The sequence below is a fragment of the Pseudophryne corroboree genome, chromosome 4, assembly GCF_028390025.1.
Source record: "Pseudophryne corroboree isolate aPseCor3 chromosome 4, aPseCor3.hap2, whole genome shotgun sequence".
In the NCBI taxonomy this organism is placed as follows: Eukaryota; Metazoa; Chordata; class Amphibia; order Anura; family Myobatrachidae; genus Pseudophryne; species Pseudophryne corroboree.
This window is the reverse complement of record NC_086447.1, coordinates 813,264,355-813,400,996: the sequence shown is the minus strand read 5'-3', so window position 1 is coordinate 813,400,996 and position 136,642 is coordinate 813,264,355. Positions and strand designations below refer to the sequence as shown.

Below are 136,642 nucleotides of genomic sequence, written 5' to 3'. Positions count from 1 at the left end.
GCGGGCAGCGAGCGGGAGCAGGAGAGGCCACATCAGCAGTGACTCCGGCCGGCAGCAGCGCAGATCATCGGACAGCGGGGATCGTCTGCCACTGTGACAAACAGGTAAACCCCATGTCCAGCCAGCCCCTGGATCACTGCTTAAGCTGCCATATAGGTTTAGGGGTGGGCAGGGAGGGGAGTTAAAAACTGCAATATGGGTTTAGGGGAGGGGGGGGGAAGGGGGTAGGGACTGTCTGCCGTAATGTGTAAAAACGGGGGCGCTGTCTGCCGTAATGTGTAAAAAGGGGACGCTGTCTGCCGTAATGTGTAAAAACGGGGACGCTGTCTGCCGTAATGTGTAAAAACGGGGACGCTGTCTGCCGTAATGTGTAAAAACGGGGACGCTGTCTGCCGTAATGTGTAAAAACGGGGGCGCTGTCTGTCGTAGTGTGTAAAAATAAGATTTTACTTACCGGTAAATCTATTTCTCGTAGTCCGTAGAGGATGCTGGGGACTCCGTAAGGACCATGGGGAAGAGACGGGCTCCGCCGGAGACATGGGCACTTTAAAGAAAGAATTTAGTTCCTGGTGTGCACTGGCTCCTCCCTCTCTGCCCCTCCTCCAGACCTCAGTTAGAGAACTGTGCCCAGAGGAGATGGACAGTACGAGGAAAGGATTTTTGTTAATCCAAGGGCAAGATTCATACCAGCCACACCAATCACACCGTATAAACTTGTGATAACAATCCAGTAAACAGTATGACAATAACATAGCATCAGTTCACGCCCGATGCAACAATAACGTAACCCTTATTGAAGCAATAACTATATACAAGTATTGCAGAAGAAGTCCGCACTTGGGACGGGCGCCCAGCATCCTCTACGGACTACGAGAAACAGATTTACCGGTAAGTAAAATCTTATTTTCTCTAACGTCCTAGAGGATGCTGGGGACTCCGTAAGGACCATGGGGATTATACCAAAGCTCCCAAACGGGCGGGAGAGTGCAGATAACTCTGCAGCACCGATTGAGCAAACATGAGGTCCTCCTCAGCCAGGGTATCAAACTTATAGAATTTTGCAAAGGTGTTTGTACCCGACCAAGTAGCAGCTCGACACAGCTGTAGTGCCGAGACCCCTCGGGCAGCCGCCCAAGAAGAGCCCACTTTCCTAGTGGAATGGGCCTTGATCGATTAAGGTAACGGCAATCCTGCCGTAGAATGTGCCTGCTGAATCGTGATACAGATCCAGCGAGCAAGAGTCTGCTTTGAAGCAGGGCCGCCAAGCTTGTTGGCTGCATACAGAACAAACAGTGCTTCTGTTTTTTGGACTCTAGCCGTCCTGGCTACATACATTTTCAAAGCCCTGACCACATCTGGGACTCGGAATCCTCTAAGTCCCTTGTAGCCACAGGCACCACAATAGGTTGGTTCATATGAAAGGATGAAACCACTTTTGGCAGGAACTGAGGACGTGTCCGCAATTCCGCTCGATCCATATGGAAAACCAGATAGGGGCTTTTATGTGATAAAGCCGCTAATTCCGACACTCGCCTAGCCGAAGCCAGGGCTAATAACATGACCACCTTCCAAGTGAGATATTTCAACTCCACCGTTTTCAGTGGTTCAAACCAGTGTGACTTTAGGAAGTCCAAGACCACATTAAGGTCCCAAGGCGCCACCGGAAGCACAAACGGAGGCTGAATATGCAGTACTCCCTTAACAAAAGTCTGAACTTCTGGGAGAGAAGCCAATTCTTTTTGAAAGAAAATGGATAGGGCCGAAATCTGGACCTTAATGGAGCCTAATTTAAGGCCCAAATCCACTCCAGTTTGTAGGAAGTGAAGGAAACGGCCCAGATGGAATTCTTCCGTAGGAGCATTCCTGGCATCACACCAAGAAACATATCTTCGCCATATACGGTGATAATGTTTTGCTGTTACTTCCTTCCTAGCCTTTATCAGCGTAAGGATAACCTCAACCGGAATACCTTTTTCCGCTAGGATCCGGCGTTCAACCGCCATGCCGTCAAACGCAGCCCTGGTAAGTCTTGGAACAGACAGGGTCCCTGTTGCAACAGGTCCTGCCTTAGAGGAAGAGGCCACGGATCTTCCGTGAGCATTTCCTGCAGATCTGGATACCAGGTCCGTCGTGGCCAATCTGGAACGAGGATTGTTCTCACTCCTTTTCTTCTTACTATTCTCAACACCTTGGGTATGAGAGGAAGAGGAGGAAATACATAGACGGACCGGAACACCCACGGTGTCACGAGGGCGTATACCGCTATCGCCTGAGGGTCTCTGGACCTGGCGCAATACCTCTGTAGCTTTTTGTTGAGGCGGGACACCATCATGTCTATCTGTGGCAGTTCCCACCGACTCACAATCTGTGCGAAGACTTCTGGATGAAGTCCCCACTCTCCCGGGTGTAGGTCGTGTCTGCTGAGGAAGTCTGCTTCCCAGTTGTTCACTCCCGGAATGAACACTGCTGACAGTGCGCTTACATGATTCTCCGCCCAGCGAAGAATCCTGGTAGCTTCCGCCATTGCCGCTCTGCTCCTTGTGCCGCCTTGGCGGTTTACATGAGCCACTGCGGTGATGTTGTCTGACTGGATCAGAACTGGTTGGTCGCGAAGTAAGGCCTCCGCTTGACATAGGGCGTTGTATATAGCCCTTAGTTCCAGGATGTTGATGTGCAGACAAGTCTCTTGACTTGACCAAAGACCATGGAAATTTCTTCCCTGTGTGACTGCTCCCCAACCTCGGAGGCTTGCGTCCGTGGTCACCAGGATCCAATCCTGAATGCCGAATCTGCGGCCCTCGAGAAGGTGAGCACTCTGCAGCCACCACAGGAGCGACACCCTGGCCCTGGGGGACAGGGTGATCAACCGATGCATCTGTAGATGTGATCCGGACCACTTGTCCAACAGATCCCATTGGAAAGTCCTCGCATGGAACCTGCCAAAGAGAATGGCCTCGTATGAGGCCACCATCTTTCCCAGGACTCGAGTGCAATGATGCACGGACACCTGTCTTGATTTCAAAAGGTTCCTGACCAGAGTCATAAGTTCCTGGGCTTTTTCTATCGGAAGATAAACCCTTTTCTGGGTCGTGTCCAGAATCATGCCCAAGAAAGGCAGACGAGTCGTTGGAACCAACTGCGACTTTGGGATATTGAGAATCCAGCCGTGTTGTTGTAACACTTTCAGTGAAAGAGATACGCTGTTCAGCAACTGCTCTCTTGATCTCGCTTTTATGAGGCGATCGTCCAAGTACGGGATAATTGTGACACCCTGCTTGCGCAGGAGCACCATCATTTCCGCCATTACCTTGGTGAAAATCCTCGGAGCCGTTGAGACCAAACGGCAACGTCTGAAATTGGTAATGACAGTCCTGTACCGCAATCTTAGGTACGCCTGATGAAGTGGATAAATGGGGACATGAAGGTACGCATCCTTTATGTCCAGTGACACCATAAAATCCCCCCCTTCCAGGCTGGCGAGGACCGCTCTTAGCGATTCCATCTTGAACTTGAATCTCTTCAAGTATAGGTTCAGAGATTTTAAATTCAATATGGGTCTGACCGAACCGTCCGGTTTCGGAACCACAAACATGGTCGAATAATAACCCCTTCCCTGTTGAAGGAGGGGAACCTCGACCACCACCTGCTGAAGATACAATTTTTGTATTGCAGTTAACACTATCTCCCTCTCTAGGGGAGAAGACGGTAGGGCCGATTTGAAAAACCGGCGAGGAGGCACCTCTTCGAATTCCAGCTTGTAACCCTGAGACACAATTTCTATTGCCCAGGGATCCACCTGGGAGTGAACCCACATGTGTCTGAAATTCCGAAGACGCGCCCCCACTGGCCCCGACTCCGCCAGTAGAGCCCCAGCGTCATGCAGTGGATTTTGCAGAGGCCGGGGAGAAATTCTGTTCCTGGGAACTAGCTGTATTGTGTAGCTTCTTTCCTCTGCCCCTCCCACTGGGAAGAAAGGACGCACCTCGGACTTTCTTGTTTCTTGGTGAACGAAAGGACTGCATTTGATAATGCGGTGCTCTCTTAGGCTGTGAGGAAACATAAGGCAAAAATTTTTACTTTCCAGCCGTAGCTGTGGAGACCAGGTCCGAGAGACCTTCACCGAACAATTCCTCACCCTTGTAAGGTAAAACCTCCATATGCCGTTTTGAGTCGGCATCACCTGTCTATTGCCGAGTCCACAGGACCCTTCTGGCAGAAATCGACATAGCGTTTATTCTAGAACCCAGCAGACTAATGTCTCTTTGAGCATCTCTCATATAAAGGACAGCATCTTTAATATGCCCCAGGGTCAATAAACCAGTATCCCTATCTAGGGTATCAAACTCCTCTGATAAGGTATCAGTCCATGCCGCTACTGCACTACAGACCCAGGCCGACGCGATTGCCGGTCTGAGCAAGGTACCTGAATGTGTATAAATGGACTTCAGGGTACCCTCCTGTTTGCGATCAGCAGCATCCTTGAGGGTAGCCGTATCCTGGGACGGCAGGGCTACCTTTTTGGATAAGCGTGTTAAAGCTTTGTCCACCCTAGGGGAGGATTCCCATCGTAACCTGTTCGTTGGCGGGAAAGGATACGCCATAAGAATCCGTTTGGAAATCTGCAGTTTTTTATCTGGAGATTCCCAAGCTTTTTCACATAACTCATTCAGTTCGTGTGAGGGGGGGAAAGTTACCTCAGGTTTCTTTCCCTTATACATATAAACCCTTGTGTCAGGGACAGGGGTTTCCTCTGATGTGCAAAACCTCCTTAATTGCTATAATCATATATCGGAGTGATTTAGCCAACTTTGGCTGTAACTTTGCATCATCGTAATCGACACTGGAGTCAGAATCCATGTCGGTATCTGTGTCAACAATTTGGGATAGTGGGCGCTTATGAGACCCCGACGGTCCCTGCGACATAGGATCAGGCACGGGTTGAGACCCTGACTGTCCCAATGCATCAGCCTTGTCTAATCTTTGATGCAAGGAATTTACATTATCATTTAAAACCTTCCACATCTCCATCCAATCAGGTGTCGGCGCCGTCGGCGGAGACACCACATTCATTTGCTCCCGCTCCTCTCCCACATAGCCTTCCACATCAGACATGTCGACACAAGCGTACCGACACACCACACACGCAGGGAATGTCCTTTCTGAAGACAGTTCCCCCACGAGGCCCTTTGGAGAGACAGAGAGAGAGTATGCCAGCACACACCCCAGCGCTATATAACCCAGGAATAACACAGTAACTTAATGTTAACCCAGTAGCTGCTGTTTATATACTTTTTTGCGCCTAATTATGTGCCCCCCCTCTCTTTTCAACCCTCTTCTACCGTGTATCAGCAGGGGAGAGCCTGTGGAGCTTCCTCTCAGCGTGCTGTGGAGAAAAAAAATGGCGCTGGTGAGTGCTGAGGGAGAAGAAATTTTATTTCTTTGGCAGGGGCTCCTACATATGTACAGTGCCCAGCTGTATATATGTGTTTATTTGCCAGAATGAGGTCCCAAATGCTGCCCCCCCCCCTGCACCCTAACAGTGACCGGAGTATGTGTAGGTGTGTGGCGCAATGGCGCACAGCTGCAGTGCGTTACCTCCAGTGAAGATCACGAAGTCTTCTGCCGCCTGTGAAGTCTTCTTGCTTCTCATACTCACCCAGCTTCAGTCTTCCGGCTCTGCGAGGGGGACGGCGGCGCGGCTCTGGGACGGACGGCGAGGGTGAGATCCTGCGTACCGATCCCTCTGGAGCTAATGGTGTCCAGTAGCCTAAGAAGCAGGACCTAGTTTCAGAGAGTAGGGCTGCTTCTCTCCCCTCAGTCCCACGATGCAGGGAGTCTGTTGCCAGCAGAGCTCCCTGAAAATAAAAAAAACCTAACAAAATACTTTCTATCAGTAAACTGAGGAGAGCTCACTGAAAAGCACCCAGCTCGTCTGGGCACAGTATCAAACTGAGGTCTGGAGGAGGGGCATAGAGGGAGGAGCCAGTGCACACCAGGAACTAAATTCTTTCTTAAAGTGCCTATGTCTCCTGCGGAGCCCGTCTCTTCCCCATGGTACTTACGGAGTCCCCAGCATCCTCTAGGACGTTAGAGAAAAGGGGCCGCTGTCTGCCGTAATGTGTAAAAAGGGGACGCTGTCTGCCGTAATTTGTAAAAACGGAACGCTGTCTGTCGTAATGTGTAAAAAAGGGATCTCTTTTTGAGTATTTTGTGTGTGGCCCTCGAATATTCGCTGGAAGTGTTAAGCGGCCCCCCAGCTGAAATAATTGCCCACCCCTGATCTAGGCGTACCCAGCGATCAGCACCCTCAGAAGCTAATGGTGTCCTGTAGCCAGAAGCAGAGCCATTGAACTCACTGGAAGTAGGTCATACTTCTCTCCCCTAAGTCCCACGAAGCACGGACTGTTGCCAGCAGCCTCCCTGAACATAAAAAAACCTAACAGGAGTCTTTTTCAGAGAAACTCAGTAGAGCTCCCCTGTAGTGTGTCCAGTCTCACTGGGCACAATTCTAAAACTGGAGTCTGGAGGAAGGGCATAGAGGGAGGAGCCACTGCACACCCCTTTTGAAAGTCTTAAAGTGCCATGTCTCCTGCGGATCCCGTCTATACCCCATGGTTCTAATGGTGTCTCCAGCATCCTCTAGGACGTATGAGAAAACCATGGTTGAGAGTGGCACCGCTTTCAGGCGCACATTACACACATGCTGCTAGGGGCAGGTTGTTGGTGCGAGGAACCTCAATTTTTCCAGACCCAGGCCACAGTGTCCGCTAAGAAGGTGGGCTTTGACTACACCACCAGGTGGTTATAGGCAGTCTCTCTCTTCTGTTTGCTCAGTCACCCACCCACAGGCACTCTTCCTCACGGCAGAGTCTGAAATCATGTGCAACTACCACCATATCTCATACTGCACCAGATGCTACTTATAAAGATACTGTTTGAAAAAGTTCTACAATGTTGGCTGCATATATATATATATATATATATATATATATATATATATATATATCGCATTTGTTTTGCGTTTCACAAATGTAATGCTGCCCTTGCTATATATAGCAACAGATGTGGTGCATTCCGATACTGTGGCGTTGAGTGGCACCCCTGCCAGGGGCACAATGCACACATGCAACTTGATGCAGGCTGATGGTACCGGGGACCCATCTTCCTACCCCAAGTTGCATGTGTGCATTGTGCCCCTGGCTGCGGTGCCACTCCATGGCGTAGTATCAGAATGCACCACATTCGTCGCTATATATAAAACTTTTTTTTTCATTTCATAAATGTAGTGATGTAGATGTGCTGCATCATGAAAACGTATACGGTTTGCTAAAGTTCAGCCATGTTGGCCACATACTTATTAAAGTTATGTCTTGAAATAAAAAGCATATCTTTTTTCTACCAAAATTAAGTTTGCAAAATAAAACATTTTGTTACACGACAAGCAATGTATGGTGTCATTTTCTTACCTTACAGTACTTGTACTGAAGCACTTTGATAATAGCCTGGCAGGTTTCAGGTATGATGTGTCCCAAAGCCTGAGCAGAGATGCAGGTCCCAAACTTCAGCTCCTCAAACGAGTGTCCAGTAGCAAGGAACCGCAGGGTAGCCACGAGCCTCTCCTCAGTAGGGATAGGCTCCCGCCATTTGGTAGAGCAAAGAAAAAGTAAATTTTACCATGAATGGTAAAAACAACAGGCGCTGTAACTGGGCTGGTTTTCTAAGCCGCTGTTGGAAAAGGGGTGATAGTCGTTCACCCCAATAGCATAAATATGAACAAAACAAGAAATACCAACTGCGCTAACATATAAATTGAATTTTTATATTAATTAAAATCAATATCACAAATACACATACACATAAACAAACTAGAATAATATAATACGACACTGATAATAACAAGAAATAATATTAAAACTGAGCCTTAGTAAGCCACTCTCTGACAGTGATTGTTCACTTGGGGCAGTCTTTATGCAAAATAGCCGGTATGTACAACTGATTGTTGGAGGATGGTAAAAGTCCTGCAACGCATGCGTTGATGTAAATAAAGGCGTCCAGGTGATGGAGAATATTTACCAGGTCCCTGGTGATGATTCAGCCGGGTATCCCACCTAGCGGGGTTCTGGAGCAATCTCTCTATCCCACGCAATGAAGGTGATGGTTCTCCCTTTATTAATGTCCACACCGAAGGGACTGGAATCTCCTGGTGGAAACAAAGTCCTGTGTATCGCCTGCAGGAATCCTCAGAAATGCCCTGGTCAGAGGTGTGGCCCCCCCCCTAACGCGTTTCACTGTCACTTGGCAGCTTTATCAAAGGTGATTAATGGATAGTGGAAGGGTCTGTCTTCTTGCTGCTGCTCAAAGAGAATTAGACTGTTTTTTATGATAAAGACCTTTGATAAAGCTGCCAAGTGACAGTGAAACGCGTTAGGGGGGCCACACCTCTGACCAGGGCATTTCTGAGGATTCCTGCAGGCGATACACAGGACTTTGTTTCCACCAGGAGATTCCAGTCCCTTCGGTGTGGACATTAATAAAGGGAGAACCATCATCTTCATTGCGTGGGATAGGGAGATTGCTCCAGAACTAGAGATGAGCGGATTCGGTTTTACTCGGTTTTACTCGGTTCTCAAAACGGCATCTTATTGGCTATCCAAAACACGTGACATCCGTGAGCCAATAAGATGCCATTTTGAGAACCGAGTAAAACCGAATCCGCTCATCTCTATCCAGAACCCCGCTAGGTGGGATACCCGGCTGAATCATCACCAGGGGCCTGGTAAATATTCTCCATCACCTGGACGCCTTTATTTACATCAACGCATGCGTTGCAGGACTTTTACCATCCTCCAACAATCAGTTGTACATACCGGATATTTTGCATAAAGACTGCCCCAAGTGAATAATCACTGTCAGAGAGTGGCTTACTAAGGCTCAGTTTTAATATTATTTCTTGTTATTATCAGTGTCGTATTATATTATTCTAGTTTGTTTATGTGTATGTGTATTTGTGATATTGATTTTAATTAATATAAAAATTCAATTTATGTTAGCGCAGTTGGTATTTCTTGTTTTGTTCATATTCCCGCCATTTGGTATCCCGCTTCTGTATGAGGGGGGTCACCAGACGCAGCAACTCCTGGAAGGTGGCATCATCCATGCGCAGGAAGTTGCGGTAGTCATCTGGGTTGTTGTCCCTGATCTCATCCAGGAGGGGCATGTAGGAACGAGTAGGCCGCTTAAGCAGCCACTCCTTCGTCCAGCAAGATCTCTCTCTCCACCTTTGCTGGGCCCTCTCCCTGTCTTCCCTCATCTTCAGCACGGTGTAACACACACACACACAGCAGTATAGAAACACTTTGTAATGCAAGCAGAACAAAGCAGTGCACGGTAGCTAGCAATGTGGAACGAGCAGCAGGTATAAACCAAACTTCTCTAGTCACAAAGCAAACAGAAGTGCACAGAGTTAAAATGGCTGCCTGTGTATATATCCCCCAGATAGGCCAGCCCTCTCTTTACATTTTTAAAGATCTTGCAGATAAATCTGGTGTGCTTTGGTCAGCATGCGATGCGCTTGCATTCGATCATCCGATGCCTCACGATTTATGGTCGTAAGGGGCTTGCGATAAATCACAGGATTACATACGCATCAAATGCACAAAAAAGCACTTTCGATGCGATTTATCTCAAGGTGAGCTTCAAGGTAAATCGTGCCGGATATCGCGTTAATTTGTAAGTCTGTAAATAGGGTCCACTTACCTGTTTGTTACTGCCCAGTTTTGTTTTGTTTTTAACAACATCTTTGTTGCAATTGGTAGAGACCTGAGGAATATGATAATGCTATAAGTAAATGTTAATAATCAGTCTTCACATGATCTAAGAAAAGTTAATGAAATGAAAAGTTGTACTGTTTATTAACACACTGACTCAATATTCATCACTGTGTTTGAAAAGGGCAGCCAGGACCTTCTATAGCAGTTGTCACTTAAACAAATAGTTTCTTGTATCTGTTGAGCAATCCTGCATTTCGGTTTGAAGGTATTTTAGCCCAATACCTCTTCACAAAATTACTTCAGTGATTTGATATTTTTGAGTCGTCTGAAATAAACTCCACTCTTCAGGTTATGCAACAGCATTTCAATTGGGTTAATGTCAAGTATTGCTGTTCCAAACATGTGACATTCCTTCCACCTTAGTCATTCTACTGGGAAAGGTGAAAGTGTATTTAGGAGCGTTATTCCATGATATTCCGTTACACTTTGCTCAAATAAGGGGACTTTGATATTCTCCTGAATAACTCATTCACTCAATGGCTGAGACACACCTATCCTGATGCATGACACTAAAAACTATACTACTTAGATAACTTAGTTTGTGAGGACACTGTCCCATGTGAACAATAAGAATAAACTCAATTCTATTTGGTAAATTAGAGAAGTAACTTTTCTCACACATTTTTTAAAAGTTAGGACTACATGACATGAATGATTAAAAAACCTCAGTATTAAACTTTTTTTTTTTTTTTTAAATATAAATTTGTTAAAATTAGGTAAATGGTAACTTTTTCCTTTACAGTAGCAATAGTCCTACATAAGATTATGAACCCTATTCAGCTTCAGTGGCAGATTTTGCTAAAAAGCAGAATCTGCTACTGCTGAAGATCGCATGCTGGAAGCCACCCAGCGCAGGATGGGAAATTAGGGATGACTCCCTTCATATGCAGCATGGCTGTGAATGCAGGTGCATCCCCAACATTTTTCGTGTTGCAGAGGCCGCATGTGATGTCACGCAGCCGCCCTGAAAACGGTCTGGACACGCCTCCATTGTCCAGTCCACACCTACTATATAATTGTCTAGACGTACTGGGTGATGACTCACTCCTTATAAGCCCCTCCACTAATGGTCACTGACGCTGCAGCATGGATCCCAGTACACAGTCTGCCGCAGAGCAGTGTCATCATGGGAGCCAATTAGCAGGAAACGCAGGCAGCTCAACCCACAGCGCCAATACTTTATACATACAGCAAGGGGTACATCTGTTAAATGCAACAAGTGCATGTTTCATGTATGAGGTCCACTTGCTCTGTCTTTGCAAATAAAATAAACCTGAAAGCACAAAAAAAATTCCAAAAGGGGTCCCTACCCCTTGCCATCAAATGATCAGCATCCTACCAATGATTCCCCCTTTTGTGTATTTTAAAGTTTCAGAATTTCATTTTTTTTTAAATGAAGTACAATTTTCTAGAGCCTGTTGTATTTTTACACTTGATTTGCTTTACCCCTAGTAGCTTTCTAAAAGAGGACAAAGTATTCGATAATAACATTTATTTAGCGTATGATACGGACTTAAATACACATGTAACGTTAGTTGCCATTTATAAGATAAGCTATTTTATTTAATGGACATTGAGGTGTTGGTTAGATGTCCAGAATAACCTTATAGTATCTAAAAATTACACATCTTACAAAGCTGAAGGAAACTTATTCATGTTTTGTAACTAACGTTACAAGTTATAGTAATGTTCACCTTAAATATTCAGCTTCAAACAGTGATTGCTCTTGCATGTGAACACATGTGGTCAGCCACCATATACTAATAGTAACACCACCTAGTGATAAATTGTGGAACTCCCATTTGTAATGTGGGAAAATCAAACATTACAGTACATCCCTTATCAACATTTTCTTCTTTAGAATAATGTTAACTCTACTTAATAATGCAGATACCAACATTATATTTATGCTTAATATTGCTATGCCCTAATTTGTAGGACATAGAAAATGAATACTGAAATTACATCTTTTTACCAAAGTTGTCCTTTTTTTGTGAAATGGCCTAATAGTAATGGTCTCAGACGTCCAGATCTGAGACCGTTACAACGGGGTTCCCTGGCATCACATTATTAGCAGATTGTAATAATAAGAATTTACTTACCGATAATTCTATTTCTCGTAGTCCGTAGTGGATGCTGGGAACTCCGTAAGGACCATGGGGAATAGCGGCTCCGCAGGAGACTGGGCACATCTAAAGAAAGCTTTAGGACTATCTGGTGTGCACTGGCTCCTCCCCCTATGACCCTCCTCCAAGCCTCAGTTAGGATACTGTGCCCGGACGAGCGTACACAATAAGGAAGGATTTTGAATCCCGGGTAAGACTCATACCAGCCACACCAATCACACCGTACAACTTGTGATATGAAACCCAGTTAACAGCATGATAACAGAGGAGCCTCTGAATAGATGGCTCACAACAAGAACCCGATTAGTTAACAATAACTATGTACAAGTATTGCAGACAATCCGCACTTGGGATGGGCGCCCAGCATCCACTACGGACTACGAGAAATAGAATTATCGGTAAGTAAATTCTTATTTTCTCTGACGTCCTAGTGGATGCTGGGAACTCCGTAAGGACCATGGGGATTATACCAAAGCTCCCAAACGGGCGGGAGAGTGCGGATGACTCTGCAGCACCAAATGAGAGAACTCCAGGTCCTCCTCAGCCAGGGTATCAATTCGTAGAATTTTGCAAACGTGTTTGCCCCTGACCAAGTAGCTGCTCGGCAAAGTTGTAAAGCCGAGACCCCTCGGGCAGCCGCCCAAGATGAGCCCACCGTCCTTGTGGAATGGGCTTTTATTGATTTAGGCTGCGGTAATCCTACCGCAGAATGCGCCAGCTGAATAGTGCTACAAAACCAGCGCGCAATAGACTGCCTAGAAGCAGGAGCACCCAGCTTGTTGGGTGCCATCAGGATAAACAGCGAGTCAGTTTTCCTGACTCCAGCCGTCCTGGAAAAATAAAATTTACAGGGCTCTGACTACGTCCAGCAACTTGGAATCCTCCAAGTCCCCAGTAGCCGCAGGCACCACAATAGGTTGGTTCAAGTGAAAACCTGAGACCACCTTCGGGAGAAACTGAGGACGAGTCCTCAACTCTGCCCTATCCATACAGAAAATCAGATAAGGCCTTTTACATGACAAAGCCGCCAATTCTGACACACGCCTGGCCAAGGCCAACAGCATGACCACTTTCCACGCGAGATACTTTAGCTCCATGGTTTTAAGTGGCTCAACCAATGCGACATTAGGAAATCCAACACCACGTTGAGATCCAAAAAGTGCCACAGGAGACACAAAAGGAGGCTGAATATGTAGTACTCCTTTAACCAAAGTCTGAACTTCAGGCAGTGAAGCCAGTTTTTTCTGGAAGAAAATCGACAGAGCCGAAATCTGGACCTTGATGGACCCCAATTTGAGGCCCAAACGTCACCCCTGCTTGCAGGAAGTGCAGGAATCGGCATAGTTGAAATTCCTCCGTCGGGGCCTTCATGGCCTCCCACCAAGCAACAAATTTTCGCCAAACGCGGCGATAATGTCTTGCGGTGACATCCTTCCTGGCTATGATCAGGGTAGGGATGACTTCCTTCGGAATACCCTTTTCCTTTAGGATCCGGTGTTCTACCGCCATGCCGTCAAACGCAGCCGCGGTAAGTCTTGGAACAGACAGGGTCCCTGCTGCAGCAGGTCTTGTCTGAGCGGCAGAGGCCAAGGGTCCTCTGCCAGCATCTCTTGAAGTTCCGGGTACCAAGCTCTTCATGGCCAATCCGGAAACCCCGAGTATGGTTTTCACTCCTCGCCTTCTTATTATTCTCAGTACCTTGGGTATGAGAGGTAGAGGAGGAGACACATAAACCGACTGGTACACCCACGGTGTCACTAGAGCGTCCCCAGCGATCGCCTGAGGGTCCCTTGACCTGGCGCAATATCTTTTCAACTTCTTGTTGAGGCGGGACGCCATCATGTCCACCCGTGGTCATTCCCAACGGCTTACCCGCATTTGGAAAACTTCTGGATGAAGTCCCCATTCTCCTGGGTGTAGGTCGCCCATCGGAGAATCCTTGTGGCTTCTGCCATCGCCATCCTGCTTCTTGTGCCGCCCTGTCTGTGTACATGGGCGACCGCCGTGATGTCGTCTGATTGGATCAGTACCGGCTGGTTCTGAAGCAGGGGCCTTGCTTGTCTTAGGGCATTGTAAATGGCCCTTAGCTGCAGAATATTTATGTGAAGCGAAATCTCCTTGGAAATTTCTTCCCTGTGTGACTGCACCCCAGCCCCGAAGGCTGGCATCCGTGGTCACCAGGACCCAGTCCTGTATTCCGAATCTGCGGCCCACTAGTAGATGAGCCCTCTGCAGCCAACACAGCAGCGACACCCTGTTTCTTGCTGACAGGGTTATCCGCTGTTGTATCTGTACATGGGACCCGGACCATTAGTCCCACAGGTCCCACTGGAACGTCCTTGCGTGGAGTCTTCCGAATGGAATTATGCTTCGTACGAAGCTACCATTTTTCCCAGGACTCGTGTGCATTGATGTACCGACACCTGTCCTGGTTTTAGGATGTCTCTGACTAGAGATGACAACTCCTCGGCTTTTTCCACTGGAAGAAACACTCTTTTCTGGTCTGCGTTCAGAAACATTCCCAGGAACAGAAGACGTGTCGTCGGGACCAGCTGTGACTTTGGAATATTGAGAATCCAGTCGTGCTGTTGTAGCACTTCCCGAGAGAGTGCTACCCCCACTACCAACTGTTCTTTGGACCTCGCCTTTATCAGGAGATCGTCCAAGTACGGGATAATAAAAACTTCCTTCTTGTGAAGGAGTATCATCACTTCGGCCATTACCTAGGTAAAGACCTTCGGTGCCGTGGACAACTCCAACGGCCGCGTCTGGAACTGATAGTGACAGTCCTGTACCACATATCTGAGGTACTCCTGGTGAGGGGGGGGGGGGATAGGGACATGCAGGTACGCATCCTTGATGTCCAGGGAGACCCTGTAATCCCCCTCGTCCAGGCTCGTAATAAGCGCCCTGAGCGATTCCATCTTGAACTTGAATCTTCTGATATAAAAGTTCAAGTATTTTAATTTCAAGATGGGTCTCACCGAACCGTTGTGGTACCACAACCACTGTGGAATAGTAACCCCTTCCTTGCTGAAGGAGGGGCACCTTGACAATCACTGATTATAGTGTTGAATATCCACCAACACCGTCTCCCTGGCAGAGGGAGGTGCCGGTAAGGCAGATTTTAGGAAACGGCGGGGGGAAGAACGTCTCGAACTCCAGCCTGTACCCCTGAGATACTACTTGAAGGACCCAGGGATCTATGTGAGAGAGCCCACTGTCCGCTGAAATATCTGAGACGGGCCCCCACCGTACCCGGGTCCGCCTGAGCAGCCCCAGCACTATGCTGTGGACCTACCGGACGCAGGGAGGACTTCTGCTCTTGGGAACTAGCTGTGTGTTGCAGCTTTTTTCCTCTACCTTTGCCTCTCGGCAGAAAGGATGAGCCTCTAGCCCACTTGTTTTTCTGGGGCCGAAAGGACTGTACTTGATGATACGGTGCTTTCTTTTGTTGTGGGGTAGCCTGTGGCAAAAAAATTAATTTCCCAGCAGTAGCTGTGGAAACGAGGTCTGAAAAACTATCCCCAAACAGTTTTACCCCCTTATAGGGCAACTTCCATGTGCCGATTCGAGTCGGCATCGCCTGACCATTGCCAAGTCCATAACCCCCGTCTGGCGGCAATGGACCTAGCGCTTATTTTTGATGCCAGCCGGCAAATATCCCTCTGTGCATCACGCATGTATAAGACCACGTCTTTTATATGCTCTATTGTCAGCAAAATATTGTCCCTATCCATAGTTATTTTCCGACAGGGAATCTGACCACGCAGCGGGAGCACTGCCCATCCATGCCGAAGCAACGGCTGGTCGCAATATAATGCCCTAGTGTGTGACCATATCTTATAGGGTAACCTCCTGCTTTCTATCAGCAGGTTCCTTCAGGGCGGCCGTACCCGAAGACGGTAGTGCCACCTTTTCTGATAAGCGTGTAAGCGCTGTATCTACCCTATGGGGTGTTTCCCCGCGTGACCTATCCTCTGGCGGGAAAGGGTACGCTGCCAATAACCGTTGTAGAAATTATCAATTTCTTACCGGGGGAAGACCACTCTTTCTCACACACCTCATTTAATTTCTCAGATGCAGGAAAAACTACTAATAGTTTTCTCTCACCAAACACAATACCCTTTTATGGGGTACCTGGGGTATAATCATAAATGTGTAATACATTTTTCATTGTCTCAATCCTGTAACGGGTGGACCTATTTGGAGGGTACACCAGTTTCATCGATGTCGACACTGGAGTCAGTATCCGTGTCGACATCTGTGTCTGTTATCTGAGGTAGCGGGCGATTTTAGAGCCCCCCATGACATTTGAGACGCTGGAACAGGCACAAGCTGAGTAGCCGGCTGTTCCGTGTCGTCGGCCTTTTATGTAAGGAGTTGACATTTTCACGTAATTCTTCCATAAGTTCAACCACACCGGTGTCGACCCCGCAGGGGGTGACAACATATTTACAGGCATTCGCTCCGCCTCCACCTTATCCTCCACATACCTGTCGACACAGCCGTACCGACACACAGCACACACACAGGGAATGCTCTGATAGAGGACAGGACCCCACAAAGCCCTTTGGGGAGACAGAGGGAGAGTATGCCAGCACACACCAGGGCGCTATATATCACAGGGATAGCACCTATAAAAAAGTGTTTTCCCTTGTAGCTGCCTATATGTTGTATACTGCGCCTAAATTGTGCCCCCCCCCCTCTCTTTTTAACCCTTTCTGTAGTGTATTAACTGCAGGGGAGAGCCAGGGAGCTTCCCTCCAACGGAGCTGTGAGGGAAAAATGGCGCCAGTGTGCTGAGGAGATAGGCTCCGCCCCTTTTTCGCTGACTTTTCTCCCGCATTTTTATGGAATCTGGCAGGGGTTAATATACATCCATATAGCCCTGGGGGTTATATGTGATGTATTTTTGCCAGCCAAGGTGTTTATATTGCTGCTCAGGGCGCCCCCCCCCTAGCGCCCTGCACCCTCAGTGACCGGAGTGTGTGGTGTGCATGAGGAGCAATGGCGCACAGCTGCAGTGCTGTGCGCTACCTTGGTGAAGACTGATGTCTTCTGCCGCCGATTTTCCGGACCTCTTCTTGCTTCTGGCTCTGTAAGGGGGCCGGCGGCGCGGCTCTGGGACCGGACTCCGAGGCTGGGCCTGTGTTCGGTCCCTCTGGAGCTAATGGTGTCCAGTAGCCTAAGAAGCCCAAGCTGGCTGCAAGCAGGCAGGTTCGCTTCTTCTCCCCTTAGTCCCTCGATGCAGTGAGCCTGTTGCCAGCAGGTCTCACTGAAAATAAAAAACCTAAAACTAACTTTTTCTAAGAAGCTCAGGAGAGCTCCTAGATTGCACCCTGCTCGGTCGGGCACAAAAATCTAACTGAGGCTTGGAGGAGGGTCATAGGGGGAGGAGCCAGTGCACACCAGATAGTCCTAAAGCTTTCTTTAGATGTGCCCAGTCTCCTGCGGAGCCGCTATTCCCCATGGTCCTTACGGAGTTCCCAGCATCCACTAGGACGTCAGAGAAATAGGACTACATCTACGGGGCAATGAGTGTTGTGCTAATGTGTTCAATAAAATAAATATATTATTTTAGCTTTACTAAGCTTGCTTGACGCATAAGTGCAGCTGGCGTACCACTTAAAGGGATCCTTTATGTTACATTGCAGTGCTCACTCCTTACTAGGGAACTGCCACTAATAGGCAGCATGCCTAAACATATAACAAACATAGACACTTAAAATGAGAATGTCAAGTTTCACAGAATTCATTTAATATGCAAATATACTTAAGATTTATTGGTAACTGCCCCATTTAGATATTTTAGATGTAAATTTCATACATAGTATGCTTGTCTGCACAAAAGGGCACCAATTATGGCTTAGCTCTAAAACAGATCTTTTAGAAGGAATGCTTTATAAATGTGTGAATTAAAAATGCTCCACCTAATACAGAAGATATTCCTGATATATCTTTAAATGGAGATACACATTCACCATTGTACAGGCTGCAGGTGTAAGCCCGGAAACAAGTAGGCATAGTAATGCTGACCAGAAGTTGCATATTTTAACATACATATCCAAATAAGTCGCCACAGCCGCCACAGCAAGCAAGAGAAAAATGAATTCATTGACAAATACAATCACAATCTTTTATGCAGTAAGTAAATGCATAGTAGACAATTTTGAACTTTTTTTTTTTTCCTTTTTCATATAGAATTTTTGTAAAATAATGAATGGTTCCCACTAATCCACTGAGCCCCCAATATCCCCATTAAACATGAATAGACGCTTTTAACCTCTGCTAGTAACTTCTCCCAAACACAACGGTAAGCCAGGACTCCTTCTCAAAGAGAATAAATTATGATTAAAATCAAATAAAATTTTACAGTATGGACTCTTACATATATATATATTTAACAAATCATTTGCAGGTTTTATTTACATGTCTGAACACAAAGCAGCTCACGGGTGCATTAAGTAAGCTTAAAATGTACCAATCACACACACACACACATACAGTGGCCATTTTGTGGACAGAACCAATGCATACAAATGCTCCCCTCCTGACTCATTATGTAGGCAGTCTATAGAAACTGGAACTAGTGACACATGTAGGACCCAGTGACACCTCTAGGACACAAACTTCACTGATGTAAGGGGTTCCTAGCAAATTGATAGATTACATTCTCATGAATAGCTTACAAAATGGCCATCTATAATGCGTGTAGGAGATGGGTAGACTTTATACCTTCCATCACTACATTTCAGGTTCTGGTTCCACACAAACACCTGAATAGACAAATTTTTAAAGAATCAAAACTAAATAATTATGTTAGCTACCCATGTACTTCGTTTTCCTGAGTGTTTGTGAAAATAAATGAAAAAAAAAATAAAATAAAAAAAAAAACCAAGAAAAATAACAGGTGGCATAGAAAAAATTATAATAATAAAATAAATTACAGTTTGCTTGCGTCTATTATTTTGTTCCAAGATCACAAAAACACTTTACTGATGGTTTTTCACCTCTCCTGGCAAGGACAAGGTGTATTAAAGCAAATGCTATGCTACGATCATAAAACATGGAGAGAAAAAGTATTAAAAAAAAAAAAAGAAGGAAAACATAAAATAAATAACAACCTGCTGCTGGAACACGTTAATGAAAAACATTTAATCAAAGTATTTAAGAGCCAGCAAAAATATTCCATGTCCCCAAGAAAATCTGATTTTAAAAACATTCTGGCCTGATCTCTCTCTATATTACACACATATATATATATATATATATATATATATATATATATATGTATATATATGTATGTAGTCACAAATACTTCAGGAGTAAAAAATATGAAATAAAATGGTGATAAATACAACCCTGAAATGTTGCAAGTGTATGCAAAATTATTAACATTTAAGACTAAAAACAAGGAGGACATGATTGAACTACATATTTACAGAACTCTCTGGTGAGCACTTATCGTGTTACAATGTTACATGATTCAATAGTAAAATGTCCCATAACTCAATAACGAAAGCAAACCGAAAGAAAGAAACATGGTCCAGGTTTTTATAATTTGTGCCCAAGCTACTTTCAGCTTCCAAAGTAAATGGGTCAATATGCAGAACAAATATATCAAGTCACTGGGCATTTTCCATACTAAAGTTAAATAGAAAAAGTGTTGTATGCTATATTTTACAATGTGTTTTTAACTGTAAACTAATGTAGTTTGCGCTGACTGTATTCTCCCCAGTTTCCCAAAATAATTTAACACTGAGGTGGGTCATTCAGAAATAATAATGAAGGCATTTAAATCATATCTGCATAATCCCATTTGAAATGTCTGCTTGCAAAAACAGTCTGCCTCTTGTGTGTGGTGACTCTCCATTGCCGAACTCTTCTTTCCAATGCAAACTTGCCAGAGGGGTCCTGATGACTTGGAGAAGACGGCTCGGAAGCCAACCGAACCGATCTTAGTTTGGTGTGGTCAGTGCAAGCCCTGAAAGCGCCACTAGTCTAGAGGTCCTTGGAAAATGAGTCTGATGTAACCTTGTTCTCCTGCCAGCTGGTGTGCACAAAACGGGCACGCTGCATGAAAAGTGTGAGTACCATGAGGAAGTGGAATCTGTGACCAGTAGGAAGTTGTTTTTTCTGAGCACACGTGTCCACAGGGGCTGAAGGCATGAGTTGGGGGCCCTGCGTCAACGTAAAATCCAGCTTCACATCCTAGCCAAAGTGGGACGTAGGGTCCCACAGAGCGACACATTGGACACTCTCGGTCCTTCCCATCTCGCTCCTCTTTGTTTCCCCAGTTGTGGTAGCCATGCACGTGGCCGCAGTTCAGATAGACCCAAGGCTGTTTCTCATCAACAACGTCCTTCCTTTTCATGCTCGGGAAAGCCAGTGTGTTAAAGCCAACAGGACACTGAGGTCTTGCTGCATTGATTTCCTGTCTGAGTGCTTCCAAATGTTTCACGGTTGGAGTTCTGGAAAGCCCTTCGGCAGTACGCCATAACAAAGTTGCACCGCAGAGATCAATAAGGGAACCGTCCTGAAGTTCATTGCTTTCATTTTCTACCTGTAAAGTGAAAGGATTCTGATCATTCGCGTCCGATACACAGCATAAGAGCGTTAACATCTAATCGGGATGACAGCACTGGATAACATTCCCTAGTACTTATGGACAGATATTCACAATAAAGCTCATTCGTCATATAATGTAAATTTTTAACCTCATGCACTTTTTTGTAAAATGTACAATAAAAAGATAAAAACTGTATTAGAATGCATTGTGTAGATTCTTAAAAAATAATAATTACAAAAAATAAAATTACAGTGTGCCATTTACAGTATTTTACTTATTTTTTTTAAACAGGTACAGTCACGTTTCAATAGTTAACACCAAACTCTACCTTAAATTGTGTGCACACTACACGATATATTGGGGCAGATGTATTAAGCCTGGAGAAGGGATAAAGTAGTGATAAGTGCAAGGTGATAACGCACCAGCCAATCAGCTCCTAACTGTAAATTTACATATTGGAGCCGATTGGTTGGTGCGTTATCACCTTGCACTTATCACTGCTTTATCCCTTCTCCAGGTTAATACCTCTGCCCCATTGTGTGATATTGGTACTTTCTAGCAATCTGCTCAACCATTGTATAGTTTGTATGCTCAATCAGTCGTTCCCAGCCGTCGTATATTGAATCGTTTCACTGGTTGTGCTGCATATCCAAAGGGTGCAGCATGTAACGATACATGACACCCGCGTATAAAGTATTGTGTAGTGAGTATGGCGATACGATGCATCTTTCTATTAGTGATGCTGTGCTGCACAATCGTTCAGGTGTGTACCCAGCTTAAGCCACAAAGGAACTGCTAGAGGATGTGATAACATGTAGCGTGTGCTGAAATGTGAACACAAATGAGAAAGCTACTACCAAGACCATCTTTAGAATAGAAGTGTAACGGTGACAGCCCCTATTTATATGGCACCAATGTCATGCGTCACCAAGGATGTCACAAACGGCAGCAAAGTGGTTAAATGGAGCCGACTTTAAATGCCAGGTCTTTGCAACTCAATCTGTCAAAGAACAGCCCAGTTATATCAAGGAAAACATGTTAAGATGAATCATCACCCAGCATTAACATTTTTTCATAGAGGAACAGCATGTTCTGAATTTAACAAGATGAAATTCACTTGAAAATTGCTATAAATACATTTAAAGCATGAGAATTCAGGTTATTTAAAAAAAAATTAAAAAAAAGTATCTAATGAAATAAACCTTTTATTTCACAGACACCAAGTATGATGAGGCTAACGAAGGATTATTGGAGAACCGACAGAAGGTTAGCAGGGAAGCGGCTTCAGGGCAGAACTCACCATTTTTCCTCTCTGTTGAGCGGAGCGGGTTTCTCGCAGGCTAAACACATTCCCGCACACAGATATCTCTCGCCACACCCCAGGCTTCGAGTCCTCTGTGAATCCGTTGCGTGGATGCATGACCAGGACTCCGTTTGTGGTTAGCCCATCCATCTGACCATCTAAGGTCTTCCATTTAGCAGCTTTCTCCTATTAAGGGAGGGGGAAGGCCATGAGCAATCAAGCATGCTTTACAGAAGATCACAAAAGTAAGTAAATACTATTCTTTACCCCAAGAAATATATTCTTTGATGAGTCAAAGCCTGCGGCATATATTCTTGCAGTGAAGGGAGGGTTTCTTTCACATATGATTCTGCAGGCAAATCTGGATATGGTGCTCTGCACGGACTGCGTATCGGAGTTGCTCTGGCTTCCTGGAACTGTGTCAGTTACTACAAAATCAATAGGGCTTTCTGTCGACCTTCCAATCTAGAAATGCATTAGCAGAGAGATGGTATCGTTGTACAGAGAAAGAGCAGTGTGCGGCGAATGGCTCGTCAAGACAACAAGGGTATTATCAAGGCTAAGCATTACACACTAGAAATCTCTGCAGGATAAACAAGGAAATCTACTGTCTCTCAACAAACTTTCATACACTTACTGATGGGCATTAATCTGCCTCAGACTAGGGTTTCTTTTCCTTTCAGCCACAACACTGTTGCGTGCATATTCTTCATTTACAAAAACTTAAATGGACTCAACAGCAAGTCACACAAATACTGGGGCAGATGTATTAAGCCTGGAGAAGGCATAAAGAAGTGATAAAGCTGTGATAAGTGCAAGGTGAAAACGCACCAGCCAATCAGCGCATAACTGTTACATATTGGAGCCGATTGGCTGATGCGTTATCACCTTGCACTTATCACCGCAGTATCACGTCTTTATGCCTTCTCCAGGGTTAGTACATCTGCCCCACTGTACCAAATCACTGAAGCTTATGGGCTGTCAGTCTACTACGGCACGGGGTACCTATCACAAGGCCCCTTCTGTCCCTAAGAAACAGACTTTGAAGTGCTGATGGCCTGAAACACTCTCAGGGGTAAATGTAATAGGCTGTGAACTGCAAGAATCGTCAAGTTCCCGGCAAGTCTACCCAATGTTTTAAAACAGCAATAGAACGGATGCCCGTTATTTTATTTTGCATGACAGAAGAGGAAGGAAAACAGTCCGAAAAATCCCATTAAACAACTGGTACCCTATGCTTCAGATCCTTATAGTCTTAAATGGGCAATATAAAACATACCAACTGGTAGACCGTGATCAGCACTAGATACAAAAAGTGTAATACGGTGGGCAAATTACATTAATACTATGCTCGCCGTAGAATAGTATTTTAGAACATGACCAGCATTCCTTTTGTCTTTGAATCTGTCAGCCATGCATTAGCCAACCACTCATAAATGGAGCAAGCGGCAGTCTTATTGGGCTGGGGGTGCGGGTTCCCAGTCGAACTTTGACATTTTTTTAAAGCAGCAATCATTTATAAGGCATATGTCCAGCAAACTCGGACATCATTACATACGGTTCATTATCTTAATTAAAAAGCACATACATCACATACACTTCAAGCTATGATTTGCTATATTTATAGGGCTCCACATACTGATATGCTGTACATATTAAGCTGACCCACTCGCACCACAATCTTCCCAATCTGGCTGGACCCACAATTAACATATACGCAAGTTCACTTCAATATGGTCATTTATGCGTTTAAGTTGGCCTGCAAGCTGAATGTCTTGATGAAAATATGAAAAATGTCCTTATGCATTCACTTTGCCAGATACACAGTGGGGATAAGCGCTTGCAACCATTGTGGTTCTGTTTTGTATTTACAGCTTGACGTACTGTAGCTATTGCAGCATTTAGGTCTTTGAGGAAAGCAGAGGATCAACGTTCTGTGGTCACATTACCATGCATTAAACATAAATCCATTATTTAAGTTTGGGCAGCAAAAGCTTACCTGAAACATGTCCGTGTTGCTGTCATGCGTGTACTCTACCACCACAGTCTGCGCCCGTGACAAAGTGTAAGATATGCTGTGCTGGTCCTTGTTACTTATTGCCTAAAACAAAGACATATTCCTACCATCAGACACCCATACGGTAGAGGTGGTGCCATCACGCAGCCTCCCAGTTTTATAGAGCGCAATCCTATATTTCAGAGGCAGACTACTTGTGGTTTTGGCTGAAAGGACATGTTGGTAGTTCTAGTTCAACAATAGCTGGAAAGCCACAATCTGTATTATCTATCATTTGCTACACCACAGGTTCTCAAACTCGGTCCTCAGGACCCCACACGGTCCACGTTTTGCAGGTCACCTGTAGATTTTTAAAATGTGATAGTTGGTGCACCTGCTGGGTGACATGGAAAACATGAACCGTGCGGGGTCCTGAGGACAGAGTTTGAGTACCACTGTGCTACACCACTGGAGTAAACTAAAGCCCGAATTGTCAGGATCTAGTCAATTCTAGTAATGACATGCTGTAATATCCCACAGAAATCATACACGTTAACAGCACCATATAAGGATATGTTGGACAGCTGATCAGACACAGAAGGAAACTTTAACACTGACATTTTCCTCCAATCCATATAGAGTATGCCCTGCAGGTTATACTACAAATCTGTAACACGAACGTGCTGGCCATGGCAGGTAACCTGAACCACACCCCACAGCATCTCACCCGTCTATTGCAGGAGAGTGTGGGATAACAATGAATGAGAAAGGAAGATGTGGGATGGACCATAAGTAAAAGGAGTAAGCATACTTGAACAAAGGTTGTTCCGGCAATACCTACTCTTATGCATCTACGATCGGTCACTTCTGAAAATGTTAATTCATAAGTAATGATAAATGTTTTTCCTGTTGAAATAGACTTGGCGTATTGGGTAACTGTGTGAGCCTGATTCAGGGTAGCTCGCAAACCCGATGGTTTATGCACTACTCCGATGGACTGAACGTGCACAGGAGCCATTATGCGCATGTGGAGAACAGGTCCTGCATTGTCCGACCTGCAGCAGCAAAACACAGAGGATTGCAGGAGGCGTCTAGGAACACAAAACACCTCCTGCAGAATTAGCATCTTTACAGACAGCAGCTGCATCCAAAGACGTAGCTGCTGTGTGTACTGCGTCCAACTCCGAATCAGGCCCTGTATACACATACAATGTTGAGTCCCAGATTTAGCAAGCCTTGGCGAGTGGTAAAGTGCACGGTGATGAAGTACCAACCAATCAGCTCGTCATTTTTCAAACACAGCCTCTAACATGGCAGTGAGAAGCTGATTGGCTGGTACTTTATCACTTTGCAATTTATCGCTCTCCTCTTGATAAATCTGGGCCTGAGATTGAAAAATGAAACAAGCCATTTCTCATTAGAACACAAGAGCGTGTCACAGAGCGGAACGGCATGTTTACATTCTGCAGCCTATTAAAACTAGTTTCATGCTACCAGTCAAGGTTACAATAGCAGCAATGGTTAGATGGAGGACACATAGGCACAAATCTAAGAGGATAGACCCACTAGTGAACAGTGCAACATATAGTTTGAGGCTACTAAACTTGTTAGAGACACAAAAAAGGTAAAATCAGTCCTTAGAGAGACTCCGAACAATCAGCGGATTTACCTTTGCTGCCTGCGGGGTACAGGCAATGTGAACAGTACTTGGCTTCACCCCATTTGCTTTGAGTCTTTTCAATAAAGCGAACCTGCTTTTTCTTCTGCCTCTGTCACCGTTTGGCAGGGAGCCATTGTATCTAAAGGATTCCAAGAACAATTCCGAAATGATTTACATATTATAACACGGACTTTGCTTGATCAATGACAAACAAGAACACACAGCACAATATTTAAAAACACACTCTGCCAAAGCAAAAGTAATATAAAAATTTGTATATTCTCCCCGTACTTGCATGGGTTTCCTACGGGTACTCCGGTTTCCTCCCACAATCCAAAAATATACTGGTAGGTCAATTGGATCCCAACACAAATTAACCCTAGCGTGAATGTGTGTGCGTGTACATGTGGTAGGGAATATAGATTGTAAGCTCCACTGGGGCAGGGACTGATGTGAATGGCCAAATATTTTCTGTAAAGCGCTGCAGAATGTGTGCGCGCTATATAAATAACTGATAATAATAATAATAATAATAATAAAAATCTGTTAAAAATGATTCATCCCTTCATGCATTTTACCGGCAAGGCAGCCATTTTGTTAGCTTAACCAATATTCTTGAAAAACACTGGGTCCTAGTGATTGGACAAGCAGAGAACCACATACCCTAATAATAGGCTTAATACTCCTGTTCTACCCACAATATGACTGCCTCCAATCGGTAGATTACACAGCCTGGTGTATTACTGGAAAACAGCATTAAAAATCTAAAACAGTATAATAACCTCAAACCGTAATGTTCTAGAAGAATGGTTTTACAATCTAAATACCATGAATGTGAAATAATTCAACATGTATTCAAATAACCATTGTTAGCACCAATGTCACAATCATAAAAAAGTTACATATAAAATATTTTGGCCTCAGCTGCTATAACCAAACCAAAGTTACATTTCTATTGCCATAAACAATTCAGTCAAAGCTAATAATAATATACAGTTATGTTTATACCTGTAGAATATTAAATATTATTAGCTGTGACACAATTTGTGTATGTTTATTTAGTAACGCTGACATGGCTAGCTATGAGTAAAGTAAAACACCCCAACAGACTGAGATGGATAATAAGTGATGCGCCAGGGAATTCTGCCGAATGTTATAGATTCCTGACCCACCAATCCCGATATTTTTTTTTTTTTAACCTGGAATTAATGAAATCAAGGATTCGTAACATGCTGGATATATCCAACCCCCCACCCCAGACATTGGTGGGACAGGGAATTACCCTGATAAGTTACACATACACATTAATATCTAAAAGCTGTATACCTTTTGCTTTTCAATATTAATCCTGATGAAGATGGTTTAGAGAGAAATACTGACTTGTGCTCCTCACAAGACCCCATTACCGGGCTAAAGATATGGACTTATGTTTACAAGTGGTCACTCTGTTTGTATTAGGTGGGGCTTACGGTCATTTGGTCAACAAGACTTAGGTCGACAGTCATTAGGTCGACCACTATTTGTCGACATGCATTAGGTCGACATGGTCATTAGGTCGACAAGAGTTTTTCACCTTTTTTTCTTCATTTTAGAAAATTTTCATAATTTTCAATCCACGTGGACTACAATTGGGAACGGTAACCTTGCCTAAAGCATGGCGAGCGAAGCAAGCCATGCGAGAGGACACTGAACTAATTGGGGTTCCCCGTCACTTTACGAAGAAAACGACATCCAAAAAAGTAAAATAAATTAATAAAAATGTCGACCTAATGACCCTGTTGACCTAATTCATGTCGACCAATAGTGGTCGACCCAATGACTGTTGACTTAAGTCTTGTCGACCAAGTGACCCATACCTTTAGGTCAGGCATTCCCAACCTCGGTCCTCAAGGCACACCAACAGTGCAGGTTTTAGTGATATCCAGGCTGCAGCACAGATGGTTAAATCAAAATAGCTCAGCTACTAATTAAGTCACCTGTGCTGAAGCCTGGATATCACTAAAACATGCACTGTAATGGGCCCTACAGACATGGCGATACGCCGCCGAGTTGCCAGACCGCCGATACGGCAGACGGGCGACCCGACGGGGGGCAGTGACGGGGGGAGTGAAGTTTCTTCACTCCCCCCATCACACGGCTCCATACAAGTGCAGGCAAATATGGACGAGATGGTGCAGGCAAATATGGACCATATTGGCCTGCATGCACAGCCGACGGGGCACCAGCGATGAACGAGCGTGGGGCCGCGCCTCGTTCATCGCTGGTGCCTCCACACAAAGATATGAATGGTATCTCGTTCATTAATGAACGAGATCGTTCATATCTTTCAGTTACATTGACAAGTGTGTAGGGCCTATTAGTGTGCCTTGAGAACCATGATTGGGAATGCCTGCCTTAGGTGGATATAAATCGGTAATTTACTGGGTAGCACAACACTGTTGGGAAATCCAAAATATATTAGACCCCTCCCAAATGTCATTACATTTCTGATAGTGTGGACAGGCCTATGAACAACACCTAGTAATCCTGCCCAAAGGCACATGACTTGGTATAATTTTTACGCTTTACGATGACACATAATCCAACAGCAAAAAAATACTTTAAACCTTTATTATCGGCGCAGTGCAATGGATTCAGGGGAAGCTGGCTACGCCACACTACATTCCAACGCACCTAAAACGGATTAGGTTGGAGATGGCCTACAGAAATCGTGGCAATGGCGATTCATGACGGGCAGAGAACACATCATGGAGATCTTTCCTAAAATTAGACCTTTTAGGGAGTCTATTTAGTAATATATATGCTGTGTCGCATTCTCGTTTTATTCCACTCAGCAAAAAGCTCTACTGGCAGATTTTCCTCGCTTAGAATTATAAAGTTGAGATAATAGGAATAAATGGATAACTAATAATAATAATAATAATAAAAATAATAATAATAATAATAAAAGACAGCACTCACCCCAGTACAATGAGCTCCCCATACTTCACAGGCGCTTTAGCGGGATGGTTTTCTTGATCAGGAGAAAACATTAGCGTGGCCGTTGGTTTTACTGCAGTTAGTCTTATCATGAGCTCTGTTGGGCTTTTTTCATTATTTTGTCTGGAAGGAAAAAAAACACACACAAAAAAATTAAATATGAAAAGAAAGCACGCTTTTAAAAGGACCGGTGAAGGTGAAATAAAAGTGGCCCCATTCTAAGAGAGGCAATGAAATACATTAACAGACAGATAGGGATCTAAACTCTGCAGTACCTAATCAGAGCGGACAATAAACAGAGTAACGGAAGAATACTGTTTAACATGGGCAACTCTACCAAGTTACCCATACATTTACAGATTACAGTAAAATCTGTCAAACTGCACAGATATCACTCAGCCCAAGAAGATTAGCAACTCTGAATTATGTCCGACTGGAAAAAAGCTAATATTTATTGGATGTGCCACAGTAGAATTTGGGCCTAATTCAGATCTGACTGCAGCAGCAAATTTGTTAGCTAAAAGGGCAAAACCATGTGCACTGCAGGGGGGCGAGGGGGGGGGGGGGGGGGTCAGATATAACATGTGCAGAGAGAGTTAGATTTGGGTGGGTTATATTGTTTATGTGCAGGGTAAATACTGGCTGCTTTATTTTTACACTGCAATTTAGATTTCAGTTTGAACACACCTCACCCAAATCTAACGCTCTCTGCACGTGTTATATCTGTCCTACCTGCAGTGCACATGGTTTTGCCCATTAGCTAACAAATTTGCTGCTGCGATCAGATCTGAATTAGGCCCTTTACCAACAACCTAATTGGGTATCTTCCTTTGCATCTATTTGTCCAGGAAATTGAAGCTGCTCACGATCTGGGACTGAGTGTCGACACTGGAAATAGGTCGATATGGCCATTAGGTCGACATGAACAAGGTCGACATAGAAAAAGGTAGACATGAGTTTGTTTTTTTGGTGTTGTTTTCTTCGTAAAGTGACCAGGAACCCCAATTAGTGCACCAGGTCCCCTCGCATGGCTTCGAGCAAGGTGCCTCGCTGCACTCGGCACAGATTACCGTTCCCAATTGCAGTCCACATGGATCGTAAAGTATGAAAAAGTTTTAAAAAACGGGGGAAAAAAATGTGAGAAACGCAGGTAAACCTTTTTCCATGTCGACCTACTCACTGTCGACCAATAGGTGTCGACCTAGACACTGTTGATAGAGTCCGGATACCAAAATCTACACTGTCTTAATATAAGAAGACATCATTAACAATCTACTCCACACTGAATAATAAAATGTGAGAAGTCTAATCTCAAGTGAAAAATAAACAAGCAGATTTTAGTTTGTCAATATTTATTCAAGAACATATAAAGCAATATAAATAACAGTGTGAAAAAGTAAATAAACCCAATAAGCTAGTACAGGCCGGGCCAACCTGTGGCTCGCCAGCTGTTGTGAAACTACAAGTCCCAGCATGCCCTGCCACAGTTTTGCTGTTAGGGGATGCTAAACCTGTGGCAGGGCATGCTGGGATATGTAGTTTCACAACATCTGGAGAGCCACAAGTTGGTCAGGCCTGGTCTAGTAGCAGTAGAAACCCCATTAGCAGCAAACAAGTAAGCATTCATTTTCTGTATGAGTTGGGGTCTTAAACTGGATACACACTATAAGATTCTGTCCAATCTTTCTGGTTGGAACGAAAATCTGGTAATGTATGGGAGCAAATGGCAATTGTCCATTTGCTCCCAAACACTGGAAAACAGACAAATGTGGTCAGACAATGTGGTTAAATCCATCTGATTTATCCACACAACCATTTGTGCCCATTTTCCGACTTTTGGAAGGAAATGGTTGATTGTCATTTGCTCCCATACATTACCAGATTATCACTCCAACTTGAAAGATTGGACAGATCATCTTGCTGTGTGTATCCAGCCCTGCGTCTTATTTGACCATCTTTTTGTCCAATCCCTCTTACAATACAACTTCAGTTCAGAAGTTTAAGTACATTACTTTGTGCATAGCAATCCAGACTGGGCAAACATGCTGATACTCATTGGATCTCTAGTGTAGAGTCTATACTTTAGGTTTGTTAAGACTTACACCCCCTTATTGTATTTATTGCTGTATTTATATGCATGTACGTACATCTTTTCTACTGTTTTTCTACTATTTTTTAGGACATGTTTTTTGTATGTGTTTCTTTCGCACATGGTACTTTGAGCAGTCTTTTGCCTTCATTATTGTCAGGTTTTATTTCTGTTATTGATTTATGTACACTGCCAAGCATTTTGTATTTGTTGCTGGACTTTGTGATACCCTGTAACAATGACTTATTTTTGTTTGTTGTCATCCGCTAAACTCACGCCCATCGACACAAACAATTTAATATCTCCCGTTACTTAGACAGGTGCTGCGCGTGCCCAAAAACAATTGAAACTCCACCCCCATGTGACCTTTGGTTGAATTTGCTTGGTGCCCATTCCTGGGAAGATGGCTACGGTCTTCTATGCTCTGCATTTAGAAATAAAATAAATGATGGTTTTCACATTGTTTGCAAACAGATTTAACAGTCCTTATCAAACAGCTATGATGGCTTCCCTGGGGTGATTGCAAACCTTATGCTCTGCTTTTACCCGATGATCAGCATCTCACAAGACTTCATGTTGTCCAATTTTTTTTGTTTAATGAATGACAATTTAAGTATGTTGCGTCTCCCCTTCCATTGGTTACCTGTAAATGTTTTCTGACCATGGTTTTTCTTTTCTGTTCCACCCCATTGTGTGCTATTTCTGTAATGTGTACCTCCACTTATTGCGCACCCTGCCAGTGTGACCTATGCAGTGCACATGAGTTGGTTCCTCTGTGGTCAGGATGTTCTTCATGTTGCTACTATTACTACTCCACAAGTGTCCGTTTTCCCATATATGCACTGGGCTCTTGTATGGCTCACCTCCCACAGTGTAACCTTCATAGTGCCCACAACATGGCTGCCTCATCAGGTACGTTTGGGAATGGGATGAAAAATACATGGACCTGGTGGTTTAGTTGGGACCCTACAGTTTAGTGTTAGGACGCTACAATATCCCCATTTTCTAGATTTTTCTAGGGGTAGACTATTCAACCCAGGGTAATCCTACGCAGTGCACCCAAGATGGCTGCCTCATCTGGTACCTTGTGAGGGTAGATTACACAACACTTGGAAGTTATTACACAAAAAGCCTACACCAATCCTGCATTATGCTTTGTGTGCTCAAGGATTTCATTTTATGTCTGTGTGGCTCATCTATTGCTGTTTTACTTAAATCTTCTGTATTATGTGCATTGTTTTTGATGTCTGTAAAGCGTCTTAAGTCCTGTTAGAGAAAGAGCGCTATATAAATAAAATTATTACTACTACTACTACTACTACTACTACTAAGGGGTATATTCAATTAGTGTTGATGGAGAGGATCCGACACATCACTATTTAAATTTGCGGGCATTTCCGACAAGTTTTTGCCCGTTTTCGACAATGCCGATCCTGTTAGAAACGTCCTCAAAATCAACAAAATACGTGGATACGCGGCTAATACGGCGATCCACGTGTTTTCCGACAAGTCAGGAAAACTGCACTGGACTTGAATAGGTCGAATCCAGATTTGACCTAAAAAAGTCGAAAAGTGCCGTTTTTCCGACTTGTCGGAAATTCCGACAATAATTGAATAGACCCGTAAGATGTAAAACACCGGTCCTGTGTATTAATCTGAATTTAATTAGATGCTCTTTAGCAACAAAATAAATAAATAAAAATCTGCCTTTTCGATGTAGCGATACTCTAAAGAAATAGATGTGATATGAATTGTCATAATTTAATATCTTATTTCAATTAAGCCATTTCATGCATGATTGGATAAACCGGGATTTCAAATCAAGACCTACACAGATGTTCAGTCTAGGTGAATTGATTCACTTTGTAATGAAATAGAAATTATACATGTAAGCATGAAAATTACATTTTGAAATGTGTCAGCTCCTAAATGAGCGAGATTCTTAGAATAGACCATACATTGTACACGATGTGCTGTGCTATGGGTTATATGCCTGCTATCAATCTTCCTGTAGACACGTACTGAAAATGTACACCCTTTCAGCCCCCTCAATAATCTGGGTCTAATAATGCTCCAAAATTAGAGCGATATAGGTAGTGGGAGATGTACTAAGCATTGGATAGATACACAGTGGAGAGAGATAAAGTACCAGTCAGCTCCTAACTGCCATGTTACAAAAAGGACTTTAAAGCGGATTAGTTGGTACTTTATCTCTCTCAAAGACGTAATACATCTGTCCCGTATTCCGTAATGTCTCCTTTCACAATCAATATAAAGCAGATGACTAAAACACATACCTCCCAACATGTTAACATATAGAAGATGGACTCTCAGAAAAAGGGGTGTGGTCTATTTGAAAGGGGGCATGCCCTAGCGGCAGTGCCGCGATCGCGAGTCATGCCCCCGTTTGCAGGCACAGAAGGCGGCATGCCCATCGCTCTGTGAGCCACTGGCATGCCCCGTCTCCCTGTGTCTTCACTGAATAGATGCTGTGCGCATGCAGTAACAGGAGGCTCCCAACTGCCCCCCCACCCCCACCCCACCGCGGGACACTGCGGCCCGTGGGTGGGACAGTTCCTCAAAAAAACGGACTGTCCTGCGAAAATCGGGACAGTTGGGGGTTATGCAAACACACACAAGTGACCAATTGTTTCAGAGCAAAACCATCAAAGCACAACCAGGTTCAGAGGTTACGTTTAAAGAATTGGGGGTCTATTTACTAAGGGGTTTATTCATGTACAAAAAAAAAAAAAGTGAATTGATGCTTATCACTATAGATTGCATCAGTACAAAGCAACATATAGGTTTGATAAGTAGCTATTCATGTATATACATTACTTTCTGGAGATGTGGTACGGTATCCACGGCTCCAGTTATCCAGTCTTCAGCGTCAGTCACCTCTGTGATGCGTGGAGTCAGCCAACAGGTCACTTCTGCACATGCACCGCCGGGAAACTGCAGGGGCTGCAGCTAGTGCCAGGTGCTGGGCAGCATTGAGCTTCCCTGCCCGTTTTGCACTGCAGTGCAGATTGCGCCAACCTGAGAAGGCAAATCTGAACACACTGAAAAAGCGGAAAGCATTAAGCATTCCTTAATGAACAGCATTCACCATACCAAAGTATGGAGATGGTGGGGGTGGCGCTGGAGAAGTCAGGAACTTCTCCATGGTAACCCGCTCTATGAACAACCCAAAGCTGAGAAAACCCCCGTTTTCCGCAAAATAGGCCTTTCCTCTGCTGTAGGAATAGACCCCTAGGCCTTGGATGGAGATAAAGTACCAACCAACCAGCTCCTGTCATTTTTAAAAACACAGCCTGTATCATGACAGTTAGGAGCTGATTGGCTAGTACTTTATCTCTGTCCACTTTATCTCCATCCAAGGCTTAGTAAATAAACCCCTAAGTACCGTATATACTCGAGTATAAGTCGACCCGAATATAAGCCGAGGCACCTAATTTTACCACAAAAACCTGGGAAAACGTATTGACTCGAGTATAAGCCTAGGGTGGGAAATGCAGCTCTACCCGTACACAGACCTCATAGTGCCAGATATGCCCCACAGTGCCAGATGTGCCAGATATGCCCCACAGTGCCAGATATGCCCCACAGTGCCAGATGGCCAGATGTGCCCCACAGTGCCAGATGTGCCCCACAGTGCCAGATGTGCCCCACAGTGCCAGGTGTGCCCCACAGTGCCAGGTGTGCCCCACAGTGCCAGGTGTGCCCCACAGTGCCAGGTGTGCCCCACAGTGCCAGATATGCCCCACAGTGCCAGGTGTGCCCCACAGTGCCAGATATGCCCCACAGTGCCAGATGTGCCAGATATGCCCCACAGTGCCAGATGTGCCCTACAGTGCCAGGTGTGCCCCACAGTGCCAGGTGTGCCAGATATGCCCCACAGTGCCATGTGTGCCAGATATGCCCCACAGTGCCATGTGTGCCAGATATGCCCCACAGTGCCATGTGTGCCAGATATGCCCCACAGTGCTAGATACTTACCCTCCGTCGCTCCCGCGCTGTCGTCTGAAGGAGGGACACGGAGAGCGCAGCACGCGGCTCTCCTGTGTCCCTCTTGCGTCTCCGGCGGCAGTGGCGTGTGTTAAAGGAAGTGCCGGTTCGTGCACTTCCTTTACCACACAGACGCCGCTGCCGCCGGAGATGCAGGAGGGCGCCCCGAATTCGGGGCGCCGTACAGTGCAGCCACTGCCGCAATGATATCGTGGGTAATAGATCGACTCCCTACTCTCAAACTGCATTTCATCCACCGGTAAAAGGATGAAAGGACCAGTACATAGTAAATGCTTTACCTAAAACACATGCTAACAACATATGCAAATATTTAAAGGTTTTTACTAGCTTATGAAGACTGAAGGTATTTATAGGGTCTTAGGGAAGCTTCTGATCTATACATCAGACATTCATTCACTAAATACTTGCAATTTTTGCTGCCTAAAATCACGGATGTCCATTATGAGGCCCGGGGTGTTTCTGATCATTCACCTTTGTTGTTGTCACTTAATGTGGAGTACCAGAGGGGACAGTCCTACTGGAAGCTACATCCTTCCTGGCTGGCCCAGTTGGGCGACGGTCACGATCTAGAGACACAGTAGGAGGGTTATTTCCCTGATCATACAGGTTCTGCTCCGGTAACCGCGGTCTGGGATTCATTTAAGGCTTTCCTGCGTGGTACATTTATTGGACATATAGCAGCCCATAAAATGTCTTGCAGGGAAAAGAAGGTCCTTGAAACTGATTTTAGGAATCTGGAGGCTCAATATTTTGCAGATGGTACCCCTGCACTTAAGACGCACTGGTTGATAGATAAAAACTCACGCTCTCTTGTTTCGTGCTACTAATTATATATATATATATATATATATATATATATACACACTAGGTGATTCATCGCGCCCTACAGGCGCTCTTCACACCGTCGTAAGGGGCTACGCCCCCTTAACCCTTGCATACCCTTGTGGCGTGCAATATTTGTATTATATGGAGTATTACCTACAATTATAATTGTGTGAGTGGTTAAATGTTGCACGGACAAAGGGCGTGCAATGGTTAAGGGGTCGAAGCCCCTTGCAATGGTGTGAACAGCGCACGAAGGGCCTGACGAATCACCAAGTAGGTACTTTGGTTGGAGGAGTGGCGGGTGCGGACAAGACGCGGATGGGATCCGGGGGTGCCGCAGGAGGGGAAGGGGCAGTTGCGGTGGTGCTGCAGGTGGGGGAGGGGCTGGTGCAGTGGTGCTGCAGGTGGGGGTCTGGAGCCACCGTGGGTGGGGGAGGAGCAGTTGCGGGGGTGCCCCGGGTGGGGGAGGGGCGAATGCGGTGGTGCAGGGGGAGGGGCGGGTGCGGGAAGGGGTCCGGAGCTACCGCTGGAGGGGGTGTGTGGGGGTGCAGCAGATGGGGCACGGAGGTACTGTGAGTGGGGGAGGGGCGGGTAATGCTTATCCTGCTTCTCCTGTCAGCTGCTAAACTGCTGTCCTCCCTTTGGCAGTGGCTCTCCCATAGATTCACACAGCAGCCAGTCACTACTGTTAGCGCCGGTGTCCCAACGCGCCGCATTACAGGGAAGAAGAAGCACTCAATAAACTACAGCTCCCAGCAGCCCTTAGCGCTGAAGCATTCCGGCATGTTTATAGGTCTCGGCTGGTATGCTCCGATGCGGACCTTTGCCTTTACCTGAGGAATACTGCTCCACCTACACTCTCCTCTGAGGCTCGTGATTTTTTTTTTTTTAGAGGCACCTATGTGGTGACTGCGGCCATTGGCTTATCTCCTAACGGTAAGGCACCGGGTTGTGACAGAATCCCCAATGAAGTTTACAAAACCCATATTGATTTTTATGGCCCCAGGTTACTCACCCTATTTTCGGATATCTTTGCTAACAATCAATTTTCCCCTTCTATGTCTGAGTGTCTGAGGCTGTTATCATAGTGATACCGAAACCTGGTAAGGACCTTAGGTTTCTGGATTCCTATAGTTCAATTTCCCCGATTCCCACAAATGCAAAGATCCTGCCAAAAATTTTGGCACTCCGGCTTAACACAGTTATTACCTCCATCATTCACCCAGACCAAACCGGCTTTATGCCTGGGATGTCCACTTCCATTAACTTGCGTAGATTGCATACCATTCTACAGGCCCCACATGCCTTTCCTTCTGATTCGGTCGTGGTCTCTCTGGACGCGGCCAAGGCGTTTGACAGTGTTGAATGGTCTTACCTATGGGAGGTCATGCAATGTATGGGCTTCGGGCCTAATTATATACAGTGGACCAACATCCGAGTGCCAGGATCTCAGTAAACGGTTATGTTTCTTCCTTCTTTACACTATCTCGTGGCACCAGGCAGGGCTGCCCCCTTTCCCCCATGTTGTTTGCTCTAGCCATCGAGCCCTTGGCCTGTCTAATTAGATCACACCCGGGTATTATAGGAATCTCTACCGGCCCTCACACTGATAAGATTGCCCTTTATGCAGATGACCTGTTAATTTTGCAGGATTATGCCACGTCTATGCCTATTCTGTTGCTGGTGATTGAGGAATTTGGCTGTTATTTTGGTCTCCATATTAACTGGACTAAATAGTTTATAATGCTAGTTATTGGCCCCCCTCCTACTGTTCCTAAAATTTCTTTGCCGCTTTGCTGGACGGCACAATTTAAGTACCTCAATGTCCAAATTACAAATGACCCTTTTGACTTCATACCTTTGAATCTTGACTCGGTCATGCAACAAATCTCGAGTAAATCCAAAACTTGGTGTAAGCTTCCGTTGACGGTGACTGGCAGGGTCAGCCTCATCAAAATGTTACTACTGCCCAAAATTTTGTATATTGTTCTGCAATCTCCTGTTTATATTTTTCCTACATTTTTTAGGAAATTGAACAGTATTTTATGGTCTTTAATATGGGCTAATAAAAGACCCAGAATACAGTTGTATATACTCTCACCAGGCAGCGATGTGATGGCGGACTGGCACTACCTAATTTTCAAATGTATTATTATTCCGCTCAGTTGGCGCATCTTAGTGCTTGGGTGCAAGACGTTAATGTTGATTCTCTACACTGGGTGTTTATCCAATGTTACGTTCCTGGCCTCTCCCCAATGCAGGTTTTATTAAGTGGGAACATCTCTCAGTTTTTTCCTCCTGTTGTTTTTCAGGCTACAAAAATCTGGCAGGCCCTGAGGGTTCTCCTCAAATTTGATAGCTTAGATCCGGACACTCCCCTCTGGTACTCTACTTGGCTCCCTGAATTAAATACTCATGAGGGGTGGGAGGTTTGGGCTCCTAGATCCAATGTTCCCATATCCCACCTATACGAAACGGACACATTAAAATCTTTCCAGCAACTGAAAGACGAGTTCAATTTACCCAACTCATATTTCTGTAGATATTTACAACTTCGGCACGCTCTACAGACTCAGTTCCAGGTATCATACCCGTACTATCCTCCCATTTCCCATTAAGACCTTTGTAACCAAATTGGGTCGAGTTAAGGCGATTTCCCTTGCCTATGCATATCTCCTTGCTAAGCTTCATATGGACCCTCTATCTAGTCTACTCGAGAAATGGGAGGGAAATCTAGGCCCTATAGATGAAGACTGGGCTCTTGCTTTGGAGTACCCTGGTACAGTCACTAAGTCACTTAGATTCCAACAGATTCAGTTTTTTATTTACCATAGAACGTACACGACACCGGTTCGGCTGGCTAAGTTCGGGACTGGTCATTCCGACATCTGCCCTAAATGTGGTGTTGCTGTGGGGGTTCCTTCTGGCATCTCGTGTGGGATTGTCCATTGGTGTGTATGTTTTGGTCTGGGATCAGATAAATTCTGGAAGGAACAGGTATATCTGGGGACTTGCTCACCCCACAGTTTTGTCTTTTGGGGATGGGAGGCTCTGCTTGTGTGTCCAGATGGGAGAGCCTGTATGCTCGCAGTGTATGTGCCTTGGCTAAGGTATGCCTTGCGAGACTATGGCTCCTAATAGTCCTTCACTTTCTCGAATCTCCATACTCCTCCCCCGATCTTCAATTATAGTGGCTAACAGGATGTTGGGTCTTGCTGGGCCCTAGGTGGGTGTTGTGCTTTGAGTGATTCGTAATTGTGATTTTACTTCCCTTTCCTTTATCTTTTAAGGTTTTTTTTATAGGTTAGTTAGTTTTTTTCAAATGCAACTTATTGTATATAAGATTACTGATGGCTATTATAAGGTTTACAGATTTCGCAATTCTATTCGGTATGAATATTTGCCTGTTCACATGTACATTTTTAATACTGGGTTTCTTGACATGTAATTATGATTTCGGCACACTGTTCCAAATTTGATAAACTGTATTGTCCGTGGTGCTTTCTGCTCAATACGCTCTATGTTTTATTACGTTGTGGTGCGTATGTGTACTGCACGTGTTCCATGTGTGCTATGCGATCTCTGTATATGATATTCTATTTTGAATAAAAAATATTCTATAAAAAAAAAAAAATACTTGCAGTTTTTCTGTTTGTATAAGATGACCCCCTCCCCCTAACAGACCACAGAGCAAGAAACATTTATCACAGTTCTGTGCCACATATAGGGGTATAGTCAATAACTGTCTGAAGCTGCCGTCTTGTCGGAAAGACGGCAGTTTACGTCAGTTTTAGGTCGGAAGGGGTTCCGACCGACCTATTCATTACGGCCCCATTTATTCCAACAAGTCGGGAAACCCGACTTGTCGGAATGCACGCTGATCGGCGGCTTCAGCATTGTCGGAAGCGGGACCAACCCAAACAGGTTTTAGCCCCGTTTCTGACAATCTCAATTCGACTTTAAAAAAAGTTGGATTGAGATGAGTGAGCCGAGAGCAGGAGACGGGGGAGCAGTGGGGAGAGCAGGGACCCAGCGGCAGCGGCCACCCGGCTCCAGCAAGCGAGGTCCCGCTTGCTGGAGCCGGGTGGACGCTGCCGTGAGCCTCCGCTGCTGCAGCCGCTGCTCCCCCATCTCCTCCCCCGTCCGCTCCGTCTCCTCCGCTGCTCCCCCCCCTGCATGTCGGAATGGACCCGACTCATTGAATATACCCCTTAGTGTCCAGCATGGACAGGTATCATTAATTGCAATGCTTACTAACATTACTGTCCCTAGGTTGACAGTCATTAGGTCGACCACTATTGGTCGACAGTGCCTAGGTAGATACCTAAAATAGGTCTACACTGTCATTAGGTCGCCATGGAAAAGGTCGACATGAGATTTTCATATTTTTTGGGGTGTTGTTTTCTTTGTAAAGTGACCAGGAACCCCAATTAGTTCACAGTGTCCGCTCACACTGCCATGCTTCAGGCAAGGTGCTTCGCTCTGCTACCGATGCGCTCGGCACAGGTTACTATTCCCAATCATAGTACACGTAGATCGTAAAGTATGAAAAAGTTTTTAAAAAATTGGAAAAAAGTGAAAAAAAGCCTCATGTCGACCTTTGCCATGTCGACCTAAAGACCGGATACCTTTAACCCTACTTTGGACTTTGCGAAGGACCTTTGGAGCCTAAAATGGTTCCTAATCGCTGACAAACATTCTGCATGTACAGAAAACAACGGGGCAGATGTATTAACCTGGAGAATGCATAAGGAAGTGATAAACCAGTGATAAATAAATGCAAGGTGATAAACACACCAGCCAATCAGCTCCCATATGTAAATGAACAGTTAGGAGCTGATTGGCTGGTGCATTATCACCTTGCACTTGACACTGCTTTATCACTTCCTTATACCTTCTCCAGGTTAACACATCTACCCCAATATACTTTACCGCACTGATCTCTGTCCAGTGTGTGATACAGATAGGAGTTTGTACCCAGGCATCAGTGTTCCGTCAGGCAGGATATGCCACTGGCAGTGTCATCATGACTAACTAAACAGAAATACTCGATATATCAACACTGTGTTTCTACACTCGGCTTCTAAAAAATCCCGGCCACGCGTTAAGGATATGTACCCAGGTACACAAACAAATGGGTACAGGTGCTATCATGCACATGTCCACGCACGGGTATAAAAACACCTGCCGGAGCAGGGTGGAGAACTCACATCAAATGCACAGTGTGTCAAAGATTTTCAACATAAGGCAACAAGTGAGAGCCTATGCAACCTATAGATACGGTCTTACTCTTCAGCACTCTCAACAAAGGGTTAATTAGAAAGTAAGGACAGCAGCAAATTAATCTGGCGTGGAAACTCTGGGCTCATATTTCCTCAGTGCTGTGTCAAACCAACTTGCAGAACATAGCAACAGTAACTATGGGCAGCAGGACGCAGGAGACACAAGCTAAGTTGGTTGAAATAAATCAAAAGGAATCTGTGGTATAAAGAGCAATACAGTAGTGGGAGTCACTGCACTATCATTATATGCTCCTGTGAGCTATGATTCAGACCTGACTTCGCACCCTGCTGCTTCATTACAAATGACATGTTCGTAAAAATGAACGGAGGATGTGATTTGAGATTCAATTATATACCTGTGAATTCAGTAAGGGAACAAACACAATGCTGGAGAGAACATCATTAGCTGGAACAATACTGTACAATGAGGTTTCACAATGTCTTGTTGCTGAAAACAGCCAGCAATTAACAAAGTTACAATATCGCTAAATATATTGAGCGTCACTATATTGGTGAATTGCCGTTTTCTTTCACACAATGGGATTCAAATAACAATGACAATGGGAGATTTAGGTTTCATCATGTGGCAACTGATGCGTTCTCAAAGCGAAGTTATACACCAGACTGTGCTAGAAGCACCAAAGCAGAGAGCGACTCCCCAGGCAGGGAAGCAGAACAGCACGGGGTTTGAAAGGTGCAGGGTGCTAGAATGAACAGGATATGCATGATCTGCCGGCTGTAATGATCCCGACAGCAGGATCCCGTCCGCCAGAATGCCGTCTGCGGGGCGAGCGCTAGAAAGCCCCTTACGCAGGTTATACTCACCCTCTATGGGTGTCGTGGACACCCAGAGGAAGAATAGCCTGTGTCGCCGGTATTCTGGCGGCGGCATTTCACCCACTGTCGGGATTCCGATGTTGGTATTGTGACCACTGGGATCCCGACTGGCTGTATTTTAACCGCTTCCCGAATGAACACTAGATACTGTATGTATGACTAAGGCAGGCATTTTGGGGGTAGAGCCATATTTGGAACACAGAATGCTTACCAGCCACATCAGTGGGGGGGTCTATTTATCACCATGTGGCGATCGTAATAACCTCCCATCATTGCTTTTCCAGCGATCAAACATTTCTATGGCTATAATTTACCATAAGGACAACTAAACACGTCACTGGTCAGTCTTCTATGCATGCTGTGTGGAAATTAAATAATAATAAATAATAATAATAATAATAATAATAATAATAATAATAATAAATGCCCGTGCTGCACCCCTTCAGTGGAACGCACTCCCCCGCTCCATTAGACTCTCCCCGACCATGCAAAGCTTCAAACGGGCACTAAAAACCCACCTATTCATCAAAGCATACCCTCCCGATGCATAACCCAGTGCTGAAGCCGCGCCTCCATCCCCCTGCCTCATGCCGTGAACATCTCAGCTTTGCTTGCATACTGCCATCAGGCTACCTCCCACTTGGCTGCACCTCTTGTCATCTGTCTGTCGCCCCTCCCCACTAGATTGTTAGCTCTTCAGAGCAGGGCCCTCTTTCCTCTTGTTATCTAAGCCCTCGTCTCGACACATTTCACTCGCAGCTCTCCCCTACTCAACGACCATCTTTATCCTGCTAGTAAAGGCTTATCTCCATCTATGGCCACCAGCCTCTAGTAGTACGATGATCACTCCATCAATACTTACATCTTAGCTGTATTATGTCTTGAGAATGTGTGGTGCTCTTTTACCTGTATTCTATTTCTGTTATTTAATTTACTATAATGCAATGTTTTGTCTCCGTGTACTGTCCTTTGTACGGCGCTGCGAAACACATGTGGCGCCTTATAAATAAAATGTAATAGTAATAATAATAATAATAATAATAATAATAATAATAATAATAATGTTTTAAGTATTTTATCGTTTTAGATTTGAAAAAAAAAAATGCTTAATTTTAATAGAGCATTCAATACCAAGGTGTGGATAGCTAGAAGGACTGTGGTGGTAGTACCTACTTAATAGCCTTTTACACACAATTGCAGGCATTTGGGTTATTATCCCTATAAATCAGACTTTTCAGTCCAATATTTAGGGGACTCTAGTTTTTAGCAAACTGAATGAATCCAGACAACCAAGATCTGCTTCTCGTTAAGCAACAGAAGACAGTCAGTCACTGCACGACATACTGTGAGCAAATGTTAAAGATCTGGAAGAGGTTTTTTTTTTTTCTTCTTTCATTTATATGTACCTGCAGGGTACGTTCTATACACAATCCAGGTGTAAAAAGTCTTTAAACAATGCTCTAGTTTAGTCTAACCAACAATGCACAGTAATCTGCATTAGAGCCAACAGCTGACAAACAAAAGCAGCAATTGTTCTATTTCATCGCTCATAACCGAGATGAAGAGCGACTAAGGTAAGAGACATAGCAGTTGTTCCTAGAAGGTAAACTCGTTATGTCTGGAAGATGCACAGTGCTCTATTTCCCAGCAGGAGTCAGGTAAGGTGCAAGACTTCCAGCAAGCCTCTCTTACATCTGCATAAAACACTTTGCTTGTGTGCGCTGCTAAACATTTGCATATGTTACGCTGATAAAAGATCCTCCTGTTAGGCCTTAGGTCCTTCTATAAATGCAATATAATACTAAATGCTGGATTTTAAAGCTGTGCATGTAAAAAGGCCAATTTGAGAGCGGATGATTAAATGAAATATGAATATCAACCCATTCACACATCACCCATGCTTGCTTAAACAGATTTAGACCAACACAAGATATTTTCCGGACATGAGTGAGCCCAGTTCTCTCTCTGTGTGTCCACTGTAAAGACGTCAGTTGTGCAATGTAACTTTAAGGCCAATAAACACAAACACCTCTCTGATTATACATTCACTTTCTAATATCCAACTGAAGTAGAAGGGCTTATACACTTTAGTCCACTTCCTGTAAATTTAGACATTCTGCCACCATTAAGCTCATTGATGGAAGATGCTAGACAGTGGACAATCTCTTACTCTAGTCTGGTCCACTGACAAATATTTTCTAGTAGGGGTCTTAAATACATTGCTATAAATGATATAAATTCTGAGCTCTAGCTAGCAGGTACATATTTTCCTAAATAAATGGACTTTACCTTCTCTGCCAATTTTCATTTAATAATATGAATGGGAGCTGTCATATTGCTTGATTGGTGATACCATCAATAAACTAAGGAAACAGTGCCATTGTCATAACGAAAATTTTTTTGAATCATCTGATCACAGACAAAAAAAAAAGTGAAGCCCAAAGATCTCTTTACTCTGAAGATGCAAATGTTATCTATTATTTTAGGGTCAGAGTATTTTGTATCATATCCTAGTAACCTATGTGCCATAACCATCAAGACTTTGCTGCACAACAAAGAATTACAGAGCTATACCCTACGCCAGTAGTTCCCAAACTTTTTTGAATCACGGCGCCCTACAGTATCAGAATTTCTTTCACGGCACCCCTAGGCAAAAAAATTTTATTGAGAAATTTAGAAAATAACAACATCAAATTAAGTAAATATATTTATATATAAAGTATATATATGTGTTTATAAGTTATACTTAGGTTCAGTTATGCGATGGTAAAGGGACAAGATTCTCTCCGGTATGTCCACTTATTTTATGATTAGCAGCCACAAGCACTGGTTTTGCTTATTATACTGATCATGAATAATTTGAATTGGTCCTGGACCACCAAACCAGGGCACCCCTGCAAGAGACCCTAAGGCATCCAAGGGTGCCACGGCACACAGTTTGAGAACCACTGCCATATGCTACTTTCCTGTGGGTGATTCGCACTGCATAACTGGAGCTATTTGGTTAAGGTAAGGAACCTTTTTTGCGATGCATATCAGACATTCAATAAGGATTCACAGAGACCAGCACTTTAGGTTTGAATGCTGAGTTTTAACTTAATAGTTTATATAAGAAAACATGCTTTTGGTATCTTTGAAATATCGCTTTCTTCCAAATCATCTGACCAGCAGAAAATTGGTACACAAATACGTATGAATTCTAAATGAAGTATTTTTACTGCATATAGACAAATATAAAAATCACAACTATGTTACATCCATTTACGGTTAGACAAAGAGTAGGGCAGTATGCAAACTGTAGTTTCACATTTGTTGTGGACTACAAGACTAAGCATCTACTGCCAGCCACTAGCCTGCAAGGCAAACTGGAGAACAAGTTACCCAATCATGGTGTAAAATAGCTGAAAGTATCCATCATTCTATGTATATATCTCCAAGCTATTCAATTGTAGCTTCGTGTGGGCGCGATTACTGCCAGCGTCAGCATTTTAGCTCACCCCCCCCCCCTTCCCGGAAATGCGCGAAGTGTGACCCGTATGGCACAATTAGCATGATGACGGGACTCAATTGAATATCGCCACCGTGTTCTCCCATCACGTCAGATAGGAGATAGAGCGTGATAATCAACTGGATTCTGTAATAATCAATACAATGTTTCACTTTATTAGTACCACCAGCCTGATTAAATGTAAGATGTCAAGTGAAACGCGTCGCTAACCCTGGTTAGTAAGGAGACCTCTAGCAGCTATCCTCCAGGGTACTTATATCTAGAGGATGGTCTGGCACAGGGCTCTCTCATCACAAGCACTGATGCTCACTTATGAAACAGATTTTGCTTCTTTTAACCTAAATATCCTTCTGTTTTAAGGTCATAGATTGAAGTGGACACCATACACCGGAGCTAGATGTCCTGGTGTGTGCCTGTAGTGTGTGGACTGGGTGTAGTGTATGTATGTTACCTGTGGTTCCTCCAGGATCAAGACACTTACTGTAGTCTGCTGGTGAACTTCAAAGACAGCAGCCAGACAGTAACAAGGTAAGTGGTGGGGGCAGTAGCAGGAGGGTTTAGTAAATAAAATATACCCTAATTAATGAGGTGACAAGAAGTTAAGGATTCATGGCAAAATCTTGTTGGATGGTGGTAACAGTAAAAGGCATTCAGTAGTAATTACACGATTATACTACAATACTTGATTATTTTTATGAACAAGTAGAACAATGAAACATTGTTATAATGATTAACAAGTCACAACTTATAAAAATGCTGAATGATGCTGTAATCCTGGTCCCCCCCCCCCCCCCAACCCCCCTCTTTTTTTTTTTTTACAGGCACTCTGCTAGCAGTACTGTGCAAAAGTTTAAGGCAGGTGTGGAAAAAACGCTTCAAAATAAGAATGTACCTAGAAGGGGATTCGTTCAATTTGCTGGCTATCGGGTTCCAGGCGGTAATCGGACGCTGTAATCCCGACAGCCGACAATGCCGCCAGCATGCTGCTCTAAGTAGAGAAGGCTGGATACATGTGGCACAGAGAACCCTGTAATGAACTCTGTGTTTGGGATGCAGTTAAAATACCAGCTGTTGGGATGCCGACGTACAGAAGACCGAAAGAGTATTTACACTCGGTCGGTGGGTCCACGCCACCAACCAAGTGGGAATATATCCTAGTGCGAGCGAAGAGAGCCAATGGGTCCATAGTGTGGCGAGCGCAGCCAGCCCGCGAGGGGACTCTATGGGGTGTATTCAATAACTGTCGGAGAGACGGCAGCTTCCGACAGAAATAGGCCGGAAGGGGTTCCGACCTATTCATTAGAGGCAGTTTTTTCAGACGAGTCGAAAATACATTTTAAGGGGGGTATTCAATTCAAGTCGGAACTGCCATCTTGTCGGAAAGCGTCAGTTTCTTACTTTTAGGTCAGATAGTGTTCGGACCTATTAAATTGGGCTGCCATTTTTCCGACAGGTCAGCAATTCCGACTTGTCGGAAAACACGTGGATCAGCGGGATAGCTGCTGATCCGCGTGCTTCTGTCGGAAATGGGGCCAAATCAGACAGGTTTTGGCACCCTTTACGACAAACTCAATCAGACTTGAAAACAAGTCAGATTAAGGCGAGGAGACGGGGATGAGAGGTAATTTGCCTGGCCGCCCACGGCCAGGCACCTCTCTCCCTGCAGCACCTCCCCCCGTTGCCGCAGACATGTCCCCCCGCTGCCAGCTCCCCCTACTGGCTGCCGCTGTCCAGCTTACCCCCACCGCCATTAGTCCCCCCCGCCAGCTACCACCATCTGCACTCCCCGCCGCCGCCGTCAGTGCACCCAGCAGCCGCCCACAGCAGCGGCAGGGCAGGACCCCGGGTACGGCCAAATCAGACAGTCTGATTTGGCCATCTATTGAATAGGGGTTGTCGGATCCATTTCTGACAAATGCATGTCGGAATGGATCCGAATCTTATTAAATACACCCCTATGCCTCGCTGCCAGGATTCGGACAGACGGGATTCCGCTGTCAATATACGGACAGAAGTCATCCCATCTGTCGGTAAAACATACAGATTCCAGGTATTCTAGTCCCCACCAGTCAGATTTATACCTGCTCAGAGCAAACTGAACACAGGTCACTTCTCTCCTCCCCCCCCCCCCCCCATGAAACAGGCTCAAGCTCTATGGTAACCCGGGACTAACATGCGGAACTGACTGTACAGTGCAGTCAGAATTGTTACCCAATGGCAGTTTGCTGATGCCCAGGATATTACTACACTTTTATCCCTGTCAGACATGAGCCATGGCCCCGACACAGCTCCAACCAGTGTCTCAGTTAGGGACCCCATTTCACTTTGCATCTTGGACCTGTGAAATTTCCGTGCTGAGTCAGTTCACACTAAACCAGTGTCTGCCCTGGCATTCAGTGTAGGTTGGTTCTAAATCGGAGTGGGGTAAGGGACCTTTGACGTCACCAGGGGGCGGAGCCACATCACCAGGGGGAGGAGCCAGGCCCGAACAAGGTACCTGAAAAGTACCCTCGGTGGCTCACTTTGCTCGCCACGCTTCAGGCTCGGTGGCTCGCTCCGCTAAGCTTGCCACCGGGTTTCTAAAGGTAATAGCTGGTGGCGTGGATAGTAGAAGAACTATCCCACTGGCCTAGCTCCTCCCCCTGGTGATGTGGCTCCTCCCCCTTACGTCATAGGTCCCTTGGGCCACTTGAATCTAGCATCTACCATTCAGTGTAACTCATTGCGCAATGTGCTCTGGCGCCGGCTGATGAGGTCATCTGCAAGTGCCCCAAACAGCCAATCAAGTATTTTCTAGGCAACCTGTTTCTAAAAAAACCTGGATCACACTCTAGACTAGGGGTGGGCAACAGGCGGCCCGCAGGCCGGATCCGGCCCGCGGACCGATCCTGCCTGGCCCGCTGTGCCCCACCAGAGTGCAATGACAAGAGGCCCGACAGGCCGCTTGTCATTGCACAGCTCTCAGACGCGGCGCCGCTGAGGAAATCCCGGTCACGTCACAGGGTCAGCTGACCGGGATTTCCTCTATCATGCGCTGGGCGGCGCTGGGCGGCACGGGGGGCGGCGCTTGGCGGGCACTGCAGTGGGGTTTCGGAGCAGAAGCGGCCAGTGGGGAGCACTGCGAAGGCCAGTGGGGAGAAGAAACGGCGGCCAGCGGGGAGAAGAAGCGGCGGCCAGCGGGGAGAAGAAGCGGCGGCCAGTGAGGAGAAGCGGCGGCGGCAGCAGCAGCAGTGCGGATCATCAGACAGCAGGGATCGTCTGCCACTGACAAATAGGTAAACCCCCTGTCCTGGATAAAGCTAAAGCTGCCATATAAGTTCAGGGGAGGGGAGTTAAAAACGGTTATATGGGTTTAGGGGAGGGGGAGGGGGGGGGGGAGGGTAAGGACTGCTATATAGGTTTAGGGGAGGGTGGGGAAAGGGGGGTAGGGACTGTCTGCCGTAATGTGTAAAAACGGGGGCCCTGTCTGCCGTAATGTGTAAAAACGGGGGTGCTGTCTGCCGTAATGTGTAAAAACGGGGGCACTGTCTGCCATAATGTATAAAACGGGGACGCTGTCTGCCGTAATGTATAAAAACGGGGGCGCTGTCTGCCGTAATGTATAAAAACGGGGGCGCTGTCTGCCGTAATGTATAAAAACGGGGGCGCTGTCTGCCGTAATGTATAAAAACGGGGGCGCTGTCTGCCGTAATTATAAAAATGGGGGTGCTGTCTGTCGTAATCTGTAAAAAGGGGACGCTGTCTGTCGTAATGTGCAAAAAGGGGGACGCTGTCTGCCGTAATGTGTAAAAAGGGCACGCTGTCTGCCGTAATGTGTAAAAAGGGATCTCTTTTTGAGTATTATGTGTGTGGCCCTCGAATATTCGCTGGAAGTGTTAAGCGGCCCCCCAGCTGAAATAATTGCCCACCCCTGCTCTAGACGGAACAGACGGAATAAACCTGGTGCAGGACAGGGTCACGCACCTGGGAGGTCTGACCCGGGCCGGGTCTGTTCACACATCACCAAGACCCAGATCGAGACAAAAGCCCCGGCGAAATCCCGGGACTATGTCTGAAATGGGTATAACTGGATTATTCTTTCTTCAAGAACAATGAGCAAAATGACATGACCTTTCACAAGTGGAAAAAAGCATGCCCAACAACTTTCATACAAAGAACTTTTTCATATCACAGATCATTAATGGTGATGGCTTAATTACCCTTAGCACAGAGTTCACTCAGCATCATGAGTAATACTGCAAATCACTGCTCACTGGTAGGAGGAAATCTCAGCTGTCGGGAGACCCACATCATTTGTGCCTTAATAATCATCCCCATATTTGAAAGACGGAGAGAACAGCTGATTCTCCCCTCACAAAGCCTCCACATTACATTGCAGTAACTCAGAGCTGTGTGTGTGGGCTGGCTGGAACATTTAACATGTTAATAAGATGGATATTTAAAGCAGCTGGCAGAGTTTTCCAGAACCAAAAAGATAAGCCCACACTTAGAACAAGGAGAAGATGCAAGTGTGTAGCTGCATAACACATTTCTCGCTTACTGCCGCTGAAATGGTTAAATTGACCCAGTAACGTCATCACATTTTCTTATTTGAAACCTTTCAGAGTAACCAGTTTGCCGGGCGGTTCTATCACCCCAAATAAACAGCAAAGCCTTATGCAGAGTACACTCTAGATGATATATTGGATGATTTTTGTTGCTTTGAGCTGATGTGGCCACTGTATGATACACCGCGCTGTCACACAACATATCGTTCAGTGTGTACGGCCAACCAGCTTACTGTTCCATCGGCCATGCTGACAGCCACAATCCAGGATAGTCTAGTATGTACCTAGCATGAGATTGCCTGTGCAATGGGGGCTGCACCATTTCATTCACCCCTGTGGCAAGTAAGCTACGGAAATCATAAGTGGTACAACCCCTGACAAATATCCAACACCTGTCAATGGATGTATCCAGTGGCTGCACAGTAGTTTATACCCATATGAGAAAGGAACACGCTTGCATGTTTGTAGCGCCCTATAAATCTTCTCTAATGACATCTGGCTGTGACACAGGCCATCCTCAGGGTCAGGTGTTGGGTAGCACTGCTGAGCGCTACAAAACATAAAAACAAGTTCCACAGCCTGCATCCTCCTCCTTGCTGCTCATTAGTGATAGACTGGCCTGATTCTCCATATCTGAAAGAACCAAGCAGTGCCACGTTCTGAGGGCAGGATCTCACACTATAATGATCTGCTCATTGCTGAATAGGGTGCACTTACCAGCTCCTGCTTAGCCATGAATGTCAATGTAAAGAATGTTTGTAGTCTATCACTACTACTTCCGGAACAGGAGACGATGCATTGTGTGTGTGCCCGGCTGCTATAAGTACCCAGCACATGCCAACAGCCTAACACTGCTTCGCTTATAGCTTGGCTTGCCATAATATCCCTTTAATCCATGACATCCATGATTTACACAAGTTTGTGGATTGCTAAATTCAAGCCTGCCATTCACCTGTTTTTAAATCAGCCATGGAACCTGCGTAAATCAGTGCTGTCCCAAATTAAAAGGATAATATGGCAAGCCTACTTATAGGTCTTCTCAGGGCAGGAAATGGCAATTACTAGTAGTGGCTAACGTCCACAAAAAAACATTCTTGTCCATGATAACTTATTGCTCAGGACTACTGGCAAGGCTGTGCAAACAGACATTGAAACCACATGACACATGGTAGTACGGATTAGCATTACTGCCTCACAGTACTGAGGTTGTGGGTTTAATTCCCACCACGGCCCTAACTGTGTGGAGTTTGTATAGTCTCCCCAAGCTTGCGTGGGTTTCCTCCAGATACTCCATTTTCAGACCACATTCCAAATATATACTGGTAGCTTAACTGTCTCCAAACAAACATGAACCCTAGTAGGTACACGTGTGTGCATAGGCAGACTAGATGGCCCAAGTGGTTCTTATCTGTTGTCTGTTTCTATGACTGTATACCATGGCTTTATGTTCTTAAAGCAGCGTTACCACTTAATTGTAAAGTTTTCTCTGCATATCAATTTATTTGCATAAAAGTGCTCGTTGCCCCATAGTGCTCTGAGTAACTTTATGCTAAGTAGGGCTGATTTCAGCCAGCAAAGGGTGCGAGATTGGGTGCCGTTGCCAGCGCTGAAACGCTGGGGCAATGGCACCTCACACCCTTCGTAAGCAATAGGATTGACCCCTTATGTGGGATCCACAAAATCAAGGACATGTCTGTTCTTTAGCTGCATGGTAGACTCTACTTCCACCGGCCACTCCCCTCACACCACTGATTGGACATCATGGAGGTGAACTGGGACCTGCTCAGCTGCTGAAAGTTATACACATTAATGAAGCGCTGTAGAAATGTGAGAAAAGTATGTAGAATTTGGTATCGCAGTATGGCGGCACTTGATAGGAAGCATCTGAGCTTTTGGATTAGCGAACTACAGCAAACAAGGAATAAACACTCAGATCTGAATTTATTTGCTGCACTATGAGCAGAAATACAGATATTAATAGGGTACTCATAGAAACAAATGATTTCAGGCCGTTGACATTTACAAACTCTTTACATCATTAGAAATACAGCATTGGAGTTAGTAGGGAAAGTGTAACGCCATCTACTTCCTGTTGTATAGTATATGAACACAGCAAAACGTCACATTGGCATTCACCTGGGATTTCCCCTATCTGAAAAATCTCTGGATACCTGGAACAATGCAACAAATCTACAATAAATGTAATACTCTGCAATGTATGGATCTAATGTAGTAATGCACAACAGATTAACTGCAGTAACAGGTGACACTCACTACAGCAGGACAGTGACATGGGGTATGAGGTGTCCTAGTGTATAGACACCTGTCAGAATAGGCTGAAAGAGAGAAGCCAGAAAAACAAAGAACTAGGAGCCAGATGTACTAAGCTTTTGAGAGTGATAAAATGGATGGAGATACATGGCCCAACAGAATTAGCAACAAGACAGTAAGGAGCAGATTGGCTAGTACTTTAGCTCTATTCATTTTGTCTCTCCAAGGTTTAGTACATCTCTCCCTAGATCTTGTTATTAATCACTTGACCTTACAAATCTTTGCATAAATGAACCCATATTGCTTAAAACGCATTCTACTAAACGGGAGGCATTCAATTTGCCGATTGTCGGGATCCCAGCTGTCAGGAGACTGACGCCGGAATCCCGACAATCGGTGAAGTACTGGAGGTCGGAATCCTGACCAACGGCAGAAATCCCCCACTTGGGTGGTGGTCCACAGCGCCACCTGAGGAGGAATATGTCGCCACGGGGCCCGAAACGCGGCCAGCCCGCGAGGATACATGCTGCGCTAGCCGCTTATATTCCGGATGTTGGGATCCCGGCGTCGGCCTCCCAGCCGCCGGGATCCTGACAGCCAGGATATCAGACGGATCCCGTGCTAGACACAAGCTTAACTAATGGGCAGGTTTAAAGTAAGCAGTTGGTGTATTTGACACCTTGTCTGACAGCATCATCATATTGGGGATACAATAAGAGGAAAACACATTTCCTGACTCGCTTACAGGAATTCAGATCACCCACTACAAAGGCTCTCCTACACAGCCCCAAGAATTAACCAGGTCAACAGCACAACACAAGCATAGTTTAGTAAAAGTGATTATACTATTACATATTGCTCAAACAAATGCAATTTCGAAATGTTGAGGGATAATTAGCTTGTTTTATAGATGTGCTGTGATGTAACTGATACAACTTAACACACACAAACACACACACACACACACACACACACACACACGATGGAGCACTTTGGATTGAGCATGGATGGCGTAGTGGCTAGCATTACTGCCTCACAGCACTGAAGTCATGAGTTCAAATCCCGGTCATGGCTCATTCATCTGTGTGGAGTTTGTATGATCTCTATGCGTTTGCGTGGGTGTCCTCCTTCCACACTCTAAGAACACACTGATGGGTTTATTGGCACAAGTTTGTTTGTACATGTGAATGACTGAATAGGGTTTGTAAAGCACAGTGGAATATAGGCGTTAATAAAATAAGTTTAAAAGTATGTCCTTAAATTAGACTATGAATTAAGAGAAACCCAGTAAAATACTTGTATGAGGGGCTTGTAAGAAAGAAGCATCCTGCCACACCGCTGTCTCAGTTTCTTCTCCAAGCACTACACAGCTAAGGGGGAGATGTACTAAGCAGTGATAAAAGAAGAGAAGTGAGCCAGTGGAGAAGTTGCCCATAGCAACCAATCAGCTGCTCTGTATACTTTTATAGTATGCAAATGATAAATGTTACGTCAATGCTGATTGGTTGCCATGGCCAACTTCTCCACTGGCTCACTTTTCCACTTTTAAATCGCTGCTTAGTGCATCTCCCCCTTAGTCCTCACAACGTACAAAACAAACCACACGGCACAGACTGCCAACACAGCAAGGCCTACTGAGAGAATAGAGTCACATACCTTCATATCACATAGTAAAGATTCCGCTTTGGTTGTTAGAGAAATATATCTAGAGCAAATGTGGCAATATCCTTCAGCAACTCTTCCTGGCACACACAATATCCTGATTGCCTGCTTTCTTTTACTTATGTGTTTCGTGATGCATGCTGACTCAGACGGGTGGGAAGGTGCTATGCAAAACAGGTAAACACCATCCTGCAACCAATAGGACAGGCTGAGATCTGACTCATAGCTCCTGAGCTTCCACACATTGATCCCTGGCTTCTAAAGGAAGGGAAAGGATGCACGACTTCGCCAACAGCTTCTAACACACACCTCCTACATAGCACAGACGACGGGGAGTGCTGATGGATAGCAAGTCGCTGCAACACTAGCTTATGCAGGACATGCGATACACACCTCCCAGCCATTCAAGTCACATACTGTATCAAAACGAGAGGGTTCAGCCTGGTACTTCTATTTCCTCGCTGGTTGGTCTTGCATCGGATGGCACTTTACAAATTACAGATCATCTCTAACCTAACGCTCTTTGAGAATGAGCTCAGCTGATCACTGGATAGCAAAGGACGCACACTGGTACTGGTGTTTATGCCACTTCATAGTTGAACTAAACCGGTTAATTACATGTCTCCACCATATAGGGGAGTGTGGAGGACAAGTTACTGTACGAGACAGTGTCTGCCAATGACAGCAGGGGAGCTTCCTGCTGGAATACACATGACTGCATTCAACGGGGGCTTCTGAAGGGGATGTAAACGGTACCAAGCTACACAACAGTGACTGCATTATTACAGTGCTTCCAGATGAAAGATTGGGAGGGGGTGATATAGAGTCAGCTTGATCTTTGTATTCTCATTTTTTTTGTAACGCAGACAAAACTATACTCGCTGAAAATTACCAGGCACCAATTTAACAAACAAAAAGTGATTCACAAAGCTGCAAACTACAGATGTACAATGCACAGTAGTTTATGTTTTTATGCTACTGCCACAGCTACAATTACAGGACTGAAATCATTTTTATGAGGGGGGACCCAGAGAAACCGATATGCTTATCAGTGGCACACTTAGGGAGGGTTTGTGGGTAACTAGAAACCCCCCTGTGCTGGAATAGACACATCCTCATGGCGACTGCAGAATATTCTACATGCTGTATACAGCCAGACATAGAAGAGAAAATACTAGGATTGGCCATTGTCCACTGGTGGTTAACAACCACCGATGGTAAACCTCCGATGACCGATGGCACAGAACCCTGCAATGTTTTTTTTCTTCTCCAGTGTATCCCAGCACGCCAAGACCTAGAGCATAGCCCCGCCCCCACTGTGAACCGCAAAGCCCTGTCCCCACCGATGGCCCTTCCTAGAAAACAATAGGGATGGACACTGGTGGAAGTCTGCCATCAAAGTTTTTAATGTCATTGTAACTAAACATCGCATCAAAAGAAAAACAATGGAAAAAAAAAACCATATGGCTGATTTATGCATGCGCAAGAACCACCTACATTGGTTCTCAATGTTAAATAGCTGAATTGAGCTGTATTTTAAAATCGAATGGCCATAGATTCCATGCCATTCGATGGTGGCTGCTATCAAAAAGAAGCCAATGAATGGTAACCCTACCATCACAAAAAGAAACATTAATGGTGTTAGACCATTGGAATTTGGGGTCCTTAGAAACAGTGCAGCTAACTCCATTTGAGGAGTGCAGACTCCGCCCCCAGCTCTATCTGGGTGAACAGTTTCCTTGTTCCCTCTGCAGCAGGCAACATTGGAAACAGTTCAGTTAGGCTGGATACACATCAGGATAATGTGTATCCAATTGGACTGGAGGACTGATGTTATGATATATCGCATGGCTGTACACACTGCACAATCCGGTGTACAACCGCGCAAGAAACCGTTACTCGTTGCATTCACCTGTATGCTGCCGTAAGCCTGGTCGGTCCATCTGACATATAGCACATCAGAGGGGACGACCCAAAAGCGCGCAATTGCGTGTACACACAGAGCGATATAGCAGATTCGCGTCTGAACAATCGGTCGTCCAATATATAGCCTGATGTGTATCGGCCTAAGGGGGTAATTCAGATCTGATCGCTGGGCTGCGTTTTTTGCAGTCCTGCGATCAGATAGACGCCGCCTACAGTGGGAGTGTATTTTCGCTGTGCAAGTGTGCGATGCTGTGTTAGCAGAGCTGCTATAAATCAGTGTGTGCAGTCTCTGCGCAGCCCAGGACTTACTCTTCCAGTGCCATTGAATCCTGCTGATCGGGGCTGGAGCGGACATCAGACACCCTTCCCTGAAAACGCTTGGGAACACCTGCGTTTTTCCTGACACTCCCTGTAAACAGTCAGTTACCACCCACAAATGGCCTCTTCCTGTCAAACGCCCATGCGAATGATCCTTCGCACCAACCCGTCGCTGATCAGCGATGCCCGTTGTAGCTGGCCGACGCGCCTGCGCATTGCGGTGCATATGTATGCGCAGTTTGGACCTGATCACCCGCTGTACGAAACGCACAGCAGCGATCAGATCTGAATGACCCCCTAAGTACCTGCTACTCAATTGATTTGAGCACAGAGACTGCTACAATGTAAAGGTGAGCAGCAGGTGTTTCTATCCAGCTGCAGGCAGATGCATTCAGCAGAGCAGGAGAGAGCAGACTGACAGCGTTGATTCTCCTCATTCCCTGCTGTAGGAGGATTGTATGTATGTACGTACGTACATCTGCCTCTCCCCCCCCCCCCCCCCCAATTTCTGTTCCCTCCTTCTGTTTATGCATTTCGGTCTCTTTCTTATACCCTTTTGTGTAGAGTTTTGTCCTGTCATCCCATCTGTACATCAATGGAACACAAAGTAGCTTTCAGTTACCCAGAACCTCCTTCTAACCCTACAAGAACGCTCTCCTCACATCTGAAAATGTGCAGGTGATGACAATTTAAACGTAAAATATATATTTTTTCTAATTAGATTAATGTGGTGCTGCCATGCAGAGATGCCAACAGGGCAGATATTATGGTAAAACTAATACAGCCACATTACTTGTATTTGGGGACAGCCACATACCCAATTGTAAAGCAAAATGGAATGTGCTGACACTATGGGCCTGATTCATGTTTGGAAGTAAAGCAAACAAAGCAAGGAACTTTGGGGTCTATTTACTAAGCCTTGAATGGAGATAAAGTCGCTGGAGATAAAGTACCAGCCAATCAGCTCCTAACTGCCATATCACAGGCTGTGTTTTAAAAATGACAATTAGGAGCCGATTGGCTGGTACTTTATCTCCAGCGACTTTATCTCCATCCAGTGCTTAGAAAATAGACCCCTTTGTGCCTGGATTAAACCATGTTGCCATGCAAGGGATTAAAATACATATATATTTTTTTCTGTGCAGGGTAAATACTGGTTGCTTTTGCATGTAGCCCACAAATGTTAGACAGCTTTATTTTTACACTGCAGTTTAATTTCAGTTCGAGCACACCCCACCCAGATCTAACTCTCTACACATGGTTTTGTTCAGTTGCTTCCTTATTTGCTTTACTTACATGAATCAGGCCCTATCTCTAGAGTTGGCTGCAAATGTGGGTGTAATTTATGGCCAATGTGTACTAAATAACCCCTCCCATCAGGTGAAATCCCCTCCCCTTCTTGTCCCATGCAGTATAACCTCTCCTCCTCCTCTCATCCTGTAAAGCATAACCTTCTTCTCTCATTCCATACAGCAAAACCACTCATCCCCTTACAGCATAACCCCCTACCTCTCTCACCCCTTCCAGCATAATCCCCTCCCTCTCTCGCCCCTTCCAGCATAACCCCCTCCCTCTCTCTCTCGCCCCTTCCAGCATAACCCCCTCCCTCTCTCCCCCCTTCCAGCATAACCCCCTCCCTCTCTCCCCTTCCAGCATAAACCCCTCCCTCTCTCTCGCCCCATCCAGCATAACCCCCTCCCTCTCTCTCTCGCCCCTCCAGCATAACCCGCTCCCTCTCGCAGATTCCAGCAAACCCCTCTCCCGCCCCTTCCAGCATAACCTCCTCCCTCTCTCGCATCTTCCAGCATAACCCCCTCCCTCTTTCGCCCCTCCAGCATAACCTGCTCCCTCTCGCCAATTCCAGCAAACCCCCTCCCTCTCTCGCCCCTTCCAGCATGACCCCCTCCCTCTCTCGCCCCTTCCAGCATAACCCCCTCCTTCTCCCACACCATACAGCATAACCCCCTCCCTCTCTCTCGCCCCTTCCAGCATAACCCCCTCCCTCTCACCCCTTCCAGCATAACCCCCTCCCTCTCTCCCCCCTTCCAGCATAAACCCCTCCCTCTCTCGCCCCTTCCAGCATAACCCCCTCCCTCTCTCGCCCCTTCCAGCATAACCTCCTCCCTCTCTCGCCCCTTCCAGCATAACCCACTCCCTCTCTCCCCCTTTCCAGCATAACCCCCTCCCTCTCTCTCCCCCCTTCCAGCATAACTCCCTCCCTCTCTCCCCCCTTCCAGCATAACCCCCTCCCTCTCTCTCGCCCCTTCCAGCATAACCCCCTCCCTCTCTCTCTCCCTCCCCTTCCAGCATAACTCCCTCCCTCTCTCTCCCCTTCCAGCATAACTCCCTCCCTCTCTCCCCCCTTCCAGCATAACCCCCTCCCTCTCTCTCGCCCCTTCCAGCATGACCCCCTCCCTCTCTCGCCCCTTCCAGCAAGACCCCCCCTCCCTCTCTCGCCCCTTCCAGCATGACCCCCTCCCTCTCTCGCCCCTTCCAGCATGACCCCCTCCCTCTCTCGCCCCTTCCAGCATGACCCCCTCCCTCTCTCGCCCCTTCCAGCATGACCCCCTCCCTCTCTCGCCCCTTCCAGCATGACCCCCTCCCTCTCTCGCCCCTTCCAGCATGACCCCCTCCCTCTCTCACACCATACAGCATAACACTCTCTCGCCCCTTCCAGCATAACCCCCTCCTTCTCCTACACCATACAGCATAACCCCCTCCCTCTCCCACACCATACAGCATAACCCCCTCCCTCTCCCACACCATACAGCATAACCCCCTCCCTCTCCCACACCATACAGCATAACCCCCTCCCTCTCCCACACCATACAGCATAACCCCCTCCCTCTCACCCTATACAGCATAACCCCCTCCCTCTTTCACACCATACAGCATAACCCCCTCCCTCTCACCCCATACAGCATAACCCCCTCCCTCTCACACCATACAGCATAACACCCTCCCTCTCACCCCATACAGCATAACCCCCTCCCTCTCTCACACCATACAGCATAACCCCCTCCCTCTTCCACACCATACAGCATAACCCCCTCGCTCTCCCACACCATACAGCATAACCCCCTCCCTCTCACCCCATGCAGCATAACCCCAGTCCGGTTTCACATTCATTGGTTTATTTCTCCCTCTGCATTTCCTGGCTTCTTCGTAGTGATCACAGGGATGAACGTTTACTCCATAAATTAGGCGTGCACACCAACAAGACAGAATTTTACACTCAGAAATATTAAATGCTAATAAAAATACCCAAATTAAAAAATGTATTTAAATAAGTTTCAAAAAGATGGAGACTGAGCATTTAACTGGTAAAACCCATTACAACAGGAAAGAAAAGGAAAGTTGTATTAAGGGGTTGAGCTAAAAGGGACAGTAAAGGAGTACCTCAACGTGACATCTACTTGTACTCTGATGTGCAGTCCAATCATGGGACGCAAGGCTGCAAAGGTGTGCACAAAGGCTCATTCAAGAATGAGCAACAAACTGGCATTTGGTGGGCGATATAGGTGCATCTGGTTTTCTGGTCTGGCACTGTAATGTATCTCAATTCAATGCCATGCTTAGCGCTGTACATTTCTTCTTTAGAAATAGAGTTCCCATAACAGTTAATCAAAATTTAATTATTTGTTCTCAAGGTTTCGTACACTATTCTAAAATACAAATAAAAAAAATAAATAAATAAATAAAGCGTCTACATCTTCTCTAATCATCTTTTATCGCCAATTCTCAAAAACGGCAGCATGCACTTATCTACTGTATATGGAGTGAGCCAATATTTATATTAGGTAAATAGAGAAATAATAAATAAAAATAATAAGAATTTACTTACCGATAATTCTATTTCTCATAGTCCGTAGTGGATGCTGGGGACTCCGAAAGGACCATGGGGAATAGCGGCTCCGCAGGAGACTGGGCACAAAAGTAAAAGCTTTAGGACTACCTGGTGTGCACTGGCTCCTCCCCCTATGACCCTCCTCCAAGCCTCAGTTAGGATACTGTGCCCGGACGAGCGTACACAATAAGGAAGGATTTTGAATCCCGGGTAAGACTTATACCAGCCACACCAATCACACCGTACAACTTGTGATTTGAACCCAGTTAACAGCATGATAACAGAGGAGCCTCTGAAAAGATGGCTCACAACAATAATAACCCGATTTTTGTAACAATAACTATGTACAAGTATTGCAGACAATCCGCACTTGGGATGGGCGCCCAGCATCCACTACGGACTATGAGAAATAGAATTATCGGTAAGTAAATTCTTATTTTCTCTAACGTCCTAGTGGATGCTGGGGACTCCGAAAGGACCATGGGGATTATACCAAAGCTCCCAAACGGGCGGGAGAGTGCGGATGACTCTGCAGCACCGAATGAGAGAACTCCAGGTCCTCCTCAGCCAGGGTATCAAATTTGTAGAATTTTGCAAACGTATTTGCCCCTGACCAAGTAGCTGCTCGGCAAAGTTGTAAAGCCGAGACCCCTCGGGCAGCCGCCCAAGATGAGCCCACTTTCCGTGTGGAATGGGCTTTTACAGATTTTGGCTGTGGCAGGCCTGCCACAGAATGTGCAAGCTGAATTGTACTACAAATCCAACGAGCAATCGTCTGCTTAGAAGCAGGGGCACCCAGCTTGTTGGGTGCATACAGGATAAACAGCGAGTCAGATTTTCTGACTCCAGCCGTCCTGGAAACATATTTTCAGGGCCCTGACTACGTCCAGCAACTTGGAATCCTCCAAGTCCCTAGTAGCCGCAGGCACCACATAGGCTGGTTTAAGTGAAATGCTGAAACCACCTTAGGGAGAAATTGAGGACGAGTCCTCAATTCTGCCCTGTCCGTATGAAAAATTAGGTAAGGGCTTTTATAGGATTAAAGCCGCCAATTCTGATACACGCCTGGCTGAAGCCAGGGCTAACAGCATTACCACTTTCCATGTGAGATATTTTAAGTCCACAGTGGTGAGTGGTTCAAACCAATGTGATTTTAGGAATCCCAAAACTACATTGAGATCCCAAGGTGCCACTGGAGGCACAAAAGGAGGCTGTATATGCAGTACCCCCTTGACAAACGTCTGAACTTCAGGAACTGAAGCTAGTTCTTTTTGGAAGAATATTGACAGGGCCGAAATTTGAACCTTAATGGACCCTAATTTGAGGCCCATAGACAGTCCTGTTTGCAGGAAATGCAGGAATCGACCCAGTTGAAATTCCTCTGTAGGGGCCTTCCTGGCCTCACACCACGCAACATATTTACGCCAAATACGGTGATAATGTTGCACAGTTACATCCTTCCTGGCTTTGATCAGGGTAGGGATAACTTCATCCGGAATGCCTTTTTCCTTCAGGATCCGGCGTTCAACCGCCATGCCGTCAAACGCAGCCGCGGTAAGTCTTGGAACAGACATGGTCCCTGCTGGAGCAGGTCCTTTCTTAGAGGTAGAGGCCACGGGTCTTCCGTGAGCATCTCTTGAATTTCCGGGTACCAAGTCCTTCTTGGCCAATCCGGAGCCACGAGTATAGTCTTTACACCTCTCCTTCTTATGATTCTCAGTACCTTGGGTATGAGAGGCAGAGGAGGGAACACATATACTGACTGGTACACCCACGGTGTTACCAGAGCGTCCACAGCTATTGCCTGAGGGTCCCTTGACCTGGCGCAATATCTGTCCAGTTTTTTGTTGAGGCGGGACGCCATCATGTCCACCTTTGGTTTTTCCCAACGGTTCACAATCATGTGGAAGACTTCTGGGTGAAGTCCCCACTCCCCCGGGTGAAGATCGTGTCTGGTGAGGAAGTCTGCTTCCCAGTTGTCCACTCCCAGAATGAACACTGCTGACAGTGCTATCACATGATTTTCCGCCCAGCGAAGAATCCTTGCAACTTCCGTCATTGCCCTCCTGCTTCTTGTGCCGCCCTGTCTGTTTACGTGGGCGACTGCCGTGATGTTGTCCGACTGGATCAACACCGGCTGACCCTGAAGCAGAGGCCTTGCCTGACTTAGGGCATTGTAAATGGCCCTTAGTTCCAGGATATTTATGTGAAGTGACGTTTCCATGCTTGACCACAAGCCCTGGAAATTTTTTCCCTGTGTGACTGCTCCCCAGCCTCTCAGGCTGGCATCCGTGGTCACCAGGACCCAATCCTGAATGCCGAATCTGCGGCCCTCTAGGAGATGAGCACTCTGTAACCACCACAGGAGAGACACCCTTGTCCTTGGAGACAGGGTTGTCCGCTGATGCATTTGAAGATGCGATCCGGACCATTTGTCCAGCAGATCCCACTGAAAAGTTCTTGCGTGGAATCTGCCGAATGGAATCGCTTCGTAAGAAGCCACCATCTTTCCCAGGACCCTTGTGCATTGATGCACTGACACTTGGCCTGGTCTTAGGAGGTTCCTGACTAGGTCGGATAACTCCCTGGCTTTCTCCTCCGGGAGAAACACCTTTTTCTGTACTGTGTCCAGAATCATCCCTAGGAACAGCAGACGTGTCGTCGGAATCAGCTGCGATTTTGGAATATTTAGAATCCATCCGTGCTGTCGTAGTACTACTTGAGATAGTGCTACTCCGACCTCTAACTGTTCTCTGGACCTTGCCCTTATCAGGAGATCGTCCAAGTAAGGGATAATTAAGACGCCTTTTCTTCGAAGAAGAATCATCATTTCGGCCATTACCTTGGTAAAGACCCGGGGTGCCGTGGACAATCCAAACGGCAGCGTCTGAAACTGATAGTGACAGTTCTGTACCACAAACCTGAGGTACCCTTGGTGAGAAGGGCAAATTGGGACATGGAGGTAAGCATCCTTGATGTCCAGAGACACCATATAGTCCCCTTCTTCCAGGTTCGCTATCACTGCTCTGAGTGACTCCATCTTGAACTTGAACCTTTTTATGTAAGTGTTCAAGGATTTCAGATTTAAAATGGGTCTCACCGAGCCGTCCGGCTTCGGTACCACAAACAGCGTGGAATAATACCCCTTTCCCTGTTGTAGGAGGGGTACCTTGATTATCACCTGCTGGGAATACAGCTTGTGAATGGCTTCCAATACCGCCTCCCTGTCGGGGGGAGACGTTGGTAAAGCAGACTTCAGGAACCGGCGAGGGGGAGACGTCTCGAATTCCAATTTGTACCCCTGAGATACTACCTGCAGGATCCAGGGGTCCACTTGCGAGTGAGCCCACTGCGCGCTGAAATTCTTGAGACGGGCCCCCACCTTGCCTGAGTCCGCTTGTAAGGCCCCAGCGTCATGCTGAGGACTTGGCAGAAGCGGGGGAGGGCTTCTGTTCGTGGGAAGAGGCTGTCTGCTGCAGTCTTTTTCCCCTTCCTCTGCCCCGGGGCAGATATGAGTGGCCTTTTGCCCGCTTGCCCTTATGGGGACGAAAGGACTGAGCCTGAAAAGACGGTATCTTTTTCTGCTGAGAGGTGACCTGGGGTAAAAAGGTGGATTTCCCAGCCGTTGCCGTGGCCACCAGGTCCGATAGACCGACCCCAAATAACTCCTCCCCTTTATACGGCAATACTTCCATATGCCGTTTGGAATCCGCATCACCTGACCACTGTCGCGTCCATAACCCTCTTCTGGCAGAAATGGACATCGCACTTACTCTTGATGCCAGAGTGCAAATATCCCTCTGTGCATCTCGCATATATAGAAATGCATCCTTTAAATGCTCTATAGTCAATAATATACTGTCCCTGTCCAGGGTATCAATATTTTCAGTCAGGGAATCCGACCAAGCCACCCCAGCACTGCACATCCAGGCTGAGGCGATTGCTGGTCGCAGTATAATACCAGTATGTGTGTATATACTTTTTAGGATATTTTCCAGCTTCCTATCAGCTGGTTCCTTGAGGGCGGCCGTATCAGGAGACGGTAACGCCACTTGTTTTGATAAGCGTGTGAGCGCCTTATCTACCCTAGGGGGTGTTTCCCAACGTGCCCTAACCTCTGGCGGGAAAGGGTATAATGCCAATAATTTTTTAGAAATTAGCAGTTTTTTTATCGGGGGAAACCCACGCTTCATCACACACCTCATTTAATTCATCTGATTCAGGAAAAACTACGGGTAGTTTTTTCACACCCCACATAATACCCTTTTTTGTGGTACTTGTAGTATCAGAAATGTTCAAAACCTCCTTCATTGCCGTGATCATGTAACGTGTGGCCCTACTGGAAAATACGTTTGTTTCCTCACCGTCGACACTGGAGTCAGTGTCCGTGTCAGTGTCTGTATCGACCTGAGGTAACGGGCGTTTTAGAGCCCCTGACGGTGTTTGAGACGCCTGTACAGGTATTAACTGATTTGCCGGCTGTCTCATGTCGTCAACAGTCTTTTGTAAAGTGCTGACACTATCACGTAATTCTTTCCATAAGACCATCCAGTCAGGTGTCGACTCCCTAGGGGGTGACATCACTAACACAGGCAATTGCTCCGCCTCCACACCATTTTCCTCCTCATACATGTCGACACAACGTACCGACACACAGCACACACACAGGGAATGCTCTGACAGAGGACAGGACCCCACTAGCCCTTTGGGGAGACAGAGGGAGAGTTTGCCAGCACACACCAGAGCGCTATATATATATAGGGATAACCTTATATAAGTGTTTTTCCCTGATATAGCTGCTGTATATATTTATCTGCCAAATTAGTGCCCCCCCTCTCTTGTTTTACCCTGTTTCTGTAGTTCAGGACTGCAGGGGAGAGTCAGGGAGCCTTCCTCCAACGGAGCTGTGAGGAAAAAATGGCGCCAGTGTGCTGAGGAGATAGGCTCCGCCCCCTTCTCGGCGGCCTTTCTCCCGCTTTTTTATGGAAAAATTGTCAGGGGTTAAATGCATCCATATAGCCCAGGAGCTATATGCGATGTATTTTTTGCCAAAAAAGGTGTTTTTATTGCGTCTCAGGGCGCCCCCCCCCCAGCGCCCTGCACCCTCAGTGACCGGAGTGTGAAGAGTGCTGAGAGCAATGGCGCACAGCTGCGGTGCTGTGCGCTACCTTATTGAAGACAGGACGTCTTCTGCCGCCGATTTTCCGGACCTCTTCAGTCTTCTGGCTCTGTAAGGGGGCCGGCGGCGCGGCTCTGGGACCCATCCATGGCTGGGCCTGTGATCGTCCCTCTGGAGCTAATGTCCAGTAGCCTAAGAAGCCCAATCCACTCTGCACACAGGTGAGTTCGCTTCTTCTCCCCTTAGTCCCTCGGTGCAGTGAGCCTGTTGCCAGCAGGTCTCACTGAAAATAAAAAACCTACTTTAAACTTTTACTCTAAGCAGCTCAGGAGAGCCACCTAGATTGCACCCTTCTCGTTCGGGCACAAAAATCTAACTAAGGCTTGGAGGAGGGTCATAGGGGGAGGAACCAGTGCACACCAGGTAGTCCTAAAGCTTTTACTTTTGTGCCCAGTCTCCTGCGGAGCCGCTATTCCCCATGGTCCTTTCGGAGTCCCCAGCATCCACTAGGACGTTAGAGAAAATCAGGTTTTATTACCCATTACAAAAATACATTTTAAGGGGGGTATTCAATTCAAGTCGGAACTGCCGTCTTGTCGGAAAGACGGCAGTTTCTGACTTTTTTAGGTCAGATAGTGTTCGGACCTATTCAATTGGGCTGGCGTTTTTCCAACAGGTCAGCAATTCCAACTTGTCGGAAAACACGTGGATCGGCGGATTAGCAGCGGATCCACGTGTTTTGTCAGATTTGCGGCCAAATTAGACAGGTTTTAGCCCCATTTCCGACAATGTCAATCCGACAATCCAATTGGCATTGTCGGCAATGGCCAAATCCTGTTGGATTTGGCTGACAATTGAATATTGAAATGTCGGATCCTTTCTGTCGGAAAGGATCCGACATCAATTGAATATACCCCATGTCTTAAAAACGATTGGGCCCTACACACTTAGCGATTACACTGAAAGATATGAACGATCTCGCGCTCGTCCATCGTTAGTGCCGGCCTGTTTATACAAGCAAGATAATATGGACAATCTCGTCCATATTACTATGCAGGGCTATTCCGGGTGACGGGGGGGCCCCGACACCCCCCCTTCCCGGGCACCTCTGCGGCCAGTCACGCAGTGTGCAGTGTGTTTGGGGTAGATGTATTAACCTGGAGAAGGCATAAGGAAGTGATAAACCAGTGATAAGTGTGAGGTGATAACGCACCAGCCAAGCAGCTCCAATATACAAATTGACAGGAGCTGACTGGCTGGTGCGTTATCACCTTGCACTTATCACTGGTTTATCACTTCCTTATGCCTTCTCCAGGTTAATACATCTGCCCGTATTTTTGTGATGCGCCCAAGAACTACAGACATCACCATGCTAATGCTAAGGTGCATGTACAGTGGATAGAGTGTAATCTTTGGCTGATCTCAGCTTTCATTAGATTTTACATATTCCTGAACTGTGGCTGATTCTAGCACATTTCTGCCACAGATACTCCTATAGGACTTTTACTGCCATAGAAAGGAGAAACCTATGTAGCCTTCCCATGAAACAGAAGTCCCTGCTTCCCTAGAACAAATCTGCACAAAGATTTAACGTTGGAAAGATGCCACGCACAGAAGCCAATACAAATCATACTAAGGATTCCTTTCTAATCCTGAAATATGAACAACTGACTTGAAAATGAGGCCGTTTTGTGATTCTTTGACCTAGTTACTAAGCAGCATGAATTTGAAGAGGGACGCGAGACCTGAACGCAGATATGTCATCTGGAAGGCACCAGGAGCTATTGCTATTAAAGGATAACACCTTGTGCTGAACTGGAGGAAGCCAAGTGTAAATCCCTAATCGGAATCATCCTGCCATCTCACCATGTGCTGCATAAATATAGGTATGTGACATGAGTTGCTAGAAATTTCCACACATCAACTCTGGAAATAAACGGAGCACCATTTACATGTATGCAAAGAAGGAGGCTTTCCAGAAACACTAAATATTACTTATTTTATACAATTAAGCAAATAGTAATAATGAAATAAACAACAACAAAAAAAGTGTGTAACCCACAACAAGCACGGATTTGTTTTCGTTTTGTGTGGTTATACTGTAAGCATGCGAGCAGGGCCCTCTTACCTCTGTCTACCTGTTATTGCAGTCATGTAAAGTGCAACGAAATATGCAGATGCTACATAAACAGCAATAATAAAATACAATACTGGAGGCAATTGAATAGCGCAGGTTTGTCCTCGCATCGCACAAAGGAGGGCAGACAATGCTGGGATGATAGATCACCGTAATTCTGAGTGGTGTGTGCAGACACACATTGCTCAGAATTGAATTGCCCTCAAGATGTCTATATCCAATCTGTGTCAACGCATCAGTCTTTGCACCAGGTTATGCAATAAGCTCTTTAGTGGTAGATAACCCGAGCCAGTGGTGTAGCGGTAAAGGCGAAGAGCTTCTGACACATTAACCTTAAACAAACCACACAGAGGTGGTCAATCATTTAATGGAAGAAAAAACTTTGAGGGTGAATGAGGGAAGAAAGTATCAAATGTAGGAGATCTTTACTGCAACTGATCGTCTGAGGGGGGGGGGGGGGGGGGGTTAACGGTTTCATGTGCGCCCCTACATAATGGGCACCCGAAGGTGTAAAACAATTTCAACACTTGCGGCTGCTGGTGCATGTCACCTGCCACATCACATTACCACAAATGGCTCCCACTGACAAGGTAGCGATTTATTCCCTACCTGGTTACTAACGGAAAGGAATCCTGACCATATTTCACGCACTTGAAATAAGTGTCAGTTTTCACACTAACAGTATTTCTGCATAGCGCCTGTCAAACTGCTACTCTCAATATGTTTTTTCAGCAGTTTACTATAGGGATCACTGAATCCCATTGCAAATTCCACAATGTAGATTATTCTAAAGTTTGCAGGAGTACAAACATGCTACATAAAGAACAGCAAATGGATCAGCAAATCTTCCAATTTCACTCTCCTGGCTCAGTATATGAGCAATTGTGTCTACACTTGGTGGAGGCTGGGCAATAACTTTCCAATCCTAAATGGATTGCATGCCCAATTAAATGTGCTTGCTGATACAGTCAGACGTGCGTGACCAGAGAAGCAGTGCAGGTGACCTGCGTTCCACTTACTGGGGGGGGGGAGATGTATGAAGCCTGGAGAAGCGATAAAGCAGTAATAAGTGGAAGGTGATAACGCAGCAGCCAATCAGCTCCAACATGTAAATTACATATTGTAATGGATTGGCTGGTGCATTATCACCGTCCACTTATCACTGCTTTATCACTTCTCCAGACTTCATACATCTGCCCCTGAGTGAAGCTAGCCCAACATCACCTCATGGGCAGTACGGTCCCTTCACTTCTAAAATATAAACACTACTATTTGCAGTTTTACTAAACTACCCATGTGAAACTATAGTATCTGTGACAGACTGAGAGCATCAGTGGCTAGCCATTGACATTTGGTTAAAAGGAGATTAAATGTGTACTATCGAGAGCAGTACTGACCAAACACTTTTACAAGCCTGCAAAAATGAAAACAGAACACACAGTGGAAGAGAATGGCTGCTGCATTCAATGACATTCTGTTGCCTTGTTACTTAGCAATGTAATGAAAATGCTTACTTCCTATAAGCAAAACTACTGCTGTCTCCGCCAGTCCCACTGATATCGCACAGTCTACTGGTTTAACCAAAAGATCACAAAAATGTCTGCTTCTATAGTAACCACAAAAGCTCTCAGTAGTGTGAAAGGGAGGACATGACAGTTCAGGAGACGGGCTATTAGTGCGCACTGCTAGACTCAAGGCTGAACGCTGCAGCCCCAGACCTGGTGGCCCACTTATGAAATAGAATCTGCCCAAATCATTACAGGAACCAGGACGTAAACACTGAAACTTTTCTCATGGACGGAAAGACTGGGATAAAGGAACAGGAAAGAGGTCTTCTCCAGAGCCAAATAGGAAGGACAGGGTCATCAAAACAACATAAGACCTAATTAAACAACAACAAAAAATCTACGTCACAAGTCAGTTTATGCCGATTGCTAAAAATATGCATCCCTTGTTAGGGAAGTCTTCCAAAGATCGCTGACAGATTAAGGCCAACATACAAAGTAAGGCATATGGATCATCAGACCTACATAAAAAAAGGTCTGCAGTCATTAGGGCAACCACTAATGGTCGACATGCATTAGGACAGGATCAAAAGGTCGACATGACAAAAGCTCAAATGCAACATTTTAACGTTTTTCTAGTGTTTGCACCGTCAAAGCACGTGAAACCCCAATTAGTGTGCCGCTTCCCCTCGCATGACCCACTTTGCTCGCCATGCTGCGGGCAAGGTGCCTCCCTCTGCTAGGCACAAGTTACTATTCCCAATCGTAGTCCACACAGACAGTAAAGTATGAAAAAGTGCCTTAAAATACTAAAAACACCTGTGTTGACTATATGTTTCGACCATTGGCATGTCGACAATTTGAACCTGTCAACCTTTTGTACTTGTCGACCTTTTACATGACGACCTTTTGACTGTTAGTGGTCAACCTTTTCATGGTTGACCTAGTGCCCAGATAACCAAAGTTAAAACTTGCTATAGTACCATGCCAATTAAAGATGTGAAGAGAAAGTGGTATGGGCCAAACATGTTGATTCGGTAATTGAAAACCACAGTGCAACTGACAGACGGAATCGTCCTGCCAGACAGATTTTCAGTTCTGACCAGTTAAAATCCTACGTGGCAATTTACACTGGTCAAAAACAACAATCTCCGTGTTGAGATAAACAGTAGTTGCTGCGTGTGTACGTGGTCAGTATCAGGGTGACAGGAAACAACATAATACAGAATATAGAGGGGGAGGGGCTCTAGACTGCACACTACCTGCCTGTAATGAAAGGTGCTACCTTGCTAAGGCTTGTAGTTCTACACATAGAAAAAAAAAGGATGCAGGTGCACTATGCAAACATTACTCAAAACTGAACTATAGATTACAATATCATAAGAGGTTGTTAGCATAACTTTGGCCAAAGATATGGGCCTGCCCACCAACATCAAGGTCACCTCTTTGTTGGGCAAGTCTCTAACATTCTAGGGGTTTACGAGATAGCAAACATCAGTTGCAGAACTTTTTAAACATGGGCATTTACATCGGTAATAACCAAAGGCTCATTCGCGTCTATGGCGATCGTATCACAAATTGTCCATTATCATCACAGTCAGTGTAGCAAACACTGCTATCTGGTTTTCACAATGTCTATTAAAATCTGAGTCCTCTTAAGTTTCCCACCAGCAATCGCAAAAACGCGCTATAGCACGTAGTTTACCGCAGAATTGATGGTGGGGACACAAAAAAAAAAAAAAAACGCCGGGTCCCTCAGGACGTGCTATGACCCGCAGCGCTGTCCTGTCCGGTCAATTAATCCGGTATCCATAACAACGGGAGGGAGGAACTTGGAAGAGGCGGAGACCATGAAGAGTATGATCTCCCGCCCTCCCCTCATCCTCTGCTCCCCCCCCCCCCCTCTCAATTAATGGCTGAGTCAGCTGCTGTATAAACCTGAGGTGGGGGCAGTTCGGTCCCTGTTCCCCCGGCTGGATGCTGCCGCTCTCCCCGCTGATTCTCCTCTTCTCCCTCCTCACCCATGCGGCCGCCACTCCGCGTTTACCGCTCCCCCCTGGCCGCATCCTCTGACTCCAGGCTGGCGGCGGTGTGGCCTCATGCTGATCCACGGACTATACCCCACCGGTCTGACTCCGCTGCTGCTGGCAGTGTCCATGGTAAGCAGTGGGGGCCTGGTCCCTGGAGGGTGTTGTTATGGTGGTGGGGTTTCTGGCTGCACTCTCCTGCCTCTCTGTCCCTACTCCCTGGTGCCTCTGTCCCTACCCCCTGGTGCCTCTCTCTGTCCCTACTCCGCTACCTCTGTCCCTACCCCCTGGTGCCTCTCTCTGTCCCTACTCCGCTACCTCTGTCCCTACTCCCTGGTAAAAACGTATAAAACGTGTGTAACGTGCTCTACCTGGCGCAGTGTGTGTAACGTGCTCTACCTGGCGCAGTGTGTGTAACGTGCTCTACCTGGCGCAGTGTGTGTAACGTGCTCTACCTGGCGCAGTGTGTGTAACGTGCTCTACCTGGCGCAGTGTGTGCAACGTGCTCTACCTGGCGCAGTGTGTGCAACGTGCTCTACCTGGCGCAGTGTGTGCAACGTGCTCTACCTGGCGCAGTGTGTGCAACGTGCTCTACCTGGCGCAGTGTGTGCAACGTGCTCTACCTGGCGCAGTGTGTGCAACGTGCTCTACCTGGCGCAGTGTGTGCAACGTGCTCTACCTGGCGCAGTGTGTGCAACGTGCTCTACCTGGCGCAGTGTGTGCAACGTGCTCTACCTGGCGCAGTGTGTGTAACGTGCTCTACCTGGCGCAGTGTGTGTAACGTGCTCTACCTGGCGCAGTGTGTGTAACGTGCTCTACCTGGCGCAGTGTGTGCAACGTGCTCTACCTGGCGCAGTGTGTGCAACGTGCTCTACCTGGCGCAGTGTGTGCAACGTGCTCTACCTGGCGCAGTGTGTGCAACGTGCTCTACCTGGCGCAGTGTGTGCAACGTGCTCTACCTGGCGCAGTGTGTGTAACGTGCTCTACCTGGCGCAGTGTGTGTAACGTGCTCTACCTGGCGCAATGTGTATATAACGTGCTCTACCTGTGTGGTGTAATGTGAATTGGTACTGTTATGTGGCCATGCTCTTTCCCCATGAAGCCACGCCCCTAAATTTTTGGTGCGTGCCGAAGAAGTATGGCCGGGGGAGCACCAATTTACTTTCTGCCAATGGGCACTGAAATGTCTAGTTACAGCTCTGGTGCAGAGTGTCCTGTATGCTACACAGCCCAGCAGCATTGTCACTCCCTCCTCCCCCTCGCAATACTTTTGTAGTGTCCAAATCAAGTCTGATTTTATATTTGAAGAAGTAATACCCAGAAAAGGACAGATAGGACCCCAATTTTTAAAAGTGAGGGGTCCGTGGGTCAGCACGATCACTGAGCATAGTAAGACTTTGGTCAGTACAACAAAAACAACCATCAGCTTCAGAAAGTGTGACATCGACCTACTGCATGTAACCCAATTCTGAATGGAATGAATGGGACTGCATCAGCGTGCATGCAAGGCCATCTGCGGACCCTAAACTTCTAGGGCGCATTAGGGCTCACAGAGGTCACATATGCAGCTTCAAATTGTTGCGGATCATGGAGTAGGCAACTTTCGCTGAGCTCTCAGACGCAAGAGACGCCATTAACGGTTTTGTCCATGGCCCCAGATTGTGTACATCTGTCAAATCTGAGGGCTGTCTGTACAATAGAAAAGCAACAGAGCATTTCCGTGCTGTCAAAGGAAATACCAGTGACGTTAACGCGAGTCATCACTATGGATTTCCTCCTGATAGCAGGGCCACCTATTTTGCATGGGATAGTTGAATCACCATTAAAATGCAGACACTGATTTAACATTAACGGTCATTAAAGTCACTAACCGATTCAGTTTGGATGTATTCGTAATTAACCTACCAATGTATTTCCTGATGTATGGGAAAAAAGTTAATAAAATAAAAATAAAAAAAAAAAGACACCCCTCTTTTCATCCCTATAATGTCCCAAAAGTTTGTTATCCATGTACTCGGGAGAACAAGTGACATTTTCTGTTCATATGTAAAAGTAACTAAGGGGGGGGGGGGGGGGGGGGATTTCAAGTTGATAAAAGAAAATTAGAATATAATTCCAGGGTATCCTTAAGCACTACAAAACCAAGAAATATGGTCTATTACTTACCCTCTGACCGTTAAGACACTGAGAAGTAAATCACTAGCCTTGAAGGGGTTAATAGGATACCATGCATTCTGACTGAATCAGTGCAGCTTAGATGTAAAAATGTGTGGCTATATTACTCACTTAGCGGATCTGACCGCAATAATCCCACCTGACCACAACGTGTGGTCGGCATTACAGGGTGCAGTGACAGGTGGCATAACACAGGGTGGTTGTTCAGGAGATTCAAAATTCCCATCAATGTAATAAGCCTGGTTAGCAGCTGCTGACTGGACAGCCTGTTTGAGATTACACTGGTGGCCGGATTCAAACTGGCACTTAAACCCGGTGGTTTACATTTTAACCTGTCGGTGGGGGAACTGCGCATATGCAAAACAGGTCCTGCGTCTTCATACGTATTGACCCCAAGCAGCAGACTGATTGACTGGCTTCCACGTTTGGGGGTTGGAGGTGGGCGGAGCTGGGCTGCGGTCCTGAAAACACTGTTTTCTGGAAGTGGCTAGGCCAGTGGCACTGGCTACATCCTTGGACGCAGTTTCACTGGCCCCAACAGCCCGGCAATTCCGCGTAACCTGAGGGTTCTCAGGTGGCCGATGTTCAAGCAAGTGATCTGATGCATGCCTGCAGCTCATTTTGCTTATTATCATACAGCAGCTGCTGTATGAACAGTGTCCATCTCCGTGAAAAAAAACAACCCAGCTGCTCCTATCCATGCGACACGTCCTATACCGCAGAAGCACTCCTGTGGCCCTCCAGTTGCTGTGGAACTACACAACTCAGCATGCCTTGCCAGTCTTGCTATTACGGCAAGCTAAAAGTGCGTTGCAGCATGCTGCGATGTGTAGTTCCACAGCAACTGGAGGGCTGCATGTGGAATACCCCTGCTCTAGAGTACCAACATATGTGATCTCTCCATACATCGGACTAAAACTAATTTACGTATTCACCCCGTGATTGCCAAATCTCAAACTACTATCTGAGTATGCAGCGGAAAGTATGTTTCCTATTGGCACGTGGCGTCAGTAACAGCAGAAGGGCCGATTACTAAGTTCTCTGCTTGATTATGCTGTCCCAGGGGAAACACAGAACTCGTTACCTGAACCATTCTGTGCTTTTGATTAGTGAGGCCGCTTACGTTCACAGGCTAAATAAAAAGGCTGTAGGAAACTTGAGCCAGAAATGACTTGTAGGGTTAATAAGATCACTTGAGATCAGACAGACAGAGGATAGTTTTTCCAGCGCGCTGGGAGCCCATCATGAAGAGATCTCTTACTAAATTTACTACATGCACTGATTGTTTAATTAAATGACAAAGACCAGTACAAATGTACAATTTCCAGTCAATAAAGAATGCACAGTTAACCATTTTGCTGCCAAAACTGCTAGGGACTTGTTCCAGTGGTAAAAGGCTTCTAATTTGCAAGGGATCGGATACTCCCATGCATTCATGAACAGCCAAGTTTCAAATGAGGTCATTGCACAAATACATGACGGTCTAATTTTCTGACTGCAAAAGGGTTGTACTAGATGATGTCACTTCTCTCTTTAAAACACATGACAGGTCAATATCTTCAGCTGAACTCCAATAAAGAGGTCAGGTTTTATTTTTCTCAGTATTATTGCCCAAAGTGGATGAGTAAATGTTATTGTTCGTTGTTATTGCATCATACTAACATTCCAGCATGCAATATACCTTCTATTAAATGATAATTGCAAACTCCAGAGCCATCAACCAGAGATCTGAACACGATCAAGTAATGATAATAGTAAAAAGATACTAAGCTCATAAAATCTGTGGATCCTTGAAAGAAGCCAAAAGCCTGATAAGACTACTTCAGAATAGAGATTACTGAATGCTATGGAATGGGCCTGATTCATGTTTGTACTTAAAGCAAAAAAACAAGCAACTGGGCAAAACCATGTTGTACTGCAGGTGGGGCTGATGTAACATGCAGAGAGTTTTAGATTTGGTGGGTTATATTTTTTCTGTGCAGGGTAAATACTGGCTGCTTTTGCATTAAGCTAACAAATGTTGGACAGCTTTATTTTTACACTGCAATTTAGATTTCAATTCTAATTCAAATTCTAATTCTAATTCCAAATCTAATTCTCTCTGCACAGGTTACATCTGCCCCACCTGCAGTGCAACATGGTTTTGCCCAACTGCTAGCTTTTAAACTTACAAATATAAATCAGGCCCAATGTGACCACAACATACATTATGGGGTCTATTCAATGCCTTTCAGATCCTCTCCGACGTAGAGGATCAAATCAATTCAATTCAGTATATCAATTTGCGGCATTTCCGACAGTTTTTTTTTCGACAATGCTGATCCGACTTTTTTTTTTTAAAGTCGAATCAGCATTGTCGAAAACGGGACAAAAACCTGTCGGAAATGGACGCAAATTCAACAAAATAGGTGGATCCGCGGCTAATACACCGATCCACATGTTTTCCGACAAGTCGAAAAAAACGTCAACTCATTTGAATAGGTCGAATCCTTATTCGACCTAAAAAAGTCGGAAACTGACGTCTTTCTGACTTGACGACAATTCCGACTTCAATTGAATAAACCCCTATGTAGACAAAAGTGATTGTACACCCCCGCGCAAACTAAATGGTGTGCTCCTGTGGCAGATGTGTTTGTGAATATATAAACTGAGTAGAGGGGCATGGGGATCATTGTAGGCTGCTGGACCGGAGGTGTGAGTGTGAGAAGCATTGCTGATGTTAGTAAGGTTACTAAATCCACTGTCTTGTCAATGGGTAGAAGAACGGTCATCACAGGAATGCACCTCACCCTGGAAGAAATTGCAACCCAAGGACCAGAGAGTGCCAGGGAGCTGCGAAAGAAGAGGGGTTGTCCCATGCATACGAGTTCCAAATGGCCATGAATGTGCCGGTTTTGATAGGAACACTTCGTAGACAGGCCCTTGGACTTGGATATTATGGGCGAGCAGCTGCCTATAAACATCTAATTATAAAGAAGAATACTGCCCAGCAGTGAAAAGAGCACGAAAACTGGACAGTGGAACAATGGTGGCGAGTGCTACGGAGTGATGAATCACTGTTTATTTTTTTAGATCAGATGGACGTGTTTGGAATTGGTGATTGCCAAGAAAACGTCTGATGCCAGAGTGTTCAGTACCTACAGTAAAGCATGGAGGTGGTGGCATTATTCTGTGTGTTTCATCTGGTTTGGCATGGGTTCACTAGTTGTAATGCATGGTCACATTAACTCTGAGAAGTTTTTAGATGTTCTCAAGAACTCCATGCTCCCTACATTGTGGCAGTTCTATGGAAACGGCAAATGTTTTTATCAGGACGACAGTCATCTGTCATGTTTCCAGGGTGACGATGGATTGGTATACAGAAAATTCGGCAATCCAGATGGACTGCCAGCTCAGAGGCCAGCTCTTAATCCCACTGAGAATCTCCAGGACAAATCGGAGTGATGGGTGTGTTGTAGGCAGACTTGGCCTTCTTCAGGGTCACAGTTGGTCACTGTACTTAAGGTGGAATGGAAAAACATACTGCCTTCTGTTTTCCAGGAACTTGTGGACAGTTTGCCAACAAGGGTGTCTGCAGTAATCACTGCACGTGGTGGACCTACAAAGTACTGACGTCCATAAAATATTGTTTGCTCTATTTGCTGTCAGTGTCCAATCAGTTTTGTCCACATAGCATCAAAGTGTAGACTATCTGTAGGGATCAGTAATACCTCTATTTTAGGGATGAATATTGATTCTGCCTACAAAATTGCAGTCATTGCATTTAGATACCAGTGGAGCTATACAAGGGGGATTAATTCACTTTAGTGCGAGATTGTTAACTTCTGGGGATGAGTGCCCAGAGCTATCCAATTGCCCGCACTGTAATCCCACCACTAGCAGATTACTGCTTGCACCTTCCTGAGTGGGTGCAGAAATCCGCAATAACCAGTGCCTTGGAGCTAGTTGCAGTGTTATGTCGGAAAATGCAGTTTACTGCGACTTATTTCTGAGAATTAGTTGCAGCAAACAGCATCTCATCGACTTCAGTGGGTTTACACAGTGCGGGCAACAGAATAGCTCCAGGCACTCATCCCCAGATCTTAAATTAATGATGAAAGGCATTTCCCCCAAGGATATGCATCTTTTATACTAGTTTCCCTTCCAATATAGCACACTGACGATATGGCCGTAAAGACGGTTCTTCTCCCCTTTTATTTTATTTCTATGTTAAAAACGTTCCAGAAGGCTGGATTTAGAGAGCGTCATTTATAGTACTCATCACTTGCCTGCCCCCGTATTTTAGCCCTAATCCGCCCACGCCACAGCCTAACCCTAATGTCAACATTCTGAGTATAGACCTGATTCTGAGACGGATGCAATGTTGATGTTGTACATAGTGGAGTGATTTATTTGCTACTGCGAATAAGCAGCACCGCACATGTCCCGCAACGGTCTCGCAGCAGCGGTTGCAGTGAGGAATTTTTTGCAAAGTGAGGGACCAGTAGGAAGCATTTGTGGGAGATACGGGTGAGTGGCCAAACACGGGAATTTGGTGTCCGTTTCAGAACCATGACACAACTTGAGAATACAATCCGGTGTGCAGTTAAAATGGCTCTGGTGTCTCGCTTCCTACTCCCGTGCTGCGTGACCCTAAGGTTATTATTATAGCATCTTTTGCTAATATATATCTACTCTAATCTACATAAATATTTTTACTTAACAGCCTTGAAATCACAAACTAATTGAACTCCGATAATTCAACATATTCTATTAAGAAATTATTAAATACATGATTTTATCAGTATAAGACATTGATATACTTTAGTCCATCTGAGGTTGAGTGCTCCCAAACAAGAGTCTACTTTCTTTCCATTTCTCTTTATTTGGTATCTCTTTCTGACCCTAAGGTTACTCAGAAGGCTGATTATCTACTGATGTGCATCCGTTGGTTGCTTCTTTGTACTCAAGAGAAGTATCTTTGACACCTCCAGGGGGCATTTTAACATAAATCCCTGCAGCTGCGACATTTGCATATTTTCGCACAGCCGCTGCATACTAAGGGGGTAATTCAGATCTGATCGCTGTTGTGCGTTTTCGCACAGCAGGCAATCAGGTACTAAAAGCGCACGCGTATGCACTGCAATGCGCGTGCAACAACAAAGGACATCACTGGTCAGCGGCAGGATGATGCGAAAAATCAGTTCGCAAGGCGATTGACAAGAGAAAGCCGTTTGTGGGTGGTAACAGGCCGTTTACTGGGAGTGTTTGGAAAAACGCAGGCGTGCCCAAGCATTTTCAGGGAGGGTGTGTGACGTCAGCTCTGGCCCCGATCAGCCTGATGTGATCATACTGGATAAGTCCTGGGCTGCGCAGAGACTGCACGCACTGAATTTTAGCAGCTCAGCGTACATATAACATCGCACACTTGCCCGCCGAAAATACAATGCTCCTGTAGGCGGCGACTATCTCAACGCAGGACAGCAAAAAAATGCAGCCCAGCGATCAGATCTGAACTACCCCCCTAATTACAGCCGTGTAGGCATTTGCGTCCATCTCCGAATCAGGCCCTATATTAGGATTTCACATGTCGACATTCTTACATCATCCCAAACAGAAGAGCTTTAAAAAGTGGTCGAGCTCAAAATTTAGAATAATCTTGACAAATTAGAAGATATTTTGCCCCTCTGAACATAATCAGGAGACCAGTACCCCTAAAAAAATAAAAAATTATTATAAATATCTGGGTGTGTGACTACAGATATAGATTTCATATTTGCACAAATATACAATGAAATGATGTATGTCCTAGTGTAAAGAAATAGGACCTAATTGTATCAGTATCGTGTTCTCATACATGTCTACACCTATTGGTGAAAAAGAACCTATACTATTAAATGAAGAGCTGGCTTAAACAAGCACTTACTGTCAATAAAAGCAAACAAAAAACATGTTTAGTTGTATAGATCTTTATCAATAGGAATAGGTATCTCTTTGCACAGCAGCAGAAGAGAGTTGTTTCAGAATTTACAGTCGAATCTTTAGCACTTGAAGCGGGCAATTCAATTGTTTAATTGGCGCCCTAAATTGCATAATTATACTGATCACGGCCTGCAGTTCGGGTTTAGCCGTGTAAAATGACTAAACCAGACTAAAGCGTTTGGTACGACATGAAAAGTGCAGTTTGAGTCCAAACAGTTCACTTTTCGCACATTTCTACTTGCCGGCATGAGAGGCTGCAAGTAGAAATTGAAACAAGTGAATAGCTGCCGGTAAAGGCGCATTGGTGCGAGGTGGGAAAACTATTTATGAAGTGTTTTCTAGCATCTCCTAGCAGTGTAAAGGATAAAAAGATTCAGAAAAGGATTTATTCAGTCATATAAAGGCATGAGATGAGTGCTTTTGTAAATAGGGACATCTCCACATCACAGACTAAAGGTGCGGGTGATCATACATGGATGATTAACACTTCTGCATTTAATAATATTATTTTACAGTTCTGTAACAGACAAGCATATACAGTTCCCAAAGTATTATAGCACTTCCGGTGGGTGGACCGCGCTGATAGGCTGCTGGCTCACAGAGCTCCCCACGAACTCTCGGGTCCGTCATCACCCACGAGCGGGTTGAGTGCGGTATACCCCGGTTTCCATCACCCCGGTGCCAGTGAGAGAGTCCTGGAGCTGGATGTGAGAACTTGCCACCTCCCCGCTCGTCCAGAACGCCAAATCTCCAGCCCTGCAACTACAGGGCGCTGCCGCCATTTTGGTTCGGCCTGGCGCTGCTGCAGTAGCGGCTTTCCCCTCTTCCTCTGCCTTAGCCGTGCTGTGGCTTCTCTTCTCTCTCCCTCCTGTGCTGCTTCTAAACAAGGGTTCGGAGGTGAGTGTATGAAACCCCCCCCTGCTGTTTTCTATACATCGCTGGCAGACCAGCATTATTACAACAGCACACTGTCTATTAGGGGCTGCCTCCCTCATCAGCCACAAGTTGCTATTTTCTGCAAAAGGCTGCTGTGAGCGCCCTGATTATTCACTGCACGGATAGTACTAGTTATTGGAGTGTTCAAGATTGCCCTAATATATTGCATCCATTACTGTACTGGCATTACTTAGATTCCTTCCTGCCTGTCTGCTTTGGCCGGCCTGTTTCTAGTCTATCACTACTGTGGCCGTTCTCAAGTTTGTGGCGAAACCCCCACGGGGCCTCAGGGGTAACCAAACTGGGAAGGGACGTGGCAAAGATCTTCCTGGTCCTAACTCTCCTGTATCGACTGCCACAGGTTCCTACAGTAGCCCTAAACGAGCTGATTTGATTGCGCCATCCTCTGAGGCTGCTAGCTCATTTCCTACACAAGAACTTATGCACCTTCTTGCTACATTACTTGATCAAAAATTGGCCCCTCTAAAGAATTCATTAGATTCCGTTCTTGCTCAATTCACCCAACATGAGCAGCGTCTATCAGAGGCGGAATAAAGGATTTCGGACTTGGAGGATGAGTTGACTACTGCGCACACGACCATATCTAACCATGGGAAGGCTGTAGTCTCAATGCATGACAGGCTGGAGCACTTGGAGAATAGAAATTGCGAAACAATGTTCGCATAATAGGCCTTCCGGAATCTGTCAAACCTGCTTATCTCATGAATTAGTCTCGGATTGGCTCCCACGGGATTTGGGCACAGTTTTCAGTACTGGCTCGCTAATTGTGGAACATGTCCACCGCATTGGTCCTGACAGACAGGCCTTTCATGATGGACCTCATCTTGTAATAATGAAGTTGCTAAATTATGTGGACACGGTCCAACTTTTTGAGGCATAAATGAAACACTCTGATTTGCGATACCAAATTGTTATTGTTTCAGGACTTTTCCTACATGGTCACCATGAAGAAAAGAGAATATGCTCCAGTTTGTAAACGCCTGTTCGCTATGAATCTCCGATTTGCTTTGCTGTATCCTGCAAAATTACGGGTGTCCAACAATGGAAAATTGTTCTTTGATTCTCCGTACGCTGCAAAGAACTTTGTGGACTCACTGTCGTCTGCATCTTCGACACGTGCGACTGAAGAGGAGTGACCGTTATGTGACCATCGGACATTGCATCCTCTGTTTGCTTCGCATTCATGTTACTTAGGTCATGGCTTTCACCATTAAGGTTACTGTTTTTTGTCCACCTAATATTGTGGTTTATTTGTTGTTTGTGCATTGTGTTCCTCTGCCTCCAGGGAGACTGATTTTTCCTTCTTGCCCTACACCCTCTTGTTCTCTTTCGCTAGTTCATTATTTGGCGGTTCTTGACCTGCCTTGGGTATCGGACATTCTTCTACTTCTTTTTCCTGCTTTTCTTATCCTTTTTCCCTTTTCTTGGCTGTCTCATAGAAGTGTGTTTTATGGGCGTCCTTACAGTTCGCCTCCTCCGGTTCCAAAAAAGTTAAAACTGCTGTCCTTCTCGATTATTTGGTATACTGATAATATGGTATTATAGGCTTCTATTGTGTCCACATTACCCGCTCGCTGGAACGGGTAAGGGACGATCACTGCACCCATCTATATCTTTCTCCTGGCTTAGGGTGGGTATAGGCTGATATGGCTGATTCTTCCAATAACTCTAACAGGGTACAAAAATTCCTTAAATTTGTGTTGTGGAATGTGGAGGGGTTGAACTCCCCAATCAAGAGGCGTAAGGTACTGACTCACCAAAAACGTTTAAAACCTGATGTGGCGTTTCTCCAAGAGACCCAATGGGATGCCAAAGACCCTACTGTCTTAAGGGATAATTGGCTAGGTGATTATAAGGCCTCCTCGTTTACAGCCAAACGTAGGGGAGTTCTCATTTAGTTTAGAAAACATTTACATTTTACTATACGGGATACTTGGATTGTCGTGTGGCTCTTTATACACCCTAGCTACCGTTTATGCCCCTACTACTCCGAATGACCACTTTTTTACTGATTTATTTGTAAAGCTTCAGGGCTGGATTGAGAAAAAAAATAAAATTAAAAGCAGTCCAAAGATATCGGATAGCCTTAAAGACAAAAACAACAAGTCTATTATGTAACTACTGCTCGAAGTTTATGTGAAAGCTACACTCTGTAATGAAGTTAAAACACCAAAGTGTCAATTGAAGAATCAGGATACAGACCGCAATGTTTCGGGCAACTGCAAAAGCTTGAGAAAGAACACACAGTTGCTTGAAACATTGCGGTCTGTATCCTGATGCTGAATAAACACTTTGGTGTTTGTTCGATTCACTTTAAACTACAATTATTATATCCCGGCAACCACAATGAAGACATTTTAATTTGGAGTGTCCATTTCTTTCGATAGATCTCTGGTGCCAGTATCATCACAGCAATAAGTAAAAAGGTAGTTTCCTGGCATGACATCACATATATATGCACTGGTTTGCACCTACCAGAAGTGGTTCAAGAAAGGACAAATGGTGGGTATGGGTCGTTGGGTCGACTCAACTTAGGTTGACAGTCATTAGGTCGATGACTGAAGGTCGACATATACACTAGGTCGACAGGTGAAAAGGTCGACATGAGTTTTTGGGGAAAAAATTGGTGTCGTTTTCTTTGTAAAGTGACGGGGAACCCCAATTAGTGCACAGTATCCCCTCGCATGGTTCGCTTCGCTCGCCATGCTTCGGGCAAGGTGCCTCGCTCTGCTACCGCTTCGTTCGGCACAGGTTACCATTCCAATCGTAGTCCACGTGGATCGTCAAGTACGGAAATATCCAAAAAATGAAGAAAAAAAGTGAAAAACTCATGTCGACCTTTTGACCTAATGCATGTCGACCTTCAGTGGTCGATCTAATGACTGTCGACCTAGCTGTGTTGAACTAATGACCGTATCCCCAAATGGTGAATCTGGTCATGGACAGCTAATACCCCTTTCACATGTCCAATGCTGGATCCCACCCGGCAATTGGAAACGGGTCCTTCCCGAGTGGGATCAGACATTGGACCCTAATAGCAGGCTTCCCTAACAGTCAATATGCCACTCGGGTTGCCATAGCAGCAGGGAGCGGAACCGGCATCGACCCGGGAACCCGTTTACACTGCCACTGACCTGGTATTCAACCTGGGAATAACCCTTCTTATTACCTGGGTTGAATTACTGGGTCAGGCGACTCGGGAATTCTCCATGGGCCCTTTCACATCGCACAGCGACTCGTATCGACCCGGCAATATTCCGGGACGATACCGGGTTATTTTTGCGATATGAAATGGGTATAAGGCTCATTGATCCGCGTGGGTGCGAATGCTAGACAATCTGGTCTGATCCCATATAAGAGCTAATGTAGCACAAATTGCTGAAAAAGACAATGCTGGCTATGATAGGAAAGTATCAGAAAACTCTGCATCACAGCCTGCTGTCTATGGGGCTGCGTAGACGCAGACCGGTCAGAGTGCCGTTCACCACTGAAAGGGTCTAAAATGGCACGCGAGCGTCCAACCTGGACCATGGAACAATGGAAGAAGGTGGCCCGGTCCGATTAATCACATTCTTTTACATCATGTGGACGACTGGCTGAGCGTGCATCGTTAACCTGGGGAAGCAAATGGCACCAGGATACACTATGAGAAGAAGGCAAACTGGAAGAGGCAGCGTTATGCTCTGGGCAACGTTCTGCTGGGTAACCTTGGTTCCTGGCATTCATGTGAATGTTACATTGACAAGTACCACTAGACTATACATTGCAGATCAAATACACCCCTTCATGACAATTGTATTCCCTGATGGCAGCAGCCTCTTTCAGCATGACGATGCGTCCTGCCACACTGAAAAAATTGTACAGGAATGTTTTAAAGGAACATGATGAAGATCTCAAGATGTTGACTTGGCCTTCAATTTCCACAGATCTCAGTTGGATTGAGCATCTGTGGGATGTGCTGCAAATCATGTCCAAGCCATGGAGTCTCCACCTCACAACTTACAGTACTTAAAGGATCTGTTGCTAACACCTTGTGTAGTCCATGCCTGCCTTGACAATTCAGAGCTGTATCGGTTGCACAAGCGGGACCTTCACAATATTAGGCAGGTGGTTTGAAGGTCTCTTCTAATCAGGGTATTCATATATTTTTGGATTTGCCCAAAAATCTCTTTGACAGTCCTAGAGATTGTCTACTAATTAGCACCCCATATGAACCAGCGGCATCTGTTCTTTTATCAAAATCATTTAAAGTGCATCTTTCGTCATTTCCTCAAAATATGCACACTGACAGAAACATGTATTTGCATTAAAGTTCATCGCAGCATATAGCTGTAGCCACAACAGAGAGGCCACACAAAAAAAAAAAAAAGGAAGCGGCTTATCAGAGCTGCAAACAAATTGCCTGCACCTACACTCATACGGCATGCAAGGAATTAAATGCAGATATTCTCCCATATGCAGAGTTGCTCGCATCTATGTGACCAGGGAGCCCCTATACAAGCTTGTTCAAATAGGCACCAGACGCAACTGAAATTACATAGATCACTGTATACACTCGACTCCAGCATAGCCCACCATTCCGACTTAAGAGGCCTCACTAAACTTAACCTACGTGCAAATGCACTGTTACCATTCACCTACATCCTATGTAGTGGAGTAGTGATTGAGATGTGCATGACTAGAAATCATCCACAGACATGTATGGTCGGCTTGTTCAATGTGCAATGCTATCAATCGCATCATCAGCCCACAAAATGACTTGTGAGCAACTATGTATCAGCACCTTTCTGTACAAATCCCCAGCCTTATATTGCAATAAGACGGCTGTAGTTGCTATGGTCTGACGCATGTCTTTCACATAAGTTCTCTCACTATTGCATTATTTGGTTTCCTCGCCTACTCTCCGCAATATATCCCAGTGGTGCGTCTGCCCAGAACAAAGGGACTGGCTCAGCCTGAATACCTTAGGCTCACCCAACAAGGGCATATTCTTCCGTTATGACATCAACATAGAGCACTGCCGATTGTCAAAGGAGGGGAAAAATGTAACCGGTCTTGGGACTTTGCACTTAAAAATTAATTTCTTGACAACAGGAAAAATATGAAATAGGATTTTATATTTATCTACTGCTGCATAGTTACAGGAAAAAAATGTCATTTCTAAAGAATGCCCCTAGAATTAAAATACAGAGCTCATGTCCTCATACTGTACGTACAAGGTAAAGAGCTTTGCTGAAATCCTTCTACACTATGATATAGTTTTTCTTTTATGTAGAAATTTAGAAAAGTTAATTTTTGTACTTATTGAGGTGGTTCCATAAAATACCAACATTTACTGTGCGCAGAATACCATCAACTTTAGCCATAAAAGGCCGGATAGTCTTTCTTGCAAAATAGGGCACACAAAAACTAGCAAAAATATAACAATGTATGCATGAGCTGCACTAAATGTATATTGACAAATTAAAAACAGCTGAAGACAAAATGACTTGGTACATTAGTACTTTAACCCCTTCACTGCGGAGTGTTTTCTCACCCTGTGCCGAGGCCATTTTCCGACGTCAGGCTCGCCACATTCAAACATCAACGATGTGGTACCCACACACAGATAATACCATTAGACTTTTTAATTATTCCAATACGTTAAAAAAAACACAACACCTCAAATTGCCAAAAAATGTGTGTGTGTGTGTGTGTGTGTGTGTGTGTGTGTGTGTGTGTGTGTGTGTGTGTGTGTGTGTGTGTGTGTAGAAAGAGGAAGGGGTTCTTTTTTTCTCCTCGCTAATGTTGGCTCCCCTGATTCGCTGCTGAGTCCAAACACGCAGCCTCGGGTCATCTGCGTGAACATACAGTAGGTCGTCTGAGTATCCCTCAGTTTACTCAGGATGGCTGGGAAATTCCCAGAGCTACCAGCCACTGAAGCTGCATCCAAGGACCCAGCACCTGGCTTCAGCACACCCAGATAACAGGTCCCCCATTTTCTGTAACTCTGCCTGTTGCCAGCTCCAAATGCCAACAACATGTCAATCAAACTGCAGCGTTTGAGGCACAGAGCAAAATTGCACCCCCATATCTGCACATGTGCAGTGCCGCTTCTGTGCCTGCGCAGATCTAAAAACGCTGGTAATGTATGTAAACAGTGGTTTTACGTACATTTCTGAATTAGGCCCTTGGTTTGTTCCAAGAACAAATTGCTCTTTGTTTGCCATTTGCTTCTAGCCCTGAATTAGGCCCAGAGGGTGTTTTTAGGTTTTAACCCATTTTCCCAGAACAGACCGTAGTCAGAATGAGCCCTACCTAGATTTTATATATATTGTTAGATGTGATGCAGAACAGGGTAGAATTGATTCACCTTCTTTCCTTGCGTTTCACGCAGTACAATCATTAAGACGTCTCTTACTAAAACAGCACATCATTTGGAATTCTATACCGCATCCTTGAGCTAGGTGTAAGGAGAAGGAAGGAAACGAACATGGAGGACTCCAGCAAAACATTAAGAGTTACTTGGAAACTTGCATATTCATAGGTGAATTAAACAAAGCCACCTACAGTATGAACATGCAAGCTGTCTGATCCAAACCCTCCCCCACACTGCTGGCAATTGGTTCTCCATCAGATTTGGCCACACACATTATGGGGGCAATTTGAGTTTTATGGGCACCCCTATGGTGTGTGCACCAAGAAGTATCGAGTTTAGCCATGCAAAGCGGCTTATCCAGTCCAAAGTACTGCTTTGGACCCCAAACTACAATTTGGACTTAACCCACCTCGGGAGACAGCGAGCAGAAATGCTTGCCCAGCGACTATTTGAGCAACAACTGAATTGCGCCATAGGGCGCCATCTAGTGGCACTCGCAAGGCAAAACAGTTGAATCACCCCCATAATGTGAGACACAGCTTTGTTAGCGCAGTTTGATTTTTACCGAATGTACCGTCATACACCTAACTCATCTACCAGCCGTCATATTAAACGCAGATTGTACCGATACATACATTGAGGTCAGAAGTGACCTTAGTAATGGTCCAAAACTCTGCATGTGTGGTCAGTGTTTAGGAGAATACTTAACTATCTTCACAGGTCATGTATAGGCAACGCACTGTTAGAACTTCTTTAGCTATTTGCATGTCACAAGTATTAATAAACATACTGTATAAAAAGAGAGCAGATCTTTCCATTACTGTACAAATAATTTTGGATTTAAACAGATACAGCAAAAAAATTATCCCGGCATGTCTGCAAAAAAGTCAAGACTGTAGACCAAAACATAAGCCAGTATGAGTGTGTGCCTCTTACAGGCAGACTGACATACCCACAAGAGGGTCATTATCTTGCAACTTTTTACAAGCTGAAAAAAGGGCTGAGATAGGCAACAGTGAACTCTAAAGACATGTATTCACAGGCAGGTTTACAACCACTTATAGTGTGATGCAGTCAGCGGAGTTCAATGGATCTCTAGCATGAAGAAATATTTAATTACAGACAGAACTTATCGTAAAAAGTTTAATGATCCCTGAGGGATCTAGTCAGGATCCCGGCTGTTGGTATCCCGGTAGCCAAAATGCCGACAAGGTTCATAAACCACCTCCAGGATCCTGAATGAGCATATGCCGGGCCAATGGGGAGGTAAGCCGCAGGGAGAAAGGGGTGGGGGGGGAGGGGTGAGTGGGGGTTAGGTTTAGGCTGCGGAAAGGGGAGGGGTTAGCCGACCCCGAGGAGGGATAGGTTTAGGCTGCGGGAAGGGAGGTGGTTAGGTTTAGGCACCACTGGGGAGGATTAGGGTTAAGCTGCCGAGTGGGGGGGGGGGGGGGGGGTGGCAGGGTTTGGGGGCGGGTTAGGTTTAGTCTGTGGGTAAGGAGGGTCAGGGCTGGGGGGGGGGGGGGGCAATGGGTAAAGATAAGTATACTTACCTTTACCCTGTCAGGATTACCACCATCGGATGCTGCAGTCTGACCGCCGGCATCCCGAACAGCGGCATTTCATACCCAACGCAACCCTGACTTCTGCTCATTCTAAATTTGGTACTTCCGAGTATATAAAACCACCTATAAGTAGATGTTCAGTCTAAAGATGACAATACATACAGTGCCACTGCACAGCGCTGCGGACCACACGTGGCACCCTATAAAGTTTTACAAAAAAAAAAAGGCACAAGATTGATGTGTAAATTGCCCACAATGGGCAGTAGGTGACCAATATATCAAAACCCAGCAGCACCACGCCGATTCTTCCGCGGGACAGTGGCCGATTGTTGCACAAGTAATAACATGTTTATTTTTTTGGGGGGGGAGGTTCATATCTAGTGGGAGACAATTGTGGTTTAAAGTGTAGATAAAAGGAGGGACAAAGTTCAAGGTATTAACAGTTAGCAGTGTGTTCATTTATAGTTCTAAAGTTTTCCTAAAGTACAGTATATACCATAACTTACTTATTGAGTGCTCTTAAACAAATCCATTGTATTTAGTATTAGTGCTCTTAAAACAATACAGAAATTGTTGCGAAGGCAAGCCAACATTCGTCAGAAAGTGCAAATGCACATAACCATTTCCTTTCATTATTTTTTGAACAAGTCAGGGTCAATGCATGTTTAATAGTCTTTGAGACTGCATGATAAACAATGAATACCCCCATGAGCAATGATTTTTAGTTGAAGATAGGAATAAGTAATTGGCTCTATCATCATTGTGGGTTTTCTAGTTTTCCTGGGCAAACAACTTTTTGAACTACACACGATAGATTTCTGCATTATAATCACAGACTACTTAGTAATGCATGGCTCACGTTAGTCAATCCTATGCAGACCTCGTTATAGTAAGATCTGTGGTGTGGACTTTGTGTTGATGCATTACATTTTATATCAACCCGGATCATATTCCAAAATATGTATGATTGCAATAAAAAAAAAAAAAAATATTGAAGGACTGAGGCTGCCAGTTGGCCTCCTATATTGCAAATGATGATTATATTTGACAATTTTGTTGGACAATACCAGAGCCAATAGCAAAATAGTTTTAGAATATTTTAAAAACAATCATTTTAATAAAAAAAATAAAAAAATAAAAATAAAAAAGGTTGATACCCCAAATAACATACATGTACAAACTGTATACAAACTTGTCATTCCATAGGGAACTTAACATCACTTCCCCTTCTCTTTCAATACCGGCTCATTATATTTTTGGCATTTTCTTTGCAAAATTCCGGGTGTGGTATGGAAGGTCGACAGTAACTAGGTTGACAATGTCTAGGTCGACCACTATTGGTCGACAGTAACTAGGTCGACAGGGTGTCTAGGTCGACAGGGTCTTTAGGTCGACATGTTCTAGGTTGACAGGTCAAAATGTCGACATGAGTTTTTTATGTTATTTTGGTGTCGTTTTCTTCGTAGAGTGACCGGGAACCCCAATTAGTGCACCGCTTCGATCGCCATGCTTCGGGCATGGTGCCTTCGCTTGGCACAGATTACCGGTCCAATCGTAGTCCACGTGGATCGTTAAGTATGAAAAGGTTAAAAAAAAAATTGTGAAAATCTCATGTCGACCTTTTGACCTGTCCACCTAGAAGATGTCGACCTAAAGACCCTGTCCACCTAGACACCCTGTCGACCTAGTTACTGTCGACCAATAGTGGTCGACCTAGAGACCGGATCCCCAAAATTCCATAGGTAAAAGTCATGATAGGGAATATAGATTGTAAACTCCACTGGGGCAGGGACTGATGAGAATGGGCAAATATTCTCTGTAAAGTGCTGGGGAATATGTATGCACTATATAAATAACTGGTAATAATAAATAAAATATTATGTGCCGTCACAGCAACAATTCTTAAATATTTACAGTAATGACAAAAGCTTTTCTACAAAAAAGCACTAAAACATTAAACAAATTTGATAGCTTGAAAACCAACCAACCAGATTGATACTTAAAACGTCAAACAGATGGATGTCTAGATCTATGGTACCAGGATAAGACTGAACTCCAAAGTTAAGTAAACACAACAATAACCATTTGTGCAACAATATTCTATTTGTTTTCTGTAGTGCCTAAACTCCTAATAGAAGAATGAAAGACCTACAAGAGAATGTCTTCTTTTAATGACATATAGTGACAACACATTTTCAAAAATATTTGCTGGGTATGTAATTAAATATCAGGAAACATATAATCTGCATATTAACAATGGGAAGGAAGCCCCCCAACACACTGGAAAAGGAAGAGCAACGTAGTGAAATGAAATGATTGGGGAGGGTTACGTCCATAAAATCGCGAAAGGCAGGATCCCAAGGCAACAGCCTTCATGACAAAGACTTGTGGTGCTGCCAAGGAAGACAGATGCAAGCCCCTCCGGAGGGGGCATAGTGGGACATGGAATTAATCGACAAAGCAGAAACGAACCCTTTATCTGCCTGGAAGTAGCAATGTGTGACAGGCCTCCTCTTTATTCTGTCCCCACAATGAGTAAGCTTTGATGAATTTAACATTTTTTAAAATGATACACTAAATAACCAACAGGCTCCCCCAGCCCAAACAAGTCATCAGACACGCAGAAGCAAATACAGCGTTCAGCACACCAATGATTCAGAGCGGTAACCTTTGTATGAGAAATGTCCCAAGACAACGAGCTGCGAATACACATCTGATATAGATCACAGTCACAATGACATCAGGGAGGGATTGCACAAATCAGATCATAACCATAAAGGTGTTAAAGAAGGAAACACAGCAGCAAAATGTACAAACATACCCACTGCATTGTCTGTGCTATTGGCCAATGACCACCAATATCACAACATGCTCAATACAGTACAAAGGCTTCTCATCCGGCAGCGTTCATGTGTCCTTAGTAACACACACATGCAAATTGCAATACTGACTGGTGTGTTCATGTGCGCTGCAAGAGCAAGGCTGGCCCAGATAGGGCTATAATAAAGGGTGGCTCCACATCCAGAGGCCCTCACATGGGCATCCATCATACCAATCTGAGACACAGATGGACCATATCAAGGTGAGCAGGACTCAGGGGCCCCCTCCAGCCAGACACATCTGCTGTGCAGGGGCCACAGGGCGTCACTCCCCGGGCACAGCAGCTTGCAGTGATCACATGGAGCAGCTGAGAACAATGCCTGGGCCCTAAGGGCCAAGATGTGGGGGTGGCCCTGTGCTGTGGGTGCAAGTGCCCTCTCAGAGACAGACTGGGTGCGTTTATCAAAACAAGATGGGCAGAAAGATGGACCCTCACCCCCTCCCAAGAACTTAACAAGCCCTATCCGGGGGATCCTCGCCATAACTTACAGAACGATGGAGCTGAGTGCACCGGCCCTCTCCGTGTATGACAGCACAAGTCCCCAGCCCGGTGCTGTCACGATGGCTGTGGAAGCTGCTCCGTGTTCCTTCCCCGTGATAATAATATTAATGATGGATAGCGATGCCAGTGACAAATATGGCGCCCTCCTCTCCACCACAGGAGCAGGCAGGAGATGGCGGGGCGCACCGAGCTCGGTTCCGGCTGCTACACTTCCACACCAGTGGCAGCAACAGCGGAGAAAATATCACTGTGGCTGCTAGAGGCAAAGAATCGCTCACCGGTGACGTCAGCACGCACGGCCATAAACACAGGAGCACGTCCGGAGCAAAGCATCACGGGACATGTAGTTCTGTAATAGCAGCTCTGTGTCCCACCCATTATTATCCCCTCTGCCCTGCCCTTCCTTCCAGTTCCCCCACACAACTGTCTCTGTATTGTGAATGAATTACTGTGTGATACAGAGTTTACAGTGTTATTAGTGTCAAAGTCGAAAAATATTGAAGAACACACAGCACGTATAAACTGCACACACATGCCCACTGCGCGTGCACTCGTTCTGCCGTGCGTGCACATATCCGCAATTTGTGTATGGTCGCTCCCGCGGACTTGCGCATCGGCACGTGGTATGGGTATTTACGGCAGAGTTTGTGTACGCATGGAGAGCCATCAAAACACATCACATATTTAATCCAAATAGTGCACAATGTACACAGTCTCCTTGCACCACATCAGAAAGTTATAGCTGTTTAAATGGTTGCAGAACAAAGGGATTCACCTTTACAGGATAAGAGGGGACAGACTAAGGTTATAAGGTGGTATTTGGTATCCAGCTGTAGGGTATTTTAAGGGTAACATTCCGGTGTTGGTCTGCGGAAGATCGCATGTTCCTGCGTATAGTTATGTGCAGAAGTAGAATATAGATATAAACTGTATTTACTGTATATTATGTATGCGGCGGGAATCCAAGGAGACCACCCACAAGAGCAGTTGAGAAAGACATCGCCCACCTATTCAAATCAACCTATGACCTCTCCTGTACTGTAAAAGTGCATCCCTGTGTCCAATGGACAAAGGGATTACAGTATCCATTGTATTGCTTTTGGAAGACTTGTATAAATAAAGCCTGCTGCAGGCCGGCCAGACACAAGACTCACAACGTTATCTATTTGATTACGGAGGACTGGACCAGGAAGCGCACGCGAATATTCTCACGTATGTACATTGACTGTAGCCATTATTCTGTTATATATATTGTCTTGTATTGTAGTGTATAATTTGTATTGTAAACCCCCTTTCAGAAATAATCCACTTTGTGTCGGAACCCAGCGGTTAATTACAATCGGTGTCGTGTGCTCATTGCCCTGCTAAGGTTTAAAGTGTAATAGCATCACACTGCATTGCTGCATAAGGTTTAAAGTGTAATATCATTGCATTGCATTACTGTGAAGGTTTAAAGTGTATCTCTGGGTGTGTGCGCGCTGTGTGTACTTTGTACCCCCAGCGCGGCGTTTGTACGCTAAGTCCGTACAGTGATACTGGATTCCGTACGCAAACAGTGTATAAAGTACGTAGCGTGTGTACTAGGTTTAGCGGCCGCAGCGGCTCCATGGTAAAGTGTATTCTAAGTGTGTACAAGGTATAGCTTTTATTCCTGTATTGATAATCGACATTATCATTAGCCATAACATTAAGAATAGTGGCAGGTGAAGTGAATAACACTGATTATCTTGATACAATGGCACCTGTCCAGGAGTGAGCTATATTAAGCAGCAAGTGATCACTCAGTACTCGAAGTAATGAAAAATTGGGGTCTATGGCCTTATTCAGGTTGGCCGACTAATGCAATGCGAACGCATTGTGCCGTTGTTTGCCTCAGTGCACACGCGCAGATCCCGATCTGCGCGTGCGCTGGGCGGCCAATGCAATCGCATTGATGCGAACGCCACATTCGTGGGGTGGTCAAGGGTGGCAATGAGGCATTGTGGGCGCAGTGATGCAGCGTTGGGCAGGTGTGTTATCAGAAACGGGGACGGATTCGGGGTGGTGGGTGCGACCCAAAAAATGCCCACTCTGTGCCTGCCTTAGTAGCCTGGCAGTGGAGGCAGGGGAGGCCCCACAATTCAGCAATGCGATCGCATTGAATTTTATATATTTTTATATTTAGGTTTTATATAAAGGTTTTTATATTTCTTTTGCCATTAGCCTTGGATTACTCAGATGTTCCGGACCTAGCTTATAGTGTGCTTAGGTTACATTAACAAAGTTGCCCAATAGCTATCTCTCCTTCTGTTCTGGGTGCAGAACTAGTAACATAAATCTTGGGGTCTGATACACTCATGTTTTTGGGGGCCTCTATCCCTCTCTCTCTCTCTCTCTCTCTCTCTCCGTCTTTACATCTACAGCCTCTTCCTCATCTCTTTCCATCCTCATCCCCCTGTCACAACTGAGGGCCTGAGCTGACGGGAGGCAGCCTCAGTTGTAGGGGCTGAGATGTACCGGAACCTGGGAGGTTGTATCAGACCCCTGGACATGTAAGTAACATGAATAATAACTGCCCGAAGGCGTGACCACGACAACTTGGATAAAAGTCAATGATGTTTATTATGACAACTCCGCAACACAGCAGCAGTAAAAGAAAACGTAAAAGTCAGCAAATAATAAATACAGTTCCTGGGTACTACAGGATGGCAGGAGCCACAGGGCACTGGTAGTGTGAGATAGTTCTTATGATCTTCTAGATGGAAAGTCCTTACCAGGCCCGACTGTAGCAATGGAGATAACCCAGGATTGTGCCAGCTGGTGTTCCAGGAAAAGCTGGGTTGCTGAAGGTAAAACAGCTGCTGTGGATACTGGCTGGAACCAGACTGTTGTTAGCACGGAGTGGATACTGGCTGGAACCAGTTAAATAATAAATGAACTTGGGAGCGATGAAATATGAACTGAAATGTAGAACTTGAGAGCGGAGAAATAATAATACCGGTGGAGAGTGGTAAAGTGTAGAAAGGACACCGGCCCTTTAAGGAAAGCTGTACTCTGCTGGAAGCTGAGCTGGAAGCAGGTAATGTTGTAGCTGGAAACAGATGAATCCACAATGGATTGGAGAGTCAGGCTACACCGCAGGTGGAATGCTGGTGCGGGTCTCTATGGTGGAAGTCTTGAGACAGGAGCTGGAACCTGGAAGACAATCACAGGAGAGAGACAAACAGGAACTAGGTTTGACAACCAAAGCACTGACGCCTTCCTTGCTCAGGCACAGTGTATTTATACCTGCAGCAAGGAAGGGATTGGCTAGGCAATTATGCAGATTAACAATACTGACAACAGATTGGAGGAAATGATCAGCTGACAGAATCCAAGATGGCTGCGCCCATGCAGACACTTGGAGGGAAGTTTGGTTTGTAATCCATGTGGTAATGAAAACAGTAATGGCGGCGCCGGCCACTGGAGACAGGAGACGCCAGGCTGACAAGTGCACATCCAACCACGCGGACACAGCGGAGGCCGCGGCTGACGTAATCGCCACTCTGACACTCTGCATGCAGAAGCTCAGGGACGGCGGCGGAGGCCGCGGGAGACGCCATGCCAGATGTAATAAGGCGTTACTGTGACAGCGTCTCAGAGAGACAGGAGAGGATGCAGGAATGTGAACATTAGGATAACAGATGGGATCCGGTCCTGGAGCGCTGAGCCAGCCTTAGGAGGCATCTGATGGGTAAGAAATGGCGTCCAGATACCCGGATCGTGACAGCACCCCCCCCTTTAGGAGTGGCCCCAGGACACTTCTTTGGCTTTTGAGGAAACTTGGAATGGAATCTCCGGACCAAGGCAGGAGCATGGACATCAGAAGCATTGGTCCATGAACGTTCCTCAGGGCCGTAACCCTTCCAGTCAATAAGATACTGTAGTTGACCGTAACGGTGACGTGAGTCCAGGATCTTGGCCACTTCATACTCAACGCCTCGTTGAGTTTGGACTTTCGGAGTTGGAGGAAGTGAGGAATGAAACCGATTCAAGATCAGCGGTTTCAACAGGGAAACATGGAATGTCCTGGGTATTTTTAAGAAGGGAGGCAACTGGAGTCTGTAAGCAACAGGATTGATGACTTGTTCAATTTTGAAAGGACCGATATAGCGAGGTGCAAACTTCATACTGGGAACTCTTAACCTCAAATTCTTCGTGGATAACCATACCCGATCACCCACCTTGAGAGCAGGAACTGCTCGACGCTTCTTATCCGCAAACTTCTTGTACCTGAACGATGCCTTGAGCAGAGCTGATCGTACGCTCTTCCAGATATTGGCAAACTGATGCAAGGTGATATCCACTGCGGGAACAGAAGTTGCTGGAAGCGGTTGGAACTCAGGGACTTTAGGGTGGAATCCAAAGTTAGTGAAGAATGGTGTTGAAGCAGATGAAGAATGATACTGGTTGTTATGACAGAACTCGGCCCAGGGAAGTAATTGAACCCAGTCATCTTGAGAGGAGGACACATAGATGCGGAGGAAGGCCTCCAAGTCCTGATTCACCCTCTCGGTTTGACCATTGGTCTGAGGATGGTAAGCCGTGGAAAACTTTAGCTTGACTTGGAGGACTTGACATAAACTTCGCCAGAATTTGGCTGTGAATTGAACTCCTCGATCTGAGATAATTTCTTCAGGAAGACCGTGGAGTCGGAAGATCTCTTGTATGAATACTTGAGCCAACTTGGAAGCTGACGGAAGACCGGTGAGAGGAATGAAGTGTGCCATCTTGGTGAACCGGTCAACTACCACCCAGATGGTATTGAACTTGTTGCACATGGGTAAGTCTGTAATGAAATCCATCGACAAGTGGGTCCATGGTCGACGGGGAACGGATAGTGGAACCAGTTGCCCCGCAGGCGACTGGCGGGATACTTTATGTTGGGCACACTTTGGGCAAGATGCAATAAACTCCAAGACGTCCTTTTTCAGAGTTGGCCACCAATAGGACCTAGAGATAAACTCCAGGGTTTTTTGGATACCTGTATGTCCGGCAAAACGGGAAGCATGGGCCCAATGCATGAGCTTCTTCCTTAGCATCGGCTTCACAAAACTTTTCCCTGATGGGGGCGTAGAGTCCATCCCTACCGTGGAGAATGCCAACGGATTTATAATAGGATGCTTGTCTGAAGAATCTGACTCATTTTCTTGCTCCCATGAGCGGGAAAGGGCATCGGCCTTGCGATTCTGAGAGCCCGGACAGAACTGGAGTTTAAAGTCGAACCTGGAAAAGAAAAGTGCCCATCTGGCCTGACGAGGGTTGAGACATTGTGCGCCCTTCAGGTATAAAAGGTTCTTGTGGTCTGTAAGTATGGTGATTGAATGAGAAGCTCCCTCCAACAGATACCTCCACTCTTCTAGAGCGAGCTTGATGGCTAGCAACTCCTGGTCGCCAATGGCATAGTTGCGCTCAGCTGGGGAGAACTTCCGGGAGAAGAAACTGCAAGGGTGTAAATGGCCATCTTTAGCCCTCTGAGATAACACCGCTCCTACTCCAACGGAGGAGGCATCCACCTCTAAGATGAAAGGAGAGTCGATGTCAGGCTGTTTCAGAACAGGCACAGAGATGAACCTTTGTTTTAAAAGATGAAATGCTTGCATGGCTTCTTCAGACCACTTGGACGGGTTAGCACCCTTCTTAGTGAAAGCAGTAATAGGCGCCACAATGGTGGAAAAGTCTCGTATAAACTTTCGGTAATAGTTGGCGAACCTTAAGAACCTCTGGACCCCTTTGAGGGTTAAGGGTACCGGCCAATTTTGGATTGCTTGTAGTTTCTCAGGATCCATCTCTAGTCCGGAACCGGACACAATGTACCCTAGAAACGGAATGGACTTGACTTCAAAGACGCATTTTTCTAATTTGCAATAGAGATGATTGACACGGAGACGGGACAGAACCTCTTTAACCCAAAAACGATGTTCCTCTAAATCGTTGGCAAAAATGAGGATATCGTCTAGATAGACCACGACATGACGGTATAGAATGTCTCTGAAGATCTCATTGACAAAATGCTGGAAGACAGCTGGAGCATTGCTCAATCCGAAGGGCATGACGAGGTACTCATAATGTCCGTCACGGGTGTTAAAGGCGGTCTTCCACTCGTCACCCTCACGGATCCGGATGAGATTGTATGCACCTCGCAAGTCCAGCTTTGTAAAGATGGTAGCTCCGCTAACTCTGTCAAAGAGCTCAGTAATCAGGGGTAAAGGATAACGGTTCTTGATGGTAATGTCGTTCAAACCTCTGTAGTCGATGCACGGCCGCAGACCACCATCTTTCTTTTTTACAAAAAAGAAGCCTGCGCCGGCTGGGGAAGAAGAAGGTCGAATGAACCCCTTTGCTAGGTTCTCTTTAATGTATTCCTCCATAGAATGCGTCTCAGGCAGAGACAACGGATAAGTTCGGCCTCGAGGTGGAACCTTCCCTGGAACGAGATCAATCGGGCAGTCCCATTCTCTATGAGGAGGAAGGATATCAGCAGAAGCTTTACTGAACACATCCGTGAAATCTTGATATGGAGGAGGTGGAACATCAGACGACCTGGGGGAGGAAGAACAGACAGGCAATACTTTAAACAAACATGTCTCTGCACAGGAGGAACCCCATGCCAGGATTTGCGTAGTCGTCCAATCAATTGTAGGATTGTGAAGACGGAGCCATGGAAGGCCCAGGACCACAGGATGTGTGGCTCTTGGAATCACTAAAAGTGAAATAAGTTCGGAATGAAGAACTCCCACTCTCAGACGAACTGGTAGAGTCCTTAGAGCAATAACAGTATCAAAAATTTTACTGCCATCCACGGCAGTTAAGGAAAAGGAGGAAGGAAGTCTCTCGGTGGGTAGGGACCACCGTTTAACATAGGCTTCAGTAATAAAGTTCCCAGCTGCTCCGGAATCAAGGAGGGCAATGACGTTCCGATAACGTTGAGCAACTTGAAGCGAGACTGGGAGATTACAATCATGAGGAGATGGAGAGGAGATCATTACTCCTAGCCGGCCCTCTCCTGGGCGAGCTAGGGTTTGGAGTTTTCCCGGACGTTCGGGACAGGCATTGATGGTGTGAGACGGAGCTGCACAGTAAAGACAAAGAGACTCAGAGAGACGTCTTCGGCGCTCAGCAGGAGTTAAACGGGAACGGCCAATTTGCATGGGCTCATCTTTAGATGGTGACAGTTGACGAGGAGGAGGAGCAGAAGATTTTGGAGCAGATGATCTTCCACGCTCAGTTGCTCTCTCTCTGAAATGTAAATCAACTTTCGTGCAGAGTGAGATTAGCTCATCTAACTTAGAAGGTAAGTCTCTGGTAGCTAACTCATCTTTAATAAGCTCAGATAAGCCATGCCAGAATGCAGCATACAGGGCCTCGTCGTTCCATGCCAGTTCGGATGCCAGGATCTGGAACTGTATCAGATATTGTCCTACAGTACGTGACCCCTGGCGTAAACGGAGAATCTCGGATGAAGCTGAGGTTACCCGGCCTGGCTCGTCGAAGATGCGCCTGAATGTTGACACGAATGCAGTGTAAGAAGATAGCAGGGTGTCGGACCTCTCCCATAACGGTGATGCCCAGTCAAGGGCGGAGCCACTGAGAAGAGAGATGATGTAGGCAATTTTTGTACGGTCACTGGGAAAATTGCCAGGTTGTAGCTCAAACTGAATCTCACACTGGTTGAGAAATCCCCTGCAGAATCTTGGAGATCCGTCAAATTTTGCTGGCGTTGGAAGATGAAGACGTGGAGCAGAAATGGGTAAGGTGGGTGGGGTTATAGCTGGAGTCACTGTGGTTGACGCACCAGATGCGCCTGATCCACGGAGAGTTGTCTGAATCCCATCCAGCCGAGTAGAGAGATCCTGGAGACAGCGGATGATGTGGCCCTGTGCAGCCTCCTGATGTTCTAGTCGGGCTGCCAGTTCTTGCATCGGCCTGGCCGCTTGATCCTGGTCTCCGGCTGGATTCATTAGGTCAGTGCTTACTGTCACAACTGAGGGCCTGAGCTGACGGGAGGCAGCCTCAGTTGTAGGGGCTGAGATGTACCGGAACCTGGGAGGTTGTATCAGACCCCTGGACATGTAAGTAACATGAATAATAACTGCCCGAAGGCGTGACCACGACAACTTGGATAAAAGTCAATGATGTTTATTATAACAACTCCGCAACACAGCAGCAGTAAAAGAAAACGTAAAAGTCAGCAAATAATAAATACAGTTCCTGGGTACTACAGGATGGCAGGAGCCACAGGGCACTGGTAGTGTGAGATAGTTCTTATGATCTTCTAGATGGAAAGTCCTTACCAGGCCCGACTGTAGCAATGGAGATAACCCAGGATTGTGCCAGCTGGTGTTCCAGGAAAAGCTGGGTTGCTGAAGGTAAAACAGCTGCTGTGGATACTGGCTGGAACCAGACTGTTGTTAGCACGGAGTGGATACTGGCTGGAACCAGTTAAATAATAAATGAACTTGGGAGCGATGAAATATGAACTGAAATGTAGAACTTGAGAGCGGAGAAATAATAATACCGGTGGAGAGTGGTAAAGTGTAGAAAGGACACCGGCCCTTTAACGAAAGCTGTACTCTGCTGGAAGCTGAGCTGGAAGCAGGTAATGTTGTAGCTGGAAACAGATGAATCCACAATGGATTGGAGAGTCAGGCTACACCGCAGGTGGAATGCTGGTGCGGGTCTCTATGGTGGAAGTCTTGAGACAGGAGCTGGAACCTGGAAGACAATCACAGGAGAGAGACAAACAGGAACTAGGTTTGACAACCAAAGCACTGACGCCTTCCTTGCTCAGGCACAGTGTATTTATACCTGCAGCAAGGAAGGGATTGGCTAGGCAATTATGCAGATTAACAATACTGACAACAGATTGGAGGAAATGATCAGCTGACAGAATCCAAGATGGCTGCGCCCATGCAGACACTTGGAGGGAAGTTTGGTTTGTAATCCATGTGGTAATGAAAACAGTAATGGCGGCGCCGGCCACTGGAGACAGGAGACGCCAGGCTGACAAGTGCACATCCAACCACGCGGACACAGCGGAGGCCGCGGCTGACGTAATCGCCACTCTGACACTCTGCATGCAGAAGCTCAGGGACGGCGGCGGAGGCCGCGGGAGACGCCATGCCAGATGTAATATGGCGTTTACTGTGACAGCGTCCCAGAGTGACAGGAGAGGATACAGGAATGTACACATCAGGATAACAGATGGAATCCGGTCCTGGAGCGCTGAGCCAGCCTTAGGAGGCATCTGATGGGTAAGAAATGGCGTCCAGATACCCGGATCGTGACACCCCCTCTCTGTCTCTGCATCTCCAACCTCATCCCCATCTCTGTCTCTCCATCTCCAGCCTCATCCCACTCTCCCTCTGCATATCTAGCCTCAATTACTTCTCTGTCTCTCCATTTCCAGTTTCACCCCCCTCTCTGACTCTCCAGCCTCATCCCCCCTACTGCCTCTCCAGCCTCATGTCCCACTCTGGCTCTCCATCTCTAGCCTCTTCCACTTCTGTTTTTCCAGCCTCATCCTGCTTTCTGTCTCTCCATCTCCAGCCTCATCCCCCTCTCTGTTTTTCCTTCTCCAGCATCATCCCCTATTCTCACTCTCTTATTCCAGCTGCTTCCCCTTGTCTCTCCAGCATCAAGCCCCTCTATGTCTCTGCATCTCCAGTCTCATCCCCCTCTCTGTCTTTCCATCACCCTCTCCATCCTCTGTCTCTCCAGCCTCAACCCCCTCTCTGTCTCTGCAATTCCAGCTTCTTCACTCTTTGTCTCTCCAGCCTCATCCCCCTCTCTGTCTCTCAACTCTCATTCCTCACTCTGATTCTCCATCTCCAGCCTCTTCCCCCTCTGTCTTTCCAGCTTCATTGCCCACTCTGTCTCTACATCTCCAGCCTCATCCCCCTCTCTGTTTTTCCATCTCCAACCTCATCCCCTTCTCTCACCCTCTTACTCCATCCTCTTCGCCCAGTCTCTCCAGTATTATGCCCCTCTACATCTCTGTATCTCTAGCCTCACCCCCTCTCTGACTCAGCCTCTACTCCCTCTCTTCAGCTTCATTCCCCACTTTGTCTCTGTGGCTCCAGCCTCATCCCCCTGTCTCTGTGGTTTCAGCTCCCCTTCCTTCATATCTAGACAGGAACCAAGTAACTTTCCAGCTTCAGCTCCCCCAGTCCCCCTTCATGTCTCCAGTAACCTCTACCCTCATGTCTGTCCAGCTCCAGCCCCTACCCACCCTTACCTTCTCCTCTTGCAGCTCCTCTTTGTGGCTCCTATCTGTTATTCCATGAAGCAACGTCATTACATTATTGCAGTGGCACAGGCAGGCAGGGTGGCAATGGCCAGAACATAGATTTGGCTCTGTGGTCTCACAAATGGATGGGGCCCAGTACACCTGTTCTCCTAATACCCCCCTGTTGTCAGGGCCTGTCTGGATAGGCAATGTTTACTGCTGTTTACTGGGGTAAACAGATCTCATGACATCTCATCCCCGGGAATCTGAGGGAGGACAGAAGAGAGGACAGACTTATCAGAGGCCGGGGCCACAAATAGCTCTGTTTGTGGTACTTTCTGCATATAGGTTATATTTAACGGGGGGGGGGGAGAGCACTTGATATCGGATAAATGTAACTGGGTGGAGAGGGGGCACTTACTACAGGATAAATGTTACAGGGTGGGGAGAGGGGGAACTAGATATAGCATAAATGTAACCGTGGGGGTGGATAAATGTAACTGGAGGGGTGCTGGCTATACATTACATTTAACAAGGGGGGAGAGGGAGCATTGGTTGTAGGATTAATGCTTATGATAGTGTGTTTGCAGTCTTTTTTTCTGTTTTTCTGGTATGCATCTATGCAATGGCATCGCCACCAGCAAGACCAGCCATCATCATTATCATTTGCGCTTACACTACCCCATGCTAGGTTCAGGAGAGAAGTGTGAACTTGGCATTCCCTTTGCATATGCACAACTCAGAACAGTGTCGGACTGGGGCATGTAGGGCCCACCGGGAAAATGCAGAGGTAGGGGCCTATGTTAGGGGTGTGGCCAGTCTGCAGAGGGGGTGTGGCCTGCCACCTCATTGGTTTGACTAATCATTAGAGCAGCAATTATTTCAGCTGGGGGGCCGCTTAACACTTCCAGTGAATAGTCGAGGGCCACACACAAAATATCTTGTAAATCGGGTCTGAACTGCGCATGCACCGCAATGTGTAGGTGCGCCGGTCCGCAGCGTCGGGCAGCGATGGGATGGTACGAACAAAGTGATCGCACGGGCGATCGCAAGGTGATTGAGAGGAAGAGGACGTTTGTGAGTGGCAATTGAGCGTTTTAGAGGAGTGTCCGGAAAAACGCAGGAGGGACCAGGCGTTTGGAGGGAGAGTTTCTGACGTCAGCACTCAGCTCTGGCCCCAATCATCGCACTAGAAAAGTAAGTCCTGGGCTGCGCAGAGACTGCACAAACTTCTGTTTGTGCAGCTCTCTGCAGATGCGATCTCACCCCTGCACAGCGATTTCCCCCTCCCCTGTAGGCAGCGACTACCTGATCGCAGCAGTGCAAAAATCGCCTGCTAGCGATCAGGTCTGAATTAGGCCCATAGTTACGTATATAACTATAAAAACATAGTGTGGATATATATATATATATATATATAGATATAAAACTACACAAACATACACCACAATATACATTACATACATGGGCCCTCATTCCGAGTTGTTCACTCGGTAAAAATCTTCGCATAGCAGCGATTTTCCGCTTAATGCGCATGCGCAATGTCCGCACTGCGACTGCGCCAAGTAAATTTGCTATGCACTTAGGAATTTTACTCACGGCATTTTCATCGTTCTGGCGATCGTAATGTGATTGACAGGAAATGGGTGTTACTGGGCGGAAACAGGCCGTTTTATGGGCGTGTGGGAAAAACGCTACCGTTTCCGGAAAAAACGCAGGAGTGGCCCGAGAAACGGAGGAGTGTCTGGGCGAACGCTGGGTGTGTTTGTGACGTCAAACCAGGGACAACAAGCACTGAACTGATCGCAGATGCCGAGTAAGTCTGGAGCTACTCAGAAACTGCTACGAGGTGTGTAATCGCAATATTGCGAATACATCGTTCACATTTTTAAGATGCTAAGATTCACTCCCAGTAGGCGGCGGCTTAGCATGAGCAAATCTGCTAAAATCCGCTTGCGAGCGAACAACTCGGAATGAGGGCCATAGTTTTTTTACAGGCAAAATCCAAGATGGCTAAAAAAACACAGTAATCCAGTAATAATTTTTTTTTTTTAAACAGTGCTGAAAACACCCCCCCCCCCCCTCCCCTCCCCTAGACCCATATAGCAGTCTCTACCCCCCTTCCCTGCTGGACCCATATAGCAGTCCCTACCCCTCTTCCCCCCCTCCCCTAAACCCATATAGCAGTCCCTACCCCTCTTCCCCCTCTCCCTTAAACCCATATAGCAGTCCCCCTCCTAACCCCCCTTCCCTGAACCTATATAGCAGCTTTTAAAGTTAAGCACAGATCCATTTACCTTTTTCACAGTGGCAGATCCGCTGCCTGCTGCCAGATCCCCGCTGCCTGATGCCAGATCCCCGCTGCCTGCAGCCTGCTGCCCGCGGTGCCGCACAGAGTCGCTGCTGCTGCCAGCTCCAGCCGTGGCCCCGCCCCCCGTGCCGCCCAGCGCCTGACGTCACAGTGGGAATCCCGGTCAGCAGTGACGTGACCGGGATTTCCTCTGCGGCGCCGCGTCTGGGCGGTACGTAGCGCAATGACGAGCGGCTCAGCCAGTCGGGCCGCTTGTCATTGCACACTGTGTGGGACAGCGGGGCCAGGCAGGATCGGTTCGCGGGCCGCATCCGGCCCGCGGGCCGCTTGTTGCCCACCCCTACATTAGAGAGTGCAACGTCTGGGCCCGTTCATATATATATACAGTAAATTCAGCTGCTGCATACATGATAGAAACATAGAAACATAGCATTTGACGGCAGATAAGAACCACTTGGCCCATCTAGTCTGCCCCTTTTTTATTTTATCCTTTAGGCAGTCTCAACCCTTTTTTAACCTTAATTCTTTGTAAGGATATTCATATGCCTGTCCCAAGCATGTTTAAATTGCCCTACAGTCTTAGCCTCTACCACCTCTGATGGGAGGCTATTCCACTTATCCACTACCCTTTCTGTGAAGTAATTTTTTCTTAAATTTCCCCTGAACCTCCCCCCCTCCAGTCTCAATGTATGCCCTCGAGTTCTAATACTTCTTTTCCTTTGAAGAATGTTTCCCTCCTGAACTTTGTTAAGACCCTTAATATATTTGAAAGTTTCTATCATGTCCCCCCTTTCCCTTCTTCCCTCCAAACTATACATGTTGAGATCTTTTAGCCTTTCCGGGTAATTTTTGTGATGTAGGCCATGCACCATTTTAGTTGCCCTACTTTGTACACTCTCTAATGTATTTATATCCTTCTGGAGATAGGGTCTCCAGAACTGGACACAGTATTCCAGATGGGGCCGTACCAATGACCTATACAGTGGCATTATCACTTCTTTTTTCCTGCTACTGATTCCTCTCCCTATGCAACCAAGCATCTGACTTGCCTTTCTCATTGCTTTGTTGCATTGCTTTCCTGCCTTCAAGTCACTTGAAATAATGACTCCTAAATCTCTTTCCTCCTCAGTAGTTTCCATTATAGTACCCTTGATACTATACTTAGCCTTTGGGTTTTTGAGACCCAAGTGCATGATTTTGCATTTTTTAACATTAAACTGTAGTTGCCACGTTCTTGACCATTTCTCAAGCCTACCTAGGTCATTAATCATTTGTTTGACCCCTCCCGGTGTGTCTACCCTGTTGCATATCTTTGTATCATCTGCAAAAAGGCATATCTTCCCTTCAATACCATCTGCAATGTCACCAACAAAGATATTAAAGAGAACTGGACCAAGTACAGATCCCTGGGGTACTCCACTGGTAACATTTCCCTCCATATATTGCACTCCATTAACTACGACTGTCTGTTTCCTATCCTGCAACCAGGTTCTTATCCATTTAACTGATTTATAATCCACCCCCAGGCTTTCAAGTTTATTTAGCAGTCTGCGATGTGGGACAGTGTCAAATGCCTTACTAAAGTCTAGATATGCTACATCTACAGCTCCCCCTTGATCTATTATTTTCATCACAGAGTCAAAAAAGTCAATAAGATTTGTTTGGCATGATCTCCCACCAGTAAATCCATGCTGTTTTGGATCCTGTAAGTTGTTTGATTTAAGATATTCCACTACTCTTTCTTTTAATAGTTTTTCCATTACTTCCCTACTACTGATGTAAGGCTTACTGGTCTGTAGTTACTTGCTTCTTCCTTGCTTCCACTTTTGTGCAGTGGAACTACATTTGCTCTTTTCCAGTCCTCTGGAATAGCACCTGTATTTAGTGACTGGTTAAATAATTCTGTTAAAGGTGTAACCAGCACATCTTTTAGCTCTTTGAGTATCCTTGGGTGTATCCCATCTGGTCCCATTGATTTATCCACTTTTAGTTTTGAAAGTTCTGTTAGGACCTTCTCCTCTGTAAATGTATTTTCCTCTACCTTATTTTTATGAATGTCCTTGCAACTTAACTGTGGCCCCATCCCTTCTTCTGTAGTAAATACTGAGAAAAAATAATTATTTAGGTGATCTGCTATTGCCTTGTCTCCCTCCACCAAATGCTCACTCTCTGTCTTAAGTCTTATTATTCCTCCATTTGATTTTCTCCTTTCACTTATATACTTAAAAAAAGTTTTGCCCCCTTTATCTACTGACTGGGCCATTTTCTCCTCAGCTTCTGCCTTTGCACGTCTGATCACTTTCTTAGCATCCTTCCGTCTGTCCAGATACACCTCTTTGTCGTTATTATTTTGAGTCTGTTTGTATTTCCTAAAAGCCATCTTTTTTGCTTTCACACTAGTTGATACTTCTTTTGTGAACCACACTGGCTTCCTTTTCCTGGTGCTTTTCCTAACCATTTTGATACAAAGGTCTGTTGCACTTAGTATTGCACTTTTCAGTTTTTTCCACCTCTCCTGCACTCCTTCCAAGTTCCTCCAGTCTGCCAATGAATCACTTAAACATCTCCCCATTTTTGCAAAGTCAGCATTTCTAAAATCCAACACCTTTGTTTTTGTGTGACAGGAGTTGGATCCTGTCTTTATACTAAACCATACTGCTTGATGATCACTGGATCCCAGGTGCTCACCCACATATATATCAGATATCCTATCACCATTTGTAAGAATTAGATCTAATATTGAGTCTTTGCGAGTGGGCTCCCTCACCAATTGCTTGAGAGATGCTCCCTGTAAGGAATGTAGAAATTTGCCACTTGTAGCTGAACTTGCAAAAGACCCCTCACAATTTACATCAGGTAAATTAAAGTCTCCCATGATTATGACTTCTCCCTTTAAAGCCATTTTAGAGATGTCCTAGGTTCCTGTCCAAATCCCGCCCCTGGCATGGTGGTCTATAGATCACCCCAATGCGAATAATGTCCTTCTTCCCAGTTTCTATGGTGACCCAAAGGGCCTCAGTTTTGGCTTCAATATTTTGTATTAAAGTAGCATTTATGCTTTTTTTTCACATACATTGCTACCCCTCCTCCTATTCTTCCTATTCTATCCTTCCTAAATAAATTGTATCCTGGTATAGCTAAGTCACAGTCATTATTCTCATTGCATCAAGACTCTGTAATTGCCACAAAATCCAGGTTATCCCTTGTCATTATCGCAATTAGCTCTGTAATTTTGTCTCCTAAGCTCCTAGCATTTGCAGACATAGCTTTAAGAATTTTGTCTGTGCATTTGTTATTAGTAGCCATGTCCAGAGCGTACAAAATAAATGACAAGTTTAAAGTTGAAATGACCTGTTTGGGGATGTTGCTCAATATTTGTTTTCTTTTACTAATCAGTAATCATGCTCTGTCCTTTACACCATGACTACACCTTACTAAATATAAAGATATAGTACACCTGACCACAATGGGTAAATGTTCAAAGGAGGTAAACACCAGTCAGTAATCAGTATGCAATAATAAACTGTTTCACCGAGCAACTTCCCCACACATGCAATGACATTTACAAGAAATCATTACATCAAGAAACATACATAAGTTTGCATAAGAGAGAACTGTAGTGAGCAGATTTGGGATGCCTTTTCATAGGTTTTTAAAATCAGATAATATGCATAAGATGAATTACATACTTTTGAGGCATTAAGGCAGACCATTTGTGGTAGTGTTGGTGTGTTGATGTGTGTTGATGATAATGTACCATATTAATAACAGATTAATAACAGCAATGCACTGTAGAAAATACACATAGTACAGTATAAGGTAACATATGTATAATGTATAATACAAGTGTATGGTCTGGAACCTGATCCTTAGAGCAGGAGGTGGGCCCCCAGGCAGTAGGACCCACCGGTGGTTTCCCCTGTACCCCTGTGGGCCAGTCCAAGCCTGACTCAGAATATCACATAACACAGACTAAATGCCTACTACAACACACATTGACATGCCAAAAATAGGTTCCTCTGTGTTTGCATTGTTGCTGGCTGCCTAGTTGCAACCCACAAATGCCCATTTGTAACCCACGGAGAAAAGACCAGGATGTGTATATGACTCTGAAGAGATTGTAAGTTTGCAAAGATGTGGATGCAGCCCATGATGCATATAAAAAATTGCTAGATTTGGCAGCATTTAGTCTTTCAAGAATCCATATCATATTGTGTATGAAGTACTTTAATATTATGCTTTTACTATTCCTAAATATCGTCAGGTGGGTCCTCTCTGCGCTGGAAGGTACTTTCACATTTCCTTCAAATAAACTGATCACATGTAGTCCTTAGGGCACCCATAGACCAGAAGTCCCTCTCACACAAAATCATCGGAAAAGACTGCATAGGGTTAATCTGCATCATAGCTCATAGGGGGTTAATGTGACCTATTCTCTCTTTTATAGATAAGTTAGTGCCTTTTTCTCATCTTCACCGTTCACCAATCCAGGGAAGGTGGCTACCTATGATCTGCCCAAAATGAAGCCACACTACTGTGGGAGCCAGGCCAGGTATGAAAGAGGACATCAACCCATCCCCAGTATGCTGGGATAGTTCTGACTAACTGTTCAATGGATCACTTCAATTACTTCAGCATGGAAATAGCTGTGCATCTTAGCTCTGTGCCAGCCTAGAAAAAGCAGTGTAGGTCCCTACCAAGCTGGCAGAGAAGTAAAAGAACTTGGCCTAACAGCCAGGACATCACTGTCACTGCTATAGCTCTCTCTAGATAGGGTTTTATATGAGGCCTGGTGCAGTGACCCACTGGCACTACTTTCTGTAAATTGCTGTGTTTGACAATACAAGGTTTTCCTTCCTCCAGTAAGTGATCCCATTACGAAAGAGGTTCAGAGTACACTCCACTCCACTTCTTCCGGGTAAGCTGCAGAAGAGATAAACATATGCCCTGGGTCGGACTGGTCCACAGGGGTACCAGGGAAACCACCGGTAGGCCCCACTGCCTGAGGGCCCACTCCTTCCTCTAGGGATCAGGTTCCAGACTGTGCACTTGTAATACACATGGTAGATATGTTGCATATGTTGCACGAGTTCAGGATTTTGCCCGTGCTGCACCCCTTCAGTGGAATGCGCTCCCCCGCTCCATTAGACTCTCCCTGACCTTGCAAAGCTTCAAACGGGCATTGAAAACCCACCTATTTATCAAAGCGTACCCCTCCAATGCATAACCTAGTCCTTAGGCTGCTTCTCCATCCCCCTGCCCCATGCCTTGGACATCTCTGCTTTGCTCGCATACCACCATCAGGCTTCTACCTGCTTGCTTGCACCTCATGTCATCTGTCTGTTGCCCCTCCCCACTAGATTGTTAGCTCTTCAGAGCAGGGCCCTCTTTCCTCTTGTCTAAACCCTCTTCTTGACACATTTCACTCAGCGACCATCTTTACCTGCTTTCTCTCCTGCTGGTAAAGGCTCATCTCTATCTATGGCCGCCAGCCCCAAGTAGTACAATGATTACTCCTTCGCTACTTACATCTAAGCTGTATTATGTTTTGAGAACTGTGTTACTCTTTGTTACCTGCACTCCATTTTTGTTATTTATTTTCTGTTATGCTAAGTTTTGTCTCCCTGTACTGTCCTTTGTACGGCGCTGCGAAACACTTGTGGCGCCCTATAAATAAAATGTAATAATAATAATTACACTGCACTAAACTATTGTGTATTTTTGTGGAGGCTGGCCACACCCCCTTTGTAGGCTGGCCATACCCCTAAGTATGGGCCCCTATCACTGCATTCCCCCAGTCGACACTTAATGCCCCAGTCCAACACTGCATATGCCCACTATCCTCATAAGTCCAAAGCCTGCACAATCTGAAAAATGCAAAACTCGATGTCATTAGAGTTAACCTAATGAGCTGTTACAATTAAAAAATAATAATAATAATAATAATAATTATTATTATTATATATACATACATAATTTACATACATACTCTAAGGCAGATAAAGTTGTGTTCTTTTATTAAAAAGGGGATTTTATCCAGGATTTTTGCATAAGCACTTGGACCCAGCTACCTGATAGTATTCGCCACTGTGTATGATTATATTAGATGACTGCACGCTGGCACTGTCTAGTTTGCCTACATTTGTCTTACTGGTACATTTTATATTGTTTATGTTGATATCGTGCTATCCGTGCTAGTAAGTGCTCATTGATAATGTCTTGACTTACTGTATTTCTTAGCTCTAACACACTACAAAATTTTGCTGGTATTCATTAAATTTTTTTATACACTTATGAATGTCCAAAACTTTATGGGGCTCATAGGTTGGTACAGGAGCATCTCTTGGGGCCAGAGAGTACAAGGGAGGTGTAACCAGACCCCACTGATGACCTCACCCCCTTGGTGCACTCAGCTTATGCAAAGGGGCCCCTGATGGAGATAGGCCACACCCCCATAGCCCCCTGGCCCACATGTAGTCATGTCAGCTCTGGGTTGATAAGATAAGCTTATGACTGAAGTGAGCAGAGAGACAGTACTGGCCTGTCATGCTGTAATTTGAGCAGTGGTCACTGTAGGATTATTTGGTCCCTAAGCAGACCCCACTAACACCTTCAATTATAGCAAAATGAGGCATTGTACTGTGTTGCTCAGTCTGTTTTCTCTGTTTAATGTTGGCATATCTACATGCCTAAGGCCAATGGCTCGGAAACAGGGCCGCCATCAGGTGGCGTCTGCCAGTGCTTCAGTCAGAAATAAATGTCTGCCGGTAACCAGCTGGTGGCCCAGCCCTGATCCACACGGCTCCTACCAGAGCCCCCTCTTGGTCTGGGCCACCAGCTGGTTACCGGCAGACATTTATTTCTGGAAGGACTGAGTGATTGATGCAAATATAAGTAAAGTCCTGCAACTTAAAGAAAGACGACGTTTGTTCCATTCAAAGGCCCTCATTTTTAAGTGAGTTTGCCATTGTCAAGCAACACTACCCTTCCTTCGCTATCTACACCCTCTTTGGATAAATAACTAAGTATATTTGACATTATCTCAACCCAGGATTCCCCCATACATCTGTGTGCCCATTTCCCCATTGACACGCTGTGGCACAGCAGACTTCAATCAGAGCTCCAACAATATTTGTCAGTGAAGATATATGTACATTGGCTATGGAAAGCTAGAAAGTTATTGTTTATGATTACTGAGTATGTTTTCCATTATTATTATTATTATTATTATTATTATTATTATTATCCTTTATTGATATGGCGACAGAGCCGTCTTTACAGCAGTGTAGGCCCCTGGGCACAGCAATGCACTGGGCCCCCTACCCACCCATCAGCGGTAGGCGTGGGGGGTTCTATCAGCAGCAGCGTTGAAGTTCCGCGGGCAAAAGGGGTGTTCTATCTTTCGCTCAGTATGTGGGACCTGGAGAAATAATTTCTGCTAATTACTCCTTTACTGCACAGATGGGTCAGGAAGGAGAACACTAAACTGTAGAAGGGGGCATTGGGCTGAATGTAGGGGCCCCGGTACATGATTTCCAGGGTGGCAGGGGTGTTTAATACACATGGGAGGGGTCAATAGTGGAGTGGGCTTAATATTCATAATTTTCTGGTGGGAGGGCAGTTTGCTTTACTGCAGATATCTCCAGTTCCTGGAAATAGATTTCCTAGCTTTAAAACTAGAGAGTCCAACCTGTCAGGAGGTTCTGGGGACTTGGGGATCAGAGTTCAGGAACCAGAGCAATCCACCGACGAAAATATAAAACTGCATATTAGGCATGTGGAGCTGGAGCAGGGACCAGCTGCTTGAAAGCTGATATCTCTGGTTCTGAGCATAGTAGAGAAAAGCTGACATTGTTCACCAGAAGAGGAGAGTCCCAGCTTTTGGAGTATACCCTCAGAAAAACTCTAAGTCAGACAGAACTCGAGATATCTGGCTGGGAAGAGCAATTAACAGGCTTGGATGGGGACCCACTGCTTTGAAGTCGGATATCTCTGGTTCCTCAGGGCCGATTTTCAAAAATCTGGTACCCCTGGAAAGAGGGGACCCTCAGCTATCAGCCTAGGGCCCTTTTACCCCTGGGGCCCTTGGGCAATAGCCCATTGAGCCCATACAAAAAGACGGCCCTGTATGGCGACACATGGGATCCGCAGTGCCCAATTACAGAGTTAACAAATAAGCAAAACAAGAAGACCGTGGCTTACAGTACAATACAATATAGGACAAGTACAGGGCATATAAACATAGCTGCGTTAGTAAACAGCACTGAAATAAGTATCAGGGTAGCAGAAAACCGAAGGATTTGGTGCCATCAAAGGGAGTATTGAAAAGATGACAGGTTAAGTAAGAGACGTAAAAGCACATGAGGGAACTCTTCTCATCACCACATTATAGAATGGAATGCTGAATGTCTTATGCAATTATTTATGATTCCAATTATTTTATGTTGATTTGTGATTCCAATAGTATTCTTTTCCATCTGTGATTCATTTGCATACTGAATGATACTTTGTGGTGTGAACTGTAGCAAATTGTCTTCTCTTGTTCTTCTTTGATACTCAATTCTTTTGTGATTCTTTAAATTCAAAGTCAACTAATCAAGCAATCATCTTCAATCCAGAATTCACTGCAGCTCAATAAAAAGATCTTCTGTTGGAATTGCTGACTCACTTCTGATTCTGATTAATCTATATTACCTCTCTGATTACGGTACTATGAGACAAGGTACGGGAACAACATTTCAAAAGAAAAATCTATCAGATAGCCACCCAACAACTGTGATAACCCTCTCCACTTAAGGCGGGTACACACGGAGAGATCCGTTCTTAAAATCTAAGCAAACTGACTAGATTGCTTAGATTTTAAGCACAAATCTCTTGTGTGTATGCCCCGCAGCGATAGCGATGCGCGGCCCCGCACGTCGCTATCGCCGGTGCTAGATTGGCCTGCATGCAGGCACAATCTAGCGCATCGCTCATTTCACCCGATGATTGCCCCCCCCCCCTGCTCAGCACACATCTCTCCGCGTGTTTGAAGGCCGAGATTCCGTCAGCTTAGATTGGTACCCCTCCACCTGCCCGGAATGTTTTTAACTAGTGTTGGTCTCTAGCATTCACAGACTGCAAATTGAAAGGCACAATAAGGGTACAGTAAAGCTGGATACACACTATAAGATTATCTGTCCAATCTTTCTGGTTGGAGTAAAAATCTGGTAATGTATGGGAGCAAATGACAATCAACCATTTGCTTCCAAAAGCTGGAAATTGGAGAAAACCGGTTGTTTGGATAAATTCACTAAATTAAACAGATTTAACCAATTTGTCTGAATGTCCATTTTTGTCTGTTTTCAAGTGTTTGGAAGCAAACAACCAGAAAAATTGGACAGATAATCTTATAGTGCGTATCCAGCTTAAGCCCTACAGATGTATACAATTTGTCATGTTTAGAGATGAGTTTGGTGCACTTGGCACCCTGAGTAATTTAGCACTTTTTTAACTCTTTAAAATATTGTTTCTGCTGCGGGGTACACTGGGCTCCACAAGGAATGGACAATGGGGTGTAGAGTAGGATCTTGATCGGAGGCACCAACAGGCTCAAAGCTTTGACTGTTCCCAGAATGCATAGCGCCGCCTCCTATATCACCCCGCCTCCCTGCACAGGATCTCAGTTTTGTAGTTGGTGCTGCAGTAGCAGGCACTTAACAGAGGGGCTGCTCCAAGCAGCCCTAAGAAGAGCTTTTTTTCTGAGGAAAAAAGTGAAGACTTCAAGGGCAGCAGCAGTGTTATATGTCAGTGGACATTCACGGCTGCAGCTCCTGCTCTCCCCAGCGGCGCTGTACACTCCCGAGCCCTGGTTGCCGGGTAACTACAGCTGGAGGCTCCGGTTTTCTTCTTGTCAGGCACACACGACGGGGGCTCTCTGGGGATCGCGTGGCCACTGGCCACGCTTCGGGAGGTTGTAAGTGGGTCCCGGTTGCGGGACCCGGTCTGTATCGCGATCCGACGCGGTCAGTGGGAGGCAGGCCGCGCACGCTGGCGGTGGACACTGTGGCAGTACAGGCGATCCCACTAGATCACCAGGGCATGGGACAGGTCAGGTTATCGCTATAAACCGTTTTATTAGAGCCTGCAGTACCCGGTGGTTTTGCCAGCAGGGGGATAGAGCTTGGACCGGAAGCCCCTCCCCCAGCCCCAGGGCGCCATTTTCTGCAAATGTTCCCGCCCTGGAGCTGCATATCTGTCTCTCCCTCACTCCCTGGCAGTGTCTGTGGTGCCATTATACCTCAGCTCACTGTTCCTGGAAATGCTTGGGCAAATCCTCCTATGTAAAGCCGCCTGGTTGTCAGTGCTGTGACTTTACAAGACACTTAAGTATTCTACCTGTCTTTTTTAGTCAGTGTTAGTTAAGAAAGAGTGCATTTAGTCAGGGTTTCCTAGTACAATTACCCTGTGATATACATCCAGTTCTTACTGTGTACTGTAATATCTATTGTTATATAGCTATGTAAGCTAGTCCAGTGCAGTATTATTGTTAGTAATAATCTCTGCATTGTACAAACTGTGACTATTTGTGTGTGCATTTGATAGCTGAGTGGTGTCCATTTCGTGTCTTTCACTCAACCTGCTATCCCTATATTCCATAACCTGAGGGGGCTTGGTGCGTCAGGTTTTATCTAATATAGGATTTTCACAAAGATATACTGTTTTACGTATTTTTCTCTGTGATTTAGTCACCATATCTCTCCTTTATCTCTGCTGGTGCTGACTACACTGCGCAGGAGTTTGGGCTAGAGGTATCGTGCTGCTGACAAATTGTACTGTGTTACCTGATACTGCAAGTTATATCATGTCTGCTTCTGAGGGTAACGGTTCTGGGGCTGAACACATTGCCGGTGTTGCTGAAGCCGCAGATACCTATGAGGAGAATATGGCAGCTTTGGGCTCTGGTTTTGGGGGCTCCTTGCCCCCCAGTGGGACGGTGGCAACGGGGGCAAATAATGACCCGCCGTGGGCCGCTTTTTCCACGCTTCTGTATATGCTAGTTCATAAACTAACACCCCCTATGGGACCCCCAATGCCGGTACAACCGTTTGTGGTTCCTGCAGCTAACCCGCCGTGGGCGGACGATTTATCTGCTCAAATAAAGAAGTTGAACCAGTCCCTGACTACTAAAAAGTCTGACCGTCGCTCGCCTACGTCCAAGGGGTCCTCTAAGCGAGCGCTTGTCTCCTCACAATCCACTGCTGTCACTGACACCTCGTCGGATGAAGACGGCACTTACACTGACCCCACAGGTTCTGACTCAGATACGGCTGATGGGGAGGGTGGTTCACATGTGGATGTTCCTGATCTCTTGGAGGCTAATAAATTAATTTTACAGATTACGGATGATCCCGAGCCATCCGTTCCTCCTAAGAATCCAGATAGGTTCAAGCGTCAGAAGGTGGTTAAACAAGTTTTACCTCACTCTGACCACCTAATTGATATACGTCAGGAACCCTGGGAAAACCCGGGTACGAAGTTTGTGCCTCAAAAGAAGATGCTGGCTCGCTATCCCCTCGCGCCGGAGCTGTCTAAGAATTGGGAAACGCCTTCTCCAGTGGACTCACATGTGGCTAGGATGGCGGTTTCTTCAGCTCTACCAGTCACCACCGTCACGTCTCTAAAAGAGCCTACGGATAAACGTGTGGAGGGTTGTCTGAAAGCGATTTACACCCTCATGGGTGCTGCACAAAGGCCCACAATTGCAGCTACTTGGGCTGCAGAGGCCATTGAAGCATGGGCCTTGGAGTTAGATGCTAAAATCTCCTCTGACCATGCTAGACAATGCTTGTCTTATATTGTCACAGCTTCTCGTTATATTAAAGAGGCGGCTTCTGATGCCGGTCTCCTGGCAGCCAAGGCCTCTACTACATCAGTCCTGGCTCGCCGGATATTGTGGCTGAGATCCTGGTCTGTGGATCTGGACTCTAGAAAAACCCTGGAGGTACTCCCTTTTAAGGGAGATATTCTGTTTGGGGAGGATTTAAATAAGATTGTGGCTGACTTGGCTACTGCCAAAACTGCCTGTCTGCCAAGTACTGCTCCTTCTGTGTCAAAGGCTAAAGGTACTTCCTTTCGCCCCTTTCATCCTTCAGGTAAAGCAAAAGGTCAGGCGTACAACAAGCAGGCCCGCACTTCCAAACCTGGTAAGCCTAAGCCCAAAAGAGCCTGGGCGGCCCGTCAGCCAGCTTCCAAGACAGATAAGCCTGCCGCATGACGGGGCGGGCCACCCTCTGGGGGATCCCAGGGTGGGGGGCCGGCTTCTGGGGTATACCCAGGAATGGTTGAAGACCACTTCAGATGCCTGGGTACGGGAAGTCGTCACACGAGGTTACGCCATAGCCTTCAAAAACCAACCCCCTCATCGATTTTGCCAGACAGATGTCCCGTTGGACAAGACAAAGGCAAAGACTCTACATTCGGTGGTACAGACCCTCCTGGATACAGGAGTCGTAGTACAGGTGCCTCTTGTGCAGAGGGGCCGGGGGTACTATTCTCCGCTGTTTCTAGTCCCGAAACCGAATGGGTCCTCCCGGCCCATTCTCAACCTCAAGGCATTGAACAGGTTTGTGAAGGTTTCCAAGTTCTGAATGGAAACCCTTCGCTCTATAGTTCTGGCCTTGGAACCTGGGGACTTCATGGTCTCCCTGGATATACAGGATGCTTACCTGCATGTTCCTATAGCAGTGTCTCATCAGCAATACCTGAGATTTGCGATTGGCAATTGCCATTACCAGTTTCGGGCGTTACCTTTTGGTTTAACAACGGCTCCGCGAGTCTTTACAAAAGTCATGTCGGTGATGACGGTGGTACTTCGCCATCAAGGGGTCAGGATACTGCCGTATTTGGACGACTTGTTAATCCTGGCAAATTCCCCAGAACTTCTCCTGCATCATCTAGATGTGACGGTCCGGTTTCTGCAAGCCCACGGGTGGCTCATCAACTGGAAGAAGTCATCTCTGATCCCTGCTCAGAGCATGGTGCATCTGGGAGCACTATTTGACACTCACAACCAGCGGTTGTTCCTGTCTCAGGAGAAAGTCCTGAAACTTCAGGACAGGATTCGATGCTTCCTATCTCGTCCGCAAGTGTCGATACATTCGGCGATGCAGGTGCTGGGCCTCATGGTGTCAGCATTCGACATGGTGGAGTACGCTCAATTTCATTCTCGCCCTCTTCAGAGGCTGATTCTAGGCAAATGGGACGGCCTGCCTCACTGGTTCAGGTCTCAAATGATCTCATTGACTCCGGAGGTCCGTCTGTCGTTGCTCTGGTGGCTCCAGGACCAACAACTGTGCAGGGGCCGTCCGTTCTGGATATCCGACTGGGTCCTGTTGACGACAGATGCCAGTCTAAGAGTTTGGGGCGTGGTGCTGGAGCAACACTCCCTTCAGGGGTGGTGGACCAAGGAGGAGTCCTTCCTCTCGCTCAATATTCTGGAGTTGCGGGCGGTCTTCAATGCCTTGAACCTATCCCAGTATTTAATTCAGAACCGTCCTGTTCAAGTACAGTCAGACAACGCCACCACAGTGGCTTACATAAATCATCAAGGCAGCACTCGAAGCCGCCTAGCAATGAAGCCGCCTAGCAATGAAGGAAGTCTTACGGATTCTATAGTGGGCAGAACGCCAACTACCGGCCATATCGGCAATATTAATTCCGGGAGTCCTGAATTGGGAAGCGGACTTTCTCAGTCGTCAGGACGTGCATGCCGGCGAGTGGGGCCCCCATCCAGAAGTGTTTCAACTCCTAGTGGAAAGGTGGGGCCTTCCAGACGTAGATCTGATGGCGTCTCGATACAATCACAAGGTTCCGGTCTTCGGAGCAAGGACAAGGTATCCTCAAGCAGCATTCGTGGATGCGCTGGCGGTACCGTGGAGGTTTCGGCTGCCGTACGTGTTCCCTCAGGTGTCACTCCTGCCCAGGGTAATTCGGAAGTTCAAGCAAGAAAAAGGAATTCTGCTTCTCATAGCTCCAGCGTGGCCCAGACTGCACTGGTTCTCAGACCTGCAAGGCCTATCGTCAGAGCGTCCATTTCTACTTCCACAACTCCCAGACCTCCTCGTTCAGGGCCCCTGTGTCTACCAGGACCTAGCCCGGCTGTCTTTGACGGCGTGGGTCTTGAAGCTTCCGTCTTAAGGGCTAAAGGGTTTTCTGAGGCGGTCATTCAAACTATGTTGCGGGCCCGGAAACCGGCTTCGGCTCGGATTTACTATAGGGTCTGGCATTCTTACTTTGTTTGTTGCGCATCTAACGATTATGACGCTTCCAAGTTTAGTATAGCCCAGTTGTTGGCTTTTCTTCAGCAGGGCCTGGCCTCCCTCAAGGTTCAAATATTTGCCTTGTCGGTGTGGTTTCAGAGAAAAATTGCGACCTTACCTGATGTGCATCCCTTTACTCAGGGCGTGTTGCGTATTCAACCTCCCTGTGTCCCGCCTGTGGCTCCTTGGGACTTGTCGGGGGTTTTGGAGGCGTTACAAGAGTCTCTGTTTGAACCTCTTAGTTCAGCTGACCTTAAGTGGCTTTCCCTTAAGGTGGTGTTTCTGCTGGCTATTGCTTCAGCTAAAAGAGTGTCGGATTTGGGTGCCTTGTCCTGTAGTTCCCCATATCTGATATTTCACCGTGACCGGGCGGTTCTTAGGACTCGTCCCGGCTATCTACCTAAGGTGGTTTCTTCATTCCACCTTAATCAGGAGATTGTAGTATCTATGTGAAGAGAACTGCTCCTATTAGGAAATCGGATTCTCTTTTTGATGTGTTTGGGTTTCACAAACGTGGCTGGCCTGCTCACAAGCAAACTCTGGACAGATGGATTAGAATGGTGATTGCACATGCTTATGTGAAGGCTGGTCTCTCTGCTCCTGATCACATTAAGGCCCATTCTACTCGGTCTGTTGGACCTTCTTGGGCGGCCCAACGTGGTGCGACCCTTGAACAATTGTGCAAGGCGGCTACGTGGTCCTCTGTGAACACGTTCATATGGTTCTATGCCTTCAACACTGCCGCTTCCCAGGATGCTTCCTTTGGACGCCGGGTTTTTGTGCCCGCTACAGTGCGTCCCCTCCCATAAGGAACTGCTTTAGGACATCCCCATTGTCCATTCCTTGCGGAGCCCAGTGTACCCCGCAGCAGAAAACGAGTTTTATGGTAAGAACTTACCTTTGTTAAAACTCTTTTTGCGAGGTACACTGGGCTCCACAAGGCGCCCACCCTGGCACACTTAGCTTCTTTTGGTTGGTATGGTATTAGCCACTGACACGTCTCCTGTCACGAGAATGCGGTGTTGTGGCTACTAACCGTTGTCGTCTCTTTTCTTGCAACTGCATTGGACTGGTTAACTAAAAACTGAGATCCTGTGCAGGGAGGCGGGGTGATATAGGAGACGGCGCTATGCATTCTGGGAACAGTCAAAGCTTGGAGCCTGTTGGTGCCTCGGATCAAAATCCTACTCTACACCCCATTGTCCATTCCTTATGGAGCCCAGTGTACCTCGCAGAAAGAGTTTTAACAAAGGTAAGTTGTTACCATAAAACTCGTTTTTCATAATACAGCATATAGCTTGCAGAGTTTATTATAATTTTTCTGATTAGTAGTGTTTGGTACTTCGGCATTATATTTGCTCTTTCTTCATGGAACTACAAGTCTTGGCATAATAGCACCTCTCATTATTAGTAATTAGGGTGTGCAGTCCAAGGTTCGCCTGCATCATATATTCCTTCTGTTGTTACCCTACAGTAATTTAGATCACTTTGATTTAATATGCATATGAGAGATCCAATTTATACTAATTTCACATACATTTCTGTGTTATACCAAATACTTATCACATAGAGGGGGTTATTCAGGTTTGTTAGCCAAGGAAAAAATTAAGCAATTGGGCAAAACCATGTTGCACTGCAGGTGGGGCAGATGTAACATGTGCAGAGAGAGTTAGATTTGGGTGGGTTATATTGTTTCTGTGCAGGGTAAATACTGGCTGCTTTATTTTTACCCTGCAATTTAGATTTCAGTTTGAACGGGTGTGGTATGGAAGGTAGATAGTAACTAGGTCGACAGTGTCTAGGTCGACCACTATTGGTCGACAGTACCTAGGTCGACAGGGTCTCTAGGTCGACAGGGTCTTTAGGTCGACATGGTCTAGGTCAACAGGTCAAAAGGTCGACATGAGTTTTTTATGTTTTTTTGTTGTCGTTTTCTTCGTAGAGTGACTGGGAACCCCAATTAGTGCACCGTGTCCCCTCGCATGGCTCACTTCGCTCACCATGCTTCGGGCAGGGTGCCTCGCTCCGCTACTGCTTCGCTCGGTACAGATTACCGTTCCAATCGTAGTCCACGTGGATCGTTAAGTAAGAAAAGGTTAAAAAAAAAAGAAAAAATTGTGAAAAACTCATGTCGACCTTTTGACCTGTCGACCTAGAACATGTCGACCTAGAGACCCTGTCAACCTAGTTACTGTCGACCAATAGTGGTTGACCTAGAGAGTGTCGACCTAGTTACTGTGGACCTAGAGACCGGATCCCATTTGAACACACCCCTGTCAAATCTAAATCTTTCTGCACATGAATCATCTGCCCCACCTGCAGTGCAACATGATTTTGCCCGATTGCTTACTTTTTTGATTTGCTAACAAATCTGAATAAGGCCCTGAGCCAGAATCACAGTATAGACAGATGAATGACTTCAACTATCCACAGATGTCTGAAATCAATATTTAGGATTGTTCTGATCATACTGTGGGAAAAATATCTCAGTAACATAGTATTCCAGTAACAAAGGAGTTCTGCGACCACATATGTTATCCAGAAAAAAAGTACTTTGTGTGAGATCAGATGGCGCCAAGAGGACAACATCACCAAATGACTCAAAATAGTAACGCTTCCCATCTTCTTTTCTGAATCATCTCTTTTCACATTTGTTCCCGACAATGGGGGTCATTCCGAGTTGTTCGCTCGCAAGCTGCTTTTAGCAGCTTTGCACACGCTAAGCCGCCGCCTACTGGGAGTGAATCTTAGCATATTAAAATTGCGAACGAAAGATAAGCAGAATTGTGAATAGACACTTCTTAGCAGTTTCTGAGTAGCTCCAGACTTACTCGGCATCTGCGATCAGTTCAGTGCTTGTCGTTCCTGGTTTGACGTCACAAACACACCCAGCGTTCGCCCAGACACTCCTCCGTTTCTCCAGCCACTCCCGCGTTTTTCCCAGAATCGGTAGCGTTTTTTCACACACTCCCATAAAACGGCCTGTTTCCGCCCAGAAACACCCACTTCCTGTCAATCACATTACGATCACCAGAACGAAGAAAAAACCCTGTAATGCCGTGAGTAAAATTCCTAACTGCATAGTAAATTTACTTGGCGCAGTCACACTGCGGACATTGCGTATGCGCATTAGCGACTATTCGCTCCGTTGCGACAAAAAAATAACGAGCGAACAACTCGGAATGACCCCCAATGTTTTGTCCTGTCTTTTTCCCCACAGTTTGCTTCCCCTGTTCCTTTCATTTTTCTCTAACTATGCTGTATTTTCTCTAACTGTGCTTTGTGTCAGGAGAGCTGTTTAGAGCAATTCAAAATGCATTTTGTTTCACTTCCCCACCAGATGCACAGTCACCTTAGTAAATTTGATTGGTCTATGATTGTTGTAAATTGCAAACTTAATTAAAGGATAAGTCTCCTTTAGTAGTCCCATTTTAGCACCAACACTGGTACAGTAGGCTAATGTTAGTTTGAGCATGTGTGGTGAAAAATGTAACAACCTATACAAGAATATGAAGTGATAACAGTGATTATGAATAACTGCACTGAGAACTCTTATCATGCCAATTTATCATTAAAATCTTGTAGAGGCAGCTGAGCAATACTCAACTAATAATAGGCACACAACGCTGGGCATGCCATGTACTGTGTCAGGCCAGTCTGCAGGGACCTGGGCATGAGTGAGCCAGCTAAGGCGGCATGTATGGTGTGGGGGGAAATATAATATGGAAACAAAACAAACAAAACATAAACAAAAGACTATATATATACACATACACACACACACACACACACACACACACACACACACACACACACACACACACACACACACACACACACTACTGCTAATTTTAAAATGATTAATTCACTGAATTAAGTATTGTTTTCATAATTTTTCTTCTGTTATTACCGGCCATGTGAGTTTCCATTGTATTAAAAATATACTCCTTAGACCAGGGGTGGGCAACATGCGGCCCCACGGGCCGGATGCGGCCCGCGAACCGATCCTGCCTGGCCCGCTGTCCCCCACCAGTGCCCAATGACAAGCTTGTCATTGCACTACAGCAGCTCCAAGACGCGGCGCCGCTGAGGAAATCCCGGTCACGTCACAGGGGCTGCTGACCGGGATTTCCTTTCCGACGTCAGGCGCTGAGCGGTGCAGGGGGCGGAGCCAAAGCAGGGGCAGCAGCGGATGTAGGCAGCAGCGGGTAGGGCCAGCGGATCATCTGGGCAGCTGGACTCCGGCTGTCTCCTGCTCCCTGGGTAACCTCCTCGGCCAGCTCCACCTCCTGCTCCCTGCTGCATCACCATGGAGGAACAGCGGCAGCATCTCCCGCACCCTCCCTCCTCCAGGGAGGAGGAAGCAGACCTTGGCCTCCCGGTCACAGTTACGGCCTTACACCCGAAATGACTGGTGGCGCGGCTCCATGGAACACTTGTTAAGCGACCAGCCTGGATCCCCCTGGCCTGTATCTGGGGCCCGCAGATCATACCCTGCAGCTCAGTGGATTGGTGCAGAGAGAGGTGAGCACCCTGGGAGCCCCCCCCCCCACCTACCCCCCCCTCCTTGTGTGAATCACTGTACCTCATGTCTCTGTGTGTTACCCCCACTATCCCACTCACCCCTGGTGTGTGTCCCAGTACCCTCCTACCCCTGTGTGTGTGTTACACACCTTGTACTCCCCTCCCATGTTTGATACCCAGAACCCCCTACCTCTGTGTATATGGCACCCTGTACCCCTACCTTCCCGACGTTTTTGACAGTGTACACCCCCTGACGCTTTGCGTAAACACCCTGTACCCACCTACACCTGTGTGTGTGTTTGTGATGCCTAGTACCTGTGTGTGCACAAGGAGAGGGGGGAGCTGGCAACTTTACCCAGGGAGGGGATATTTTGTGTGCGGCCCTCGAATATTCGCTGGAATGTGCTATGTGGCCCCCCAGCTGAAATAATTGCCCACCCCTACCTTAGACCATTGGTTCCCAAACTGTGTGCCGTGGCACCCTGGGGCGCCTCGGGACACAAGCAGGGGTGCCTTGGATTGGTGGTCAAGGACCAATTCAAATTATTTATGGTCAATATAATAGGCAAAACCAGTGCTGGTGGCTGTCAGTCATAAAATATGTGGACAAACAGAAGTGAATCCTGTCCCTCACCACATAACTGACCCTAAGGATGACATATAAACACAATTTACCTAATTTAAAATTTCTTTCAAAATTTCCCAATAAGAAACTTTTCGCCTAGGGGTGCCCTGAAAAAAATTCTGATACTGTAGGGCACCGTAATTCAAAAAAAGTTTGGGAACCACTGCCTTAGACTGTAAGTTCCACTAGTGCAGAGACTAATTAATATGAATAATTGAACATTCTATATGTACTGCAGAATGATTTGGGGCTGTTGAAAAAAAAGTTATTATTATTATTATTAATAATAATAATAATAATAATAATAATAATAATAATAATAATATGACTTCCATGTAAATCATTCGGGGAGCACCCATGCTATCTGAAGATAAGAGCGAGCATACACAGTTGTCTTTGTTTTCCATGCACCAGATGGTAATGAAAAGCCATCCAGCTCTGTTGAACAATTATGAAAATGACTATTATTATCCTTTATATATATATGGCGCCACAAGGGATCTGCAGCGCCCAGTTACAGAGTACATAAACAAATGAGCAAAACAAGGATAGAGCACTTTAGGCCAGTACACACGTCCAGAGATGTGCGCTGAGTGATCTATCAGTGACCGCTCAGCATACATCTCTACCCCCGCTCAGCCTAGCACGATGAGTGCTGAGCGAGGGGGGCCGGGGAGGGGGGCGCTTATTTCACCCAGCGCGTGAAATGAGCGATGTGCTAGATAGTGGGCTAGTCAGAATTTAGTCAGATTGCTTAGATTTTAAGAATGGATCTCTCCGTGTGTATACCACTTTACAGTTTAAGACAATATAGGACAAGTACGGAACATCAGGGGTTGGGTGCTATCAAAGGGAGTATGGAGTATAAGATAGTGTAAGTAACAGAAAGAAAGGCACATGAGGGGAGTAGGCCCTGCTCTTGTGAGCTTACAATCTAACAGATAGAGCCGTATCACCAGCTGACTATGAGTTCCATGTAACAGGAGATCAACATAACTGGATAAGGAGAGGTAAACTAATAACGTATTTATCAAGCCTACCACAGTTGTGCAGATTCAGTCACTCAGTCTAAATACAAAGCAGATTTGTGTCATGAGGATGACTGATTTTATAGATTCAAATTTCCTGAAATCTCTCTGAAATCATAAACAGGTTACTTGGTGTGATTGGCTGATGACTACATACACTGCCATATTATAGCTATCAACCAGCTAGACTTATCTGATCAGATGTTGAGTAGGATCTATAATTTTGTACCTAAACATGAAGCGATTTTGTTCCACTTTGGCCTATGGCATTGGCAATCACATTGGATTTTCACATTGCTGTGTGTACATCTAACACAGGCTTTCCCAACCACGGTCCTCAAGGCACACCAACAGTGCAGGTTTTAGTGATATCCAGGCTGCAGCACAGACGGTTAAATCAAAATAAGTGAGCTACTAATTAAGTCACCTGTGCTGAAGCCTGGATATCACTAAAATATGCACTGTTAGTGTGCCTTGAGGACCGTGGTTGGGAAAGCCTGATCTAACATTTTGGGGGGAATGTAGGGTGTGAGAATCAAGAAGTGTGGAGATGTGTCCGGTACCCCGGGACACATCCCATCAGCAGCACGCAGGGGATCTGTATCCCCTGCGGGAGTGTGTGCGTGGCAGCGCTGGGGCAGCTTGTCTGTGGGCAGGAGCGGCGGGTGTCCGGTGCAGGGATTACCCTTTTCCCTTCACCGGACCGGAGGCTGCGGAGGACTTTAAATGTTGGCACCCTCCGGGAGCCAATCGCGGCTCCCGGAGCGGCAGCCAATCAGAGAGGGGCGCGGCGAGCCAATCGGCGCTCGCCGCGTCATAGGCCCCACCCCCGGCGTCTGACGTCAGACGCCGGGCGGGAGCTGAAGACCCGAAGCGCGTGGAAGAGCGCGGCAGAAGCGTCCGGGACCCGGAGAGAGAAGACCGCGCGGGTGAGCGAAGAAGACGACGCGAGGAGAAGACGGCCGTGGAAAGAGGAGCTCCGGCGGCTGCGGAAGAGGCCAGAAGACGTCGGCCTGCAGGAGGAAGATGTCCAGCGGCGGCTGGACGCTGAGGAGCGGAGGCGGCGCCGCTGGCCAGGACGGGTCAGCGGCAGAAGAGGGCGCTGGAGATCCCTGGGGCAGGTGAGGCCTCAGTGAGGCAACTTTCACCCCCTCCCTTTTCCTCCCTCGACCACCAGGGACGGGCATTAGGCCCGGGGGCACAATTCAGGCACTAGGCCTGTTGCGCAGATAGGAGTTTGGGGGGTCATCATCATAGTCGGTGGTTTGGGCGTTAGGCCCAAGCCACCTAAGCGGCTGATAGGCGGGCGTTAGGCCCGAGGGGCACTTCGGGCAATAGGCCTGTGGGACATTAGAGGGCATTAGGCCCTAGTGTACTTTGCCGAATAGGGTATCATAAGGTGATGCTGGGTACTAGGCCCAGGTCACCCCACGAGTGACGAGTTAGGCGGGCGCTAGGCCCGTGGGTGAAGTCAGGCCTCCGGCCTGTGTGCAGTCAGGGGGCGCTAGGCCCAGTGAAGAAGTGTTTCCCCCGAGGTGAATAAAGGTGGCACTGGGCACTAGGTCCAGGCCACCCTGAGGTGATTAGGTAGGTAGGTCTGCTTGACCTGAGCCCCCGGAAGTGTACAGGAGGTGGGTAGGCTGTGTGGCGCTCACCCTCCAGAGTGCAGGTAGGGATCTAAAGGGACAGCACCGTGTGATCTTGTATTCCGATATTGTGATGTATGTTGTTACCGTGCAGGGCAAAGTGTCTGTTTGTTTTAAGTTTGTGCATAGTTGTGTTGCACCACTCACACGAGCTAGTTTGAGGGCTCTGTTTATGTAGCTAGTGTAGCGGACGCACACTAGGGTAGTTCTAGGCCCTGCACGGCTGTTTCTCTCTTTGCCTCCTTACAGGGACCTGTAAGTGGAGAAGATCGGAGTACAAGACGTAGGACGGTGAGTAACATCGGTCTGTGTGTTCCTTCTGTGTGTGTCTCTATCTGTCTCCCTTCCTTCAGGGCGAATGGTGAGCCTTGCACGCCGGTGCAAGGTAGAATTTCCACCTGGTGCGAGAGTGCCAATAGGTGAAATTCGGGCTCTGAGGCGGACGCCTGGGATGACCCTCACCTAGCCCGAAAGCACTATTTTTCTCGGGGTCGGAGGGCGTTTCGGTCCACAGTTAGGAGGACGGCACTCAGCAATCTCCTTCCTCCTAGGTCGTCGTGTCCGGGTCCGACGAAAGATTTGCCAGGTCCGTTGAAGGTTCCGGTACCTGAAGGTGAGAGAGAGCGGCGCCTAGTGAGTACCGACTCTACACCTGCACGGCAGCAGGCACCACCACACTCAGCCGCACCTCTTACAGAAGTGAGAGATTTTATGAGAGTTCTGGTTTTCTTTTTAAAGTGGCAATCATATATGTGACAAAACCAGGTTGATATTGCCACGTACATGATTGCCACTTTAAAAAAAAAAAAAAAAAAGAACAAAATCTCTCACTACTTGATTCTCACACTCTATTACATTTTCTATTACTTTGTTGGAGCTAGAGAAGATGACAGATTTTAAACTCCTTACACAGCTGCCCCTTTTCCGAAAACAATATATGGGCCGGGATGTAATGAAGTCCGAGTTCGGCAGCCGTGCTGGTTTCCTAATTGAACTTGACCATTTTTTTTAAAGGGGCACTCATGTACAATGCTAAACCACATCTTGTTCACGATTACCTCTTTAAAAAAAGTCAGAGATCGGCCAGCATCCTGCATGGCCGCCGAACTCGGGCTTCATTACATCCCGCCCATGGTGACTCTTTTAGAACTGATTTAGTAGATTGCACATTTTGTTACATAATCTAGCACATTTTGAAATACTCTGTAAAGCCAAGAATAAAAAGTTCTGATCTGCTTTTTCTTCTATAGGACGTCAGCTATTGTTGTTCCTGATTATTATATGAGAGGTTATTTTGGATAATGTTACTTTTCTGGTGGTGCTATAGGATCCGTCTGAAAAGAACATGCATCCACCAATCACTGTAGAGGTATTTTGTGATGTTGTAGGTCAGGTTTTTCCAGATCCTCCATGAACTGCAGCAAAAGTGGAGACTTGCCCAGCCTGTTTATAATAATATTAAGTCATCATCTAAGCATGTCTGTTGCTCATACAGGGCAGGCTGGGGCTTATTGCTTATAGTGAGCGGATAGAATTCTGGAAACAGGAATCATTTCAGATATTCTGATTGTAGTGATTGCGCGTTTTACTAAACTGACTTCTAAGTACTAACAAAGTAACGCACTTTGGGGGTCATTCCGACCCGATTGCTCGCTGCAGTTTGTCGCAGTGCAGCGTTCGGGTCGGGACTGCGCATGCGCTGGCGCCGCAGTGTGCCGGCGCATTGGCAGCCGTCGGTGCCTAGAGATTGCCTCTGAGACAGGCGGTCGCTGGGCGGGAGGGGGCTGAACGGCAGCGTTAAGCCGCCGTTTAGGGGGAGTGGTCCGGCCAACGCAGGAGTGGCTGGACCGTTGGGGGGGGGGTCCGCGGTGGCTGCGTGATGTCACACGCAGCCGCTGCGGGCTGGGGAGCGATGAGTAGCCCCCGGCCAGCACGCTAAAGCTGTGCTGGCCGGGAGCTACTTTTGAAGTGCAAAGGCATTGCCGATGTGCAATGCCTTTGCACTTCTCCGAGGGGGGGGGGGGGGGGGGGGCGGCACTGACATGTGGGACGTATCCCCGCATGTCATTGTGAATGATCGTAGCTGTGCTAAATTTAGCACAGCTACGATCAACTCAGAATGACCCCCTTTGGGCCTAATTCAGAGTTGATCGCAGCAGCAAATTTGTTAGCAGTTGGGCAAAACCATGTGCACTGCAGGGGGGGCAGATGTAGCATTTGCAGATAGAGTTAGATTTGTTTGGTTAAATACTGGCTGCTTTATTTTTACACTGCAATTTAGATTTCAATTTGAACACACCCCACCCAAATCTAACTCTCTCTGCACATGTTATATCTGCCCCCCTGCAGTGCACATGGGGGGGGGGGGGTCATTCCGAGTTGAACACTCGCTGCTGAATTTCGCAGCGCAGTGATCAGGTAAAAAAGTGGCAAAACTGCACATGCGTATGCACCACAATGCGCAGGCGTGTCGTACAGGTACATAGAGGATCGGTGCTGCACGATGGATTTAGCGAAGATTCCATTCGCACAGCCGATCGCAAGGAGATTGATAGGAAGAAGGCGTTTATGGGTGTCAACTGACCGTTTTCTGGGAGTGGTTGGAAAAACGCAGGCGTGTCCAGTCGTTTGCAGGGCGGGTGTCTAACGACAATTCCGGGACCGGACAGGCTGAAGTGAACGCAAGGGCTGAGTAAGTTCAGAGCTACTCGGAAACTGCAAAAAACGTTTTCGTCCTGCTCGGCTGCACACGTGTGCGCACACTTGCAAAGCAAAAATACACTCCCCTGTGGGCGGCAACTATGCGTTTGCACAGCTGCTAAAAGTAGCTAGCGAGAGATCAACTCGGAATGACCTCCATGGTTTTGCCCAACTGCTAACAAATTTGCTGCTGCGATCAACTCTGAATTACCCCCTAATATTATTGGAGAATTTATGCATAGTATTGATAAAAATGTATCGACATTATTTTTAAGACGGATATTTTGAAATGTTATTATTTTGTTCAGTACATTCCAGAACAAGTGATAACACATGTAGCCTACAGGCTTCAGAGAAGTCTCAAAATCCTCTTTCTTCTTCTATTGTAATTTACTCACATTATTTTATCTGCTGATATCTGAAGAGCCCCTACAATTTGCGCTACCCTGCAGGGGTGTAAGTTCCCCCCAGTCACCCGGAGGCAAGATAGAGTGCAGTGGCCACTCCAACATCCCCTTAAAAGAGGGAAAACAAATATTATGTGTGTGAATGTGTGCGTGTGTATAAAGACACACAACTTACAGAATTATATAAATAGCGCTGTCAGCCTGTCTACAGGGACTGAAGCCCGCAGTGGATTGGCAGGACTCCTGCTACGTTGTGTGACAACGGCTGGTGGGTCAGGGTCGGACTCACGAGTTTCACCCGTCCTCCAGCAAGCAGAATCAGCGTTCACCGGTGGGTCCCACCTCAGAGTCCAGCAGCTGCAGCATGTGCACCGTCACTTGCTGCAATGCAGTGGTGCAAGTAGAAAAAATGTCTTATAGTGCTGTGTGCCAAATGCCACATGGGGCGTGGTCAATGAAAATAGGGGCGTGATACACATATGGGGGGAGGGGCAGATGACCCCAATAGTGCCAGATACACGTTGCCCCACAGTGCTAGATATACATTGCCCCACAGTGCCAGATATACATTGCCCCACAGTGCCAGATACAAATTGCCTCACTGTGCCAGATACACAAATGCCCCCAGAGTGCCAGATATACATTGCCTCACAGTGCCAGATACACATTGCCACACAGTGCCAGATGCACATTGCCCCATAGTGCCAGATACACAAATGCCCCCAGAGTGCCAGATATACATTGTCTCAAATTGCCAGATACACATTGACCCACAGTGCCAGATACACAAATGCCCCCAGAGTGCCAGATACACATTGACCCACAGTGCCAGATACACAAATGCCCCCAGAGTGCCAGATACACATTGCCCCACAGTGCCAGATACGCAATTGAATTGAAGGAAGACACTGAGGGGCAGGAGAGCGAGCGCTGCGCTATCCTCCCCTCGCAGCAGCAGCGGTGATCAGTGGAGGGAGCGAGCGGAGCGAGCAGTGAGTAGCGTCGGCCCGTCGGCGTGGGTACGGCGTACCCACGGCTAAATTCTTACGGGTACCCACCCATACCCGCCCACTTGCACCGCTGCTGCAACGTAGACTGAGCGGTACCAGGCGGGGGCTGTCTTGTTCCCTATTGCAGGTATTAGCAGGGCTCCTGGGACAGAGCCACTCTGCAGCAGCAGCTGGTGCGCCACAGAGCTCTGTTAGGAGAGTAGCGGTCACACTTTGATTCCACTGTGAACCACACAGATGCTGCTGTTCATGCAGGTGCCCATTTAGGCCTTGGAGCCCGGAGGCAGGCATCTCCATTGCCCCTGGGAGTTCCACCCCTGCTACCCTAGCCTAATGCCTCTGAAGCTTATGTTGAAAGACCCATGTTCTAAATTAAACTGTGCATTCAAGGCAAAGTTAATATCATACCTATAAACATTAAGAGATCTCCTGTGCTGGAAAATGCCATTTCTGAAAGTAATAAAAGATACAGTGTTTATCTTCTACTGGTGTGTAATCCTCAACATATTAAAAATACAAAATATAATTAAAAAAAATAGAAAAATCACCCCAAACACATTAAAATCAATTCTGAAAAAGTTTTGGGGCACTGTGATTGAAAGTTGGTCCTGTACTCTTGGTGGAATCATCTACAAAGTAGACACACCCATGCTTAATCCCTGCTTAATAAGTTCTTCAAAGGTTTGTCTTTTACATTCAATATTTGGGGGCTCATGCAGAGTTGGGTGTACTCCTGTTTGCTTAGCAGAAAATGTGTAAATTTGCACGCTTGCAAAAAAAAAAAAAAAAAGCATACACCTATGTCCGTTTGTATGTTTGGTACTTGTACTTCTTTATGCTCAGAGTGTAGAAGATGAGAAGGAAAGGATCATGAACTACATAATGTCACAGAAGGGTAGATACGCATAGAGATACTGATGAGCCTTCCGGCAGATGATCCTGGTGGAATTTCCAGGAATTTATGGTGAGTCTCCTCTCCCAGCTCCCACATCCTGGCAATTTACAGTTGAAAGGGATGAGCCAAGCAATGTTTTAAATGATTCACTATGGATGGTGGCCAAATGATGAGGGGGCAGGGCCATAATGAGCCGATTCATTATGATTTGTGGCTAAATGATGAGGAGGCAGGGCCATAATGAGACGATTTTCAGTGCCCTGTCCCTACCGCGCCCACCTGGAACTCCCTATTTTCGGCCCTCCCAGTTGGTAATTATATGCAGCTTATTGTAGCGAAAACACCGTTTTTTAGCAGGCAATGGGAAGAGCTGGGTTGAGGGCCCGATTCAGACCTGATCGCTGTTGCGTGAATTTACACATGCGTATGCACCTCAATGCTCAGGCGCATCTCCAAACAGCGACAGGATGGTGTGAAATTTTTGATCGCATTGCGTTTGCACGGTGATTGACAGGAAGAGGCCATTTGGGGGTAGTAACTGGCCGTTTTTAGGGAGTATTGGGGAAAATGTAGGCACTCCCTAGCGTTTTCAGGGATGGTATGTGACGTCAGCTCCGACCCCAATAAGCCTGTTTGTATCGCACTGTGGGAGTAAGTCTTCGGCTACACACAGACTGGAAAAATCATTCGATGATGCGTGAGTTGCAAACGGATTTGCAGCTGTCCGGCGGAATTTTTGCACAGGGTACACATGTATTTGCACACTTGCATGGGGTGGTTTTCACTCTCCCTGGGGCCGACTATCTGATCTGCAGATTTGCAGCACCGCGTTCAGGTCTGAATTAGGCACTGAGTGAGGGCATTTCTTGCTAAGTGCTGCATGGAACAGTCAAAATGGTGCACACACCCCTTCCCCCACCTCCCTCCCACATTCTGGCTTTGAAGTATTCCTATTCCGGGCAGTGTGAAGAACCACATTGGAAATATCTTTATCATGTCACAGGTCAAAAGAAATAATAACAGTTACTAGCTTGTACATGGGATTGTCTGTGTTATGATAAGTGAAACACCCACAAAATAAACAGGTAGATTATACATGTCCTGTAAAATAAATGTTTTCATAATGAATAATTTTCCTTTTCTTCTGACATAGGAGATTCCTGACGATAAACCTGTCATTGTTCCACATGTGTGCCTATTGACTACATAGTTTATAATAAGTAGTTTGCAGAGAAACGGAACACGGTGTGTACTGAAAAGCTCTCACGTGATCCATTTCCTAAAGTGATCACATTATATAGCCGTATAATTAATCTGCACAAATAGTCACATAACAACAATGCTGTTAGTTTTGCATTACAGCCAATCAAAAAATAGAAGGGGATCATTCCGAGTTGATCGCTAGCAGAAAATGTTCGCTGTGCCGCGATGATGCAAAAAAACTGCACTTCTGCGCATGCGTATGCGGCGCAATGCGCACGCGCAATGTACTTTCACAACAGCCGATGTAGTTTCACACAAGGTCTAGCGAAGCTTTTCAGTCGCACTGCTGGCCGCAGAATGATTGACATGTGGGCGTTTCTGGGTGTCAACTGACCGTTTTAAGGGAGTGTTCGGAAAAACACAGGCGTGGCTGGGCGAACGCAGGGCGTATTCACACAAGGTCTAGCGAAGCTTTTCAGTCGCACTGCTGGCCGCAGAATGATTGACATGTGGGCGTTTCTGGGTGTCAACTGACCGTTTTCAGGGAGTGTTCGGAAAAACGCAGGCGTGGCTGGGCGAACACAGGGCGAACGCAGGGCGTATTCGTGACGTCAAAACAGGAACTGAACAGTCTGAAGTAATAGCAAGCGCTGAGTAGGTCTGAAGATACTCTGAAACTGCACAAATTTATTTTGTAGCCGCTCTGCGATCCTTTCGTTCGCACTTCTGCTAAGATAAAATACACTCCCAGTGGGAGGCGGCATAGCGTTTGCACGGCTGCTAAAAACAGCTAGCGAGCGATCAACTCAGAATGACCAACGAAATGCAAAGAAGTCATTGCAAAAAAAAAAAGAAAAAAGAACATAGTAGAAAACAAGATAAAACAGCGCTATAAGCTGGATTTGGTAAAGAATTCACATTTATTAATACAATAATATGTTTAAATACCGCTGCAACGGGAATAAACGAATGATGGATAAAAACTGGTTTACATGAAATATAAGGCACACATTAGTACTGAAGTTCAATAGATAAATATATATATAAGCCGGGGTTTATATAAGAGTATGGGGTCTATTTACTAAGCCTTGGATGGAGTATAAAGTAGCTGGAGATAAAGTACCAGCCAATCATCTCCTAACTGCCATGTCACAGGCTGTGTTTGAAAAAATTATAGTTAGGAGCTGATTGGCTGGTACTTTATCTCCAGTAACTTTATCTCCATCCAAGGCTTAGTAAATACACTCCTAAGTCTGTAGATATGCGAAAATGGTAATTACCAGCAACTTGCTGGTTGGATGGATGACCTCTTGCAGCTTGTTCCAGGATCCAATAAAGATCCTATTAAACGCTACAGTCTTGTCCTTATAACTCGCAATGATGCACCCTGCGGACTTTTAGGCTTGTCTCCTGGTTGATCCAACTTGGCAATAGCACTCACCTCCTGTACCAACGCGTTTCACTGTGAAATACAGCTTTTTCAATGTACCTTGTTTATCTTGTTTTCTACTAGTATTGGTGTTGGGACTAACTATCCCTTTACACAGCAGCTAGAGGTGATATCCACTCGATCTCAGCGCCAGGATAATTGCCTTTGGTAACTGATTTCTGCAACAAAAAAAACATGCCAACTATATCTCCTATATATTAGCCCTGTGACTCGGTGCCTGGCCCTCTAACGCTGGGTGGAGTCACAGCGGTGGGCGGAGTCACACAGCCTGCCCACCACATGTGCAGCAAGTCTCTGCTCCTGCTGTCTGTCCAACTACCCCCTCTGTCATCAGCAACTCTGACTCCCTGGCTGCGGCGCCGGGCAAACAACTGCTGCTGCCGTTGGCATTCACGTTAGGAGGGACAGGTGGCGCAGTAGAAGGCTTCATAGCCCTCCCTGCGCCGCGTACACAGACCCGCCGCCTCCAAGCTCATCCAGACACGGCGACAGGGGGGTCAGAGGCGCCCCGGTGATGAAGTATACAGTATTACAATTGCCGTCCGCCGCCTCACCTTAGCCTGTCACTTCGTTCGGGTCGTGCCGCTGCCCCTGCCCTTCACCACCGGAACTACCGCAGATGTCAGCCCTGCGGTGTGCACACTACCCGCAGCATCCCGCCGGCGCCGAACACGGGGGGGGGGGGAGGAGAGGGAGGGGAGGACACACACCAAAGTACCAGCGTTTCTGCTGTGACAGGAGCCGAGTGAGATAATCCTCTGCAGCACTCGGCTCCTGCCACAGAGAAGAGCCGGCACACATACACTCCAGTCTCCGGGGGCTGCCAGCATCTACAGGCAAGCTGGACACACCCCCGAGGCAAAATTAAGCCACGCCCCTTTTCAGCCGTCGCACGGCACGAGTGTGGGGGGGGATGCATATATAAATGCATGTATATGTATGTTGAGGAGGGGGGCTAGGGTGGTTTGGAGGGGAGGGCCCCAAGCTATCACTGTACAGGGCCCCAAGTATTCAGTTGCCGCCCCTGCGCACGCCACATTCCAACGCTGCCTCCCTCCATCCCCAGAGGCTCTAACTCCACAACACACGGCCGGCCCGACAGCCCAGAGACGGGGGATTAAACGGACAGAGTGCGTGATACTGTGGAGGGAGATATCTCTGGATGCTGCACCAATTTCACAGGTGAGAGTGCACCGCTGTGAATGTCAGGGGCAAACTGGGAGCAGGAGAGAGCAATGCCACCCCGGTCTACCCTTCTGGTGTCCACCCCCTCCACTACTTTCCATGTTCTCTTCATCAGCTTCCTCACTGGGGACTCCCCTACCTACTGCCCTGCGTTTCAGTATCCCCTCCCTGCCACCCTGCATCTCTGTATGCCCTCCCTACCGCTCCGCATCTCTGTATGACCTCCCTACCACCCCGCATCTCTGTATCCCCTCCCTACCGCCCTGCGTTTCTGTATTCCCGCCCTGCGTCTCTGTATCCCCTCCCTACCGCCCCGCGTCTCTCTGTCCCCTCCCTACCACCCTGCCTCTCTGTATCCCCTCCCTACCACCCCGCATCTCTGTATCCCCTCCCTACCGCCCGCATCTCTGTATCCCCTCCCTGCTTCTCTGTATCCCATTCCTGCCACCCCGCGTCTCTGTATCCCGTCCCTACCGCCCTGCGTTTCTGTATTCCCGCCCTGCGTCTCTGTATCCCCTCCCTACCGCCCCGCATCTCTCTGTCCCCTCCCTACCACCATGCCTCTCTGTATCCCCTCCCTACCACCCCGCATCTCTGTATCCCCTCCCTACCGCCCCGCATCTCTGTATCCCCTCCCTCCCACCCTGCGTCTCTGTATCCCCTCCCTACCACCCCGCATCTCTGTATCCCCTCCCTACTGCCCTGCGTCTCTGTATTCCCACCCTGCGTCTCTGTATCCCCTCCCTACTGTCCCGCGTCTCTATGCCCTCCCTACCGCCCCACGTCTCTGTATGCCCTCCCTACCGCCCCGCATCTCTGTACGACCTCCCTACCGCCCCGCGTCTCTGTATCCCCTCCCTACCGCCCAGCCTCTCTGTATCCCCTCCCTACCGCCCTGCATCTCTGTATCCCCTCCCTGCGTCTCTGTATACCCTCCATACCGCCCCTCTGCATCCACCCCCCCCCCCTCTCCTGCATCTACAGACTCCCTGCCTCATCTGCGGCCCCCCCCCACCTGCTACATTCTGTACATCGTGCCCTGCAGCCACTCTTCACGCCATCGCAAGGGGCTACGCCCCCTCACCATCGGACGCCCTTTCGTCGTGCAATTTTTAACCACTAACAAACCTAGGAATGCAGGTAATACTCCATATAATGCAAATATTGAACCCCAGCAAGGCGGGCTGGGGTTAAGGGGCGTAGCCCCTTTCGACGGTGTGAAGAGCGCCCGTAGGGCGCGATGAAGCACCTAGTATTCACATATGTTGCTATAAATGAAAAATATATAATTTTTTTTTAATGCACAAAACATGTGAACCCTGACAGAGTATGAACTGTGTATAATAATTACATGTGATGTTCTTTATGGGGGGGCAAGTTTCCCATGAAAACCTTTTTGGAGGTATCCTAGTACCAGCGGTAAATTAATGTGACTTATGGATCTCCTGGGGGCTATCCAATTAGGTATAACATTGCATGGGTTCCCACCATAGATTGTTTTTCTAATGTTTTCCATTGATGGCACCCATCACTGGAAAATACACCGATGGCCATCCCTATGATGCAGTCCGTAGAAGCTGGCCAGGGCCACAACTGCTGTGCACCGTCTGCAACCCAGCTGGCCAGGAAGCAGCTACACTTACAATAGTACTCTGGTGCAAGTTGCCATGGCCAGTGAATGATTCACTCAACACTGCTACTCTGCAGACCGGGCCACTGCCCCCCTCAGAATTCTTTCTCTGCCCAGTGCAGTAAGTGGAGTAAGGAATGCATGAGCCCGCTCTGCTACTATTTGTTACTGCACCTGTTATGTTGGTCTTTCTTTGCCCCGCTGAGGGACCGCATGCATATCCATCCAACTGAGATGCCCATTTTTAGTGCCTGTGCACGCTATTATACAGATTGATGCGTCCTTGTACACTGCAATTGGTCACACCATACATACTATGATACTCCAACAATGGATGGCCACTCCTCTCTTGTAGTTGACCACACCCTTTCTGGAGACTGGCCACACCCCTTGGTGGGCTCCTATGATTGCGTTCCACTGATGGGCCCTTCATGCCCCAGTCTGACACTGCACACAATTACAGGGATCCCGGCGGTCAGAATATGGACAGCATCATCCCGACTGTCAGAATCCCAACACTTTTTAGAACGTATGCTAAGCCTACCTGATGTTTTAACCTGGGGGCTGCGTTGCCCAAAACCTATTGGACTGTTGTAGCCTAAAAGGACCAGCCAGCAGTAATGAGACTTTGACAGGCAGCAAAGTTAGATATAGGCAGAATAAGGGATCTGTTTGTTAAAGAGATAACATTT

The 136,642-nt window shown here is 46.3% G+C and overlaps 1 protein-coding gene across 2 annotated transcripts; it reads right to left on the bottom strand.

The window, feature by feature from the left end:
- Positions 1-17,695: 17,695 nt before the first annotated feature.
- On the bottom strand, positions 17,696-91,088 carry PELI1 (pellino E3 ubiquitin protein ligase 1). 2 transcript variants are annotated; one of them, XM_063918440.1, is made up of 7 exons: positions 90,778-91,088; positions 28,449-28,589; positions 25,497-25,626; positions 23,831-23,932; positions 22,099-22,296; positions 21,829-22,017; positions 17,696-20,522 (listed from the first exon to the last, which is right to left on the bottom strand). In XM_063918440.1, exons 2-7 carry the CDS (start codon positions 28,556-28,558, stop codon positions 19,956-19,958), a joined length of 1,296 nt encoding a protein of 431 aa, XP_063774510.1. In that variant the 5' UTR covers positions 28,559-28,589; positions 90,778-91,088; the 3' UTR covers positions 17,696-19,955. The 2 variants fall into 2 exon arrangements, with proteins under 2 accessions (XP_063774510.1, XP_063774511.1); XM_063918441.1 differs by lacking the exon at positions 90,778-91,088 and adding an exon at positions 53,511-53,722.
- Positions 91,089-136,642: the final 45,554 nt, after the last annotated feature.

What these genes read in the sequence shown, in the direction of transcription:
- PELI1 (XM_063918440.1), bottom strand. Translation starts at nt 28,558, where the DNA reads ATGATAAGACTAACTGCAGTAAAACCAACGGCCACGCTAATGTTTTCT. An exon ending in GCAACACGGACATGTTTCAG is followed by an intron (nt 22,297 to 23,830) that starts GTAAGCTTTTGC and finishes ATGCATTTCTAG; the next exon opens with ATTGGAAGGTCGACAGAAAG. An exon ending in CAAAGAATATATTTCTTGGG is followed by an intron (nt 22,018 to 22,098) that starts GTAAAGAATAGT and finishes CTCCCTTAATAG; the next exon opens with GAGAAAGCTGCTAAATGGAA.